This window comes from Suncus etruscus, chromosome 15 (assembly GCF_024139225.1).
Source record: "Suncus etruscus isolate mSunEtr1 chromosome 15, mSunEtr1.pri.cur, whole genome shotgun sequence".
Taxonomy (NCBI): Eukaryota; Metazoa; Chordata; class Mammalia; order Eulipotyphla; family Soricidae; genus Suncus; species Suncus etruscus.
This window is the reverse complement of record NC_064862.1, coordinates 19576239-19719767: the sequence shown is the minus strand read 5'-3', so window position 1 is coordinate 19719767 and position 143529 is coordinate 19576239. Positions and strand designations below refer to the sequence as shown.

The window sequence follows — 143529 nt, the reverse complement described above, 5'->3', positions numbered from 1 at the left end:
GGGTCCATTTTCACCATCCCTGTGGGGCCGTGACCTACACAAACAGTGGAAAGCAGAATTCCACATCCCATTAGCTCCAGAAGAGCCCGAACCTTCTTTTGATTTAAAAACCAAAAATTTTTAGTGGGGGCCACTACCGTAAAAACACCAGCACCAATAAAAATAAAATGGAAATCTGATGAACCAATTTGGACAGGTCAGTGGCCCCTTAAAACTGATAAATTAAAGGTGCTGACAGAATTAGTGGAGGAACAGCTAAGTTTAGGACATATTGAACCATCTTTTTCTCAATGGAATTCACCTATATTCACTATAAAAAAGAAATCCGGTAAATGGAGACTTTTGATGGATCTTAGAGCTATAAATTTATCCATGATACCTATGGGCAAATTGCAGACTGGTTTACCATCACCTGTAGTTATTCCAAAGGAATGGCCACTAATTATAATTGATCTGAAAGACTGCTTCTACCGTATTCCTATCCACCCAGATGATAAAAAACGTTTTGCATTCTCAGTTCCTTCTCTCAATAATACCCATCCCTGCAGACGTTTCCAATGGACTGTTCTCCCCCAAGGCATGCTGAATTCCCCAACCATGTGTCAATTTTTTGTAGATAAGGTTTTGAGCCTTGCTCGTGAAAAATTTCCTCAAGCCATGATATTTCATTATACAGATGATATCTTGCTCACAATGAACAACGAAACAGATTTACAGGAATTATACTCTTATGTTACTGACTGTTTACAAACATCAGGACTGAAAATAGCTTTAGAAAAAATACAGATAATGCCACCGTATCAATATTTGGGTTTTATTTTGGACCGGACGTCTATACGTCCACAAAAATTTTCTATCAAAAAAGAAAACCTCAGAACGCTTAATGATTTTCAGAGACTTTTAGGTGACGTAAATTGGCTCCGCCCTGCACTAGGAATCCCAAATGCAGAGTTATCTAATCTGTTTAAAACGTTGGAGGGTGATCCTGCTTTAGATAGCCCGAGAAATTTAACAACAGCTGCAAAAAATGAATTGGACAACTTCTTGAGCAGATTACAAAAATCGTTTCTCTCAAGATTCATCCCAGGAGAAAAGGTATTACTGTTAATCTTCCCTACTATAGAAACCCCCACAGGCGCCTTGATGCAACAGTCAGGACCTTTGGAATGGGTGTATTTACATAACAAACAACCTCGCTCAGTTGTCCCCTACTTACAACTGATTTCAGAGATTATTATCAAGGCAAGACTCAGGTCTATATCTTTACTAGGTTTTGATCCAGATATAATAGTTTTGCCAGTACCAAAAAAGGAAATTGAGTCAATATTGCCAATTAATGAATCTCTACAAAGGGCCCTCTCAGATTTCACAGGAGAAATATCCTCCCATTATCCAGCAGGAAAAATTTGGGACTTTTTAAAGAAAACTCAGTTTGTTATTTCTTCAATTGTTCGGGATTCCCCTATCCCAATGCCAAGGTTTTTTACATTGATGGATCCCAAAATGGAAAAGGAGGAATAACTGGAGACAATATTAATATGACCATAGATACCAAATATAAATCTGCACAGAAAGTTGAATTAGCAACGTTAATTTACCTATTAGAAAATGTATCTGAAGCCATGAATATAGTTTCTGATTCTTTGTATGTGGTAAATTTATGTCATGTGATAGCCACTGCATCCCTTAATGCTAATAACCCGATCATACAGGACTTACTTAAACAATTACAGCAGCTTCTTCAAAAACGAACTGAGCCCATCTTCATCACACATATTAGAGCCCACTCAGGTCTTCCAGGACCTATGGCTCAAGGAAATAAAACTGCTGACTTGCTAGCAATGCCTATATTTAAATCACCTATAGAGGAACATTCAGCCCTACACACAAATGCTCGCCGTTTACATGTGAATTACCAAATTCCATGGAGGCAAGCTAGAGAAATTGTAGAAAACTGCAACGTATGTGCACCGTTAACAAAAAAGACTCACATAGCAGGAGCAAACCCAAGAGGCTTACAGTCTAACGAACTTTGGCAAATGGATATAACTCAAACAGATTTATTTCCAAGGAAACCTTATCTTCATGTTGTGGTGGACACTTATTCTCGGTTTATGTGGGCAATTCCCATGTCTTCTCAAAAATCTAAGGCTGCTTGTAGTTTTCTTTTACAATGTTTCTCTGTGATGGGTATTTCATATTCTATAAAAACTGCTAATGGGCCAGCCTATGTTAGCAAAACTTTTGAATTTTTTTGTAAGGAATGGCAGATAAGACATCTCAGAGGAATTCCTTACAATTGTAGGGGACAGGCCATTGTAGAAAGGACTCACAGAACCTTAAAAACTCAATTGCAAAAAAATAGAAAAAGAGGTTTACCACCAACGGATTTGCTATCTTTGACTCTTATCACACTAAATTACTTTAACTTACCCCAAGGGGAAAGCTACACTGCAGCGGAAAGACATTTTAAAGAAGATATTCAGAGACAAGAAACAACCCATAAACCTATTTGGATCAAGGAGGATGAAAAATGGATAGCTGGCTATCTTCTCCTAAGAGGAAGGGGTTATGCCTATGTTTCTATAAATGATGACCCTCCCAAGAAATTTTGGGTTCCATTACGTCTTGTTAGAAATCGGGCTAGCACAAATGATCATGTTCAGACTACAAACTCCCCTTCAGAGAAAAAACAGAATACTTCAGACACTAACAGCAGTAATATTACTAAGGTCTCTGGGGCAGGGAACGATTTAGCTGTCACACACCATACAATGAGTGAGACTGATGGTAGTGATAAACCCTTACACTCCGAGATGCAAAAGGAAAGACAGGAACCTGTCTTAACTGGGCTCCAAAATATAGGAAACTCTTGCTACATGAACTCAATGTTGCAATGCTTGTATAATATTTCAGACTCGGGCCGGGCGGTGGCGCTAGAAGTAAGGTGCCTGCCTTGCCTGCGCTAGCCTAGGATGGACCGCGGTTCGATCCCCCGGCGTCCCATATGGTCCCCCAAGCCAGGAGCGACTTCTGAGTGCATAGCCAGGAGTAACCCCTGAGCGTCACTGGGTGTGGCCCAAAAACAAAAAAAAAAAAAAAAGAAAAGACCAAATATTTCAGACTTAACTCAGTTTTTTTATAAGGATCATTATAAAAAGGATATTAACAAGAAAAATCCGATGGGGCATGAAGGTAAATTAGCCGAAGAATTTGGTCGGCTCATCAAAACCATGGGAAATGGATTTCATAGATATATTAACCCTGAAAGCTTCAAAGTAACAATTGGTTTACTTAATGACCAGTTTGCTGGACACAATCAGCAGGATCCTCACGAACTACTGATGTTCCTAATAGAGGGATTACATCAGGACTTGCTTACTGTAAATCTAATGACAGACAAAACTACACATCTCATGGGAAATGAAAATTATGAACAATTTAGTCCAGAACACCAAAAGGCTCATAAATCTATTATTTATGATCTCTTTCAAGAACAATTCAAATCTGTACTCCAGTGTCTCACTTGCCACCAAAAGTCTGAGGTTTATGAGACATTTGTTCATTTGTCTTTGGCTGTTACATCTACAGATAAATGTACATTACAGGAATGCCTCTCTGAATTTTTTAAAGAAGAAGAATTAAGAAATGACAACAAAGTTCTGTGCAACAGTTGCAAAAATAGAAGGGATTTTTCAAAGAAAACGTACTTATGGAAACTGCCACCAGTACTTATAATACACTTGAAACGTTTTGCTTTTGATGGCAAACAAATAAAAAAATTGCATACTTATGTATATTTTCCTTTAGAAGACCTCAATTTAGAGGAATTCACTTCAGAGAATAAAAGCAAGATTAAGAAATACAAGTTATCATCGGTGTCAAACCATTATGGTAAAGTTCACTATGGACACTGTACTTCATACTGTAAAATTGCTGCAAAACAACACTGGATCAATTTTGATGACAAGAAGATCAAAAAAGTCCCTAATACATTGGTGAAATCCACAGCAGCATACATCCTGTTTTATACTTCTTAGAGATCTACAATGAACACCAGATAATCATTTTACTTCCTTATCAGTTGCTATTAATGCTCTAGGATTCTTTCCACAGGCATGATCAATGAATATAGATTGAAAATCATGAATCCACAATGTGTTTCCTTGTAGGATGGATTTATGTCTTAATTTCATTATTGCTCTAGGTCTCAGTTAATCATGAAATTTTACAAATTAATTTAGTCAAGATTCACCTGAAAGAGAAATTTCTCATCATATTAATGTTGTTTTTCTTTCTAGGTATACTCATTTAACGACTTTCACTCTTTTTATTTTAACATCATTGCTTTATTTCCCTCAATTTAGGTTTAAGACGCTTACATAATGATAATTTTAGGTGGACTTTCTTCACAGTGCTTCTTGCCTATGATTGATTATCATAAAGTTACTGTTATACAATAACTTTGTATATATACTGATATACACGTATAGTAGAGTTGTCCATGTTTGTATTACGCATGAAATTCTCTTTTAGATCTGCTAGGCAAAAAAAAAAATTTTAGTGAATTTGAAATGATTTATCTAAACAATTGCCGGCTATTACATTTTAAGGAGCTTTTAGTTGATTCAGCTAAATTCTCTTTTCTTTTGCTCTATTTTGGGTCCTTTTCAACAAATATTTTTTAGTATGAGTGAGTGTTATGGCCATATTTTTTGTGAAGTCTGTGTATGTATGTCTTGTTTAGTGTCTGTCTGTTCTGCATATTTTGTATATAGTTTCCTTTTTCCTAACTTTATCTTCCCCAAATTAGTCTTCCTTATCCTTCCTTCTCTCTTCCTAGTCCTTAACATTTTAATTTTCAGGATTTCACATGTGCAACCCATCTCCTTCACCCACAACTACAAGCTTCCTGATCTCGGCGGGAAGAAGAAATCCATGACTGTTGGAGTTTTACACCATATATGCTGCAAACTTGTTGGAAATGAAGCCACCTGGGATTTGTGTCACAATGTAACACCAGAGAAAAGATCCATGGACAAGACCCACAGTCTCTGGATCCCAGTTAAACTGTGCTATCTGAATTTCTGGTTTTCCATCCACATACAAAATGCTATTGTTGACCGTTTCTACAATGGCTACCCCAAGATTGCACCGATCCCAAAGGAAATACAGAAGCCCAACCAACTTATGATGTAATGATGTAACGCTTGGGTATGCCCCAACACATGGATGACTGTACTGGCCTTCCTTCTTCATTCAGCTTGATGTTATCTCCTGTACAAGGCTTCAACCCGCTTTTCCAGACCCATCAAGTGTCTTCTGCCAGTCTTTTTGGAGTTCCAGACCCCTCATATTTACAGATTGGTATTGAACTGTAGAAATTACATCTGTTGTTTTTCCTATAACCGTAATCCTTTGAAGTTATATTTGGTACTACACTTCTTTTGACTATCGTAATTAATGTTTTTCTATTTTAGTTTTTAATATTAGGAATCGATGTTGTATTACATTAAGGTTTTGCTTTCTTGACTTTAGGTTTGTGAGTTAGATATTATTGTCTATAATTTCCCAAATGATATTTTTGTCTGTTCTCAGGGTTTTTTGCGTGGGCGCATCATAGGCAAAATACTAGGTTTATAGAAGGTTCCATCCATTTTGGATGGGCCCTCAAGTTGTTTATTTACACAGGGAGGGTCTCTGCCTTAAACATTTTGTTTTGGTTTGTGACTTAAGCTCCCATCTATAAATAGTCGACATCAATTTCAGACATCTTATGGACTTCAGACCGGATTAAGAACTTGGACTAAGTTCAGATACCTATTGATCATCATAGCAGTGGCTCCCCACTGTGCAGAGGGTGTATGTGCCACTTCTTCCGAAATAAAGGCCTAGTTCAATGCCCTCAAAGATGGGCTTTCTGGTCTACCTGAACTTTACATTTTCCTGTGATGCGCTTATGCAAACAGCCGCTCTTTTATTATTGACTAATTTTTCTTTTAATAATTGGGGGCCGGAGAGATAGCATGGAGGGTAAGGTGTCTGCCTTTCATGCAGAAGGTCATCGGTTCAAATCCCGGTGTCCCATATGGTCCCCCGAGCCTGCCAGGAGCGATTGCTGAGCATAAAGCCAGGAGTAATCCCTGAGCAATGCCGGGTGTGACCCAAAAACCAAAAATAAATAAATAAATAAATAAATAATTGTAGACAATATTGTTTGTTTACTAAAAACAAAAGGGGGAATTGTTGTGTATGTAAATATTTTGGGGGATTACTATGTTGCTCACCCTAATCTGTGCCCTACCCTAGGGTGTGACCTGGCATTCTGCCCCCACCCTAGGGTAGGACCTGATTCTGCTTCCACCATTGGTTGGTATCTGATCCCACCATTGGGTGGGACCTGACTCTGGAGGATAAGAGCAAGGGTCTGTGGAAGGCGAGGGCTTTTTGCTGGCTGGAACTGAATCTGAGTCTTTGGACTTCAGTTTTGTCCATCCGAATAAAGCAAATATTTCCACGAGCCTGATTGTCTGCGAGCTGTTTACCCGCCGTTTCACCTCAGAAACGTGGGCTAGACAGGGTGGCAGACGCGTGCTCTGAGCTGGAAGAAAAGGGCCTCATTCTCCATCCCACCATCAGTCAACCTCTTCAGGGGCTGACCTGCTACAAGTGGCATGCAAGGCAAACACCCTACAGCTGTGCTACCATTCCAGCCTCCTAATTAAAAAATTTTAAACACAACAAAACATTTATTGTTTATGCCTGGGGGATAGTACATCAGGTTGGAGTGCTTGCCTTGCATATGGCCAATCCAGATTTTATCCCTAGGATCATGTATGATCCCATGAACTCTTCTAGGAGTGACTCCTGATGGAAGAGCTAGGAGTAAGTCCTGAACAGTGCCAGGTGTGGGCATAAAACAAACAAACAAAACTTTATTTTTTATTACCAAGTATATTCCATAATTTGAATGCCAACATTTATTAGTTTGTCTGATAAGAAAAAAAGTCAGGTTATTTTCAGTTTGGGACTATTATAAGTAAAGCTGCTATGAGCATTCCTGTACAAGTCTTTGTATGACTGTTTTATTTTCGCTGTCAGGTGGCATTGTTAAAATTAATGTAGTTCATAGACACCTGATCCAGGTATTTTCGATCTTTAGAGTTATAGTATTTATTTGGATAAATGACAAGTTAACTCCAGATTCCATGATTTACTTTAAAAACATGCCTGGTTCCTGGACTGTTCCCTGAGGTTGCTCCACATGGCAGACTGTTCACTCCAAGTTCTTGTGAGGCTGATGGAAAATCTCAGGCATTCGACACAGGTTAGTTTAGAAGAAGCAGAAAGACTCCTGGCTTTCTGGAGGGAGGGAGAAAAGAGAGAGAGGGACAGAAAAGAGTGTGGAGAGAGAGAAAGAGAGCAATATTCTAGTGAGGGCAGCTCAATTATATCAGAGATTGAAGCTCAAATTCAGGAGCATGGATCACAAATAAATATACTGCAATTATTCTGTCTCAGTGACACTTTGGACTAAAAAGTTCTATAGATGGAGAAGTAGGAAAGTTTATCCTCTTCCTAGATCTGAGTAAGCTGTGTTTGAATCCCAGGACTGTGAGCAAGAGGACACAGCAGAACATCCGACGGGGAACCCAACTTCTGAAACTGTTCCATTGACAATCTGACAATCAAGATGATGTAATGACTTCATTGAAGTCTGGGGAATCTCCCAAATTAGATATTTCTCCTGTTGAGAAACTGGCAATCAACCAAGATGATTTGAGAACTTCATTAAAGTCCAGGGAATCTTTAGAAGTTCTTTTGCCTTCAAGGACATAAAAGATCTTCCTCTGAACACTGAAGTAGGCCGGGATACTTTCATCAGGAGGGTTTGCTGTCAGTCAGGATTCCAGGTGAGGATGTAAAATTGGACATTAAATCCATTGAGGAGTGAGTTCATCTATAATAATGGAAACTTTAAACCAAATTAACACTGAATCCTGGAAAAGTTGGGTAACAGATGAAAATTTATAAGAATTTTCTATGGGAATATCAGTGTTGAGAAGTGCTGTGTGCCTTGAAGAGCAGGTTACAGTAGAGTTCAAATGTTACCATGAGTCATCTGACCAGTCAGCTTTCTCCTTCCATTGATGAACTGGAGATAATGTGACAATATCAAAGGCCGTGTGATCTCTGGAATTAGGTATTTTGATGCAGAAGACCTAACAGTTCTTCCTCTAAACATTAAAATGGAACATGATACCTTGATTTGAAGTTGCTGGACTGGAGGACAGTGAGGATGGTATGTATTCTGGAGCTTCTTGTTTAAAAATGTTAGAGTCAACTTGCAACAAACAGCTTAGTAAACTTTTACATATTAACCCCATTTCAAGATATGAAAATTTTTCACAAATTTTCTTTTAATTAAGGTTTTTTTTAAAGAAATGCTATTGCCATTTATTTGTATAATATAATAATTTAGGGGGCTGGAGAGATAGCACAGCAGTAGGGCATTTGCCTTGCACGCAGCAGACCAAGGACCAATGGTGGTTCGAATCCCAGCATCCCATAGGGTCCCCCATGCCTGCCAGGAGCGATTTCTGAGCACAGAGCCAGAAGTAACCCTTGTGCGCCACAGGGTATGGCCCAAAAATCAAAATATAAATATATATAATAATTTAATATAAATAACATATGCATAATAGTAATATAAATACATTTATTTTAAAATACATTTTATTCATTTCAATAAATAATATTAATATAAATGGCTATAATAATTTAATATTATTAAATTATTTATACCTGCCAAGCAAGGGTCAGGCATGGACAGGATGGGAAACTGAGGACAATGGTAAATGGTGGAAGATTTGTTACACTGGTGGTAGAATTGGAGTTGGAACATTAAATACCAAAAATAACCATATTAGGAGCAACTTTGTAAACCACGTGTTTAAATAAAGGAATTTATTAAAATAATATAAAATAAAAACATGTCTCGGTTCTGGAGCAATAGCACAATGGATAGAGAATGTTTTCTTGCGGGGAGATGACTAAGTTCGATCCCCAGCATCCCAGAGCCTACCAGGAGTAATTTCTGAGCTCAGAGCTAGAAATAACCTCTGAAAGCCACCAGTTGTGGCTTAAATGACACAAAAAAAGGAAACAAAAATATATTTGCCTCTAAAGATATAGAAATAGGTGAAACATCTTTTTCTACTGATAATTAGCTATCAGAGCTAAACCATGTGATCCAAACAGGAAAATAACTTAGTGCTGTGGGTCACTGATTTGGAGATTCAGAGAATAAGAAAAATTTTGAGGAGTTTATTAGCCAGTGACTGCATTTGGGTCCCTGAACCAAATCATGCAGCCCTGACTGCACTTTCTCTCAGTCTTTTAAAGGGATTCAGATCACCCTTCTACCAGGATAAACAGAAGCAGATAAGCCATTTACATAAGCATTGCAGTTCAACCAGAGTGTTCTAGAAAGGGCATATCACTGGTTGATAGATAAAGGTTACTTCTGGAGTCTATTTAAAGGTTAAAAATGGTGGTTATAGGACAAGATGGATGCCCAGGTGCTAAGTCCTTACATTCCCTCAATGGTTTTAGTACAAGAGTCAAATCATTGTCCCCTGTAGAGCCAAATTTCCCTCCACTAACTTCTCATTGAACTCACTAAGGTATCTGTACTGAGTGTGGACCACTGTCAGTTTGATGGAGTCCATCTGTGTTTGGATGGTTTTTAACAGGTAATTGGTCTTGCATGGACCCACAATAGTTCAATTACAGGAAGGGTGAGGGCTCCATAAACAGCTGAGAGGAAAGTGCTCAATCCAGGGGACACAAGTCAAGCATCCTCTGAAACCACCCTTGAGAATTTCCTTTCCTACTTTCTCTTCTCTAAGTATTTTATGACTAGGGTTAGTGATAGAGCAACCTCTTCAAATCCCACCCAAGAACTTTGACTAAGTCCCAAGAACTTGTTGCAACAGGGCTCACCATACCCACTCACATGCCCCCCTAAATATTTCACTGCTTTAAAAATATTTCTTTTTAATTTTTGGTCCACACCAGGTGACACTCAGGGGTTACTCCTGGCTCTGTGCTCAGAAATCGCTCCTGATTTGGGGGACCATATGGGACACCAGGGGATCAAACCGCTGTTCGTCCTGGGTCAGCATCATGCAAGGCAAACACCCAACCACTGCACCATCTCTCCAGACCTGCTTTAAAATATTTTAAGGGAATTCTTAATACTTAAATACTTATAAATAATAAATAAAATAAATAAATAAGAATACTTAAAGAGTATTCTTCTGTAACTTCACACTAACAAAAGGACTATGGATACTGAATAAGGGGTGAACTCTCATACTATCTTAGGTTGATAAAAATCTTTTCTGGAATCAGATAATGGTGAGAATCATGAAACTGGCTATTGAACTGTATACTTTTAAAAGACTGAATTTATGAAATATGAGTTATATTTCAAATATGTAAGACTATGTGGTTAATGGTTATAGTCATTAACTATGTACTATGTACATAGTACAGGAATTAGGGTGCATGCCAAGGTTCCAGCTTTGGCAATATATATGACTCCCTGAACTTTGTTGGGTGTGGTCCTGGAGGTCCCAAGCATCAAGCATCACTGAAGGGATCCCTGGTAATTTTTATTACTTAGGGTATGAGCAGCATATTGACCCCATTGACCAAGTGGGAGTAGCTGCAAGGCCCCTGAACACAATTTGTGAGGACCTGGCCATAGAAAGAATATGGTTATTAATATGTAATATTGTTTCTCTAAACATGGTACCTTGAATAAATTGTAACTGATGTAATTACTCTTAAGTCAATTTGAAGATTGAATTCTCAAAACAGTTTAATGAAGGGGGTTAGTCAGGTTGATTGTTTTGAGATTTGACCCTGTTGGGTGGACAGAGCTCATTTTTATGTTCCTGATTGCTGAAAGCAGGCACTTTTGTTTCCTGAAGATCTATCCCCATATGCAATATTTATTTTATAGGGTTTTTTCTTTTCCCACGAATACTAGAGACTGTATTTGTAATGAAGTTGTACATATTTTTGGCACCAAAGAACAAGGAAAAGGTGTTAATATTTTTGCTAGGCCCAAATTGGATTCTTCTATCAGGAGACATTTTGAATCAAATAGAAAGATTCATCTAGTAGTTTGGTGTTAACATAAAATATCAACAGACCAATTTCTTGTCATTAATACCTTCTGAAGAGACAAGTAGAAAGACATTACATCACAGTTATGTTAAGGGTATTAATGGCTGCTGATTTGTAATTAAAATTGGACTCAAAAACCATGGCACTCTTTAGCCAGGGATGGCGAACACGCGGCTCCCGGCCAAAATGTATGAGGCTCTTTGCCTCTTATCATGATTTTTGTATACTGTGGCTCTTTGCCAAGTTTGGATTTTGCTCTGCTGCTTCTGAGGAGGGACCTCTGAGGAGATCTCTGAGCACGTAGTCCCGCCCCCAGGCTGCGTCATCCCGTCTCCCATCCCTCGGAAACCGTTGCACGGGCCAGCGAGCGGGGGACCCGTGTGGCACATGTTGGGTCACATCTTGCCGTCAGTTCTTAGTGTGGAGGACGCAGCACACCCTCACCACCATTGCAGGACTTTGACCCTCACTCAAAATGGCAAAATGCAATATATGTTTAATAGATTATTGCTAAAATTATATGCTTTTGTGTGAGTGTTTGTCTGTTTTGGCAGGTCACAGCGTGGTGTGGCTCTTTGACTCTCACAGCTTAAAATGTTGGCTCTTTGTGTCGAACTTTTTCGCCACCCCTGCTTTAGGTTACTTAAACCTCTATCCTCACTCTTTTTAAAAAAGTTCATAAGACCCACAAAATATCATTATGTTAGGAGGCCCCAAATTAGCAAATAGCAAGGCCTGCTTGCAGGAAAATGACTAGCACCTCTTAAGAGCTACTTCCATAAATATTTTAATTATTACAAGTCTGGATGAATATGACAGGAGTTTGATACCATCTGCCTCCAGAGAGATCAGAGGAGAGGCTACACAAAGGGATATTGGGCTTTTACTTGTTTTACTTTATGGGAAATAGTCTTATTCCTAGTAGTATTCACATCAGCATTGTGGAAGTGCAGGGCAGAGTGAAAGCTTGACCTATATTTTTTGGTGCAAGGTTTTGGGTATGAAGTGACTTATCTGGAAGTGAGCATGGAGTATGAAGTGAGTGTTTTGGGTATGAAGTGAGTGAGTGAGTGATGGGTGTGAGGGAGGATATTAAGTGGGTTCCCAAAAGATAGAGACTTGTAATATCTGAGTCATGTCCTGGACACCAAAACCTAAGCCATTCTTAATTAACTTCTCCATATCTTGCTGTCCCAAGGTTTTTACACATAGTTCATGTCTGAATGACAATTGCTGGCTGTAAATAACCCTCCAAATACCCCTCAAAAAGAAAATCCCCAACCACTCCCTCCCTAGTGCTTGATGTTTCTCAACAGCTTTTCTGTGAAACTTCTAATTTAGGGGTGGAATGGGGGTGGTAAGCCCACCTGGTAAGAAAGAACCAGCTAACTGATCCCCTAACTGATTTGGAACCCAGGATGTTCCAGACCAACTGCCACAAGACAGTTCCACCAATATTAGTCGCTGCACCAACTGACTAAGCTCAGATGATGACCAGGGTGGATGTGGGGACTCAACCCAACAAGCTCCAGAAGCTTCCAGAGCCTCCTAGTTAATGAAAGAACCAACGAGCAGAGTATTAGAATTAGGCCTGGTTGAGGGCAGGGGAAGTTTGACTTTATTTCTTGTTCAGACTTGGGTTTCCTTCTTCATCAATAGAGCTGGAAGTCAGTAAATCCAAGAGGGACTTAGGAAGAGGAGGGAGGTTGTAATGGGGGATATACACAGATACTCTTCCATCACAATATGTGGTGACATGATTTTGTTTCAATGTGGGCAATATAAGGTGTTGACATAGCATCATGACCAACAGGGTAGTGCCTGCTGGCTAGGGTGCAAATTCCCCATAGAAGCCACATGAACCTTAGAAAGTTGCTTAACTGGGGCCGGGCGGTGGCGCTCGAGGTAAGGTGCCTGCCTTACCTGCGCTAGCCTAGGAGACGGACCGCGGTTCGATCCCCCGGCATCCCATATGGTCCCCCAAGCCAGGAGCGACTTCTGAGCGCATAGCCAGGAGTAACCCCTGAGCGTCACCGGGTGTGGCCCAAAAACCAAAAAAAAAAAAAAAAAAAAGAAAGTTGCTTAACTCTTTTGTCCTCAGTTGCCTGTTTGGGTGCCTGCAAATGATAATAGGGTTTCTTTCTTCATTTTATTTTATGAAACGAATATAAAAGAAATCTAGAAAAACTAAAACAATGAACTGTCACTTTCTTAGTGCTCCAGAAGAATTGAACATTTCAATGTGAAGGAGGTTAAGTCAGGAATGTCATAGTGGCTGCCCCTGGAGAGGAGGTCCAGTGGATGAAGTGGTCAAGGCTACTTCTTAAAGCCTTTCTATAGAACTAATGTTTTTCAGTCACAGCTTATAGAGAAAGGATCTCCTGTGATTTTCCCATCAACAACTCCTGGGGTGCCCAGAACAAGCTATGTGACCCATATTTTATGGACATGACAATGAAATTAAGAGGGTTGGGTGACTTGCCTGGATGGAGTCTTTCACTTGATGCTGATGACAGTTGGCACTGGGACACTATCTGAATCTTCTGGGACAGGGAACTCTGAGCTCCCTGACTGAAGGACCCTTCAGTCCTCTTCAATCATGAGCCAAGGGTTAAGCTCCCCACACTCTTAAGCCCCCAGTTTTGCTCCACTTAGTTTGCTCCAAGTGTCCCAGAGACTGAAGAAGGAGTCGATTTTAACCCAGTCTCCTCTCAGACATTTCAATGTCTGTTTTTGTTTTTGTTTTTTGGGGCCACACCCAGTGACACTCAGGGGTAACTCCTCTCTATGAGCTCAGAAATTGCTCCTGGTTTGGGGACCATATGAGATGCTGGGGCACCTAACTGCGGTCTGTCCTAGGTCAGCCGTGTGCAAGGCAAAACACACTACCACTGCAACACCTCTCCAGCCCCCCCACTTATTTTTTGTTTTCATCTCAATGTCTGGCTCCATAGCCATCAAATTCTCATGAAACACAGGGCTATTTTCAGTTTAAATGTTTTCAATATAATCTGTGAATCTCCTTTGCCATCATTTCTGTTTCACGGCCACCTCAGGTCATCTGAGTAGGAGTCAGTATTGAATTTCCACCTACTTTAGAAGCCTGACCCCATGGGACAGATTTTAAGGCATGAGTGTGGCTTCAGGGATTAACCTTGGGTGAACAGTTAATGTTAATTAAAGAGCAAAGTGTTCTGGTGCTTTTGTGGTGCTAATGAAGTCAACAGTCTACTATTTGCTCAAGCAGGCTGAGAGCAGTTGTCTGCATTTTTGACAGTTGACCTGCTCATGTCTTTCTTCCCCTATCCAGTCTCTATAAATTTCTTTTCCATGCCACGACCTTTCACTGGTAGGTCAGAGTCCCACAGTGGGCCTTGAAAGGTGGAGGAATAGAAGAGGCAGAGACAGAAACAAACTTGACCATCTGGGGTCTTTCTTTATTGGGAGGGTACATTCCTAGGCTGGGCAAGGTCTGACTATTTCTTTAGGCTGCCAAAGCTGCCTCAGTGGTCTGGAGCAGGCTTATTTAGCTTCATCTGGAGGGGAAAGAGAACAGGGGCTGGAAAAGGGATGTGCTGTCCTGTCCTGGATGAGGTTGTAAATCCTCTATTGACCCTGGAAACAGGTCAATTGGGATCTCACTGATCAGTCCTTATGAGTTATGGTATGAGCCAACAGCCTACTATTCTCTTGGAGTTTGTCATCACGACAAACTGGACATACGTCCTGTGTTTCTTTCTCAGCTCCAATCTTACCTCATGTCTTTACTCTTTTTTTTTTTTTGGTGGGGGGCATACCCGGTGATGTTAGGGGTTACTCCTGGCTCTCTGATCAGAAATCGCTCCTGGCAGGCACGGGGGATTATTTATGGGATGCTGGGATTCTAACCACCATTGGTCCTGGGTCAGTGGCTTGTAAGACAAAAGCCCTCACGCTGTGCTATCTCTCCGGCCCTTATTTGGTGTCTTTAGTTATGACAAACTCTTCTTTTAACACTTTCTCTCACCCTCAATCTGTCCCTGAGTATCCCTATACTCTTGTTCCTCTGTCTCCCTATGTTTCTTGCGAAGGTACTGCTCTCCCTCTGTTTTTTCCTACTTGGATGTCAACCAAGGGAACCTGCCCTCATTGATGAGACCCATGGTTGCCAGACAAAAGATCCTGCATCTCATCTCCCTAAACATCTCTGTATTTCATAGCCAATGTTTGGTTTTCAATGATGACTTCTATCTTCAGGACTTGAACTGTAAATCCTTCCCCATTAGTTTGCATTGCTAGGGCAACTTTCAGTTTGTTTTTCTTGAGGAACATACTACAACTGTGGATGGATGAATGTTGAGAAGATCAGCTGAAATATTGAGTTACAATCTAGGGACAGCATTTCAGCCTGCAGCTTACTCTGGGAGAGAATAGGGACCTTATAAACCTGGCTTTGAAATGAATGTCCCTAGAGTCCCAAGGATAAACTCAGAATTGGTATCTGGGAAGCCAGTTGGGAATAGCAGCTAATTTGAAGCTGAGAAGTGAAGGCTGGGAAGGGTTTGAGATCTGGGGATGAAAAGAGTGTCCTATCCCCTCACTCAGGTTGTGATGACAGGTGTGATGACACAAGGGAGTTGTTTTCTTCCTGTCCTTTAACAAGAGACTTGGGGACCACATACAATTAATGTTTAGGGATTGGAAGGAATTAAGTACTGAATGCTGCTGTCAAATCAGTCTTTGGAATGCAAGAATTGTTATAAAACACAAGGCCATCCTGAAGGGAACTCTTTGTTTTGTTTTGGGGCCACATTTAGTGATGTTCAGGATCAGAGGGAGGTTAGCCAAATGCAAGGCAAAGATTCCTCCCGCTGTGATGTGGCTCTGGTCTCACCTCCAAGGAGCCCGTAAAGAGCGTATTCTGAGTACCCAGCAGCTAATTCCTGGATTCCCAGGAACCCCATCCTTTGACATCATGGGAAATGACTGAGCCTGGTTTTCCCATGAAGTCATGGAAAGAGGAGGCCAACTAACTAGGGATTACACTTAATACAAAATTGATCGGGAGTGTTCAGGTTTAATCCAGGAACAATTTTCCATAAGAATTCACAACTCCCCAATCCAAATGGTCAGTTCTTTCCCCAAGAGTTAGGGAGTATTTTCCGGTTCCAGGCCCGACTGGATTCACTACATCCAGAGGGGAGCGATTCCAAACCAGCCGGAAGTCCAAAGGCCATGAAGAAAATTTTAAGATACTTACATTTCTTCTGAGCCTACTGTGAACTCATGTAATGCTTGTGTGCAACCACTTAAACCTTCCAAACCCTCATCTTCCTATAAAAGGTTATACAGTTCAAATTGATTAGACAAAAACATACCTTGTACTAGAAGGATCAACATTCATAGTCCAAAGGACTTCATAAGATCCATTTTAACATTGTTCTCCCATCTTTATTGAAATGATTACCCTTTAGAAACTTCTATGGTTATTAAAAAAAAAAGTTTAACACTCGCCCAGGTGGCAGTCACATTGATACTATTTGCCTTCATGCCACTGCCTCGAGCCTTCATTCCATGTCATATAGACAAAGAGGGCCAGCACCACATGGACAGCAACCCCTGAGATGATGGCAATATAGATGTAGCTGTCCCTGTTGGACATCCTAAAGGCTCCTTCAAATATGTAAGACTTGGTCGAGTAATCATCAGTCCTGTGAAGATTACAAGAGTGTCTTCAGGGTGGAAGCCAAAGAGCTTTCCTGTCGAAGTTCAGGCATGTTCAGGGATGCTTTATCCTGGCTGTGCCCTGGGCAGGTTGCCAGCGCAGGAGGGCTGAGGCTGCAGTGCATGGTAGGGGCCCACCAGCAGCCAGTCAGGCAGGAAGTGCCTGAACAACTAGATTATTGATGTATACATTTAATGAAAAAAAATGACAGAAGATAGTGGTTTTTCAAGTGAAATTAAACCAGTGATAATAGTAGTTAACTTTTTTCCAACATCCACTACTCCTACTTATAATATTGTAAATATGGAAATTTGGAGGGATGATCAGGAATACATTTTCACCCTTCTTCGTGGACCTTAAAGAGTTGTTAAAACCTGTAGAGGAGAAAGTCAGCCAGCACCCTTTGAACATGATTGATAGTGTTGGTGGGGATGTGTGTGCCATCTCCGTTGCCTGTCTTCTGGTTTCCAGCTAATATCTTGACCTTTCTATAAAACCTAATTTGCCTGAAGCATTTTTGAGACTGCACTCATGGGCTTAGAGATGAGGCTGAAATCAAATAAGATTTGTTCAGTTTTCCTTAACTAAGTTTAGAGACCTTGTTCCATTATAAAGACAAATAGATAAACTAGCCTCCCATTTAGTACAAAGTTGGAAAGCAGAGTTCAATTCTGGAAGCATCTGCTGATAAGGATAATATAAAAGAGAAGAAAAAATATTTTAAGGGCCAGTATGATAGTACAGTGGATAGGATGCTTGCATTGCATGTGTCGATCTGAGTTTGATTCCTGGTACCCTATATAGTCCCATAGCATTGCCAGGAGTGATCCCTGAATATAGAGTCAGCAGCAAATCTGGGTGTGGCCCAAAAATATTAAAGAAAAAAGAGAAAAAAAATGTTCACCAAAGGTTAAAACCCTCCTTTTTTAGTATGTTAGGACCAAAAGGGCTTTCTTGGCCTTCAATAAATACTGTAACAAAGTCTAATTTAAAAACAAACCAACATAAGTGGCTAGATAGGAAGTACTAAAAACTGGGCAATCCAACACTGCTTTGCCCTTTCAGAGTTTGGAAATACTTGCATCATCTCTGACCCTGTTTTCTCTGTGGGTGAACCCAAATGCCCTAGGTGTATTGTCTTAACATGCAACCTACTGGACAGATATCTCTGTAGCCCTCTTGCTTTTGCTTTTATTTTTTGGGGGCCACACTGACTCTGACATACTAGTAGTACTCAGAGCTCATTTACTCTTGGCTCTGTACTCTGGGGGTCACATGGGTACCAGGGATCAAAGTTGAATTGACTTCATGCAAGGCAAGCACCTTACCCGTAGTCCTATTCCTCTGGTCTTTACTTTGCTTTCAATAGCACTCATAATTATTTTTAATCACACAAGCTTCTTAAACTGCCATTGTAACATTAATCTAGAAACTAAGAATTACTAGGACAGTCTTGTTAGGAGAAACTATTTTCTGAGGGGTACCTGTTTTAGCTTGAACAGTCTTGTATGTCTTGTGGGGAAAAAAACTCCATGTTCAGGGAAGTCAAAGTATTTAAATGCAACAGATAGCATATAAGGGGAGCTTGAACAAATGTTTTTGAGTATTGATTTTAAAATTGATCTGGGTTTGTTTATATTGCAAAGACTTACAGAACAGAGAAAGACCCTGTGACGCCATCATACCTGGGATAGCTGATCATTGTCCTTCTATGGATAAGTAGACATTGTCCTTCTATAGGTGTGGAGTGTGCTTCTCTCAGCCTGAAGAGACCAAGTCAACACAGTCTTCCCAAAACAGAGCTCATGTTCTTCATATTAAATGAGTTCTGCTGACGGCCTCCTGTTTCACTGACTTTGAGCATAGTACTTTTTGCCCACCACACAGAAACTCTAGCTAGCATCAATGGTGGGGAGATTGTTTTGTACAACGCAATAGGATTGTTTATTCTTAGTATCATTATCCAAAGCAAGTGACTAGATTTTCTTTAGTCAAAGATTTGGGCTGGAATTGCGTCACCTCTACTTCATGGCTCCTCTCTGTCAGTGCTCAGATGCTGCCTCAACAACCAGTTACAAAATGAAGACATTTTCAAGGTCCATTGCCCCAGTTCTGGTGGGGGAAAAATCTTTGTGAGTTTGATCAGTTTGATCAAAAGTGCTTGGGATTGAGGGAAGTTTCAGGAGAGAATTTATCATTGGGAAGAATATTCATTTGTTGATCATAATCCCAAGTGATGAAACAGGCACATGAGTTCATAGTCTACATCTCAAAAAGCAGAGCCATGAATAATGTAAATGATGTCAGTACAGGGGCCTTGTATCCTATTTGCTGTCTCTGAAATTCTGTATCATGTACCATCAATCTCCAGTCTGCCTTTATTCATAAGTTGAAACAATGAAATTTGGATATATTTTTAGTAGAAGGAAAATCAAAATGTCATGTTAAGGGGGAGAGAAAAGCCCTCATGAAGGTGGCTTTGGTGAGAAATGTTCTTAGAGTGACAGCACATTTTCTTGGCTTATGGAGGGATATTTGGTATATAGAATTCTGTACCTTCAAGATTTATAATTTAATCCAATTTTGAAAATCTGCTCCATTGTCCCTAGTTTCTTGAATGAAGCTTTAAAAAAAACTTTGGAATTTCCTGGCTGGAAAGAATATCCTTTTAAGGTCAATCAGATGGCTGACAGGGATCTTGGGTTCAGCACTGGAATGCCAAGTAACGATAAGATAGCTGTAAGTTCAGGCCAATAAGAGGGGTAGTTTGATGTTAGCTTGTGCATAGATCACTGATGTTGTTGGTCCGACATACATAATGAAGCCCCCATAAAACTCTGGACACCAGAGATCAGTGTCAGTGTACCTTTGGGTTGGCAAGTCCACTGATGTGCTACAAGAGGCTAAAATACTAGGACTTAATGGAGAATGGGAGGAAGAGGGTCAGGGAACTCCAAATTTGGAATACTCTGAGCTTCACTTCTGTGTGACCTGTATCATAAAGCTGCCCGTGAAAGTTAGGGCTTTAAGTTCTATTAACCTTTCAATGAATTGTTGACTATGGGGGGTTGTGGGAAATCAGAAACCATATCCAGACGAACAGCAGACAAACCCACAAACGAGTACCCCACCTACACGATCCTTATGCCTACCATTTAAAAAGAACCCATCTGATTGTTGATATATGGATAGAATTCTTCAGTAAAAAAATCATTTTCTTGGGCTCATTCCCACTTTTGTTCTGATATCTGTGCTGTCAGTCACCGAGTTCATATAGGTAAGGGGGAAAAAATCAATTGGAGCCCATAAGGAAGGTTCAAAAACAAAGGATCTGGGACTTAGGGTGGGCTGTGTCCCTTTGCTTCTACTGGGCCTGGCTCAGCTCCCAGTATACAGTAGGTACCCCAGGTGCTATAGGGACAGAATCTCATTTCAGAGGCAGCTTGCTGTGGGCCCAGAGAAGTACTGCAAGGGACACCCCACACTGGCCAGGTCATTTCTCATGGGGCACTGCAGCCCTAGCAGTCTCTCCATGCTATACTTAATGATCTAGGTGGCATCTCCTCTGAAGTATTTTCTCCTGATGAAACTGGAGAGGAACTGGGGAGGGAAAGAGGGCACCCCTCAGCCCAGGGGGACCACCCCACTAGCAGAGAAGATTCAAACCAGGCACCCCCTCCTCCCAGCTGCATGGCTGCAGGCCTGTTCCCAACTCTGAGCCCACTTTCCTGTAAAATTGGGCATGAATGTTCCTGGCAGCTGGGGTTCTGGACATGTGTGTATCATATGGTAAGCACTCCCTTGGGATACTGGACACTCTGATACAGCTCTACTACTGAACAGATGAGAAACTGAGGTCCAGAGAAAGAGCAATGACTTGTCCCAGGTTGCATAAAACTTTTTTTTTTTAATTCCTGCGGTTGTATTAGCCTTTCCTTGCACTTAACCCCAGAACACACAGCAGCAGAGCTGGACCTCTGGGTGCACCAGGCAGCGCCTCCCTGGGCTGATGTGGTGGTGGTGGTAGGGAATAGATAAAGAATCGATATTGCAGCCAAGGTGGTGGGAGAGAAAGGAGTTTGTTCACTCCAACTAAGAATTGAGATATTCCTGGCAACTTTCAGCCTTGAGCAAAGGATCCACATTGTCTATATGTATTTTAGTAAGTAAGCAGGCAAGCAAGCAATTTCTTAAACAAATTAAGTTGAATTCAAAGGTAATGTGGTCTTGAAGAACAAGACATTCTTCCACAAGCTAAGTTGTAGGGGAAGCTGGCATGGCTGGTCTTGAGGAACATAGTGTTCTGCACTAATCTAGCTGGCTGCAGGGGCTCCGGTCTGGACCTCCGCATCCAGAAATCTTTGTCAACTGTTGTCCATTACCCAGGTTTTCCTCAGTTTCCCTCACAGTGGAAGCTAAAGGGGGTGTAGAGGAGGGCAGCAACAGTCACAGCCCCTTTCTGAAGGCTGCTCATTGAATCCCATTTCTCGCTCTCTCCTGAAAAAGAAAAAGAGAATTATCACCACCCCATTTTACAGATGAGAAATCAGGCTCAAAGAGGTGCAGAAACTTGTTTTTTTCTGGAGCACAAAGTTGCTCAGATCAAAGTGGTGGTCTTGATTCCAGACCTAAGTCTCTTTGTTGAATAAAGGTAGAGACGGTAACCATTCAGGGACGCAATAAAGTCCATGTTTTCTTGGGGGTTTTGCCCATTCAGTTGGTCACTACTAACCCAGAAATGGGGAGGTCTGACATGTCTGCTTCACGAAGGCTTCATGGTCTTTGAAACTCTTATGATTGATGGAATTTCCCCCTTTGCTCTTCCTCCTGAGGCAGCAACAGTGTGGCATCAGTGCCACCAGGGGCAGGTTGGACAGGAAGTGGCTCCTTTCCTGCAGCCTCCACACTGGCACCCACCCCCAAACTCCTCTTTGCAACCAGGCCCCATGCCTGCATGTCCCCTCACTGGCAACTCCAAGGGATGCCCCAAGGCTGGCCATCCTGCAGGCTCATGGTTGGTCCAAGTTTTTCCTCTGAGCATCCTGAAGTCCCAAGGCCTGCAGTAAAGGCATCTTGGATGTGTGTCTAATGACTGACAGGAGCATTGTCTCCTGTACTTCCCTCCCCATCCTTCCTAGGGAGGCCACCTCAGGTCCTAACTTCCCCAAGGACAACCCCTTCATCGGCAAGTCTGAAGGCAGAAGACAGTTGCTCCTTAGGAAAATACCAAAAGGGCCAGAAACTACTTCATGAAGGAAGCACAGATTGTGGAGAAGATGTGGGGAGCACTACAAGCACATCCACATTCTCTGTACTTTCCTAAGTGCTCTGACTTTCTGACTCCTGACTTTCTCTCTGATTTGCCAAGTCTCTAACTCTAAAGTCCTGGTGTCACCTTCCAATATCAGACTTCAGAATTCCTGTGAAACATTGTGTGTTTGGGTGTGGGTGGATGGGTGGGTGGGTGTGGTGTGTACACATACATGGCCATAATCTCTCTTGACCAGCCCTAGACCAGGCCACAAAGCTCCCACAAATTGGATGAAGGCTTCTTCACAGAAACTAAGACCCTTTTGGGGGTCCAGAGAGTGAAGAGGTGGTTGTGTGAGAGCTGGAGGTGGAAGGAGTATAGTGGGCAGAGGACAGTGCTGGGGCAAAGATTCACAGTGAAGACACAGGCGCTTTGACCTCCTACTCGGTGGATAAGATTGAGGCTAGGGACAGGGGTCACAGACATTGAAGGGCTTTGTAGGCCATTGTCACGGGTCCAGACATAATCCTGGAGGTCCTGGGGCCATGAGAAGTTGCAGAATATTGAGGGACCAGATCATTTTCCCCCTCAAGAGCTGTGTTGTTTTAAGCTTATCAAAGTTGAATGAAATGTAAAATTCTCTTGCGATTGTTCTTGACCTATTCTTTGTGCTCTGAGCTCCTTGTGGCTACTGTGCCAGGGAGTACTGATCCAGAATATCCTCATTATGACAGACACTTAGATAGTCAATATAAAATAAGATATTTTGGGCCTGCTCAGGGGGCAGGCTAGCAGGTTAAATGAGAAACTGGGGGTAAAGGTGGAGGAGGGAATGCTACACTGATAGTGGGATACTGGTGTCAAAACATTGTATGCCAGAAACAACTCTATTATGAGTGATTATAAACTATGGTGTTTAAATAATTAAAGCTTCCCTACAATTTTAAATAAGTGATTTTAAATAATTGGGGGTAATTGGGGGGCATTGATAGCAGAGTAAAATCAAGGCATCAAGTTACCTGACTCAAAAAGTATATTACAAAGTAATTGTAATTAAATCTGCATAGCCTGATATGAAGGTCTTGAGTTCATTTTGATCTGACTTTTGTGCATGGTGTTAGAAAGGGGTCTGATTCCTTTTCTTGCACATAGATGACAAGTTTGCCCAGCACCACTTGTTAAACAGGCTTTCCTCACTCCACTTCAGTTTTATTTGCTCCTTTATCAAAATTTAACTATATTATGCCTGGAGATGCGTCTCACAATATTAGTTCTATTTCAGTGGTGTGTCTTTGTTGTAAGTAACCATGTGAAATAAAACATTAACTCCGATCAAAAAATGGTAGTGGAGATGAATAGAAATCTCGTCAAAAAGACATAGAGGGGGCCAGGAGAGATAGCACAGTGGTAAGGCGTTTGCCTTGCAAGTGGCCGACCGAGGACCAGAGGTGGTTCAAATCCCGGCATCCCATATGGTCCACCCTGCCTGTCAGGAGCGATTTCTGAGCAGAGAGTCAAGAGCAACCCCTGAGCGTAGCCGGGTGTGCCCCCCCCCCCAAAAAAGGACATAGATTGGTCAAAAAGTACATGAAACAATGCTCCATATTGTGAGTATCCCCTCTCCCAACTTCTTATTTATTCCACCTGAATAATCAGAACTGCCCACACCTGGAATGGGCGGGTAAAGGAGGCTGATTTGGAGGGAGAGAGTGATTAAGGAGAGTTAGAGGAAGAAATGGGGCAGAAGTGAGAATCACCAGCGAGATTCAACAGAGAAATTTAGTATCAGCAATTCAGCAACAGATTCAGCAGCAGTAGCGTCAGCAAAGGGAGTTAGTCAGCCTAGAAGCCAGTTAGAAAGCCTGGAAAAAACAGCTGAAAGGGAGACAGAGGCTAAGAGAGCCAGAAGGAGTAGAGAAGTAGCTGCTAGAAAAAGGCTTAGTATAGAGGCTATATGAGGAGGGACTGTGAAATAAAGCTGGCTGACTCCTGGGACTTCATCTGACTGCTTTATCAATCTCTCTGCCCTCACACCTGAACCTCAGACCTGCCAGGCCGTAGAGGCTGCAGGAGCCAGGTCAAGCCCAGAAAGGCCTCACCATCCCCACACCAACTCTAGGACTCTTAATTAATATACTAAAACAACACCACATCATTAATCATCAGGGAGATGCCAATTAAACAATGTGATTCTCATACCACAGAGATTGACACACATCAAAAAGAAACAAGAACTACCAGTGCTGCTGAGGACACAGAGAGAAAGGGACTCTCATTCATTTCTGGTGAAATGTGTATTGGGTCAGCTTTTGAGGAAATAAATGAATGCTCTTAATACCTGACCATTGAGCTTCTACTTGACCCAGCAATACTATTTGGGAAATATATTGTAGGGGGAAAAAAACACAGTAAAAGACATCTGTATTTTTACATTCATTGCAGTACTATTCTCAATATCCAAAATATGAAAACAACCTAAGTACCTGAGAACTGAGGGGACAAAGAAAGCATTGAAAACTATGGGGCTATTAAAAATAATAAAGTAATATAATTTATCTATACATAGACAGATATGGAGAGTTTCTGCAAACCTGCTTGAGGCAGGCACAAGTCAAGCAGGGCCTGGGAACTAACATGAACAGATATTTCAACTTGAGACTGGAGGTTGGGCTCCAGCCTAGATAATGCCTGGTGGTGCAAGATTGAGCCCCGTTGCTGGGGGAAACCTGGTATATGGATGAATCTAGCTATGCAGCCAGCCTGGTGGACCCCAGTGGTCACCCAGCCCTTCGCAGATGTGATTCTGTGTGGCCAGGAGGAGGGGATAGTATGGCAGGATAATATGACTTCCCTGTGCCCTGGCAGGCTGGCCCAGGTGAAAGGGCATTGGGACAGGACTGCTGCCCAACAGAGAGCACTGGATTGCTGCCAGTGGTGGCAGCATGGCAGGGTGCTGTGTGCTGGTTCCAGTTCTATAACAGGGCGGTGAATCAGGTTTAGGTTCAGCCTTCACTCTGCAGAAGAAATCGATGCTTTGGGCACCTTTGTGCTTAACTAACTCTCAGTTCCATCACCCATGCACTGCTGCAGGGCTGCACTGAAAACTTTTTCCTGCCTTGGAAATACTGTTCAAACTATAAGTGTATCTGCAGAAAAGTTCTAATGTTTATGTTCAGAGGAGTTAGGAAAAAAGTTTATGATATGTAGAAGATATGGAAAAGGCTGATTGTTTTGAGAAATTGAGCACAATTAAGCTTTGGGTTATATTAGAGTTCTCTCCTTTGGTGGAGAACAGGAAAACAAAAGCTTTATAACTTTTCTCATTTTTTTTTATAACAAAGAAGGCATAAATGTTACCCACTTATGGGATGGGGGGTATTTTGAATAAAGAATATAAGGTGTTGGGCCCGGAGAGATAGCACAGCAGCATTTGCCTTGCAAGCAGCCGATCCAGGACCAAAGGTGGTTGGTTCAAATCCCAGTGTCCCATATGGTCCCCCATGCCTGCCAGGAGCTATTTCTGAGCACCGCCGGGTGTGGCCCAAAAACCAAATATATATATATATATATATATATATATATATATATATATATATAGATATATATATATATATATATATATATATATATTTATATATATATATATATATATATATATATATATATATATATATAAGGTGTTGCCTGGTGGGAAGGGAGAAGAAAAAAGAAACAAAGAAGATGAAAAGCAGCAGAGAAGCTGCATGGAAAAGGCTTAGCATAGAAGCCACATGAGAAAATGCACATGGCAGTTAGGCCATGGTATAAACTGAGCTGACTCTGATGAAATTCAACTGACTGTGATTATTTCTATGCCCTTATCTGAACATTCAGATCTGCCTGCAGAATGGTAAAGGCACCATGCAGAAAAAGGCCTCGCCCCAACACTAGGACTTTATATTTTATGACTAATACAACAATTTATTATTTACACCTTCCCTTCTACCCTCCACCACAACACAGAACAGCCCTCTCTAAGGTTCGGGAAGAGCAGTCCAAGGCTCTTGGGGCAGCCAGACCCCAGGTGAGGCTGAGGAGGGAGTTGCCCACACCCCTATTCTACAGGATTCCAGGAATCTTAATCCTCCTCGGGACCACCACACACTGAAATCCTCTGTCTAGACTCTAGAGGAAATGTGGGGCCATCTAGCTCCATAGTCAACCCCCCCCCCACTTTCTGGTGGTCTCCTCAAATCCAGGGGTCTGCTCAGCAGGGCTAGACTCTGGGCCTACACAAATGCAACGTTTTTTTCAATAGAGCAGCAGCAGGGCCAAGGAGCTGGAAGGCCCTTCTCTGAGGAGGGTGAGGCCAGAGACCCTCCCAACCCCTTGGCTCTCGGGGGCCAGAGGCCAGGCAGGACTCAAGGACAAGCACTTTCTCCTCAATGTAGGGCGTGTGGGGCTGTCCGGTACAAAAGTAACAGTGTACACTCCACACATCCTTGGGGGCCCCTCAGGTCTTGGAGTCTGCTTAGCAGGGCCAGACCCTGGACCCCTACCCACACGATGTTTCTGAGATGAGGCAGTATTAGGGCCAGAGATCTGGATGGCCCTTCTTGAGGGAGGTGGAGGCCTGAGACCTGCCGGACTTCTAGGGTTGTGGAGGCCAGGGTACTGGCTGCAGTACTCAGAGGCAAGCCTCTAGGCTGCAGGCTTTGCTGAAAAGCCAGGAGGAAGGCCAGGATGGTCAGCTCCTCTTCCTCACTAGAACCCTCTCTAGATCCAGGCATCATCATGCCAGGAGGGCCCTGTCCCAGAATGTGGTCAGCCTTGCTGTTCAGGGTAGGGAGAGCAGGCTGGGGATATTGGTCGGCTTTGGGGTCAAAAGCTTCAGTTGCCAAAAAGAAAGCCTCTCCTAAGACAGGCCTTGGGGTGTGTTCAGAGCGATTTGTTGGCACACAGGTGGCAATGCTGGCCCCTGGCCTGTGGTCCTGGGTGGGTGTTGGGGCACCGTGGTTGGCTCCAGTCTCCTCTGAACTCGAGTCCTTGGGGGTTATCTGGTGTTAAAGATGAGCCTTCCCCGACTGCTTCGTCATGCAGGGTCTGCAGCTGCTTATCCGCAAGCTGGGGGGAAGGAGGGGAAAGTGGTAGTTGAGATGACGGTGTGCAGTGATGAGCTATGTGGGGGATGAGGTGACCCATGTGACTCATGTCACCTAAGGAATAGACAAACCCCAGCTCTGCTGGTGCCCCTCAGGTTCCTGATGGCCCATGGTCCCGTCCTTCACCCCCATGTCCAAGTCCTACTCTCTCTGAGGTTCAATGGAGTCCCTCCCTGAACTATCCCTGCAGTCGCATCCTGCCCCCCATCTGTGAGGGGATGAGTCCTTCCTCCTCTTCCAAGTCCTCTGCCAAGGTCGAGAGACCCAACTTGGCATCTGGGAAGAGCAGGTAATCCAGGAACCGGGGTCAATGATGGTCTCCACCTTGCAGAAGGGAGTGGGGTGAGGATCACTAAAGGGAGCAGGAGGGATGAGGGAGCAAACACACCCCATCCTTAGGCACAGAGCAGGGACGGGGATGGTTGCTCACAACACATGAATGTGGAGGTTTAGGTGCTCACACATGAGCACATGCAAAGGAGCCAAAAACGTACACAGGGAAATACATGCATACTCAAGCATGGAAACTGAACCCAAGTATGCACACACACATGTATCAGTGGTCATACAGACACACATGAGCATATATACACAGCTTAGACACAGAAAGCAGAGTCATTCCATAATCATGGACCATCTTCACCCTCCATTACCCTCCCAGCCACCTGGGACAAAGTCCTCCTGGGAGCACAGCTCATCCAGATAGCTCAGGACACTGGGATCAGACCAAGGCCTGGCCTCCTCCTCTAGTTCTTTCCTGGCCTCTTCCAATGCGGGGTCAGGGGGTCTTTAGCAGTTCATTAATGATTTCTCCTGCATGCCTCAGGGGGGAATCTAAGGAGTTACCTGGGTCCTGGGGAGCTGTTGATCATTGTGTATTTGTGGTAGAGCTGCCAGGGTCTGTGGACTGGCATTTCTGGGGACACAGGCTGAGGGGAAGGCAGCAAGAGGGGGTAAGAGACCCAAATTCCTGCACAAATACATAGCACTGAGGACAGAGTTGGGGACATGACTCCTGAAGGTTGTTCAGGACCCCTGAACCCTGTGCCTGGGGTAGGGGTAAGGAGACCGTCAGTGTGAGGAAGGGATAGACTGTATGCAGGGCTCCTACCCCCTTCTCAGGGGAGTGTGTGAGGAACTGACAGGGTGAAGGACAGGGAGAAACCAGGAGACCAGTAGCAAGTGAACTCCAGGACTGGGGAAGTTCTGAAGACCAAAGGCTCCTGTGAAGGGATAGACCCACAGGGTCCTTGTCATAATCTGTGGCTTTTCCCTGTGGGTATAGGGACCTACCTGGTTTCCTGCCCACAGCTGGGGGTGGTGCCCCTGAAGCTCAGGCTTTGGAGAGGTGGGGGATTATAGTCCCTGCTCCCCATTGCTGCACTGGAAGTATGGTGCCTGCATCTCTTCTGCCTCAAACCCCATGAGCCTCGAGTGGGGGAGCACAGTCCCTCTGAGATAGGCCTAGATGGACTCTGACAGAGTCCAAGGGCAGGCAGGGGCAATGGAGAAGGGACTTTGGGGTTCTCATGGCTCAGCAACCCAGAACTGTTGAGAACGGGGGTGACATAGGCTCCTGTGAGAGACTATATATATGCTGTGGGAAGTTCAAGGCAGGTCACGGGTGTCATGTCAGGGTTCCAGATTGGGGAATGGACATGCCTCGGGTCCCAAGGAGGGAGAAGCTTCTGCGGGGAAGGGCCTCTCTGGGCTGCAGGGCCCCTGTGGTCTTGCCCCCACTCCACACAGCCTCTCTTTGGAGAGGTCCCATCAACGCCAGGTTTGCAGCCAACCCAAACTCTGCAGCCTGAGCCCGAGGCCAGATTCACTTTGCCACCATGTCATAATAGGTCATGCACTCAGAGTTGCTTGTGCAAAGCCATTCCCACATGGTCCTTTCCAGGCCTTCCTCTACAGTCAAGGTGGGCTTTAAGCGGGCCAGAGAGCACAGCACCAGGCTGGAGCATTACAGTCAGGGTGAGTGTTTGCCCCAGCCATGTGCCTCCACTCCTGTGCAGTCGGCCACTGACAGTCCTATTCACCCTCCACATTGGACCTTTTTCTTCCATACTCCATCCTACTTGTCCTGCTACTGGCCACTCTCAACTGTGAGAGGTGCTTTGAGAGAACCCCCCAAGCCCAAGGCAGAGGTGGGCCTCTCTGACCACTGCACATCTGTGGCTTTGACATTGTCATAGGAACTGAAAATGGTCCCTCAGTTCCAGAGGCTGGCATGGACCCCGAAGAGGCAACTGAGTTGAGTGGTGTATTTTTGGTTTTGTTTCGTTTTGTTTTGGTTTGGTTTTGAACCACACCCGGTGACACTCAGGGTTGCTCCTGGCTATGTGCTCAGAAATCGCTTCTGGCCTGCGGGACTATATGGGATGCCAGGGATCAAACCGAGATCCGGCCTGGATCAGCTGTGTGCAAGGCAAATGCCCTACTTCTGCTCTATTACACCAGCCCCCAAGTGAGTGTTTTGGGTATACCTCCGTCTCTATGGGGTACTGAGTCTAGAAGTTATCTGATGGCATTTCTGAGGACATGTGGATTGTGAGGCTGGACTAACAGAACTGGTCAGTGTGGACACAGCCCTGAAGGCTATTATAACCTGGAGAGTGACTCCTGTGCGTGTGGAGTCCTGTGGACTCCGTTCTAGTCCTTCCTCCTGCCGTCCCAGAGAACTTTCCTAGGGCTTCCTCTATGTCCCCTTCTGAAAAGCTCCCATGAGCCTGTGGCTCCAAAGGATTCACATGAGAAAGCAGGCAAGGGCTTCAGTGTCTGGAATCTGAGGAAGGTACATTCGGGCCAGGGGCTTCTAGCGCTGCCAGTGCTGGAAGTTCTGATAAACACTCTGGGAGCTGTAGGAGTCTTCATTGAAGGGGGGACTTTGTTCTGGGCAGGGGCCACACCAATGTCCTCAGATATCCACTAGGCCTGAGGTCCATCATTGGAGGATGCTGGGGCTCACCTGGACTACTTTGGGTGGAACTTAAGGAGCAACGCCCCCCTGGACAGTCTGAGTGACACTGGAGGCTGTGGTGGGCATCAAGGTCTTCTGCACAGAGGATGTTGAGATAAGGGGTGCAGGATAACCAGCACCTCCAGACAGAGATCCTGCTGCACCCCACTTAGGTGTAACCTGTGTTAGTAGAACAGGCTATTTCTGGGCTGTTGCCACAAGCTCCGCTTCAGGTCCAACTTGGGTGATGACCATGCCAGGCTCAGGGTCATGAGGTCCATGTACGGCAGCTCCTGTCACTGGGGATATTGGGGGGAAAGGAGACAGACTCAGAGGGCTGCAGGATCCATGATCGAAATTACCATCCAGACAGCTGATGCGCACCTTGCCATAGAGCATGTAGTACATTACCAGGGGGATGGAGGTGCCGCTCTTGAGGAACACGCCCAGGCTGAAGCCCTCTGACTCGTGGATGTGCATGTAGGTGACAGGCAGCAGTGAGGCAACGTCTGAGGCAACTTCATTCAAGGCGAGGCCTGGTGGGGAACAATGTTCAGGTCCTCAGCGTGCACCTGGCTCAACAGGCTCTGGAGCTTGCTCAGGTATTTGGGGAAGCCTTTGGACCTGGGCCCTGCTTGGGCTCCGGCCTGGAAAGTGACGCACGTGTGGCAGGTGATGCGCTGTTTCAAGGAGGCCATGTAGTTATCAGTCAATGCTCCACAGCTGCTCATGGGCTCCCAGATTTTCGGAGCAGCTTGCAGGCCCGGGGGATGCCACCCCAACGTTGACTCGGTGGGGACACTGGCTCCCTGGAAAGAGAAAGGGTTCTTCAGGAAAGCCTCAGCGCAACAGCCGCAAAGCCTCCTCCTTCTACAAAGCATTCCCGGCCAAGATGTATATTGTAACATACTATTCAGAGGATGACACACAGCAGCAAAAATATCTCCGTAAAAATTTCATCAATCTCACACGAAGATTAACTCTGGATCCAGAAAGAGGTGGCAAGATGGGCTCCTACAGATACAGACATGTTGGCATTAGGTGACACATCTATCCCTTGCAGTAGGAAAAGGCAGTTTAACATAGAGGGGAGAGACTGGTGATTGCAGCCATTCGAGAATAGGGCAAAGAGTCTACTATTCAGAGGATGACACATAGCAGCAAAAATATCTTCCTAAGAATCGCATGAATGGCCTCCGCCATGCTGGAGGCCTTCTTAACCAGGCCTAGGGAGGGTGCAGGACTTGGGTAACCCCAGCACCCCTCTGCTGCCTTGCTCCAGATCTCCAGGGCTTCCCCGGGCCACATGCCTGGGCAAGCTGGTGAGTTGGGTCCCTTGGCGGAGCTTGAAGGTACCCTAGGCTTTCCCCCATTATCCATTCAGCTCCTTAGGGAGGGCCTGGGTGGGGCCCTGAACTTCTGGCCTACCAGCTTCACTGGTAATCTCTTTTCAGTGTATATTTACAAAATCGCTCCTTTTTCGGTGGGTGATGGGGCGGTAGCTGGAAAGGACTGGCCATAGTCTGGCAACAAGACTTCCCCTGCCAGAACCATCCTGCCTGGCTCTGGTGAAACCTGCGTTCGCCCGCACATCACATGCCTTGACACCGCCTGACCCCTGGCCTGTCTACTCTAACCAGACATCCTGCCCATGTTACGTAGGCAGGTGCCTCCCTTCTCATGGCTATGAACGCACAGAGAAGCCTGCATGGGAGTGTGGAACTGCAGCACAGTCACACATGGGAGACGTCAATTTAGAAAGGGAGCCCGGAGAGATAGCATAGCGGCGTTTGCCTTGCAAGCAGCCCATCCAGAACCTAAGGTGGTTGGTTCGAATCCTGGTGTCCCATATGGTCCCCCGTGCTTGCCAGGAGCTATTTCTGAGCAGACAGCCAGGATAACCCCTGAGCACCGCCGGGTGTGGCCCAAAAACCAAAAAAAAAAAAAAAAAAAAGAAAAGTAAGGATCCCAGGAACCCATGTCCTGGCCGTGCCCTGGGAGGGTGGTGCCCATCTCAGCGCCCCAAGGCACAAGGACCTTTCTCCCCAGGGGACACACAGGTTGTTGAGAAAATCACTGCTGGAGGCCCCAGGAGAGGGAACACCCAGGAGGATGGAGAGGCATCATCCTCCTTGGATGCTGCAACCTAGTTTCAAAGAATTGTGCCCAGAGAACTAGCCCAGGGTGTGCTGAGCTCATTTGGACCAGAATAGAGGCATGAACTAGTGTTGCAGAACAGTGGTGTGATGCCAGATGGCACAAAGTGTATGGGGAGCTTTTTCTGACTTTCAGCTTCCTTTGGGACTCTGGCCATAAGGGCAGATCCTGGGGAGAGAGGAGGTGCAGACACTCATGGTGGGAGACATGTTTGTCTCAGGGCAACGGCAAGTAGAGGACAATTACGGATCCTCCCATTAAACAAGGGAGAAGACAAGTTGTTCCTGCTGGGTGAATGAATAACCTGATTTTGATCCACTGTGGCCAGTGGGAGGGGAGGCAGGGACTGTAGCAAGTCATCCAGGATGGCCTCTTTCTCTTCCCGGGTTAGCTGGCGATCCCCTAAGAGTATCAAACACAGGGACTGTCCGACAGGGACCTGGGCACGCTTTCCTGCAGCCAGCCAATGAAAGCTGTTTTCCTTTTCTACTCTACCCTAAGACCCCAATCCCCCACCCCATTCTTTGGTCCTGCTCAGTTGCCCACAAGAGAGACAGAAAACATCATGGTCATCGTTGCATTTCAGCCCAGGGAGAATGGAACAAACAAGTCTGTCCATTTGGTCCCCAACTCTTTTCTGAAGGTAGAGAACGTGGTTGGGAAACGCTAAGGCAAGAAACGTAGTGCTCTGTCTCCAGGAATGTCATTGGCCCCCATATGGAAAGTCTGTGAAAGAGCGGCAGACAGGTAGGCCACCTTTTTCTGGCTTTATTCCCAATGAACTCCAAGGAGCACCATCCGAGGCTCTGCCGTGCATAGCCATGCCTCTCTAGGGAACACTGATTCAGGGGTGCAACGCCTTCCCAAACTGTTGGAGACTGTTTGGCATAACTAAAGCCCTTTTTACTAAAATCAAAATGGAGTCTCTGAAAGTCTGAGCAAAAATGCCTACGTGACAATTAGCAGGAGCTGCCAGCCTGAGCAGCTAACAGATGTGGCCTTTGCCCTTGGACCTAAAGTAAAGGGGAGTTACTGCATACCTCAGAACTAGGGGAGTCGACCACAGACACCAAGATGTTCCCATAAAGATAGGGGCTGGTGGGCCTAAGCAGAGATTAGATCTTATACTTTGTTGCTCTAACACAATGTGGGCCTCATGATTGATGAATGCCAGCCTCATGATGTATAACCTTGCTAATTTTGAAAAAACAAGATGTGCCTATGGAAAGTTACCGTTATTCCAAGAATGTCTTGCCCCCTTTCTCTTTGTTTGGCCTGACTATATAAGGTCTACCTTTCCCCACAATAAACAGACTCTTGATCGGAACCTTTCGTCTTGAGTCTCTTTATTTCCCAGCCCCTCTTCTCTTTTAGGCCAGAATCCTCTTTGTGACTCGTGAATAACTGTTGTGGTCTCCAGCCTCTCCCGTGGGTCGGGGTCTCTGGTGGGCTGCACCAAACCACCTCTGTGCTTGCTTTCCCAAGCCTCTTTACTCAGGGCTGATCCTGGAATGCCTGGAAAATGCTGGGTGGCTGACAGAAACATTACAATTTTCCAACTGGGCCAGAAACAACTCTATCTGGCCCTGACAAAGGACTGCACCACATTGTCTGGGCTGCTGGGGCTGCCTCCCTCGAGCGGTCCCCAGGGGGAAGACTGTGCTTAACATGGGCCTGTTCCTCAAAAAACCAGAAGCTCCACTGCTCCGGCCTGGATGTGGGTGTTACCCAAGGAGGCCTCTCACTGTGGGAGATGCGCTCCCACAGAGGGAAACTTTGTGCTCTTCAGGACATCTGCCCTTTCCCTCTCTAGAGTTCACTGCAGCTGAGCAGCTGCCAAGATATTCTTCTCTTCATCAACGCACATCATCAGACATTGCCAGCCAGGCACGGACAAACACCTAACTCTTCCTCAGTCCGTGACCAACGGAAGAGGTGCTATGAATCCTGGCTCCAGAGATCAACTTACCCAAAGGCCTATCCTCAGCCGGGAGCCACTCTAGTGACCCGGCATCACCCGGTAGTGCTGGTGATGTGCTTCCCGGCGTGGTGGGATCCTTCAGATAGAAAGACACGTTGGTGTTTGGCCAGCTGCCTGTCGCTTGCAGTAGGCCAAAGCAGTGTATGCTCGAGAGCAGACATTGCTGCCTGCAACTAATCGGGGATAGGGCCCAGAGTCTGGCTTTGGTGTCTATGGACTCCTTTTATGGTGGGTGCGTGGGGGGCGATGGGGAGGTTGGCCACAGTCCGGGCTCAAGTCTTCCGCTGCCCGAACCATCCTGCCTGGCTCTGATGAAACCTGCATTTTCTCTCACATCTCACGCCTTGACACCCCCTGGCCTGTCTGCTCTAACCAGATATCCTGCCCATGTTATGTAGGCAGGTGCCTCCCTTCTCGTGGCCATGAACCCGCAGCAAAGCCTGTATGGGAGCGTGGAACTGCGGGCACATCACGTCATGGGAGACGTCAATTCAGAACAGCTCCCCAGAGAACCCATGTTCTCGCCATGACCTGGGAGGGTGGTACCCGCCTCGCCGCCCCAATGCGCAAGGACCTTTCTCCCCAGGGGACACACAGGTGGTTGAGAAAGTCACTGGTGAGGCCTCAGGGAGAGGGAACACCCAGGAGAATGGAGAGGCATCATCCTCCTTGGATGCTGCAACCTAGTGTCAAAGGCTTGTGCCCAGAGAGCTGGCCCAGGGTGTGGAGAGCTCATTTGGACCAGGATAGAGGCATGGACGAGGGTTACCGAACAGTGGTGTGATGCCACAAGGCACACAGTGTACGTTGCTCGCTTTCAGCTTCCTTCAGGACTCTGGCCATAAGGGCAGATCCTGGGGAGAGAGGAGGTGCAGACACTCATGGTGGGAGACATGTTTGTCTCAGGGCAACGGCAAGTAGAGGACAATTACGGATCCTCCCATTAAACAAGAGAGGAGACAAGTTGTTCCTGCTGGGTGAATGAATAACCTGATTTTGTTCCGCTGTGGCCAGTGGGAGAGGAAGCAGGGACTGGAGCAAGTCATCAAGGATGGCCGCTTTTTCTTCCCGGGTGAGCCGGCGATCCCCTAAGAGTATCAAACACAGGGACTGTCCGACAGGGACCTGGGCATGCTTTCCTGCAGCCAGCCAACAAAAGCTGTTTTCCTTTTCTACTCTACCCTAAGACCCCAATCCCCCACCCCATTCTTTGGTCCTGCTCAGTTGCCCACAAGAGAGACAGAAAACATCATGGTCATCGTTGCATTTCAGCCCAGGGAGAATGGAACAAACAAGTCTGTCCATTTGGTCCCCAACTCTTTTCTGAAGGTAGAGAACGTGGTTGGGAAACGCTAAGGCAAGAAACGTAGTGCTCTCTGTCTCCAGGAATGCCATTGGCCCCCATATGGAAAGTCTGTGAAAGAGCGGCAGACAGGTAGGCCACCTTTTTTCTGGCTTTATTCCCAATGAACTCCAAGGAGCACCATCCGAGGCTCTGCCGTGCATAGCCATGCCTCTCTAGGGAACACTGATTCAGGGGTGCAACGCCTTCTCAAACCACCTCTGTGCTTGCTTTCCCAAGCCTCTTTACTCAGGGCTGATCCTGGAATGCCTGGAAAATGCTGGGTGGCTGACAGAAACATTACAATTTTCCAACTGGGCCAGAAACAACTCTACCTGGCCCTGACAAAGGACTGCACCACATTGTCTGGGCTGCTGGGGCTGCCTCCCTCGAGCGGTCCCCAGGGGGAAGACTGTGCTCAACATGGGCCTGTTCCTCGAAAGACCAGAAGCTCCACTGCTCCGGCCTGGATGTGGGTGTTGCCCAAGGAGGCCTCTCACTGTGGGAGATGCGCTCCCACAGAGGGAATCTTTGTGCTCTTCAGGACATCTGCCCTTTCCCTCTCTAGGGTTCACTGCAGCTGAGCAGCTGCCAAGATATTCCTCTCTTCATCAACGCACATCATCAGACATTGCCAGCCAGGCACGGACAAACACCTGACTCTTCCTCAGGCCGTGACCAACGGAAGAGGTGCTATGAATCCTGGCTCCAGAGATCAACTTACCCAAAGGCCTATCCTCAGCCAGGAGCCACTCTACTGACTCGGCATCACCTGGTGGTGCTGGTGATGTGCTTCCCGGCGTGGTGGGATCCTTCAGATAGAAAGACACGCTGGTGTTTGGTCAGCTGCCTGTCGCTTGCAGTAGGCTCAAGCAGTGTATGCTCGGGAGCAGACATTGCTGCCTATAGCCATTAGGGAATAGGGTCCAGAGTCTGGCTCCCTCAAGCTATCCCTAAAGTGACAGTGCTTCTCCCTCTAGGTTCCAAAAGATCCATTGCTGGACATCGATCTGGGTGTTGACATCGACCTTGATGGCTTCTCACTGTGGTACATTCACTCCTGCAGAGGAATGCTTCATAATCTGCACAGCACCTTCCCATTCCTACTCTAGGGTTCATTGCAGCTGAGGAGCTGCAAAGGTACTCCTCTCTCCATCAACCAACACCGGGCACTCAATGACCTTGTGACTCTTCTTCAGTCTGTGACCAATAGAAGAGATGATAGGAACAATGACCCCAGAGATCAACTTACCTACCAGGATATACTTTATTTTGTTTTGTTTTTGGGTCACACCCGGCAGCGCTCAGGGGTTACTCCTGGCTCCATGCTCAGAAATCGACCCTGGCAGGCTCAGGGGGTTATATGGGATACCTGGATTTGAACCACCGTCCTTCTGCACGAAAGGCAAACGCCTTACCTCCATGCTATCTCTCCAGCCCCCTGGACCAGGATGTTCTTAACTGCAAGCTCCATGCCAGGGTGTCTGACACATTCGAGGGGATTGGTGTTGGTGGCCTGTATTTTTGGGCTCCTCCATCAATGGTGCCAAGGGACCCAGAATATTCACCTCACCGACCATCACTGGGCCTGGAGCCAAGCACAGAAGCCGTGGGGTGGGCTCCTGCCTATAGAAAGATATGTTGGCATGGGGCCTAGACATAGTATGGAAGTAGGGTGGTTGCCTGCAAGCAGAAGATTGATGATTGGAATCTCAGCTTCCCACATGGTCCCCCTAGCCTGCCTGGAGTGATTTCTGAGTGTAGAGCCAACTACAACTCCAAGAGCACTGCTGAGTGTGACCTAAAAAACAAAAGAATACGAAAAAAAACAAAGAAAGGAAAAAACAAGAAAGATAGTAGCTTGCGGGGTAAAGGAGGAGGACTTGAGATACATGCTGGGAACAGGGGTAGATGGAGGACAACATTGGTGGTGAGAATACCCCTGATTCAATGTCGCTGTGTACCAATGCACTTCCAAGGGTTGAACTTGGTTTAACCATGTGCAAAGCAAGCACCTTATCCTCTATCCTATCTCTCTGATTACCCCCCTTGAGTTTTTTAGTTGGTGAAATAAATTATCCTTAAAATATGTGATTTGGGCTTTGTTCAGTATCTTAATATGTCTGCCTTGCAAATATGAGGCTGTGTTTGATGTTGATGCCATGCACAGTTTTTTAACAGAGACGTTGGGAATATGCTGTCTGGTGTCCTTATGCCTTCACAGAATGTGTTCTATTGGTGTAGAATAATCAGGTGTCTGCGAGCAACACATCTGATAATGCTACTCCACCAAGTAACATTTATGTATAAGAGCATAGCAGTATCCCCTAGCCAGCACTACCGCTGGAACTGGTGTAAGCACCACAACTAAAATAGTGGGACTGGGGATCTTGGCCAAGTGTGTTCCCCCAGCAACCAAATGTGTGGTTCTCAATTAGCACCACTAAGAAAAAAGTAGAGCATCTATCTCCACCACATATATGACCCCTGACCATTACAGTAATAATAATGAAGAGAAGGAAAGGAGATAAATGGTGTCAAATGAGAAAAATACTAAACAAAAGTAGTCACTTTTATAGGATTAGGGCCAATTCTTCAGGAGACATACCAGTCCTTAATGATTTCCTTCCTCACACCTATATTGCAGCGCTATTTACAATAGCCAGACTCTGGAAACAACCAAGATGCCCTTCAACAGAAGAATGGCTAAAGAAACTGTGGTACATATACACAGTGCAATATATGTGGTACAATATACACCTATGCAGCCATCAGGAAAGATGAAGTCATGAAATTTTCCTATCCATGGATGTACATGGAATCCATTATGCTGAATGTAATAAGTCAGAGGGAGGAAGATAGACACAGAATAGTATCACTCATCTATGGGTTTTAAGAAAAATTAAAGACATTACTGTAATAAGGCCCAGAGACAATAGAGTTTGGGCTGGGAGGGCCGGAAGGATTGGCTCACAATTTGAAGCTCACCACAAAGAGTGGTGAAAGCTGTTAGGGAAATAACTACACTAACAACTAGTATGACTATGTTAATGAGTGTGAGAAGTAGAATGCCTGTCTCCATACAGGCAGGGCTGGAGGAAGAGGGGGGGCATTGGTGGTGGGAATCACAATGAATACCGAGCTCCCATCCAGGAACTCAGCATTAGGGGAAAGTACAGTACTAGGTGTGTACTCACAGTTTTCCAGAGGAACCCCCACAACAGAATGAGCCATAAACTCACCATAAAGCCTAGTCCGGGAGATCAGCAAATAAGGGGAAGGATTTGGGGGGATGGGAGAAGAGGAGGGAGGAAAGGGAGGGAAGGGGGAAGGGGAGGGAGAATGGACGGGGAAGGACAACTGGGAAAGGAGAATTCAGGGAAGGTACTAAGTAATTAAGTCTTTTAGGCAGTGAGGAGGCTTCAGATAGGTTCAAGGCTCAGGAGTTGATCAACAGATCACAATCCAAATGGAAAACTAAAGCCCTCAGCAGGAATAGAACTCTCAGCTAGTTCTATTCCCAGATGCATCACAATGGACACTCCATGCTCCTTCTTCCTCAGGTAAGCCTAGTAACCATAGGTCCTGGATCCTCCTTCCTTTCCTTACTTTTAAGACACCATGGTGTGCAGACAAATAACATACAAATCTGATGCTGAGCATAGAAGCAAATCCACCAGCTGAGGAAGAGGTTTCCCAGTCTTTCCTTTTTGGGGGGGGGGGGGTGAGAAAACAAAGGAAAATTTAGTAGGCTTCATATCAATGAAATCACCAAACATCACTTGAATTCTGTAATTATATCTGGAGTCACTGAGAGAAAATTCATTAGAAATTTTCCTAGGGTTGAGTTTGGAAATATCTTCATAAGGAAGAGTAAAGAAGAAATCCAAAGTAAAAGAGGCTAGAATTGAATAGAATTATAATGTGCTAGTCAAACAGGTATCTTCACAGGTTTCTTTAAATGTTTTTCCATTTGAAATTATTAGGTTACTGGACCCGGTGCAGTGGCGCTAGAGGTAAGGTGTCTGTCTGCCTTGCCAGTGCTAGCCTCGGACGGACCACAGTTTGATCCCCCGGCGTCCCATATGGTCCCCCAAGCCAGGAACGACTTCTGAGCACATAGCCAGAAGTAACCCCTGAGCATCACCGGGTGTGGGCCAAAAAAAAAAAAAAAGAAAGAAAGAAATTATTAGGTTACACGAGACAGTTATAATAGTTAATATTTTTTATATTTATGGCACATTTCACCATCAAAATGCCTGAGTCAACAACTCTGTTCTTAAGTTACTAGGGGAGGGTTGGGGCCACACCCAGCAGTGCTCAGGGGTTACTTCTGGCTCTGCACTCAGAAATTACTCTTGGCAGGTTTGGGACCATATGGGATGACAACCATCCATAGGCAAATTTCCTACCCATTGTGCTATCGCTCTGGCCCCAAGGGGTGCTTATATATAATATTTATCAAGTTTTGCACTGTTTTGGAGTACTGTAGATGAGGGGTTCCATACATCGCTCTTGGATACCTTTCAGTATCACCTCCTCCTGGGTGAAAGCTTTCCTTCAGCCCAGGTGTTTCCAACTCAACCCCTCCCTCCTTACCCCACCCCCTCCTTCAGCACCCCAGGGGGCTTATTTCCTACTGAATACCACTTCCCGTACTCTACATCTTCATTACCCTCAACTTCTCCCACACTGCTTGGTCATCTCGGTTTTCAAATAAAAGAACACGTGCTTGTCCAAGTTTGATCCTCTGTATTCAGATGAGTCAGACTACCTGCCTCCCTCTGACTTAGATGGCTTAATGTGACCATCTCCAGTTGACTCTATGTTGCACTGAATAGCAAGATTTCATTTTTGCTTATACCGCCATAGTCTTACTTCAAATATGTATATCTAGTATATACTGCTATATGCACATATATAGGTGCAGTGGAGATATACATATATATTATACTACAGCATACTAGAGCTTTATTCATCTGTTACTGAACAGTTGGGATTTCCCCCACATTTTGGCTATTGTACTAAGTGATGAAGCGAGTTCAGGTGTTCATTTATCTGTTCAAAGGAAATCTTTTGGTTTTGGTGATAGATGACAAAGTGCAGAATCACTAGCCACAGAAAAGTTCTAGGGAAGTTCTTCTCTTATTTTTTTTTTTTTTTTTGAGAAATTGTTTTCTTTCTCTTTTTCGGGGGTAGAGGAGAAGGTCAAGCTCTGTAGTGCTCTGGGCTTATTCCTAGCTCTGGGTTCAGGCATCACTCGATTATATTAAGTGGGCCTTCTGGGTGCCAGGGATCCTAGTAAGGGGGATCATCCACCTGTACGGCAAGTGCCTTTATCTTTTTCGTCTGACCTTTGGTTTTTAGTGATCATTCAGTATTCTTTCAAAGCTGGTTTTGGTATATCAAGTAGCTTTAGCCATTGTCTGAACATGCTTTTATCACTCTCAAACCTTGAGTGAAAACCTTGCAAGATCAATGAATTTCTTTATAGTACTTTGACTATTTCATTTAATTCTCTTACCTAGAGAGTATCATTTGTAAACTCTGATATCATTTTTATGTTTCTGCTGTATTTGATGCATTTCATCTCTCTTGCCACTATCAGTCTATTTATTATTCCACTTTTGATTACAACATGTCTTGGTGTTGTTATGTTTATTTTTTCAAAGCCTTTGGGTCTTCTGAATCTTGCACAAGCCTAGCTTTTCAGACTATCAGCTATCAGCTCTCCCACCAGCTATTTTTCCCCTTTTTCTTCCCTCTCATTCTGGATTTTGTATTATTAGAAGGTGTTTCTCCTGCTATTATCCACTAAGAATTGAAATTTTCTTCATTCTAAAAATGTGTTTCTCTTTGTCTCTTCTTTATTGATGATGTGATATACTTTTTCTTTGAGATCACTGATTTAATTTTTGGCTTCTGCCATTCTGCTCTTAGATCTGTTGCTACCTTCTTTAACTCATTCATTCCAAAAATTTTTTTAAATAAAATTAAAAAATTTAAAAATCAAATGATTTTTAATGTATTTCTCTTGTATATACCCATTCCCCATATAAAATACAGACCATGCTAAGGGCATGAATTGAGGTGGACACAGGGTGGGTTTACTGTGCTCCTCAATCTATACCATCAGTAAAAAGTGAAAAGAATACAGCCTGTAGTAGTAAGCACCAGGAGATCAAATTCTTTTGGTTTTTTTTCTTTCTTCCTTCCTTTCTTTCTTTCATCCTTCCTTTCTTCCTTCCTTTTTTTCTTTCTTTCCTTCTCTTTTCCTTCCTTCCTTTCTTTCTTTCTCTTTTTCTTCCTTCCTTCCTTATTTATTTCTTTCTCTTTTCCTTCCATTCTTACCTTCCTTCCTTCCTTCCTCCCTTCCTCTCTTCCTTCCTCCCTCCCTCCGTCCCTTCCTTCCTTCCTTCCTTCCTTCTTCCTCTCCTCTCCTCTCTTTCTGCTTCAAAAGTCTTCTGAGATTGTTTCTCTCTTCAGTTCAGTGAATATCAACAGAATGGTTCTGAAGTCATCTTCAAGTGTTGAAATGTTTGAAGTTCTTGAGAAATTACTACTTTACGCTCAAAAATTGCTCCTGGTAGGCTTGGGAACTATATGGGATGCCAGGGACCAAACTTGGGTTGGTAAAGGGTCAGCCACATATAAGGCAAACACCCTACCCACTGTACTACCGCTCTGGCACCTCCAATTATATAACTTAAAGAAAAATATTTTTAAAAATTGGGGCCGGAAAGATAATGAAGCTGTAGGGTGTTTGCCTTAGACTCTGAAGGACAGTGGTTCAAATCCCGGCATCCCATATGGTCCCCCGAGCCTGCCAAAAGCGATTTCTGAGCGTAGAGCCAGGAGTAACCCCTGAGCACTGTCGGGTATGACCCAAAAACAAAACAAAAAAAAATTTTTTTTAAATTGAGGCATGGTACTTTCATCTCTGTACATATTGATAGACACATTCTATTGACTTGTATACCTGAAAACACCCTTGTCTTACAAGCAGAAAAATAGGAGAGCCTTGATAATGTATATTCAGAAAAACACTATCTGAATCTCCAACCAGCCCAAATGCTTGAATGAGACCTCTGTGTGGAGACTAGTGAAATACTAGTGAGATTCGAATCCCAGACCCCTTGAAGAAAGTGCTCCACAGCTGGAATGAAGTCAAACCCCCTCCTGCTAGACTCCTGGCTCCCAGGAAGGAGAGATCCTTCAAGAAGCTGGGAGGCCAGGAGTTCAGAGCCCCACCCAGACCCTCCCTAAGGAGCTGAATGGATAATGGGGGAAAGCCTAGGGTACCTTCAAGCTCCACCAAGGGGCCCAACTCACCGGCTTGCCCAGGCATGTGGCCGGGGGAAGCCCTGGAGATCTGGAGCAAGGTGGTAGAGGGGTGCTGGGGTTACCCAAGTCCCGCACCCCCACTAGGCCTGGTTAAGAAGGCCTCTGGCATGGCGGGGGCCTGCCAAACCCCCTCCTGCTAGACTCCCAGCTCCCCCCGTTTTTTCAATTTCATGAAAAAGCCTGGTCCGAATTGGTAGTAGCTCCTCTTGAAAAGTTTGAAAGAATTCATTAGTAAATCCATCTGGGCCCGGGCTTTCCTTTTTGGGGAGACATTTGATTACCATTTTAATTACCTCAATAGTGACGGAGTGTTTAGATATGTTACATCCTCCTTGTTCAACCATGGAAGATTATAAGTGTTCAAAAATTTATCTTTCTTCCAAGTTCTCATGTTTCGTGGCATAAAGTTTCTCAAAGTAATCTCTGATTACCCTTTGAATCTCTGCAATATCTGTAATGATCTCCCCATTTTCGTTTCTAATATGGGTTATCAAGTTTCTCTCTCCCTTTGTGAGTTTTGCCAATAGTCTATCAATCTTGTTTATTTTTTCAAAAAACCAACTTCTGCTTTTGTTGATCTTTCAGATTGTTTTTGGGGTTTCCACTTCATTGATTTCTGCTCTAAGCTTTGTTATTTCCTTCTGTCTTCCTTTGTTTGGTTCCTTTTGTTGATCATTTTCTAGTTTTATGAGCTGCATCATTAGGCTATTTAGGTATGCTCTTTCTTCCTTCCCAATGTGTGCTTGCAAAGCTATAAATTTTCCTTTCAGTACTGCTTTTGCTGTGTCCCATAGATTCTGATAATTTGTGTCTTCACTGACATTTGTTTCCAGGAAAGTTTTAATTTCCTCTTTGATTTCATCTCGGACCCACTGGTTGTTCGGTAGCAGGCTATTTAGTTTCCAGTTGTTAAAGTTTTTCTTCTGTGTGCCTTTGTAGTTCACATCTAATTTCAGAGCTTTATGGTCAGCAAAGGTAGCCTGCAAAATTTCTATCCTCTTAATTTTATGGAGATATGTTTTATGTACCAGCATGTGGTCTATCCTGGAGAATGAGCCATATGCACTGGAGGAGAATGTGTATCCAGGTTTCTGAGAATGGAGTGTCCTATATATATATATATATATATATATATATATATATAGACCCCTTGAAGAAAGTGCTATATATACTAGTATATAGTATATAGTATATATATATATATATATATATATATATATATATATATATATATATATATATATATATATACTAGGCCTCTTTCTTCCATTTCTCTTCTCTGGTCTAATATATTTTTGTTGGGTTTCAGTCTGGTTGACCTATCAAGTGTTGACAGGGTGTGTTGAGGTCTCCCACAATTATTGTGTTATTACTGATATTCTCTTTCAAATTTGTCAATAATTGTATTAGGTATCTTGCTGATCTCTCATTAGGTGCGTATATATTTAGTATTGAGATTTCTTCCTGTTGTACATGTCCCTTGATTAGTACATAGTGTCCATCTTTGTCCCTTACAACTTTTCTGAGTCTAAAGTTTGTATTCTCAGATATTAATATGGCCTACCCAGCTTTTCTTTTTCTTTCTTTCTTTCTTTCTTTCTTTCTTTCTTTCTTTCTTTCTTTCTTTCTTTCTTTCTTTCTTTCTTTCTTTCTTTCTTTCTTTCTTTCTTTCTTTCTTTCTTTCTTTCTTTTCTTTCTTTTCTTTCTTTTGTTTATTTTCTTTCTTTTCTTTCTTTTCTTTATTTATTTCTTTTTTTTTTTTGGTTTTTGGGTAACACCCGACAACACTCAGGGGTTACTCCTGGCTCTATGCTCAGAAATCGCCCCTGGCAGGCACAGGGGACCATATAGGATGCCAGGATTCAAACCACCAACCTTCTGTATAAAAGATAAATGCCTTACCTCTATGCTATCTCTCCGGCCCCTTTTTTTTTCTTCACCCCAACTTTTTTAAGGGTGTTGTTTGCTTGGATGATTTTCCTCCAGCCATTGATTTTTGAGTCTATGTTTGTTCTAACTATTCAGTGTGTTTCTTGTAGGCAGCAGAAGGTTGGATTCATCTTTTTGATCCATTTCGCCACTCTGTGTCCCTTAATTGGTCCATTTAATCCATTGACATCGAGAGAGATGATTATCATGTGAGTTACTGCCATATTTATTTATTCATTTATTTATTTATTTTTGGTTTTTCGGGCCACACCTATTTGATGCTCAGGGGTTACTCCTGGCTAAGCGCTCAGAAATTGCCCCTGACTTGGGGGGACTATATGGGATGCCGGGGGATGGAACCTCGGTCCTTCCTTGGCTAGCACTTGCAAGGCAGACACCTTACCTCTAGCGACACCTCACCGGCCCCTAATGCCATATTTATTTATAAAATAGGTGCGTCTGTTGGTTTATCTTGTCTTAAAGTAGGCCTTTCATTGTCTCCTTTAAGACTGGTTTTGTATCTGTAAAATTTCTGAGCTGTTGTTTATCCATGAAGCTATGTATACTTCCTTCAAACCTGAACGTAAGTCGGGCTGGATACATTATTCTAGGTGTAGCCTCCATTTCATTCAGTCTTGTCACAATATCCCTGTCTTCTAGCCTTGAGAATTTCTGTGACATGTCTGTCGTAAATCTTAAGGATGCTCCTTTGAATGTAATTTCCCTTTTCGATCTTGCTGCTTTCAGTATCTTATCCCTATCTGTGGGATTTGTCATGGTGACTAGGATGTGTCTTGGGGTGTTTTTCTTTGGGTCTCTTTGAGCTGGTACTCTTCAGGCATGCAGGATTTGGTTGCATACAGTCATTATTTCTGGGAGTTTCTCTGTAATGATGTCCTTGATTGTTGATTCTTTCTGGGGATTCTCCTCCTGTGTGTCTGGGACTCCAATGATTCTTATGTTATTTCTGTTGAATTTATTGAACATTTCTATTGCTATCTGTTCAAATTTTTTGAGTATTTTTTCCATTGTTTGTTTATTTGCTTTGAGATTCTTTTCCAATCTCTTCTGTTGTATGGAGTTATTATGCCTCTCATCTTCCAGCTGACTAATTCTGTCTTCAGCTGCTATTACTCTACTGAAGAGGTTTTCCAAAGAGTTTTGCATTAACTCTACAGCATTTTTCAGTCCCATTATTTCAGTTTGGAGTTTTCTGATTTCCATATTTGTGGTCTGTTCAGATCGATCTATGCTCCCTTTGAGTTCCATGAACATCTTCCATATCTCCACTCTAAACTCCCTTTCCGAGAGGTCAACCAGATGGTTGGCATTTTTTAGCTCATCAGAGCTGCCATCCTCATACTCCGTGCATGCAGTTGTCCTTTGTAGTTTCCTCATTGTCACCCTTTAACTGTGATTCTGTGTATTGTAATGGGATTCGTATTATATAAGAAGTGTGTGGCCACGGAGCGAAGTGCGCTTTTTTTTTTCCCCTCTGTGTTTCTCATGGATGGACCCAGGGATCACAAAGCAGCTTCAGGTGTTGCCCTCAAAAAAAGTCTTCTGTAGCCAAGGCAGGTAGGAGTCAAAGAGCTATGGACTGATTCACTCCTACCTTCAGTCAGAATCTGGAAAGCTCAGCTGCCTGTGTTCCTCTTGGATCTCATTGATCTTTTGAATTATGTCTTATGTATTTTTCAGTTTAGTAGTTTCTACTCTAAAAGTTTTATTTCCTTCCTCCTGCCTCTTTTGGCTCCCTTGTTGGTCATTTTCCAATTTCCTAAACTGTACCATTAAGTTATTTATGTAGCCCCTTGTTCTCTCCTGATGAATACCTGCAAAGTTATAAGTTTTCCTCTTACCTTGCTTGCTTCAGCAGAACATATACTAAAATTGGAATGATACAGAGAATATTAGCATAACCCCTGCACAAGGATGACACAGAAATTCATGAAGCATTCCATATTTAAAAAAAATTTTCCTCTTACCACCACTTTTGATGTGTCCTACAAATCCTGATAATTCATATCTTCATTCTCATGTTTCCAGGAAGTACCAACAAATGTTGGGCTAAGCAACCCCTAAGTACAAGGGACTGTGTCAGGGTTATCCACATTTAAGCATTTAATGAGAGTCTGGAGCAAGAGACACACAGAGAGCCAGAGAAAGCCAAAAGACACCACACAAATCTGGGACACAGGAACAACAGCAACAGAAGAGCACAGTTAAGCACAAAGTCAGTCAAACAGGAAGCCTGCAGGGTCTCTCTGGACTTGATTCACTATGGCATCAGGCTGGCAGGTGGACAGGCCTGCCAGGCCTTTTGGGCACCCAATTCAGCAGGCTCCCCCAGATCAGCAGGCAGGCTCTATTCAGAACTCTTCTCCTGGGACTTATATAGGCTTGGTCCAACTGCCCCAAGGAGGCAGTTCACAGTTAACTAACAGACTTCAGTTAAAGGAGGAAGAGAGGCTATGGCAGAGGTCATGGGACTAAAATCTTACACTGAGATTCTCACCACCTTCGGAGAAGCCTCCACTTGCCCTTGAGCAGTTTACCCTTTCCCTTTCTTACTTTCTCCCTTCCCTTCCTCAGGACTTTGAAATAAAACCTGTTATTTATAACACTACAAGATAGAAAGCTTTTTTAAAATGAACCCTGTTATAAAGTTAATGAACAGTCTGCTGCACCCAATATCCACAATCACCACTTCATCTATAGCCATGCTTCACCACTTCTATAGCTCTCTGCAAACACTAATCTGACCAAACTCCAGGTATGCCAGTATTTAGACTTGATATCACTAGGACTTTTTGGGGGGTTAAGTGTGGGTACCACCCTTAGGCAGCCAAAACCACACCCACAAATGCAGTCAATGCAGTCACCATGTCTGCATTCAGCCAGCTACACAGATTCACTCTGTTCTCTAAAGAGATGTATACCAAACCATGAAAATGATAAGTACACCAGCCATGCATCTGAGAGCTGGCAATCTCAGGAGAAACAGGCAGGCCAAGGTCCCACTCCACCAAAGCCACATCTGCTACACCTACCACCCCAAATCACCACTTTGCCAATGATTCTGCTTCATCACTCCTCTAATGGTCCTCTACCGACACCAATTTGACTGCAACTCTAGGTATGCCAGTATTTGGAATTATATCACCAGGACTCCTTTTGTTTTTTGGGGGGCATACCCATTTGACTCTCAGGGAGATACTCCTGTTTATGCGCTCAGAAATCCTCCGTGGCCTGGGGGAACCATATGGGATGCTGGGGGATTGAACCACGGTCCATTCTAGGCTAGCGCTTGCAAGGCAGATGCCTTACGTCTAGTGCCACCTCTCCGGCCCCATCAACAGGACTTTTTTGAGTGAGTGTAGTACCCTCTCCCTCATGCTAAATCCACCCCCATCTTCTCATACTTCTAGAAAACCTGGTAGTCCATAATAGCTGCAGTATCAGAATTAGTGCTTAGAATTCTGGACGACATGACCACAAATGCTGCCACACAATTCTAATTTTTTATATGACTGTCAACCCCAAAGGAACACATAAAATTGGACACCAATGTGGATGTTTCTAAAGCCACTTAATGTTCAGAAAGAGAAGTAACAGAATGATTAATTAGCAACAGGAGATTATTAAACTTTTTGACAATAATTTAATGTGAGATACAATAATTTTTGAGACTTCTATTTTTTTAATTTTTTTTTTTTTTTTTTTTTTTTTTTTTGGTTTTTGGGCCACACCCGGTAACACTCAGGGGTTACTCCTGGCTATGAGCTCAGAAGTCGCTCCTGGTTTGGGGGACCATATGGGACACCGGGGGATCGAACCGCGGTCCGTTCAAGGCTAGCGCAGGCAAGGCAGGCACCTTACCTTTAGCGCCACCGCCCGGCCCCCTTAATTTTTATTTTTATCATATTGGCTTACATATCTTTCACAGTAGTATTTTAGGTACATGTTAATATTGAATCAGGGGAATACCCATCACCAAATTTGCCCTCCCCCCATCCCCGTTCCCTTCCTGCAACCCATATCCCCCATCATCACTCCCCGGGGCTACTAGAGTAGGTGGTCCCCTCTTTGTCTAGCTAACTATTAGTGATCATCTATCTGTTTGGTCCTGGTACCCTCCCTTGTTTCCCCCTCTATTTGAGAGGCGGAGCTAGATAATTTGAGTTATATGGTTTTGTTGGAAGGAAAGAAAAGCAATAGAATGGGGTAAAAAAAAATAAATAAAAATCAAATAAGCTGAAAATAGGCAGAGTCCTTCTAGAGGCTTTCAACCTCAGTTTGAGAGAGGACATGAAAAAGGTAATTGAAACACCACAACAATACAGAAAGAAATATCAAATTAAATATCCAGTGAGCACTACAGCAATAAAGACAAGCACCACACAATAGTCTCAGTCCTGATATCAAACCATGCCAGAGTGCAAAAAGAAAGAGAAAGATGAGGAGCCCGGAGAGATAGCACAGCGGTGTTTGCCTTGCAAGCAGCCGATCCAGGACCTAAAGTGGTTGGTTCGAATCCCGGTGTCCCATATGGTCCCACGTGCCTGCCAGGAGCTATTTCTGAGCAGACAGCCAGGAGTAACCCCTGAGCACCACCGGGTGTGGCCCAAAGACAAAAAAAAAAACAAAAAAAAAAAAAACAAAAAAAAAAAAAACAAAAAAAAAGATCAGAATAAAATAAAATAAAATAGGGGCCAGAGAGATAGCATGGAGGTAAGGAATTTGCCTTTCATGTAGAAGGTCAATGGTTCAAATGCCGGCATCCCATATGGTCCCCCATGCCCGCCAGGACTGATCTCTCTGATCTCTGAGCACGGAGTCAGGAGTAACCGTTGAGCACTGCCGGGTCTGACCCCCCCCCCAAAAAAAATAAATAAATAAAAGAAAATTGGAGACATCACCTTCAATATCTACACCAAAATAAAGAAGTCAAAACAAATCAATCAATCAATAAATATATATATGTGGATAAAAATGATTATTTTGAGCTTTTTTTTTCTTTTTCCCCCTGCATAGGCACAGTAACTATTTGGGATATTATAGAGGGAGAGATACAATAATATTTCAAAGTTTCTTGCTACCATACTATTCTTTTGTTTTTTGTTGCATTTCTTTCTTTCTTTATTTATTTATTTTTATTAATTTCACTCTTATTTACCTGGAACCAAATGTATTATGATCAATTATGTGATTTATGGTCTTTAAATAAAGTAATGTATATTTCAAAAGTTAAGCATAGAAAAAACTCCATAAAGGAAAATTTAATATCTATTAAACAACATATTATTATATACCAAGCATATGAAATTTGCTCACATATCATAGACATTATATTTATATAACATGGTTTTTAATAATATAACCTCCACTTACCTGCTATATAATGAGCTTCCAGAAAGGGCATCCACTAAGGGTCCAATAATAAACTAAAAAAAAAGAAATATATGTATATGCTATTAAGCTGTATGTAAAACTGAAAAGTCACGGCCCTAACAATACATCCTACACAGAGATGCAGAAGAATTATAAGTAAAACTAACCTCTTACACAATAAGCTAATTCAAGTTTTGGGAAGAAACTTAATTCCACTAAAATGACCATAATTTTCTCATCTGATAAAAATTAAAAATTTACAGGATTCAAAGAAGAGGTTCATATTGAGTCAAGAATGAACCTGGGGCCAGAGAGATAGCATGGAGGTAAGGCGTTTGCCTTTCATGCAGGAGGTCATCGGTTCGAATCCCGGCGCCCCATATGGTCCCCTGTGCCTGCCAGGAGCAATTTCTGAGCCTGGAGCCAGAAATAACCCCTGAGCACTGCCGGGTGTGACCCAAAAACCACAAAAAAAAAAAAAAAAAAAAAGAATGAACCAAAAGAGGGGCCAGGAAAGTGGTGCAAATGATAAAGCATCTGCCTTGACCGTGCTAGCCTAGGACGGACCACGGTTCCATCCCCTGGAATCCCATATGGCTCCCCAAGCCAGGAGCGATTTCTGAGTGCATAAACAGGAGTAATCCCTGAGTGTCACCAGGTATGGCCTCAAAACCAAAAAAAAAAAAAAAAGCAAACAAACAAAAAAAAAACAAAAACAAAGAAAGAATATAGAAAATCAAAACAGTCACAAGTATATATATGTGAGAAAAATTTAAGCTCCTATGCCTAGAAGAAAACTGAGCCAAAAATATTACTAGAAGTTGAAGCCTACAGGAAATACAAGAAAGGTAGAAAAATGTAGAAAATTCTGTGCAACAGAGCACAATAGAAGACAATTAAGATGGTTTACTCAGGTCACCTCTAATTGAATGAAAAAGTACTGTCTAATCACGTGACACATCTGGCACTATGAAAGTAAAACCACAGACAGCTATTGGTCTGGAGAATAAATTTAGAGATTAAGGAAACAGTTCTTTTAACAAGCTTCTGCACCACACTTTTAATAGTCTTTTCTTATATTGTTTATAATACTGATACCAGTATCAGAAAGAACTTTAAGATTCAGTTAGCTTATTGACAAACCACATTTCAGTAATGCTTTTTTTAAATATGACAGTGTGGTACAGAGAAAGTGCTTTTGTAGTATGAAAATCTATTCAATCATTTTAAATTATATATTATACAATAAATTCCTTTACAGTTTATCTTTTTATAAAGGAAGGAAAAGAAAAGGCTGTTTTTACCTCAGAAAACTCTTGTGAAAATGGAAGCACTTTTTTTTCATACAGCTCCAGAAAATGGATAACGCCTTCTTTGGTCAGGATTTTATTTTCACTTTCAAACATTCTTTTATAAATACACATAAGCCAGGATGAGTGAAATAGCCAACATCCTATGGAAATAAACATGCAATGTGGGCAGCTTATTCTTACATTATATTGCTTCGTGGAGACTTTATTGTCAAAAACACAAAAATAACATTCTTACATTACAAAAGTTTGTTTTTAATCACATTAAAGATATCTGATTATTAAATGAGCAAGATATTATTGGTTTTCAGTATTTCATATTCAGAGTTTTATTAAGAAAGACCACAGCATGATGTCAGATAGTATAGCAGGTAATGCATCTGCCTTCCAACTGGCAACCCAGGTTCAATACTCTGCAAACATACATACAGACAGACAGACAGACAGACAGACAGACAGACAGTCTCCCAAGCCTGCCACAAGCAAGTGCTATAAATACAAAAATTACATAAATTATCTGGGGAAGGGGGAAACTTAAAAGTTAAATAAATTAAATTCCTGTAGGTTGAAATCTCTTTTTGTTTGTTTTAGTTTTGTTTTTTTAAAGCACACCCAGCTGTTCTCAGCAGTTATTCCTGGCTCTGTGCTCAAGAACCACTCTTAATATATTCAGGGAACCTGCATCAGCCACACACAAGGCAAACACCCTAGCAGCCCCACAGGTTGAAATCTTGAATGATTTAAGCAGATTCTTCTCTCACTCTACTTCATTATATTTTTCACACAGAAATCTCAAACCCTCACTGCTCTACTTAAAACCCTTGAATGAATTCTCCTAGAAAATATCCTACTCTGGTAGGATTCTTCTGTGCCACACAGGTCCTTTTGATCCTCTATCTCACCATGATGTCCCCTTCTGAGATCCTATCTTCTGATTTCTCAGTTCCCTAAAGCAGATATTCCCTAACTCCTTCCCTGACTAATAGTGGGGTTGCAAAAATGGTGGCAATGTTTTTCCAAAAGTGCGATAACCACAAACTCAAAAAACAAACACTGTCATGAATCCAAGGTAGTTCTGGCTGCATGAATCCATGTTGTATTTCTCAGGTAGAAGAGGGGTCAAGTGGAAAAAGTTTAAGAAGCCCTGCTCTCAGGATGACCCCTTTCACTATAGACTCCATTTCAGCTGCCTATTAGTTGCCCTTATAAACTTAGAATCAAGACTTTTTCCATAGAAAGCATACAAAAAGAAAGGTCAATGAGATGGTGCACTTGTCTAGAAGGCTGCCAAACGAGATTAGATCTCCAGCCCAACAAATGGTCTACCAGCAAAGAGTGATTGCTAAGTACAGAGCCAAAAGGAACCCTGTATATCACTGGGTGTGGCCTCAAAGCAAAGTAGTATATGCCTCATCATTTGAAGCCTGGTTCTTAGCATATATTGTACATTAGAGATATCAAGTAAATATGGTAAAACACTGCTCAAAGTGCTGAATGGAAACCTAGGCTGAGCTGATCCCCAGCACTGCAGTCCCAAGTGTCACTGGGAATGGCCCGAGCCCAGAGCACACTCTAGCACTGCCAGATTTGGTCCAAACCTATCCCTCCCCTCACTAAGAATAAGAACTATATCCTTTTGAGATTAAGTCTTTTGAATGCCCTTTCATTTCTATTAGAAAGAGTCAGCATTTTTAATTCCTGACACTCTATGAATAACCCGTAACATTTGAATTAGGGAGAGATTTGTCGTTCATTTATTGTAATTATAATATGTAGAAATATACTTACTCAAATCTTTAGCAATGGCAGTTTCTTTTCAAAATCTTACAATATTTGGTTTGCTAAGAATTGAGGGCAACCATGCCGGAGGCTTTCTCCCAAGCCTTGGAAGTGCTGGAAGCTTGGCAGGCCCCCTGCCGTCCCCCTCTTTCTCCCCTGACTCCAGGCCTTCCCTGGGTGCCAGCTCAGATGGCCAGAAGTGGGTTCAGGTGGACTCTTAGGGGTCCTTAGACTTCTCCCCTCCCTCCGGAGGTGCATGGGGAGGAGGGCAGGCAGATATCTGGCTTCCGGTTTCCCCTTTGATTCTGGAGGCCAGCTCTTGCTGGGAATGGGCTTTGGGGAGTCCCCATACTGGAGGCCTTCTCCCTAGTCTGGGGAGTGCTAGGAAGCTTGGCAGGCCCCCAGACTTCCTTGTCTTTTTCCCCTGACTCCAGGCCTTCCTTGGGTGTGCCAGCTCAGATGGCCAGAAGTGGGTTCAGGTGGACTCTTAAGGGTCCTCATGCTTCCCCCCTCCCTTCGTACTCCAGGTGGGAGGTACATGGGGAGGAGGGCAGGCAGATATCTGGCTTCTGGTTACCCCTTTGATTCTGGAGGCCAGCTCTTGACAGGTATGTGGTTTGGGGAGGCCCCATGCCAGAGGCCTTCTCCCTAGCCTGAGGAGTGCTGGGATAATTGGCAAGCCCCCAGCCATCCCCCTCTCTCTCCCTTGGAATCCAGGCCTTCCCTGGGCGCCAGTCCAGGTGGACTCTATAGGGATCATCAGACTTCCCTTCTACCTCTCTCTACACTACTGGGAATGCGCTTTGGGAGGAGGGTGGAGCATTCTAGCACTGGTTTATGATGGGACAGTTACTGGAAATTTTTTCTCCTTGGTCTCCTATTGTTAGTATTATAGGCATATAGTTTATATAAGCACAATATTCATCTTGTAGTGTGACCTTGATACTGCCCTACAAAGCTCATTTCCAATCTTTTAATGCCTCAGTCCCAACCCTTATTTCCCCCCATCTTCCCATGTAGGTGCAGCTCATGACATGAAGCTCACCACATAGAGTGATGAGTGCAGTTAGAGAAATAACTACACTGAAAACTACCATAACAATGTGAATGAATGAAGGTAATAGAAAGCCTATCTTGAGTACAGGTGTGGGTGGGGTGGGGAGGAGGTAGATCTGGGAAATTGGTGGTGGGAATCTTGCACTGGTGAAGCGGGGTGTTCCTTACATGACTGTAATCATACAACTACAATCATATTTGTAATCACGGTGTTTAAATAAAGATAATTTATTTTAAAAAAGAATTGGGGGCAAAATCTACTAAGAGAATCAGTTTTAAAAGTATATGCAAAAGCAAAGTCACAAGAGGATTTAATTAAATTCTTGCCCCAGGTAGAACTATAGATTCTTATGATCTGTAAAATATCTTTAATGTAACAAAAATAACTACAGCAACCAGCTGAATAAGCCTCAGTTCCTAAGGTGTCAAAATTTTAAAGCATAATTATCTAGAAAAACACTAAAACTCACTTCTGTAGGTCAATTCTCATGTGTAAATATGCTACTAGATATGCTACTATATTGTTTTATCATTCATATGAACATGCTACTATAGTCATGACACTGATTTAAACTTAATTTCATAAAGTAGTGTTAGAAGGCATCATTTTATTTATCCTAAAAGTCTTATAATAAAATACTGATTCCTGACTTTAAGCCCTTTATTATTTTTGTTTGTTTGTTTTGGCATTTTGGGCCGTACTAGGCGACACTCAAGGGATACTCCTGGCTCTGCACTCAGAAATCACTCTTGGCAGGCATGGGGAACCATATTTGATGCCAGGAATCGAACTTGCACAGGTCCATCCCAGGCCGGCCCCATGTAAGGCAAACGCCCTACTACTGCTGTGCTATCTCTTCAGCCCAAGCCCTTCCTTATTATAAATTATATCTTGATGGGGGCCAGAGTGATGGTACAGTGAGTAGGGTATTTGCCTTGCATATAGTCAACCCAGTTTTGATTCCCTGCACAACATATGGTCCCGAGTTCACCAAGAATAATTCCTGAGAGCAGAGCCAGAAATAACCTGGGAACACTACCAGGTATTTTGCCCAAAGCCAAAAATAAAAATGAGTAAAAAAATTCATATATTGGAATTTTCTCCTACAAAGTCCAAGAAACAGAATAACATCAAAAGTAACATTAAAAAATGAGGCCAGAGAGATAGTACAATGGTAGGGTGTTTGCCTTGCATGCAGTAAACCCTGGATGGAAGGTGGTTCGAATCCGGCATCCTATATGGTCCCTTGTGCCTGCCAGCAGCAATTTCTGAGCACAGAGCCAGGAGTAACCCCTGAGCGCTGCCGAGTGTGACCCAAAAAAAACAAAAACAAGAAAAAAAACAGTAAAAAAAAATAGAAAGCAGTTAAAACACTTCTCTAAACCATCACTTGAATAGTACCAAAATCCGTGCCCCTTAAGGATAGATGCTAAAATAATTAGAGGAAATGCTGTCTGTTTAGGACTACGCTAAAATTATCTGCTAGAGAGGAAGCTCCATCTCAAAACAGGCTGGCTACGAGTCAATCACGGGTATGGTTGAATAATATAATTCTTCTACAACTTTTTTAATCTTTCATGATAAACAGTTTATCAAAGTAATCATACCTATAAAGTATTAAAGAAAACTCTGTAGCCATTCAAAATGTTATCTTCAAAAACCATTTAAAGATATAGATAAGTGGACATATGTGAGAAAAAACTATCACTCCAAACGCTACATATATTAAATGTTAAAAGGTACTTCTTGGGGCCGGAGAGATAGCATGGAGGTAAGGCATTTACCTTTCATGCAGAAGGTCATCGGTTCGAATCCCGGCGTCCCATATGGTCCCCCGTGCATGCCAGGAGCAATTTCTGAGCACGGAGCCAGGAAAAACCCCTGAGCACTGCCGGGTGTGACCCAAAAACCACAAAAAAAAACAAAAGGTACTTCTTATCGGCAACAGGTTTATAACTTCTTCTCAAGGCTTTCATATCCCCTCAAAATTCTATAAAATAAACAAGTTACAAATCAAGAAAGGGGAACTGAAAATATTTTAAAAATATCAAAATTAAAGTAATTATTACCATTATCCTCTGACACTGCATATTCAAACAGATTGTTCAGCTTTGGTAAAACTGGTTTTATAACATGTATCTGAAAATAAGAACAAAATAAGAAAATAAAAAGTTACCCTTAAATACTTGGGAATTTTCATCTATTTATATACACTCAATAGCCTTTTCATCTGAAAAGTATGTCTAAAATGGCTGATTTTTCCAGTTAAAGAATATAACTGAAGATTTTTATACAGTGAACATCATAAATTATGTGATCTATCAAATGTCCTAGGAAATAGGGTCAATAATATCAATATTTAATGTATAAACTTTTAAAAAATATATAAGAATTAGGGGCCAGAACGGTGGTGCAAACCGTAAGGCATCTATCTGCTTTGCGTGCTCTAGCCTAGGACGTAATATGTTTCTTTTTTAATGTATAAATTTTATTAAAATATATATTAATTAGGAGCCAGAGCAATGGCGCAAGCGTTCAGGCATCTGCTTTCTGCACTGTAGCCTAGGATGGACTGCAGTTCGACCCCCCCCCCAGTCCCATATGGTCCCCCAAGCCAGGAGCAATTTCTGAGCGCATGCCTAGGAGTAACCCCTGAGCGTAACTGGGTGTGGCCCAAAAACCAAAAACTAGGACTGGAGAGATAGTGCAGTGGTAGGGCATTTGCCTTGCATGCAGCCAATCCAGGATGGAAGGTGATTCGAATACCGGCATCCATAGGGTCCCCTGTGCCTGCCAGGAGTGATTTCTGAACAGAGATCAAAGAGTAACCCCTGAGGACCACCAGGTGTAACCCCAAAACCAAAAAAATATATACATGTATAATAATTAATATTTATATATATATGTATTTAAATGTTTATTTAAGTGCCATGGTTAACATGTTTGTGGTTGGGTTTTAGTTATAAAAAAGTACATTCCCCCCTTCACCAGTACAACAAATAATACCAGTTTCTTTCTTTTTTTTTTTCTTGGTTTTTGGTTTTTGGGTCACACCCGGCAGCACTGAGGGTTTACTCCTGGCTCTATATTCAGAAATCGCTCCTGGCAGGCTTAAGGAACTATATGGGATGCCAGGATTTGAACCACCGTCCTTCTGCATGCAAGGCAAACGCTCTACCTCCATGTTATCTTTCTGGCCCCAGTATCAGTTTCTATAGAAAAAAAACCCATAACAAATATTTCCTTAAATAACTCCCATTATCAGAAGTGCACATTTAGAAATAGAGTCATTTCTTTTTTTTTTTTTTTTTTTTTTTGTGGTTTTTGGGTCACACCCGGCAGTGCTCAGGGGTTACTCCTGGCTTCATGCTCAGAAATTGCTCCTGGCAGGCACGGGGGACCATATGGGATGCCGGGATTCGAACCGATGACCTTCTGCATGAAAGGCAAATGCCTTACCTCCATGCTATCTCTCCGGCCCCGAAATAGAGTCATTTCAAAGTTAATAGAACCTTGACTATGTTGCAGATATCTCTGGCATTATTATTCCCTCACAATATATCTAGCATTGCTAGTCCAACACCCTTGTGTGGCAATGGTAGTCCCTTCCAGTACAGGTTCTGAGCAACAGCACATCTTCTAGTCTTAGCAGTGAACCTCTGGCCAAGTTGGGAGAAAATCCCAAAGAGTGGAACCAGGGATCCCCTAGCAGTGGTCCTCAAACTATGGCCCGCGGGCCACATATTGTATTTGTATCTGTTTTGTTTCTTCATTGCAAAATAAGATATATGCAGTGTGCATAAGAATTCATTCATAAGTTTTGTTTTTCCTATAGTCAGACCCTCCAATGGTCTAAAGGACAGTGAACTGGCCCCCTGTTTAAAAAGTTTGAGGACCCCTGAGGGTTGGAAGCACCTCCATGTATACCTTATGTTTCTTATGTATCAAGCACTTCTAGATGAAATGGTATTTTGGTTTTGTTTTCATTTTGTTTGGGGGTCACACCCAGCAGTGATCAGGGATTCCTCCTGACTCTACACTAAGAAATTGCTCCTGACAGGCTCGAGGGACCGTATGGGATGCCGGGATTAGAACCACCATCCTTCTGCATGCAAAGCAAATGCCCTACCTCCATCTCTCCAGCCTTAACCGGACTATTTTGTCTATCACTCAGCCCTTCTCATCCAGCTTGAATTTGTGCTGGTCAATAAAGAGAGGTTTAGGTTTGGCAGGCCTGGAAAGCATGAAGCGAGAGCCACCTGACTATCTTTTTCTCCCTGATGACTGTCTTGGTTTATTATTTCACAAGATGATACTGCTTCAGACCCACTCACCGGGGTTGGAAATATGGCATGTGGGGCATTTTCACAAAATAGAACCGAAATTTTTTAGAGATAATAACAACTGAAACCATTTTCAAATTTCCTAAACTTACATTCCATTTTAAATATATGCCAGAAACAAAATAAGCTCACCACTGAGCCACAATCCAACATCACAAGTACACGTTTATACATATCTGCTTCTGCTTGTACATTTCCATTTAGAATCAAACCACCTTAGAAGTAGGTTGGTAGGGGCTGGAGAGGTGGCGCTAGAGGTCTGCCTTGCAAGTGTTAGCCTAGGTTCGATCCCCTGGCGTCCCATATATTTCCCCCCCAAGTCAAGGCAATTTCTGAGCACATAGCCAGGAGTAACCCCTGAGTGTCAAACAGGTTTGACAAACAAACCTGGCTCCTGGCTCTGCGCTCAGGAATCACTCCTGGCAGGCTCGGGGATGAAGGAATGAGGGATGGAACCAGGGTACAAAGCAAACACCTTCTCGCTCTGCTACAGCCATTAAAAAAAATGAAACTTTCATCCATACATCAAATCTAAGTTGACATCTGAAAATTTTTTGATTTGGGGGTACCAGGGACACCCAGCAGCTGCTCAGGGCTCATTGCTAGCTGTGTGCTCTGGGACAAAGCTCAGGGGACTGTATGAAGTGCCGGGCATAGAATCCAGGTCTGCAGTGTGCAGGGCAAGTGACTGCCCCACTGTACTATCTCTCCAACCCTTGCTTTAGCACACTGGCCAGGCTCAGGAGACCATATGGGATGCTGGGATTTGAACCACTGTCCTTCTGCATAAAAGGCGAACACCTTACCTCCATGCTATCTCTCCGGCCTGAGCCAGCCCTTTAATCTGTCATATGATCCTACAGAGCTGACCTCAGTCCAGGTGATCCTGTCACTATCACTCACAGGGCTCAGAGATCAGATGGACTGAAGCTCTGTCTCTGATTTTGAGCCCTTGCTCCCCTTTCTTTTCTTTGGGCAGAGGGGGAGGGCGCTCAGGGGTTGCGGGGTCCTGCAAGCCCCCCGGAGGGGCCCGGCCAGCGGGAATCGGCTGAGAGGCTCTCGGACGACCGCACCTTTATTTAGCTGGGCTAGAAGGACAACCACACCTGTAAAAAATCTAAGAGAGGTTAGTAATAATGACCTTAGGCGATTAGACCGGTCTAAGGTGACTTTATTAGGGTCCAGCATCTCTTATATAGAGAAGGAGAAGGGGGCAGGAAAAAAGTGATGTCAATCATACATTTTGGCGCGAAAGCCATGAGACAAAGGCAGTAAATTATCTTCCAGAAGGGAGGGAGAAGCAGTGACAATTTTACAATCATTCCTAAGTCAGCAGTTTTCAAGGAATTGCCCTATGACCCTAAAGTAGGGTTTGCAGACCACTTTCCCGGAACTCTCAGAAGGTTTATGGTGGGGCAAGCTTTGTTGCATTTAGCTTTTAACTCAGGAATGTAAGTTAAGGGGAGACTTGGCTCCATGGTATCAGGCAGTGTCTTCCTCCCCTAGGCTGAGAAGTTACTTATTACTTGAAGGTTGCCTTTTTCCTGTTGGTATATGGGCTTATAGCAAACAGCACTTAGCACTGAAAAAATGGCAGGGAGTTTTGCAAAAGTAACCACTGAGTCAGTCACGGTAGCCAACAAGGGGTTACTCCTGGCTCTATGCTCAGAAATCGCTCCTGGCAGGCTCGGGGGACCATATGGGATGCCAGGATTCAAACCACTGACCTTCTGCATGCAAGGCAAATGCCTTACCTCTATGCTATCTCTCTGGTCCCCGTTTTTCTCCCTGGCAGCAGTGACTGCAACATAAGGGCTGACGGAAAGGAAAGGGGCTAGGTCGTGGTGAGGCTCAGGTTCTAGGGGCCCTGCCTGGCAGTGCTTAGAGGCTACTCCTGGGTCTGCAATTGGGGGGATGTTTCCAGCAATGCTTAAAAGGCTGTACAGTGTTGGGGTCCAAATCTGGTCTCCCCCTGCAGGAGACCGAATGGGTCTTTGGGTCACACCCTGTGATGCTGGGGATGCAGATGAGTTTGTTTCAAGACAAAGCCTTAACCTAAGGATATACCTCTGCTGCTCCCAATATTCACTCTTTTTTGTGGGGCGGGGTGGGGGAGCCACCCTCAGCTGCACTCAGGGATCACTCCTGATGGACTTGGGGGACCATATGAGCACCAGAGATCAAACCCAGCTAACTGCATGCCGGCAAGTGACCTATCCACTGTGCTATGGCTCTGGCCCACACTCCACATTCTTTTTGTTTTTGTTTGGGTCATACCCAGCTGCTGTTGGACATAGGTGCTCATCATTAATCCACACTGGCCTCCCCTCCCTCCACATGTCCCTCCTAAGCCGGGGTAAGGTGCTGACACTCAGGCAGGCCAGTGTGGACCATCCCAGCTGTACACTGTCACCTTTTCACTGAAGTCACATGTGGCAATTGTGTAAATACTGTTGGCAAAGCCACCACACCACCTACAACATGACAAAGCCTTCAAGGGGAGGACTTTTAACAGCCATGATTCGGGGACTCCCAGTAACTGAACATGAAATTCTCTGTGATGTTTCCATCTTAAACCTGTGCTCATGATTCCTGTCACAGATGCCTTCAAAGCCAAGCTTTAGCCCTGATGATACTGGTGAGAGCCTCGAGCCTGCTGGGCCTCTGCAGCCTAATGGTCGGGCTGGTCAAAGGCCAATATCCTTCCGTGACCATGGGTGCCACTGTCGTTGCAGCTCCTAGAGTGAAACCAGACTTTGGGTTGGAACCACAAAGAGCGAGAGTCAGAGAGAGAGTGAGAGAGAGCTAGAGAAACAGAGTAGAGAGGTCCTCAGGAGAAAGAGGAGACAACACAGTTTGGGTCAGAGCAGTTTTCAGAGCCCAACTTTTCCCCAGACATAACCATAAACCAACCCTGAGCACCTTCAAGCATGGCCAGCCTATTCCCCAAATTTAGCTGTTTGAGGCAGGATGATTCTCAAGGGTTTAGCATTTGTCCCACACGTGTGAGGCTTTGGGATCCAGAGATCTGCTGTAGAGACTGAGGCAAGTAATATTCTGTCTTCACTTCTACATTGATCAACACCAGTTCAGCACTCAGATGAGACTCATAGACCAAGGAGACCAAGGGCTCAGAAAACTTCCCAGAAAGGGGAAGGAAGAAAGTTTCTTCCTTCTTTTCCTTCACTTACTTCAAGGCATAACACTGAAGACTGAAGTCAATATTACCTATATTTCATCATCCACAGATTTATTCAATACCCAATATAAAAGAATAGCATAGGGAGCGAGGGAGAGAGACAGAAAGGAGAGAGAATGAGAGAGAGCACAGGGAGGGGTTAGCCCCAAAACATATAAACAATTATGAATCAGGGACCGGAGCGGTGGCACAGTGGTAGGGCATTTGCCTTACATACAGCTGACTAGGACGGACTGCAGTTTGATCCCCAGAGTTCCATATGGTCCCCCAAGCCAGGAGCAATTTCTGAGCGCATAGACAGGAGTAACTGCTGAACATCACCAGGTGTGGCCCAAAAACCAAAAAAAAAAAAAAAAAAAAAAAAAGAATCAATAAATTAAAAACTACAGGGGCCGGAAAGATAGCATGGAGGTAAAGCATTTGCCTTGCATGCAGAAGGTCGGTGGTTCAAATCCCCGCATCCCATATGGTCCCCTGAGCCAGCCAGGAGTGATTTCTGAACATAGATCCAGGAGTAACCCCTGAGCGCTGCCGGATGTGACTCAAACCCCCCCTAAAATTAAAAACTACATATATAAAAACTATAAAACTCTTAAAACACTACAAAAAAAATAAGCTGCCTTTACTGCCAGGAGCTTCGAGTTCTTACTCTAGTCTCCTGAAAGACAAAGTTAATTAGTGTCTAGAATCTGGGGGGCCTTTTCTTACACAGAACCACTAGAAACCAGCAGGGACAAAGGTGCACTCTTAAAGGGGCAGGTGCCAACACCAGCAAGGGTCTGGTTGAAGCCCCTTACAGGCCTTTCTTAAAACAGAGCTGCTCAGCACATAGCCAAGTTGTGGGTGGCAAGAAGCTCCTGATTCAGAGCCTGTGAACATGGCCATACCCAAAAAAATAGGTTTGATGCCAGGACCAAAGGTGGTTGGTTCGAATCCCGGTGTCCCATATGGTCCCCCGTGCCTGCCAGGAGCTATTTCTGAGCAGACAGCCAGGAGTAACCCCTGAGTACTGCCAGGTGTGGCCCAAAAACCAAAATAAATAAATAAATAAATAAATAAATAAATAAATAAATAAATAAATAAATAAATAAATAAAAGAAAAGTCACAAGTTGCCAAATGAATATATCTCAATACACAACCATAAAGCAACATTAACATGACTAAGAATCTTTCTTTCATATATGTCTTAAGTAACATCAATATATAACAAAATTTTCTAATAATGACCCAAAACAATACTGAAATTAAGGCATAAATACATCATGCAAGCAACCACAATGGGGATTCATCATATTCACTCCTATTAAGCAATTATACCTAAAAAATGACCAATAAAACATTAATGACAATTGACAAATAAAGAAAATAATTATTAAGTATTCATAGTAGATCTCATTTCTCCCCTTCCTCCCCTTGATCCATCGACATTAAAAACTTTTGCATTGGGAATAGGAGAATCCTGTACAATTGAAGAAATAACAAACTGAGTCTTTTTCAAAAAGTTCCAGGTCTTTTGTTTTGGATAATGAGAAGAAATCTCTCCTGTGAAATCTGAGAGGGCCCTTTGTAGAGATTCATTAAGAGACGATATTAACTCAATTTCCTTTTTTGGTATTGGCAATACTATTATATCTGGATCAAAACCTAATAAAGATATTGATCTGAGTCTTGTTTTGATAATTAATTCTGAGATTAGTTGCAGGTAAGATATCACAGACTGAGGCTGTTTGTTATGTAAATACACCCAGGACAACAGGACCAGCCTGTTGCATTAAAGCCGCCATAGGTGGTAGGTGTTTCTTTTGTAGGGAAAATTAATAAAAATACCTTCTCTCCTGGGATGAATCTTAAGAGAAATGCTTTTTGCAGTCTATTCAAGAAAATGTCCAATTCATTTTTGGCAGCTTGCGTTAAATTTCTGGGACTATCTAACACAGGATTACCTTCCAAAGTTTTAAACAGATTAAACAGCTCTGCATTCAAGATTCCTATCACTGGGTGGAGCCAATTTACGTCACCCAAAAGTTTCTGAAAGTCATTAAGTGTTTTAAGGTTCTCTTTTTTGATGAAAATTTTTTGTGGACGTATTGATGTTCTGTCCAAAATAAAGCCCAAGTATTGATATGGTGGCATGGTCTGTATTTTTTCTTTTCTTTTCTTTATTTTTTCGGGCCACACTCGTTTGATGCTCAGGGGTTACTCCTGGCTAAGCGCTCAGAAATTGCCCCTGGCTTGGGGGGACCATATGGGACACCGGGGACCGAACCTCGGTCCTTCTTTCGCTAGCGCTTACAAGGCAGACACCTTACCTCTAGCGCCACCTCGCCGGCCCCTGTATTTTTTCTAAAGCTATTTTCAGTCCTGCTGTTTTCAAACAATCACATAAGCATATAATTGCTGTAAATCTGTTTCATTGTAATTAAAATATCATCAGTGTAGTGATAAATAATGGCTTGGGGGGCCGGGCGGTGGCGCTAAAGGTAAGGTGCGCCTGCCTTGCCTGCGGTAGCCTTGGACGGACCGCGGTTCGATCCCCCGGTGTCCCATATGGTCCCCCAAGCCAGGAGCAACTTCTGAGCGCATAGCCAGGAGTAACCCCTGAGCGTTACCGGGTGTGGCCCAAAAACCAAAAAAAAAATAAAAAATAAAAAAAAAAATAATGCCTTGGGGAAATCTTTCATGAGCAGGGCTCAAAATTTTGTCCACAAAATATTGACACATAGCTGGTGAATTTAGCATGCCCTGGGGGAGAACAGTCCATTGAAAACGCCTGCAAGGTTGGGTATTATTAATATAAGGGACTGAGAATGCAAAATGGTGTTTATCATCTGGGTGAATAGGAATATGGTAGAAGCAGTCTTTCAAATCAATCATAATCAGTGGCCATTCCTTAGGGATTACTACAGGTGATAGTAAACCTGTCTGTAATTTTCCCATAGGTACCATAGATAAATTCACAGCTCTCAGATCCATTAACAATCTCCATTTACCAGATTTCTTTTTTATAATAAATATATGCGAATTCCATTGAAAAAAATGAAGGCTCAGTATGTCCTAGTTTTAGCTGTTCTTCCACTAATTCTGTCAGCACCTTTAATTTGTCAGTTTTAAAGGGCCACTGGCCTATCCAAATTGGTTTGTCAGATTTCCATTTTATTTTTATCAGTGATGGGGTTTTTCTGGCAGTGGCCTGGTGCAAGTCAGCCCCTGAAGAGGTTGTGCCAGTGTTGTTGCTTTTTGTTTATTTGGCATGTTTTATTGAGGAAAATGTGGATGACCAGGCACCTCAGTCGATAGAAGCACGATGTCGCCATATTGGCTCTTGGCACCAAGCCGCGATGTGATCACGTGAGGCAGCGATCACGTGATAAAGTGACGTCACGACTACCCAGGAAGCCGGAAGCGGCTGGCGGCATCGCGAGTCCTTCCCGCTGCCTAGGCCTGAAGCGATTGGCTCCTCTCGGTGTCTGTACTGTTCTTCCAGCGCAAATTTAAAGGATTTCTTTTAGTAATCTACTTGTTGGACGCATGTGTTTTCTCTCTCTTCTTGGCCATTTCAGCATGTTTTGGCTGCTTCGTGGCACTGTGTGGTTTGCATGTCATTTACATACATTTGCATGTCACTTAAAACAGCCTTTTCCATTCTGTTGCCAGGGTTACTCCTAATACACACAGGAAACCTGACAAGTCCCCCTGGCACCCCAAAGCCCTCTACCCAGGAAACAGTTGAAAGGAGTGAGGTGAAATGACAGGAGCAGGGCCAGAATGAGGACTGTTGAATAATGGGGCTGACCTCAAGAGACCCTACAGGCAATGGCCTCTAATGGCCTCTAATGACCCTACTGGCCAAAAGAAACAGGAATCGTCTAGGGAGTCCAGATCTGCAACGAATGGCCCAGGTCTGGGCCCTGCTCTCAGCATCGAGAGAAGTCCTGGAGTCTGAGGTCTCTCCCAACCCTGGAGGGCAATGGGACAGAGTCTTCATACTATGGATGATGAAAGGCCCAAGGCCACCTTTGGCTCACCATACTGAAAATCTTCACTCTGGCCAACCCTGGGTAAAGCTGACGTGGCAGGCAGAATGCATTAATGTTTCTATGGTTCTAGACCACCAGCCTTGTCTGTGAGCAATCCCCAGGAATTCTCAAAGAACAGGGTACCCCAAATGGAGAGTTCTCCAGTCTTGCCATGCTTATGCAAAGAAACAACTCAAGCTTATTAAGCCCTCTGGCAAGATTTAAGGTGACCACGGAGAAAGATTTTTTCTTTTTCTTTTTTGTTTTTGGGCCACACCCGGCATTCCTCAGGGGTTACTCCTGGCTGTCTGCTCAGAAATAGCTCCTGGCAGGCACGAGGGACCATATGGGACACTGGGATTCGAACCAACCACCTTTGGTCCTGGATCGCCTGCTTGCAAGGCAAAACGCCGCTATGCTATCTCTCCGGCCCCGAGAAAGTTTTTTTCTGCCACTTACTGAATTAAATGTGTTTAGTGGGGGGCCAGAGAGATAGCATGGAGGTAGGGCATTTGACTTGCATGCAGAAGTACGGTGGTTCAAACCCCGGCATCCCATATGGTCCCCGAGCCTGTCAGGAGTGATTTCTGAGCATAGAGCCAGGAGTAGGCCCTGAGCGCTGCCAGGTGTGACCCAAAAACCACACACACACACACACACACACACACACACACAAACACACGGTCTTCTGGTCTCTGCAAGTGGGAGGACCCTGGGAATGTCTAGGAAGGCTGCCTTTTGAGGTGCAGGTGATAAAAAGTCGAGGCCAACATTCTTTCAAAAAATAATTTATTTTTCCCATTCATTCATTTCTTGGTGGGTTTCTTGGCCACACCATTCTTGAGTCACGGACAGTCATCGCACTGGGAGGCCAACACACACTGTCCCAGCAGCTCAAATCCTTCCTCCTCCTGCCTGGATGGAACAAGCAGGAAAGCACTGCCTCCCGCCCCCCCCACTCCAGTCATGACCAGAGCCATCACCGGCTTTCCAAACACCCAAACACCCTCTCACATCCCAGCTTGAAGAGGCAGCCTCGTGGGTCTCCAAGTTGGCATAACATCTGGTACCCTCAAACAGCCCATCCCAAGGGGGTAGCTCGGCCTCTAACCCTTATCCCGGGTTGGAGGCAGGTAGGTGGGAGGGCACAGATTTAGGCTACAAACTGGTGCCACCTGCAGAGCCGGGGCAGGCAGGGGCATATGGCAAAGACATGGGTAATGCAAACGGTGGGTGGATCTCATGAGCCAGTATTCGGGAACAGACAGCTCTAACCCCTTGGGTCATGGTGGGCTCCTGGTGTATAGAAGCCAGTTAGTAAGGGGATGGGCTGAGTGACTCAGGGACCCACTCTGGGGGAAGTTGGCAACAATCCTAGTTGGGGATGCCCTGAGGGGCAGGTTGGAGGTGAGTCTCTGCACCCACTGTGCTCCCAGCCCTGGGAGGAGAGTGCAGGCCCAAGGAGACGCTTATCCAGCCAGAATCAGCCTTGCAGGAGACCAGTCCTTGTTCTCCAGGGAATAGGAGGAGGCACCATAAGAAAGACTCAGAATTCGAAGGACACAGTGGCCAGACAGTTGTTTTGGTTTCTCTTCTCAGTCCAGATGAGCAGCTCTGCTAGTGGACCCCTTCCAACGAAGCCCACCACCTAGATCCACGGGAGGCGCTGCAGGGCAGAAGGAAGTGGTCCTGCGCTTCAGGGCTTCAGCGTGCACCAGGGATGCGGCTGTCACCAGACTGAGCCAAAGGAGCTTTTTGCTCAGGGAGAGGAGCTGATTGTGTTGGGGAGGTACCCAGAGAGCCTTTTATTGACACAGGAGTCTCTGGGTTCAGCAGCCTTGCCCAAAGGACTATGATTTTTTTTCCTTTCCTTTTAAACCGAGTCCCCCAAGTCTTTGCGGGGTGTTAGGGTCAGCAGTCCAGTGGGGTTTGTCTCACCGGTGGTTCTGGGAGTGGCCAGAGGCTGGGGTCAGGTGGAGGCTGGGCTTTCCATGGTGGACAGGAGGTGGGCGATCTGGGCCCTCTCTGCCGCGCTGATGTGTTGGCTCAGGTGCATTATGCAGTCCATGGCCACCTCAGGGTTCTCCTCAACCAGGCTGGGGGGACAGGAAGAAGGATGTAGGGATCATTCCTGCCTGGAGGGCCTTGGGGACAGCCCCTCACAGTTATGGCAACCTCTTGGACAGATGCCAACCCAGAGACACCCACAGAACCCTGTCTTTCCTGTGGTGATCCCCAAAGGGAGAGGAAGGGATGAAATAGGGCATGAAGATTTCAGTGCTCAGAGGACTAACAAGTGAACATACTGGTCACTAGCAGCGTGGATGAGTCTTGAGGCTTCCCCTGAAACTCCATTTCTGAATTATTTGTTTACTTATTTATTTTGGTTTTCAGGCTATACCCAGCGATGCTCAGGGGCTACCCCTAGTTCTGCACTCAGGAATCACTCTTGGAGTTGCTTGGGAGAGCCTATGGGATGCCGAGGCTCCCAACCCCGGTCAGCTCTGTGCAAGGCGAATGCCTTCCCATCTATGCTATCACTCGGGCCCATGAAATTCAGTTTTAAGCCTCCAAAAGAGGAAGGGTCCCTTCCTCCCAGGAGATACCATGGGAGTGGGGGGAGCTGGTCCCCTCCCCAGGAAAAGCTGACCAAGGGAATGCAGCCACTCTAGTGGGTGGGTTTCTTGTTTATTTATGTTTTGGGGTCACACCTGCCAGTGTTCAGGGCTTACTCCTGGCTCTGTACTCAGGAATCACTCCTGTATATGCTCAGGGTATGTGTGGGGGACCCTATGGGATGCCGGGGATGGAAAGCAAGTGGACAAAGCAAGGCAAAAGCCCTTCCCTGGGGCTGGAGGGTTATTGCAGAGGTAAAACGTTTGCCTTGCATGCGGCCAACCTGGTTCTATTTCTGGCATCCCATATGGTCCCCTAGTCTGCCAGGGGGCAATTTCTGACTGCAGAGCCAGGAGTAACCCCTGAGCGCTGCTGGGTGTGGCCCAGAAACCAATCAATAAATTAAGTTAAAAAAATAAAGCCCAGGGGCCGGAGAGATAGCATGGAGGTAAGGCGTTTGCCTCTCATGCAGGAGGTCATCGGTTCGAATCCCGGCGTCCCATATATGGTCCTCCCGTGCCTGCCAGGAGCAATTTCTGAGCCTGGAGCCAGGAATAACCCCTGAGCACTGCCGGGTGTGACCCAAAAACCACAAAAAAAAATAAAATAAAATAAAGCCCAGGGGCCGGCGAGGTGGCGCTAGAGGTAAGGTGTCTGCCTTGCAAGCGCCAGCCAAGGAAGGACCGAGGTTCCATCCCCCGGCGTCCCATATGGTCCCCCCAAGCCAGGGGCAATTTCTGAGCGCTTAGCTAGGAGTAATCCCTGAGCATCAAATGGGTGTGACCCGAAAAAACAAAAAAAAATTTAATAAATAAAATAAAGCCCTTCCCTATGTGCTGTCCCTCCAGCCCCTGCAGAAGGTGGCTTTTAAACAAAGGCCTGTGCAGGGATGGGAGTGTGTAGCTCATACCACTGCTACATCCCAAGCCTTCTCCTTCTACTTCCCTCCCCCCCGCCCCCAGGCCTTGGGCGCTGCTCACCCTCGGATTGTCTTGAGGACAGAGTCACGCTGCAGGTACTTGATGTTGTCGCTGATGGTGGAGCGCAGCTTGTCCCCCACCTGCCAGTGCTGCTCCAGCCACTGCACCACCATCTGGTTATTGTCCCACAGGTAGGCCTGGAGTGAGGCAGCAGGTCGAGAGGGGAGCTCGTTGAGCCCTGAGCCTGGGACTCCCCACTTCCCACTCCTCAGTGTCCACCCGCGTCTCCCCACGCACCTTGACGGCGCCCTCGGTCTCCACGAACCAGCGGCGCAGCATGGACTGGATGTGCACATGGCCCAGCTCCCCACACGAACGCACGATCTCCTGGTGGACTTGGGCCTCCAGCAGCAGGCGGCGAAGGCGCCAGTACAGGAAGGTGCGTGATGTCCTCCACTCCAGCACGTCCTGCCATCAGCCCCCAGCCCAGTCTGAGTCCCTGGGAAGGGCGCAAGGCCCTGCCACAAAGGCCAAAGCCCCCTCTGGTGCCCATCCCAGCAGGCAGGGTGCCATGCACACTGCTTACACACAAGGCAGAACTGGAGTTTTCCCAGAGTGTAGAATTAGTCCGGTTCAAGGTGATGGCAGGATTGGAGCACTAAGAAGTGGAGGGGAGTAGGGGGCAGGGGGGAGTGTCTACTTGGAGGCCGGGGAAAATGTGGGTAGGGGTGTGTGATGCCAGGGACCTGGGGGTGATCCCTAAACCTGGCCCTGTGGTTATGAACACATACAGGGTCAGGAGGGTGTTTCCCAAACTGAGTATTTGAAATAACTTTAAGAAAATGATGCTGGTGCCTGGTCCCTAGGCCTGGGCATTCTGACTTCACTGGTCCCCACAGCCAACTGGGCAGTCTTTTGTTTATTTTAAACTTGGAGCCACCCCTCCCCTCCACATGCACAGACTGGTGTCTGGGGGCGACTCACAGCTGGGTGCTCAGTTCCTCCTTCCATGAATGAAGGAGGAAGGATACGGAGCCTCCAGCTTCTGCCTGAGCTCCAAAACAAGGAGCCTTTCTCCCTTCCCTGAGAATTTTTTGTTTGTTTATTTATTTATTTATTTTTGGTTTACTCCTGAAATTGCTCTTGGCAGGCTCCAGGGGAAACATATGAGATTCCTGGAGATCAAACCCAGGTCAGCAGCAAGCAAGGCAAATGCCCTACCTGCTATACTATAGCTTCAGCCCTGCCCTGGGAAGCAGGGCGATCTCCGGGAGCTAAAGAAATCACTGTGGGGAAGTCACAAAATCAAAACCCTCAATAAAAAAAGTTTCCAGATGAATTTTAAAAATTTTGTCTGTGGACCTGGAGAGATAGCACAGTGATGTTTGCAAGCAGCCGATCCAGGACCAAAGGTGGTTGGTTCGAATCCCGGTGTCCCATATGGTCCCCCGTGCCTGCCAGGAGCTATTTCTGAGCAGACAGCCAGGAGTGACCCCTGAGCACTGCCGGGTGTGACCCAAAAACCAAAAAAAAAAAAAAAAGTCTGTTTTGGGGTCATCCCCGGTGGTACTCAGCACTTACTCCTACCACTACACCCAGGAGATCACTCCTGGTCATGCTCAGAGACCATCTGGGGTGCTGGGGCTCAAATGCTCTCCTTGCTGTCCTCTCTCTCCCTTTCTGGTCCCAGGTCTCTAGATGATTGCTTTAGTTTGAGGGCCACACCTGACTCTGCACTCAGAAAGTGCTCAGGGGATGCTATGGTGTGTCAGGGACAGAACCTCAAGGTGGACCGCATGCAAGGCAGGTGCCCCCCTCCCTGCTATGCCTTTGGCCCTCCAGGTGATTCTGATGTGCAGTGCTAACACCCAGGATGGTGTTAGCATCACCCAGCTCCCCTGCCCCCTCACCGAGATGACGCCCTTCTCTAGCATCCGGCCCGGAGTGTCATGCAGGTCGGCAAACTGCACTGCCACTTGGTGATAGATGGGCAGCAGCTGCTCCTCCCGCTCCTTCAGCTGCGCCTCCAGCTCCTTCATCTCCTTGTCTGAGAGGTCCGGAGCCCCTGCGGGTTGCATAGGGGCTGGTCAGTCTCAGGAAACCAGGAACCAGGGCTCCACCAGCAGCTGGAGCACTGCCACTGATAGGACCCCGACATGGAGTTGCGTGTGGGGCTTAGAAATGCTCTCATATCAGCCATGGGCAACTCACGGCAACCTAACTCTTCTAAGTGCTGGGAAATAGAAAAGAAATATATCACCTTATAGGGATAGTCACTGGGGTGTGAAGATCAGAAACTAAAACTCAGGGCCGGAGAGATAGCATGGAGGTAGGGCGTTTGCCTTTCATGCAGAAGGATGGTGGTTTGAATCCTGGCATCCCCTAAGCCTGCCAGGAGTGATTTCTGAGCGCAGAGCCAGGAGTAACCCCTGAGTGCTGCTGGGTGTGGCCCAAAAACCAAAACCAAAACAAAACAAAAAAGAAACTAAAACTCACAGGAGCTCCCTTCTGTGCCTACAGACAAATCCCATGAACTCTGCAAACTGCCAGAACTTACCCAAGAGAAAACCAATTACTTAGATAGTCCTGTACGATATGAACTAAGAAGAGGAATGAATTAGTAGCCTCAGATCCAAAAGTTTATTTAAAGAGGGAATGGACACTGGTGAAAGAACTGCCACTGGAACATTGTACACCATTATTTTTTGTTTTTGGGTCACACCCGGTGACGCTTGGGGGTTACTCCTGGCTCTGCGCTCAGAAATCGCTCCTGGCAGGCTTGGGTGATCATATGGGGAGCTGGGATTTGAACCACCGTCCTTCTTGAGTTGGCTATGTGCAAGGTAAACGCCCTACTGCTGTGCTATCTCTCCAGCCCCCTTTGAACACCTTTAATTCAGTCATGAGTAACTGTAATTCATGGCGACTAAAAAAATTTTTTTAAAGAAATAACAGCAATTCCACCTAAACTCAGAAAACAGGAGGAAGAAATATACCTAGATTCAATCTGTAAGTCAGTAATATCCTCACAGCAAACTAGGAAAAACACTGAATTGTTACATTTAATCTGAGACTTTTTTTTTTTTTTTTTGGTTTTTGGGTCACACCAGGCAGCGCTCAGGGGTTACTACTGGCTCTGCACTCAGAAATCGCTCCTGGCAGGCTCGGGAGACCATATGGGATGCCTGGATTCAAACCACCGTCCTTATGCATGCAAAGCAAATGCCCTACCTCCATGCTATCTCTCTGGCCCCTAATCTGGAACAGTTAAAAGGAATTCCACCTAAAATTACAAGTAAAGGACCAAAGTGATAGCATGGAGGAGAGAGCATTTGTCTTGCATACAGTTGACCCGGGTTCGACCACAGGCATTGCATATGGTCCCCCGAGCTTGCCAGGAGTGATTCTTGAGCATAGAGGCAGGAATAACCCTTGAGCCCTGCTGGATGTAGCCCCAAAATAAAACAAAACAACCAAAAAAAGAAGTAACTTCAAAAAAAGAAATAACTATCTGTGGTATGTCAGGCTAAAAGGCTGGACTTGCCATATATGGAGATTTAATTTAAGATGGTTTTCCAAACCCTTTCCCAGTCTGTGGTCCTTCTGGCCAAGTTTCCTTCCTGTGGCCCCTGCTGTACCACCAAGGTAGTCCCCAAAGTCCTGGGGCTCTGGGAGATCTAAGCCCCTTAAGAAACACTGATTTGGGCCCGGAGAGATAGCACAGCGGTGTTTGCCTTGCAAGCAACCAGACCAAAGGTGGTTGGTTTGAATCCCAGTGTCCCATATGGTCCCCCGTGCCTGCCAGGAGTGATTTCTGAGCAGACAGCCAGGAGTAACCCCTGAGCACCACCGGGTGTGGCCCAAAAACCAAAAAAAAAAAAAAAAAAAAAAAAAAGAAAAAGAAACACTGATTTAAACTATTGCACAGTTATGCAGCTGTTTGGCAGGGTTTTTTCAACCCCTCACTAGTGTCTTTTGTAGGGCCTCCCACATCCAAGGCGGATGCCTTTTGGGGCTACTCACCAAGCTTTTCCACGAGTTTCTTGTAGACTGGGTCAATCCTTTTCATGGCCTTTGTGAGATCTTTCTGTCGGAACTTAATCTCCACGGTCCCTTCTGGCTCCAGAACACCCCCTCTTAAAAAAAAAATAAAAAAGAGGCAAAGGTAGGAATCTCTTGCATCTTTTTTGAAGTAATAGTCAGAAGACATGAGGTGAAGGCAAGAGAGCCAGGCAATATGTGGGTCAGGATTCAGCTCTTTCATAGACTTCCTGTGTAACTGTAGATAGTTCACTCATTCTCTGATCATTGCTTCTGACATTTCACTAATACAGGGAAATTTGTGGCTGAAGAGAAACCATAGTACATAAGGCCCTTGGTAGCACTCAGCCAACTCAGGTTCACTCCCTGGCACCCCAGATGGTCCCTTGAGCCCCAGCAGGAGACACCAATGAGTGCAGAGCCAGGAGTCAATCCTAAGCACTGCAGGGGGTAATCCCCTCCAACACCCCCTATTAGGTCACTGTAGTGAAAGTCTCATGCCCCCATCCCAGGGGGATTGGGGGATGCAGGTCTGGAAGCATCACTGACACAGAAAATAATCCACACAAGGTTGAAGAGATAAAACAGGTTCAGGAACTTCCACCACAAGCTATCTGCAAGCATGCAAAGGGTAACAGCAGGCAGGCAGGCTAGCTGTAGGACCGAAACCACAAGAAGTCTCTTCCAAGGTCTAGGAAGAAAGGGAGAGAGGGAGGGAGGGAGGAAGGAAGGGAAGACAGAGAGAAAGAAGGAAGGAAGACAGAGAGAAAGAAGGAAGGAAGGAAGGAAGGAAGGAAGGAAGGAAGGAAGGAAGGAAGGAAGGAAGGAAGGAAGGAAGGAAGGAAGGAAGGAAGGGAAGAAGGGAGGGAGGAAGGAAGGAAGGAGGAAGGAAGGAAGGAAGGAAGGAAGGAAGGAAGGAAGGAAGGAAGGAAGGAAGGAAGGAAGGAAGGAGAAAGGAAATGAGGGAAGGAAGAAAAGGAAAGAAGGAAGGGAGGGAAGGAGGGAGAGAGGAAGGAAGGGAGGGCGGGAGGGAGGGAGGGAAGGAGAAAAAGAGGGAGGAGGGAAAGAAACAAAGTTCCTGCACACTGTCAGGGCCTTAGTCTCTTGAGGCCGTAAGACTGACCTCAGAGCCATACAATCTTTCCTCTCCCATTGCTGGTCCTACCTTCTCCCCTTTCCCTGCTCCTGATGTCCCTTTAGTAGATGACACAAGATGTGGGATACAGCCTGAACCCAGGGGAGCTGCTCCCCATCTCCAACCTTCCTTGTCCCTCAGCTCCCCTTCCAGACCTTCTTTCCTCTTAACCTGGATGCCTCTTTTTTTGATGTGTTTAGGGCCACACCTGCCAGTACCAAGCAAGTTCCCTCCCCACTGTACTATTACTCCAACCCATAGATTCTTGTTTTTTTTCTGGTATGGATTTTTCTTTTGGGTTTTGAACACACCTGGCAGCAGAGTTTACTTCTGGCTCTGAGCTCAAAATTACTCTTGGCAGGCTTGGGGGACCATATGTGATGCTGGGGATAGTACCAGGTCAACCACATGCAAAACAAACACCCTCACCAACTGTGTTATCAGTATGACCACCCTTCTTTTTAATTAGATAGGAGCAATTAGGGTCATGTACACTCCAATCATCATGTTCTATCTACCCCACCTGAATTCTTTGTTTTTCTTTATTACAAGTGTCTGGGGATCAGGCAAGTCTCTGTTATAAGGAGCAATGATTCCTCCAGAGCTCCAGCCACCAACTCTCCTGACAAAATCCGGTCTGGTGCCAGTGACTAATTTCAGCTGAGGAATAAAGCCCAATAGAAACGTATTAGGGGTACAAGGTATTGGGCACCCACCTGCTCTCTTTGTCTGCATACATCTCCATGCACAGGGGGTTGATGGTGGGGTCCACCACCACCCAGGAGCCCCCCCGGAGCTCGGCGTAGGGAGGAATATAGATGAGGACTGGCTGCTTGTACTGGCGAAGGCCGTCCACAATGTAGGCGCCAAACTTCAGCACCTGGTCGTACATGTCTGTAGAGAGAAGCCATCGGTCGATGAGGGGAGTTTTTCCCGGCCCCCACACCTGCCATGTCCTACAGCCTCTGGGCACAGAGAGACCTAGAAGCTGCCATCTTTGGGATTGCTTGGGCAAGTCATGCTGGGGGTCCTGGCCCAGCAAATTCCTTCCAGTTCTGCCTCAAAGGTATCCTCGTCCTGGACCAGATTATTCCCTGCTCTCCTGGCCCCACACCAGGACTCCCCCCACAGAAACCGCCCCCAATGTCAAGTGAAGGCTTAATCCATAGCTACCCCTAAATCCGCACTGAAAACTGGAGCACGCTGTGTGGTCACAACAGCACTTAAGAAAGCCAATACTGGGACCAGCTCAGCAGAGAGGGTGTTTGGCTTGAATGTGGCAGACCCAGATTCAATCTCTTACTTCCCATAGAGTCCCCAGAGCACTGCCACGAATGACCCCTGAGTACAGAGCCAAGAATAACCATGAGCACCACTGGGTGTGGCTCAAAAAGAAAAGCAAAGAAAAAAAGAAGGAAGGAAGGAAAGTCCGGAGAGATAGCATGGAGGTAAGGCGTTTGCCTTGCACGTAGAAGGACAGTGGTTTGAATCCCGGCATCCCATATAGTCCCCCGAGCCTGCCAGGAGTGATTTCTGAGCGTAAATCCAGGAGTTGCCCCTGAGCGCTGCTGGGTGTGACCCAAAAACAAAAATAAGAACAAAAAAGGAGGAAAGGAAGGAAGGAAGGAAGGAAGGAAGGAAGGAAGGAAGGAAGGAAGGAAGGAAGGAAGGAAGGAAGGAAGGAAGGAAGGAAGGAAGGAGGGAGGGAGGGAGGGAGGGAGGGAGGGAGGGAGGGAGGAAAGAAGGAAGGGAGGGAGGGAGGAAGGGAGGGAGGGAGGAAGGGAGGGAGGGAGGGAGGAAGAGGGCCGGAGCGAAGTGCAGTGGTAGGGCATTTGCCTTACATGTGGCTGACCCAGGACGGACCTCAGTTTGATCCCCAGAGTCCCATATGGTCCCCCATAGAGGAGTGATTTCTGAGTGCAAAGCCAGGAGAAACTCCTGAGTGATGTTGGGTGGAAAGAAAGGAAGAAACAAAAGGAAGGAAGAAAGTCAGAAAAGAAAAGAAAAAAATCCTGGGACTGACTTATTACATTTGTGCTTCAGTTATTAGTCACAGTTGGGCCTGTTCTTAGCCACAGAGACGATACATGGAGGTTCAGAGAGGTGATTGGCTTATAAGGTGTCATGGCTGACCTGTGCACTCCTTAGTCCAGGTCCTTCCCCTGCACCCTCAGAGCCAATCTTGGGGCTGATGGTCACTGACTCCAAATGTGCTCATGGCTTAAGGTCACAGCCACCAGGCTCTATGGACAGCACAGCCTCCTCTTACCCGTGGGGATGTGCCCACCCAGGGACTGGGTCTCTGGGGCACCCAGAGAAAGCAGATCTCACCTTTCATGCCCCCCGAGAAGCCCCTCCAGTTGGCAAAAATCATCAGGGGCAGCTTCTCCCGGTTGAAGTCTTTAATGGCCTGGGCTGTCTTGTAGGCCGAATCCGGAAACCATACCTGGCCCGCCTGCTGAATGATCTAGATAGAACAAGGAGCCACCCGGATCAGTATGTGAGATTCGTGGGGACCAGGAAGGGCTGCCCTGGTGAGTGCAGGGCTCAAGAATCACTCAAGCTCAAGGGCTGTCCCACCTCCCACTGCAGCCCAGTTGAGAGGTCCAGGAAATGCTTCACCTGAGCTCCTCCAGCATGAGCCTTGGGTCCCCCCTTCCCTGTACCCCTATCAGCAGCACTTTCCAAGGGTCTGGTCTTCCCCCCAAAAGCGGCAGCCACTGCCAAACCTTCGAGAGCCCATGAAGAGGGACTCAGGGAAGAGCGAGAGAGTTAGCTGCCTGGGCAAGGACGCCATCTTACACTGACCCCACAGAAGATGGGTGGGAGCCCAGGACCCCTCACCTTGGCCTCTGAGTCCAGGTTGGCCGGATCTGCGGGGATGGCTACCTCCACCGTCCTCGTCTCCACGGCGATCACGCCCACGGGGATCCCGCCCAACCTGCACAGGGAGCCAAGTACAGGTGGGATCCAGCTCTAGGGAATAGCCACAGAGGGTGGGAGGGGGAGTTGCATAGGACACCCCACTTCTATGCTGGCTGTGGAAGTGATAGTGCGCCCTGGCTGTAAAGCAGACTGGAGAGGGTTAGGCCAGTGCAGAGCAGGGAGCAGGGCTGCCTTCTAGAATGTTCCAGGACCACCATAGCCATTGTGCACAGTACTGGTCACGGAGAGGGATTAGAGGTTGTGGACAGCAAGGTGTTCACCACGTCTGTCCCCTCCCTGTCATCTCCATCCATGGGGACTGTATTCATCACTGGTGGTACATGGTAGCCACAAAGCACAGAGCAGGGACCAAGTGATAGCACAGTGGGTAGAGCTTTTGCCTTGCATGCGGCCAATCCAAATTTGATGCCCAGCATCCCATATGGTCCCCAGAGCCTGTCAGGAGTAATTTCTAAGAGCAGAGCCAGGAGTAACACCTGAGTGCTGCCAGTATAGCTCCGAAACAAAACAAAACCAAAAAAATAAAACAAAGATCAGGAGATGCCTTCAGAAAACCAAGTGGGGCCCAGAGAGATAGCACAGCGGTGTTTGCCTTGCAAGCAGCCGATATAGGACCAAAGGTGGTTGGTTGGAATCCCGGTGTCCCATATGGTCCCCCGTGCCTGCCAGGAGCTATTTCTGAGCAGACAGCCAGGAGTAACCCCTGAGCACCGCCAGGTGTGGCCCAAAAACCAAAAAAAGAAAACCAAGTGGAAGTGATCTTGGGGTCACTGTCTGAACACTGGGGTAACCTGACACTGGGGACATATGGTTACCTAGCTCGTCCTGTCACCACCGTCTGGGCCCAAGGCTGCAGGATTTCCCGGAAGCTGCCCTGGTCGAAGAAGCCGCTCTGCCAGGCCCCCTTCACAGCTGTGGGGAGACAGAGGCCCAAGAGAGAGAGATGATGGTGGGGCCTGCACCCAAGTACTCCTGGTCGCCTGCTCCCCAAGCTAAGCACAGCCTGGCCACCAGAGCCCATGACTTTTCTATTGGAAATAGAATAAAAATAAAATAGGTTTTTGGTTGTTTTTTTTTTTTTTTTTAGTTTTGGTTTTTGGTTTTCGGGCCACATCCAGCAGTGCTTAGGGGCTACTCCTGGCTCTATGCTCAGAAATTGCCCCCAGCAGGCTTGGGAGGCCATATGGGATGCTGGGATTCGAACCACCATCCTTCTGCATGCAAGGCAAATGCCCTACCACTGTGCTATCTCTCTGTCCCCAAAAATAAAATAGTTTTTTAAATAAAAATAAATCTTACGGGGCCGCAGAGATAGCACAGTGGTGTTTGCCTTGCAAGCAGGCAAACCAGGACCTAAGGTGGTTGGTTCGAATCCCGGTGTCCCATACAGGTCCCCCCACCCCACCCCACCCCCGTGCCTGCCAGGAGCTATTTCTGAACAGATAGCCAGGAGTAACCCCTAAGCATCACTGGGTGTGGCCCAAAAACAACAACAAAATAAATTATTTTATTTATTTATTTTTGTTTTTTGGGCCACACCCGTGATGCTCAGGGGTCACTCCTGGCTATGTGCTCAGAAATTGCTCCTAGCTTGGGGGACCATATGGGACACTGGGGGATCAAACAGCGGTCTGTCCTAAGCTAACGCTGGCAAGGCAGATGCCTTACCGCTAGCACCAGCACTCTGTGCCAATTTTTTAATTTTTAAATAAAAATAGTTTTTAATAGAGGCCAGAGCCAGCAGAAATCTGGGAGGGTCTGGGGAAGCTCTGAATGAGCTCTAGGGGCCCAAATTCAGGGCTTCATCATGTATGGCACATGTGTGGCCGGCCACTCGGGCAAACTCCTCAGGTTCCTGGAAAATCACAGCAACCCCAACACCTGGCCAAAAATGCCAACGAAAGGAACTAAACCACAAGCAAAAAAACTCAACCCTTGCTCCAAACAAAAACAAAAACCCAGTAGGCGGAGCAACAGCACAACAGGTAGGCCATGTATGTGGCTGACCTGGGTTCAATCCCTAGGATCCCCTATGCAGCCCCTCAGGGCCCCACCAAAAGTGATCCATGAGCACAGAGCTAGGAGTAAGCTCTAATAAGCACTCCTGGGTGTGGCCCAAATCAAAAAGAAACCATAAAAGGAGCCACAGTGATATTACAGAGGGGGCAGCATTTGCTTGCATGAGGCCAACCTGGGTTCGACACACAGCATTCTTTAGGGTCCCCTGAGCACCGCCGGGAATGATTCCTCAATGCAGAGTCAGGAGTAACCCCTGAGCTCTGTTGTATGTGGCCCAAAAACCAAAAACAAACTAACTGGGCTGTAAGTGATGCTCCCACTCAGGAATTCAGGCCCAGAGAGTGGCTGCTAACCCCACCAAGGTCCATAGAGAAATCCCCCACCCCACCCTCAGCTTTGGCATCTGCCTCTTCCTCCTGGGAAGCCCTTGGAAGCCTCAGGCTACTGGTCATAAGCCGTTGGTCTTGCCTGGGTGCGGCCTCCCTGCAAGCATCCATCGGGGATCGTAGGGAGCTCTGGACGGGTGAAACTCGATTTCCCGGTCGATGGGGTCGCTGGGCACAATGATGGGGACGGGGCTGTGATTGTCCTAGAAGAGATGCCACCAGCAGGGATCAGAGGGCTCATTCCTGGTGCCTTCCTGCTCCCCAAAACACTCCTGTTTTCAAGCTATGACCAGCCAGGCTGGGGCCCAGACGAAGGCATGCAACCCACCCAGATTCAATCCCTGGCACCCCCCATATGGTCCCCTGAGCCCCCAGCTGGACTGATTCCTGAGCACAGAGACAGGAGTATGAGTCCCCCGAAATAAGACAAACACAGCCGAGGGCAGTTGTGTCAGGATAACTGCCAGAGCAGGAAGGAGGGGAGACAAAAGAAAAAATCCATCCCCAACCCTTCTGCCAGACCCTACTTCCCTCCCTTCCGCACCCCAACAGTAGAACCTTGGTCTTTCAGGCTCTGGGTTGAGGGGTGTGTCTCAGTGGGCGTAACTATGCGGTGAGCATGGCTGGGGGAGAGCAGTACCCTGGGCAAGTATGACAGCCACTCCAGAATGGTGAAGACACCCTCGAAGTCGTCGGGCACTGTGATGTGGGCAACGCCGTTGTTGTGCATGATCTGCACACCACCCAGCTGGTTGTTGGATGTGTACACCTCTCGGCCCAGCACCTGTACGGAGGACATTGGTTTGGGGTGCATACTCACCTGTTCTGGGGGCTTCCCCCACAGCAGCCTTGAGTCCCAGCATGCTCACCCAGTGCAGGAAAATCTGGGACATTTCCTTTTCCCTTCTCCAGCAGCCAGTGATTCAGCTCCTGTACAGCCCACCTCTGGGGCAAATCCCCCGAGAGCCTCACCTAACCTAGCTGCTCTGCACCCAACCTGAGAACCTGCATTTCCTGCTGCTTCAGGAGGGAATGAGACTGGGGTGGGGTGGCTAGCAGACATTACTACATGGTTTGGGTCGGTGGCAGGCGGGAAAAAGTGGGAAATGGCCCACTCACCAGGACTCTGCAGAAACGCAGAAGACAGAAGAGACTATTTTAGACTGGCAAGAGGAGGAAGGCAAGTGCCCTCTGCCCTTTGCTGGTCTTTATAAAACCATCTCAATCGGGCCCGGAGAGATAGCACAGTGGCGTTTGCCTTGCAAGCAGCCGATCCAGGACCAAAGGTGGTTGGTTCGAATCCCAGTGTCCCATATGGTACCCCGTGCCTGCCAGGAGCTATTTCTGAGCAGACAGCCAGGAGTAACCCCTGAGCATCGCCGGGTATGGCCCAAAAACAAAAACAAAAACAAAAAAACAATATCTCAATCATTGGCAGAAAGATTGAAAGCTTGAAACCCAGGAAGCTGGAGCAATATACAGCAGGCAGAGTGCTTGCCTTGCACGCAACTAACCTGTTCAATCCCTGGCACCCTATAAGGTCCCCTGACCACTGCCAAGAGTGATTCCTTGGTACATGGCAAGAGTAACCCCTGAGCTACCCTGGCTGTGGCCCAAAAGACAAGACAGCCAAGTGATCTCTCTCTCTCTCTCTCTCTCCCCAACTCCCTTCCCCACTTGTGTTAGGAGCGAGAGAAGCAGTGTCACACTGAGGGAAGGAGCAAACCCTTAGGCTGTGTCTAGGAAGCTCATCTGAGCACCCCAGCCCCCCAACTCGGAGGTACCTTATTGAGAGCACCTGCTCCCGTCAAGATGATGTGAGAATTTTCCACCTGGATCACGCGCTGGCCCAGCCTCACCAGGTATGCCCCGATGCCCAGGGCTCGGCAGGTCACCTGTGGGCATAGAAGCAAGCTAAGATCCACCCTCTGGTGGGCAAAGCTCAGGTTCTGGAGCACAAGAGAAAGTCAGACACCCACTGGGGTAAGCTCAAGGGCAGAGGTGGAAATTGGGTCTGAACCACCGACCAGGTCCCCATCAGGAAAGCAGGGATGGGCGGGTGCTGTGTGTACTAGGATGGCAAGAACCAGACATGTCCCAGGAAGGGCTGCACCCAGTTCAAGTGCCAGGGACAAGTCGATAGCACAGTGGGGAGGGCATTGCCTTGCGTTAAGCTGAACTGGGTTTGATCCCCGACATTTCATAGGGTCCCCTGCCAGAAGCAAATGCTGAGCACAGAGCAGGAGTAACTGAGCATTGCCAGAAATGGCCCAAAAATCTGCCCCCCAAACAAAACAAATCTACCCAGAATTCGTTTATTTTTTGGGGAAATAGATTTTGGGGCTACATCATCTGGGCTAACAACACTGTACTATCATTCTGGTCTCACAAACACAATTTTTGTTTTTGTTTTTGGGTCACACCTGGCTGCACTCTGGGTGCACTCTGCACTCTGGCTTTGAGCTCAGAAGTGGCTCCTGGCAGGCTCGGGGGACCATATGGAATGCCAGGGAACATGGGTCTATCCCTAGTTGGCAGCGTGCAAGGCAAACGCCTTACTGCCAAGCTATCACTTTAGCCCACAAAATTATTTTTTAAAGCAGTAGTCTACTACCAAAACAAATGAAATCCAAATATTTTTTTAAAAGTTAAAGAGGGAAGGGCCAGAGAGATAGCCTAGAGGTAAGGCATCTGCCTTCCAAGCAGAAGAATAGTGATTCGAATCCTGGCATCCCATATGGTCCCCTGTGCCAGGGGTGATTTCAGAGTGTAGAGCCAGGAGTAACCCCTGAGCGCTGCTGGGTGTGACCCAAAAAAACAAAACAAAAAGTTAAGGAGGGAGGCAAAAGACAGTCAGCAAAATCAGGTAAAATTTGGAACCAAGCAAGCAATAGCACAATGGGTGGGATAATTGCCTGCATGCAGTTGACCTGGATTCAATCCCCAAGACCCCATATGGTCCTCCAAGTCTGCCAGGAGTGATCCCTGGGTGCAGAGTCTGAAATAATCCCTGAGTAATGCTGGATGTGGCCCCGCCAAACCAAACTAACATAAAACCCCAAGCAAACAAACAAAAAGACAAAACAAACCAGGTAAAGTCAAGACAAAGGTCATCTCATTTAAATCAGAGGAGACTGAGCCAGAAAGAGCTTTTGGGGATGCCTGTTTGTGTCCACGACCCGCTGTGGGCATGACCAGTAGAAAGACAACAGGCACTGACAACAGTCAGATACAGGTGCCTGTCTGTCAAGGAACCACACTATGATACCAGATGGACAGACGAAAGTGGGGAGGACCTTCATCCCATCCCAAAGCAGAACTGGGGAGAGGGCTCAAAGGGCGCGACACAGAGTCACAGGAAAAAACCCAAATCCCAACCCTGGCACCCAGAGAACTGAGACCCTTCTCCTCTAAAAATTCATAAAATCTTCCCACAGTGGGGCTGAGAGATGAAAGACACAGGTGCAACCATGGTTCAAGGGCAATGGAAACAGGACAAGGGATGTGTGTGCTGCTCTTCATTCTTCCAAACTGCCCTTGGGCTTCTGGGGAAATGAACTAAGATTCCATGGAGAATACAATAAAAAATAGGGCACAGGCTTACCAAGCTGATGGTGACAATCTCTTCATATGCCAGCGAGGACTCGCCAGCGATCATGCCCGAACCTCTGAGGTTTTCCACTCCCAGGCCGTCGTCCTTGCCAATGATATCTGTGATGACATACCTGCCGGCACCAACACGGGTTCAAGAGTCAGCTCTGGCATGGGAGCAAGCAGCCTTGGCCCCTGAGGTGCTGATTCACCGGGAAGGGCGATGGGGGGGCAAAAATACCGAAAAGGAAGGGCCAGACTAATAGCACAGTGGGGAGGGCATTTGCCTTGCACATGTAAGTCTTGGGTTCAATCCCCAGCATCTCTTATGGTCCACTGAGCCTGTCAGGAATAATTTCTGAGCTCAGATCTAGGAGTAACTGAGCACCACTGGGTGTGGTACCAAAACAAACAAACAAAAAATACTGATTGAAGTGATTGGAAATTATTATGCCGAGTGAAATGAGTCAGAGAAAGAGGGATAAAAAGAATAATACCACTCAAATGAGAGAGATAAGAAAAATAGAAGAGAGTGAGGTGAAGATATCTAGAGACAATAAAAATGAGGATTAGAAAGACCAGGCCATGATAGGACGCTTGCCACAAGAGCAGAGAGGGCAGTTAGAGTAGAGAAGGATCCGCTATGAAAGTGATAGTTGGAACTGATTGAAGAGGGATAAACAGAATAATATCACTCAAATGAGAGAGATAAGAAAAATAGAAGAGAGTGAGGTGAAGATATCTAGAGACAATAAAAATGAGGATTAGAAAAACCAGGCCATGGGGCCGGGCGGTGGCGCTGGAGGTAAGGTGCCTGCCTTGCCTGCGCTAGCCTAGGACGGACCTCGGTTCGATCCCCCGGCATCCCATATGGTCCCCCAAGAAGCCAGGAGCAACTTCTGAGCGCATAGCCAGGAGTAACCCCTGAGCATCACAGGGTGTGGCCCAAAAACCAAAACCAAAAAAAAAAAAAAAAAAAAAACCAGGCCATGATAGGACGCTTGCCACAAGAGCAGAGAGGGCAGTTAGAGTAGAGAAGGATCCGCTATGAAAGTGATAGTTGGAACTGATTGCTCTGGATGAGAACTGGATGCTGGAAGGGAATAAAGTTTCATGCAAGGTACCTCTTCATTAATAGCAGTGTAAATCACAGTGTCAAAAAAATAAAAGAGATGGCGGTTAGGGAGGTGGGAAATTTGGGGCATTGGTGATGGGAATGTGGCACTGATGAAGGGGAGGTGTTCTTTATATGACTGAAACCCAACTACAATCATGTTTACAAACAAATTGTATTAATAAAGAAAAAATGGGCCCGGAGAAATAGCACAGCGGAGTTTGCCTTGCAAGCAGCCGATCAGGACCAAAGGTGGTTGGTTCGAATCCCAGTGTCCCATATGGTCCCCCGTGCCTGCCAGGAGCTATTTCTGAGCAGGCAGCCAGGAGTAACCCCTGAGCAGCGCTGGGTGTGGCCCCAAAAACAAAAACAAACAAACAAACAAAAAAAATAAAGAAAAAAATAAGAGAGAAAGAGACAGAGAGACTGAGACAGAGAAGTAAATGCCTGCCCAGGAAGCAGGCGGGGAGGGTGGGTGGGAAGAAAATGGGGCTATTGATGGCGGGAAATGAGCACTGGTGAAGGTTGTACATTGCATGACAGTAACTGAATCATAAATAACTTTATCTGTGAAAATAAACTGTATGATGAACAACTTTGTAACTACGGTGTTTAATATAATAATAATAATAATAATGAAGATAAGGCTAGAAATGTCTCCCAGGGGCTAAGTTATCAGGAGCTCCAGAAAGCTAAATTATAGGGAGCCGCAGGAAAGTTTCCCAAGCAGACACCTCACCTTACCCCACAGTTTGAAAGCTTAGCAGATGGAAATCACCACCGGCAACAGAGGGACTTAGGTCCAGGTCTCCCTCCTCACCTGGACTCTCCTTCCTCCTCGATGTGTGTGCAATGCACTGAGTTCAGGGGGCTGATCCGGGTGTAGTCTTGGGGCGTCAGGTACAGGTACTTATAGCCCTTAAAAAAAATAACAATAAGGGGGGGGGGAGGCTAGAGAGATAGCATGGAGGTAAGGCGTTTGCCTTGTATACAGAAGGTCGGTGGTTCGAATCCCAGCATCCCATATGGTTCCCTGAGCCCACCAGGAGCAATTTCTGAGCCTGGAGCCAGGAGTGACCCCTGAGCACTGCCGGGTGTGACCCCCTCCAAAAACAAAACAAAAACAATAAGGGGCCGGAGAGATAGCATGGAGGTAAGGCGTTTGTTTGCCTTGCGTACAGAAGGTCGGTGGTTCGAATCCCAGCATCCCATATGGTCCCCCGAGCCTGCCAGGAGCGATTTCTGAGCATAGAGCCAGGAGTAACCCCCGAGTGCTGCTGGGTGTGACCAAAAAAAAAAAAAAAAAAAAAAAGCAAAGCCCAGCGAGGAGGGAGCCCACTCCAGCAGTCGCCACATGTCATATCCACATTACAGGCCAGAGCCACAGGACAGAGGGGATGGCCCAGCCATTCCACATTGTTGATCCAGGTTTGACCCCCAGCATCCCATAGAGTACCCCAAGCATGTCAGGAGTGATTCCTGAGCACAGAACCAGGAGTCAGCCTTGAGTACCACTGGGTATGGCCCCCAATTCAATCCGAAGCCTCAGGTGGCCGCCAATATCACCAAGGCCATGGCGACCTGCTGAGGGATAGAGGCAAAGGCCAGTGCATGAAGAGTGGCAGAGATGAACTCCAGCAGACTCCATGTCCCTTAAGTGCTGGTAAGATTCCCTTCAGCCAAGCAGCTTCTGTGTGGGAGCTGCCTGCTACCCATAGGCGAGAGGTGATATTGTACTCGTGAAAGCAGGCTGTGCCCCGAGTCTCTACATCACAAACATATTTTTAGGAGGCCAGAATGATAGTACAGTGGGTAGGGCATTTGTCTTCTACGTGGCTAACCCAGGTTTGATCCCCAGCAACCATATTGTCCTCTGAGCATGCCAGGAGTGATTTCTGAGCACAGAGCCAGGAGTAAACCTTGAACATTGCTGGGTGTGGCCCAAGATTTAAAAAATAATAAAAATAAATTTAAATGAAAAAGTGTTTTTCTCACTTTTATCTGGCCCTTCTTCATCTAGCAGGAGAGTTCAGAATCACTGGCTGAGTTCAGAACTCTCAGTGGCAAGGAACTTTTTTTTGGGTGTGTGTGTGAGTGTGATGCCATATTTGGTGATGCTCAAGGATTATTTACACCTGGCTTCTGTGCTCAGGAATGACTCTTGGTAGGGTTCAGGGGATCCTATGGAATGTGGAGATTGAACCTAGGTTGAGTGCATGCAAGGCAAGCTCCCTCCCCACTGTGCTATAGCTCCCACCCTGTGTTTTAGAATAAAAGAGAGGCCAAAGAGACAGTTCAGGGTGACTCCTTTGGAGCACAGTCAGGAAGTTCCCCTGAACATCACTGATATGGTCCCAAAAAACTGGAAGCTCAAGAAAGAAAAGCTTAAAAAAAAAAAAAAAAAAAGCTGGGCCCAGTAAGATAGCACAGCGGTGTTTGCCTTGCAAGCAGCCGATCCAGGACCAAAGGTGGTTGGTTCGAATCCTGGTGTCCCATATGGTCCCCCGTGCCTGCCAGGAGCTATTTCTGAGCAGACAGCCAGGAGTAACCCCTGAGCACCGCCGGGTGTGGCCCAAAAACCAAAAAAAAAAAAAGCTCTGTCTTTGCAATTTTACTGCCAGCCCAGTTCCATCACATCACGTACTTTGTGGGGGTCTTCAGGGTCCACCCAGGCCACCTGGAACATGTGTTTGATTTCCTCTGCGAGGCCAATGCGGGCCCCACTGTTGGCGGCCAGGTAGATTTTGGGGATGCCCTCAGCCCGGGCCAAAGCTGAAGCCCGAAGGTACAGCAGGTCCTCACGGGGGCCAAAAGAGCCGATGCGGAAGGTGATGTCATTCCCGATGACGATCACGTCACGTCCCTCTGGGTACTCCTGCGTCTTCAGTTTCATTCGGAAGGCCACCATGCCCACCTGGAGGCGAGAGGCGTGTGTCCGGGCTGCGGGTGGTTGGGCTTGCCCTGCCCTGTGGGAAGGGGCATCCGAGGAAAGGGCTCTGTGGGGTCCTCACCTCATTTCCACCGGGCACTCGGTTCATCTCCACCAGCTGGCCCTGAGGGTCCAGCACTAGCTCTGTGTAAGTCAGGATGTCTTTGGGGTACTTGTCTGGGGAACCCCACAGTTTGAAGAGAGCCTAGAGAGAAGGGAGCAAGGAAAACATTCCTGTGTCCATCAGTAGGAGGTTCTAGAAAGTTCCCTCTCTTAATTTTTTTTTAAATCATGAACTCTATAAAGCAATACAAAAATAGAGAAGATTTTGGGCTGGAGCGATAGCACAGCAGTAGGGGATTTGCCTTGCACATGGCTGACCCAGGACAGACCTTGGTTCAATCCCTGGCATCCCATAGGGTCCCTCAAACCAGGAGCAATTTCTGAATGCATAGCCAGGAGTAACCCCTGAGCATCACCAGGTGTGATCTCCCCAAAACAAACAAACAAACAAAAAACCAGAAGATTTAGGCATCTGAGCATACAGCTTGTGGTCTTTTTTTTTTTTTTTTTGGTTTTGTTTTTGGGTCACACCTAGCAGCGCTCAGGGGTTACTCCTGGCTTTATAGTCAGAAATCGCTCCTGGCAGGCTTGGGTACTATATGGAATGACAGAATTTGAACCACTGTCCTTCTGCATGCAAGGCAAATTCCCTACCTCCATGCTATCTCTCCCCCCCCCCTTTGCATTCTTAGTCCTTTTTTTTTAACTTTATTTATTTATTGATTGGTTTTTGGGCCACACCCAGCAGTGCTCAGGGGTTACCTCTGGCTTTGCATTCAGAAATCACCCCTAGCAAGCTGGGGGCCTGTATGGGATGCCGGGAATCGAATCCAGTCCCTCCCTTGTCAGCCACATGCAAGGCAAACGCCCCACCACTGTGCTATCTCTCCGGCCCCAGCTTGTGGTCTTGTCAACTAGAATTTTTCCATAGTTGCTTAAAAACTTTTTTGGAAAAAAAAAAAAAAAGAAAGAAAAAGAAGGGGCCGGAGTGGTGGCACTACAGGTAAGGCGTGTCTGTCTTGCAAGCGTTAGCCTAGGACTGACCGCAATTCGATCCCCCAGCATCTCATATGGTCCCCCCAAGCCAGGAGCGATTTCTGGGCACATAGCCAGGAGTAACCCCTGAGTGTCACCAGGTATGATCCAAAAACCAAAAGCAAAACCAAAACAAGAAAAATCCCTCCCCCATGGATTTCCCTTTCTTCACCTTTCTGCTCTTGGGACCCAGGGGATGGGGGGTTGGTGAGCACGGAGAGCGCAAAGGGAGCTGGGGGGCTGCTGCATCTCTGTGGCTGGACTTGCCTGCCTGAACATTTCCGGGAAGTCGTAGATGTAGGTGGTGCCCAGGGTCTGGGCCTGGAAGCGCTTGGCCTGCAGCAGGTCCTTGGTGACATAGGGTGTGTTGATCAGCATCCCATGATGGGGCCCTTGCTTGTTGCCAAAGGACTGAAACATGATCTGGAGCAGAAAGAAAGAAAATTGAGGAGTGAGGAGTGGGCACTGGACCAAAGTCACCTGCCCACGCCTCAGTGCCAACATGGAGGACAGACACCTGATGACTGCACAACCATTGAGTGCCTAGGAAGGCCCATGCTGGGCCACTAGGGTCAGCCATGAAGAGGGACGGGCCCAAGGTAGAAACATAGCTTCAGGGACCAGAGCAATAACACAGCAGTAAGGCGTTTGTCTTGCACGAGGCCAACACAGGACGAACCCCAGTTTGAATCCTGACATTCCAGATGGTCCCCAGAGCCTGCCAGGAGCGACTTCTGAGCACAGAGCCAAAAAAAGTAACTTCTGAGCACTGCCAGATGTGACCCCAAAACAAAACAACAACAAAAAGAAAACCCCACATCTTCAGGTACAGAACAAGGAGCTGGAAGGATTGACCTTGCACATAGCTGACCCAGGTTCGATAGCCAGCATTCCATATCTGCTGAGCACTGCTACAAATAATTCCTAAACGCAGAGCCAGGAGTAACCCCTGAACACAGCATAGTATGGCTGCAAATCAAAACAGACCCCCAAAAAAATCCCCAAAACATCAAAAAATAGTTCATATTAAAATTAAAAACAAGGGGCTGGAGAGATAGCACAGCAGTAGGGCATTTGCCTTGCACACAGCGAATTCAGGATAGACGGTGGTCCGAATCCCGGCATCCCACGCGGTCATTGTGCTGCCAGGAGTGATTTCTGAGTGCAGAGCCAGGAGTAACCCCTGAGCACCACCAGGTATGATGCAAAAACAAACAAACAAACACTGAGAGGGCCAGAGCAATAGCACAGTGGAGAAGGCATTTGCCTTGAACATGGCTAACCCAGGTTCAATTCACAGCATCCCATTTGGTCCTCCAAGTCTGCCAGGAGTAATTTCTGAGCACAGAGCCAGGAGTAACCCATGAGCACTGCTGGGGGTGTCCCAAACATCTTCTCCAAAAAAGGAATACCCATTTCCCCATCTGAGAATTCCATGATAATCAGCCACAACATCCCATATCATATTCCAAATGTGACTGGCATGAATTGAAATTGGAGTTCAGTGGGGGATTCAGGACCTAACATCTTGGTCTCCAAACTCCTCGAACCAAGAGCTACCGGGTTCTGGCCTGGGGACACCCCCAAACCCTCTCCACACTTTTATCTGCCTCTAGGCTCTTCCCCAAGCCTCAGCTCAGACCCAACACAAAGTCCTGCTTGGCCTTACGTTGCCTGATCTTTGGTCAGTCACTTCCTCATAGAGGCTGATGTCCAGGTAGTAGCCGGACTCGTTGGTGATGAAGAGGCGGATGGGGATGGCATGGCCCGAGGTGGACTCTCGGATGTTGATCTTGACCTCGGCCTGCAGCACACGCAGCTTCCAGAGGCGGCTGCCATAGCGCATCACCATGGACCGAACGGCCTCCTCGATCTAGGCCCAGCACAGTGGCGAGGTTAAGGCCAGTAGCCGATGTCACAGCCGCTCACCTCCACCCCGGCCTGCCGGCCAGTGAGAGAAGGCAGCACCCACCATATCCATCTCTTTCCATTGGGCCTTTCCCCTCTATGTGCTTTCTCTCTGGGGAAACTACCTACGTGAAGCTTGACAGTTGGGGTACCACACGGATTTTTCTGTGCACCCCCAGGGATGCAGCACAACTCTGTCCCCAAGGCACTGTCCTCACCCCTACAAGGAGCCCCAATAGAACCTGGTTCCAGGGAGAGGACATTTCGACTCGCCAGATTTTGGGGTGGATGCGGAGGGCATCCATGAAGGGAGAACATCAGAGCGTGGGAGTCCACACAGCAAAGACTCATATGGGGCCCCCAAATATGTGGGCCATGCCATAATGAAGCAGCGAGGAGGCACAGAACCCTGGGTGCCTGGGAGAGCCGTCCTCCTGCCACCCTCCCTAGTGATACCTTGTAGGGGTCCATGATGACGGTCGGCACGAAGTTGAGGAAGATGTGGTTACAGTCAGTGCGCACGCTCGTGTTGTTGAAGGCCACCTCCAGCTCGTCCATGGCCTCCAGAAGCAGACGCTCGCCCTCGTTCTGCAGGTACTCAAAGGACGCTTCCTGCCGGGGGGAGATAGGAGGGACCTCAGCAGCTCCTTGGGAGGAAACAGATGCTTCCCCAGGGCATGTGCCCGGTAAGAAGGGCAGGCCTAGGCATCACTCCTCCTCTCCAGTCTCTGTCCAGATGTCCCCAAGACCCTGCCACCAATTATCCCTCCTGTGCTCCTCGTTCCTTCCCATCAGTTTCTAGTCTCTCGGCTTCTGTGGCATGAACAATGGAGTCCAGAGGTGAAGGCTCATGGTTCAGCCCTCAGCACAGCATATGGCACCCCCAGGGCTATCAGAAGAGATCCCTGAGAACCACCAGTGTGCCTCACCCACCCTCTAGACATAAGAGCCAGTTGGCTGAGACAGCAAGACCTGAGATAAGGGAGGCATCCACTGGGGGATGAGGCTCAGTCCACATAGCAGGTGTGGCCAGGAATCTGCCCCCAGTGGATTGTCCATACTGACAAGGGCGCAGACAGACAAGTGGCTGAGTGGTGGAAACTTTCTTGGGCCAGGAACACCAGATACAACACACACACAAACCCATACCACACATATACATACCACATATACACCAGAAATATGCACACACACACACACACACACACACACACACATACACACATACACACACAGTGCACCCACCTTGGTGACCAGGTCCGAGTGGCGGATGATGGCACGAATGAAGAACCTGTGGTCGGTGACCTCTGCGCCCTCCTTCACCCTGGCTGCGCCCAGATAAAGGTGCATCTTGTGGTTGGCACAGGGCACGGCATTGAGTTCGAAGCTGCGCATTCGGCTCAGCTCCAGCTGGAAGGCCAGGGCTGGCTCCAGGTGACGGTAGATGCGGTCCTCGGCGAACTGCGGGTGACCGTGACAAGGGTGCTGAACCGCTGAGGCTGTGGGCACCCAGGAACGGGGCCTGGAAGGCCTCCCCGGGGTGAAGGAGGCACTGCCCAAGCTCAAGACACAGGGCTGTCTTAGACATGCCAGAGCATGGAGCCAGAAAGCCACATTGGACATAAGCCATGGGTAGGCGAGCTCCCATTGATCCCTTCCTTTTTTTTGTTTTCGGGCCACATCCAGTGGCACACAGAGGTTACTCCTGGCTCTGTGCTCAGGCTTGGGCGACCATATGGGATGCCAAGGATCAAACCTGGGTCAGCCGCATGCAAAGCAAATGCCCTCCCCACTGTGCTATGACTCTGGACCCTTTCCCCCCAACACTGATCCCTTCTCTTAAGAGCTGGCAGCCTACAAGGCATCCTGGGCGATGACTTCCAGGAACACAGAGGCTACAGACGACCAGTGCACAAGTGCTCAGAGGTACCAGACTGAGCAGAAACCAGACAAGGTCAAAGGTCTGGACAGGCAGGACACATGGACTCCTCCAAGGGCTCCACATGCAGCCTTGTTCTGGGGTGCAGGGCCTGCCCCCCTTCAGGGTAGATAGGCTTCACACAGTCACTGGAGTCAGGGAAGAGAGGACATTTCACTGCTGCATTCCTACCTCATCTCTGGCCCGGAAGGTGAAAAACTTGGGAAATTCTCTCTGCAAAAAAGAAGAGAAACCCAGAGAAAAGACCTTTGAATCGAGGCCTGTGTACTGCAGTATTTGGACCTTTAACACTACCCCTGAGGGTTCCTAGGTGGGAGCTTTGCAATAATCTTCCCCCAGTGACTGTACCGGGTGAAGGCGACCATGCAACATTGTGGGTTCAGCCTAGAGGGAGAGCACTGACCTCTTGGGCGATTAGGAAGGTGATTCTCCGGAGTCCATATTCCACAAGGATATTTTTCTGTTAAAGGAAACACAGGGCACTATAAGGAAACGAGGTGGGTAGGTGGGATTGGGGGTGGCACAGGCGGACTTGGGCAGGAGGAAGAACAGAGCAGGGAGGGTGTTTGCCTTGTACACAGCGACTCAGGTTCAATCCCTAGCATCCCAAAGGGGCCCCCAACCTGCCAGGAGTGATTCCTGAGCACAGAGTCAAGAGCTATCCCTGAGCACCACCAGGTGTGGACCCCCCCAAAATGCCCTCTTCTTTCCAGTTTTTGGGCCATATCTGGCAGCACTAAGGGGTTACTTCTGGCTCTGTGCGGGTTCAGATGTGTTCAGGCTTAAATCCAGGTCTACTGTGTGCAAGGCAAAAGCCTTACCTATTGTCCTATCACTCTGGCTTCTTAAAACAGATGAGGAGCTGGTGAGATAGTACAGTGGGGAGGGCACTTGCTTGCACACAACTGACCCGGGTTCAATCCCCAGCATCCCATAGGATCCCCAAAACATAGCCAGGAATGATTCCTGAGTGCAAAACCAGGAGTAATCCCTGAGCACAGATGGGTGCGACCCCAAAACAAACATAACAAAACAAAACAGTAGGTGAATAAACTCACACCCCACACAGCCTCCCCCCAAGACTTAATGAATGTGTCCAGTGCCACAGGGTCAGTGACAGCAGTGCTGGGTCTGGGTTCTGCTACTTCCTTCATGCCCTGATGCCCCGGGACCCCTCCCCTCCACAGAGGGCCCAGAACCAGGGCCCTGCCCAGCTTACCTTGGACTGGACAAAGGTCCTGAAAATGGGCACCAGCTCCTCATCCTCCAAGTGGTCTACACTCTGGATGGCCACGTTCAGGATATGGATAGGCTCCTCCCGGGAACACTGCAGAGGGAGCATTCCGTGGGCAACAGAAATTCCCTGGCCCAGTCCCCTCCTTAGCAACTTACCTTACCGTCTTCCTCAGAATAGAGGGGGTTTCGTGCCTTGCTGAAGAGGGGGGCATCCCTGGGCACATTGGCAAAGCAGGAGATGACTTCATCAAAGTTCCTGGGAGGGAGGCAAGGGGGTACATGTAATGGGCCAGTCCCCAGCACCCCTATCTTGAGCATTTCCTGCTCAGGTAAACCAGACAGGAGCAAGTAGGGGCCCAGCACCAGAGAGCCACTGAAGAGTGAACCCCAAGACCCCAGGAGAAGATGGAAGCAGCTGACAGAAATGGGGGAGGGCATTAAAGGATGTCCACCCTGTGGGATTAAGGATGCCCCCTAAGCACACTGGCAACCTGCCTCTCCTCCTCTGAGTCCATTGGTATGACACCCAGCTGTTAACCCAAAACAAAGGGGTTCCCCCAATTTCCTCTTCCCTTTTCACCTAGTCCTTTATTTTATTTTATTTTATTTGGTTTTTTAAGTCACACCTGACAACGCTCACGGGTTACTCCTGGCTCTGCTCTCAAAAGTAGCTCCTGGCAGGCTCAGGGGACCATATGAGATGCTGAGATTCGAACCGGGGTCCATCCCGTGTTGGCGCGTGCAAAGCAAACGCCCTACCGCTATGCTATCACTCCAGCCCTCACCTAGTTCATTAACATGTAAAAACCCACCTGGGGGCCGGAGAGATAGCATGGAAGTAGGGCATTTGCCTTGCATGCAGAAGGACAGTGGTTCGAATCCTGGCATCCCATATGGTCCCCAGAGCCTGCCAGGAGCGATTTCTGAGCGTAGAGCCAGGAGTAACCCCTGAGCACTGCCGGGTGTGACTCAAAAACTAAAGAAAGAAAAACAAAAAAGATCCACCTGGATCTTACTCTACCCTGACCCACCTGGTTAGTTTTTGTACTGGGTTAATAAAGAAAGAAAGAGCAGTTCTGGCTTGGTGCTCTCAGAGATACCCCAAGGTGAGAAGCAAACTGACTCCATGATTTTTTCCTGAATGGGTTGGCTTATGAATTCTTCATGGCTACCCTATCTGCATCAGACCTGTGGGCCTGGAGTTGGAGATATGAGTGTTGAGTGATATCGCAATGTGGGGGTTTATTTTACATGTGGGAGAGAATTAGCCATTCAGGGCCCCGCTGGGGTGCCATGAAGGTACAAGATGCAGGGGGTGGATCAGAAGAAAAGTACAGAGGGTAGGGCACTTGCCTTGTGAGTGCCTGACTTGGACTCGATCCCCAACCTTCCATATGCAAGGGAAGCCCTTGCAGTTCTGTGGAGCTGGAATGGCAGCCCCAGGATGTGTGACCCCTTATTGTGTCCAGAGGGTCCCCTGAGCACCACTAAGAGTGACTCCTGAGGGCAGAGCCAGGGTAAGCTCTGAGCATTGATGTTCCCCCCCACACACACACACAATGCAAGGTAAGAGGTGAAGCTCAGGAGCACAGCGTCTGGATTTCAACCCACAGCACCCTTGCTTGAAACAAAACACATGCTGCAGAGCCCACAGGCCAAAACCAGGGAAGAGCCGTCTTAGGGTTGGGGCTGCCGTGACCCAGGTTGTTTTCCATCCATTTGTTGGGCTTTAAGCACAAAATTTATTATCTTTTTAAAATATTTTGGCTCAACTGAGAGGGGACAAACCTGGTGGCGCTCAGGACTTCCTCCTGGCTCTGTGCTCAGGGATCACGCCTAGCTCTATGATTAGGGATCACTCCTGGCAGGACTAGGGAGTATACGGGGTCCCAGAGATCTTATTTGCATGTTGGTATTGGGGAATCATGAGGAGCTAGGGGCTAGGGGTTCACAGCCTGCCCAAGGGGCTTTAAAGAGAAAACAGAGGAAGGACAGAGACCTTAATTTTCCCAGTGTCACATAGAAGACAATGAGTCCCAAATCCAGTGCACAGGGGCACAGGGGGAACCTAGCAGTAGTTAGGGGACTGCTTTAGGGTGCCAGGGAGTAAACCGGGGCCTTTGCATGCCAACATGTGTTCTAGTCCTGTGAGCACTGTCCTCTGTCCTGCTCTGCTGGGCACACAGGGCACAGGTACCTTGTGAAGTCGTCGAAGGTCCTGAAGGCAGCCATGGCGCCCATGCGCTGGCATGGCGGGGAGAAGCCATTGTCCATGTAGAGCTCTGTGCTGTGGCGCAGCAGGTCGGGGTTGGTAATACTGATGGGCACGGCCATTCTGTGGGCATAGGAATGGGCAGTGAGGCCGGGAACACCCTGGAGGCCTCCCCTACGGCCCGGAGCAAAGTAAGCAGCTCGGCTGAATCTGGAGACCCTAACTAAGGCCCAACAAGGGAGCAAAGGAACAAGGAGAAAAACCACATTCAGCCTAACAGATGAGAAGTTGTGATTTTTTTGTTTGTTTTTTTCGGGCCACACCCGTTTGATGCTCAGGGGTTATTCTTGGCTAAGTGCTCAGAAATTGCCCCTGGCTTGGGGGGACCATATGGGATGCCGGGGGATCGAACTGCGATCCTTCCTTGGCTAGCGCTTGCAAGGCAGACACCTTACCTCTAGCACCACCTCGCTGGCCCCAGAGAAGCTGTGATTTATAAGCAGAATCAGAAACGAAGCTCCATGGGGCTGGAGTGATAGCACAGCGGTAGGGCATTTGCCTTGCATGCAGGCAACCTGGGATGGATCTAGGTTCAGTCCCCAGCATCCCGTATGGTCCCCCAAGTCTGCCAGGAGCAACTTCTGAGTGCAGAGTCAGGAGTAACTCCAGACACCGCCAGGTGTGGTCCAAATACAGGAGGGAGGGAGGGAGGGAGGGAGGGAGGGAGGGAGGGAGGGAGGGAGGGAGGGAGGGAGGAAGGAAGGAAGGAAGGAAGGAAGGAAGGAAGGAAGGAAGGAAGGAAGGAAGGAAGGAAGGAAGGAAGGAAGGAAGGAAGGAAGGAAGGAAGGAAGGAAGGAAGGGCCAGAGAGACAGCATGGAGGTAAGGCGTTTGCCTTGCATGCAAAAGGACAGTGGTTCGAATCCCGGCATCCCATGTGGTCCCCTGAGCCTGTCAGGAGCGATTTCTGAGCATAGAGCCAGAACCCTGAGTGCTGCCGGGTGTGACCCAAAAACAAAAACAAAAAAGAAAGGAGAGAAAGAGAGACAGAGAACTCAAGCACATTGGGGTGAAAGAACATTTGGGGTGATTGCTTATTCAGTCTATGGCAAATCAACAACTTCCTGTCCTCAACCCTCAACCATGTATGTCCCTCAGTTCACAGGTCCTGTCTGTGAGACCATCCTGTGTTCCAGCCGTTCTGGAATGTTCTGTCCCAACTCCACAGCCCCCTGAGCCCTTGTGATGTCGCCAGAAGGGGAGGTTTAGAGACAGCAGTTTGGGGGTAATTTTCGTGCTTTGGCATCTAAACACTATGCTGGTGAGTCATGGGTATCAAAACCAGCAAACTGCTGGTCATGAGTTCTGCTCAGGGCTACAGAAAAGAAGGCTGAGCTGGAGAATGATCTCCAGCATCTCTCTGGGGATGGCGGTGGTTCCCAGACACCTCGGCTAGTTTCTCCAGAGACAGACAACAGAGGTCGAACAGGGAGTGCAGAAGAGCCTGGGCAGGAGCCCTCCATACCGGTTTGGATGGGAGGAGGGCAGCATGAACTGGAACTCCACCACGAAGGTGCCATCCGGGAGCTGCCTGTGCTGCAGGCTGTTGAGCTCGTAGGCGATGTAACCCCTGCGCACATATACCTATGGGGCCAGAGCACAGCGGGTGACCCTCAGGTACACAGCACAAACCTGGGCGGAAGCAAAACTCAGCATGGCTGGCCAGGCAGGAGCAGTTAAATGCAAACAGGCCTTTCATAATGCTACTCTCTCTGTCAAGGCAGTGACTGATGGAGGTTTGAGATATATATATATTCAGACCCTTATAACTATTCAGTCCTGCTCTGGTAGCAAGGGAACCACCTCAGTCAACATGCAGCTGAAAGGGGCGTGCTGTGTGCCAATAAAACTTTATAAAAGCAAGCAGGTGGCCAAATGTGGTGCCTGCTGTAGCAGAGGACTCTTCCGGCTCTAAAGTAGAGCTGATCCACAGATAAGTCCCACAAGAAGCGATTGAAGGGGACTGAAGTGATAGCACAGCGGGAAGGCATTTGCCTTGCATACGGCCAACCCTGGATGGACTCCGGTTCTATTCCCAGCATTCCATATGGTCCCCTAATCCTGCCAGGAGCGAATTCTGAGCACAGAGCCAGGAATAACCTCTGAGCACTGCCAGGTATGTCCCAAAAAACAAACAAAACAAAAATCAAAAATAAAAAGAAGCGATTGAGAATTACTTTAAATTACTTCTGGATTTGCAAGGAGTCCCCCAATAGGCAGTTGAGAAAAAGAAATGACTCCTAAGAGTTCATCGTCTTGTATCAAAAACGTTAACATGTCAACATAGAACAAAGGTCTACTCTAGATGTTTAAAATTCTTCCTCCAGGAGGCTGGAGAGATAGCACAGTGGTAAGGCGTTTGCTTTGCATGCGGCCAACCCAGGACAGACTCAGGTTCCATTCCCAGCATTCCATAAGATCCCCCAAGCCTGCCAGGAGCAATTTCTGAGTGCAGAACCAGGAGTATCCCCTGAGCACCACCGAGTGTGACCAAAACCCAAAATAAATAAATAAATATAATAATAAAACAAAAAAATTCTTCCTAGGGGTCGAAGAGATAGCATGGAGGTAGGGCGTTTGCCTTGCAAGCAGAAGGACCGCGATTCGAATCTCAGCATCCCATATGCTACAGCAGGCATAGAGCCAGGAGTAACCCCTGAGCGCTGGTGGGTGTGACCCCCCCCCAAAAAAAATTCTTCCTTGGAAAGAAGTTTTATTGGATGTTAACCAGGTGTACGTCAAGTGTTCGCTGGCGCCCTCCATGGTCGGTGGCTATCAGAGCAATCAACCCAGGCCCTGTGACACCCTGAAAGGAAGAGATCCCTGAGTCCCGCCCGCAGGAGGCCAGAACAGGGCCAGAGAGCCTCTCACCTCCAAGGATGCCATGCAGACAACCTGGTTGGTGTGATAGAAGAACGTGGGCAAGACGTCAAAGATGGTGGTCTCCGAAAGGATCAACTTCTGCAGAAAAAGGAGCAAGGGAGAAGTTCAGGATTTTAGGGACCAGCAGAAGCAGCCAGTGGGAGGCAGTGAGTCCCTGACTGGTACAATCAGAGAGTGGGCAATACCCCACTTTCAGAGTGGTAACTGCATGAAGCGGGGAAATATGCCTGCAGCTACTCAAAGCTGCCTCTTTCCCCATCCCTCCTCTCCCCTCAGGGGCTCCCCCAAAGCCGCTTCCCTCTCGGGCATCCCAGGGCCCCAGCAGGAGGAGCCAGCCTCACCTTGAGGTTGTCAGGGCAGAACTCGTGGCCATACATGTCCACGGCAGACATGAAGATGGATTCCACCTGGTTGTGCCGAAGCTCATAAGAGGGGAGGTGGGAAGCGATGAGGACCTGAGGTGAGGGGCAGGAAGGGGAGGCTGAGTCAGTTCCCCGAGTGGGGGCTGGGTGCAGGGGAAATAGGGGATGAGCACCCACACCCTGCCCCTACCTGTCTGGCTCTCAGAGCCACCTTGCAGTGCTCGCTTTTGCTCAGCTGAGTGAGTTCATTGAGGATGGATATCAGCTCGTCTGACAACGAAGGATCAGGACCGCAAAGCTCATCCTGGGGGTTGTGGGACACAAAAACAGAACCTGGGTGGCTGTTCCCAGACAGGACAACACTGACCACAAGGCCTCTGGATTATCTCTCCAGCCCTGAGAGACGTTATTATTATTTTTTTTATCACATCTGGCAGTACTCAGGGATTACTCCTGGCTCTACACTCAGAAATCATTCCTGGCAGGCTCAGGGGACCATATGGGATGATAGGATTCAAACCACCATCCTCTGCATGCAAGGCAAACGCTCTACCTCTGTGCTATCTCTCCAGCCCCCTGAGAGACATTCTTTTACAAGAAGTAGGAAGCAACTAGAAATTAACACAAACTATTATCTAAGAGAAGGAACAGTAAGTTTAGAGAAAGCCTAACTTTATCAAAAAGATCAGAATGGGGGCCAGAGCAATAGTATAGTGGGTATGCAAATGACTTGCATGTGGCTGACCTGGGTTCCACCCCCAGCATCCCATAAGCAATGCCAGGAGTACTAAGTAGAGTAACCCCTGCACACTATGAAGTGTGTCCCCAAAATCAATAAAATAAAAATCATTCTGCTTCAAAAAAAAGAAAATGATGAAGATGAAAGACTTTGAGACCAACAGGCTGGGGTGCCCCATCCCTAAGAACTCATAATTCTGGGTCTGGGCTGGGTTCACACCCTGGCTTTGTGCTGCAAAGCTGTTGTAACTTTAGACAAGCTGACTCCACCTCTCTGTACCCTGCCAGAGGAGGATGGGAAGAGGCCCTGCCTCTGTTAGCCATGAGAAGAATTAAGTGAGTTGATGTCTGCAAGACACTTCCAAGGGGAACCTGGCACTGGTGGGGGAGCTACTTCTGGAAGCAACTCCTGATCCCCCCCACTGCCATGTGGCACAATGGCCTCAGCCACGCCTGTCAGCTCCCATGGTCCCCGAGTTTGATCAGTGGATGGAAAAAGCCAACAAAAAATACTAACCCCATGATCCTTTCTAGAAAGCTCCCACGAACCCCTGCGTTCCCCCAGGTCGGGGCCACTACCATCACCCCCCACTTACAATCAACATGATCACCAGCTGGTTCTTCTTGGCCACCTGTGCGTGGGAGAAGATACAGTCTAGCACCTGGGACATGTCTGGTTTCAGTTGTTCCCGAAGGTTGATGACACACTTGTCGTAGTGGGCTGGAGGGAGAAGGTGGCGGGAGTCAGGCTTGGGCTTCCCTTCCTGCCCAAGGGTTCCTGGGTCCCCGTCCCATGTGTGACACTTGCCTTGCTGAAAATGGTGCTCGACTTGCAGGTATTTCCGCAGGAGGTCCAACACCACGGCCTTCATGTAGCCCCGAGTGCCGCTGCGATACCTGGGGCAGAGGGAAGGAAAGCGGAGGAAGCTCTTGACCCAAGGGAAGGCCTTGACTTTATGGTCAACGTGCAGACACTCCTGATGTCAGAAAGACTCGGAGAAAAGTCTCAGGGTAGCATCCCCCAGATTCTGAAGTCTGGGAAGGGTGTGTAATAGGTCTGTGGGCAGTCCCTGCAGGCCGGGGGGGAGGGGGGCAGTGTTCAAGCCCAAAGGCAGGTGACACAGCAAAGGTCAAGGTTGAGCCTCAGATGAGCTGCCTCATCCCCCAGAGAGAAGGAGAAACACTTACAGAGAGACCCAGCGCAGAAAGGGGTCCGCCTGGCATGCATGGTTGGGAAAAAGAACTCTTCATTAGCCACCCCAAGTTTGAAGAGAGTTGGTCACACACACACACACACACACACACACACACACACACACACACACACACAATTAAAACCAAAAAAACCTTGGAAGACACTTACAAAGTCCTAGGTTCCCTTCTCCCACTGAACCAAATGTTTTGGTTGTTTTCGGGTCACACCTAATGGTGCTCAAGGTTACTCCTGGCTCTGTACTCAGGATCACATATGGCTTGGGGGGCCATATGGGATGCTGAGGATAGAACCTGGGTCCACTGCTTGCAAGCCAATGCCCTCACCGTTGTACGATCACTTCAGGCCCCGAAGCAAAATTTAACCTAGCTGCTCCCAAAAAAACATTTTCTTTGCTCAACATTTTCTGAATCCACTGGATTGCAATTATTGGACAAGATGCTGAGTCTTCTTTTTATTTATTTATTTTTGGTTTTTGGATCACACCTGGCGGCACTCGGGGGTTACTCCTGGCTCTCTCTCAGAAATCGCTCCTGGCAGGCTCAGGGGACTATATGGGATGCCAGGATTCAAACCACTGTCCATCCTGGATTGGCTACTTGAAAGGTAAACACCCTACTGCTGTGCTCTCTCTCCGGCCCACATGCTGAGTTTTCAAGGTGGCTGAAGCCAGCTTAATCCCAGCATTACCAGCTGCCAACCAGAGAGTAAGAAACTAGAAGTGGAGGGAAGAAAAAAAAATCCACTAGCAAATTCAATTCATGCATCACTAGTGTGTATCTTCCATGTCTTTCTTGGGTGTGGAGGACTGGTTCCAGGTTAGGGGTTCAAATATTCCAGCTAGCTCTCACTACAGATTTCCTCTGTGTGGACCCACACTGAAAGCTCGTTCCTCAGAGGGGACACCCACAGTCCTGGGATGTTTTGATCCTGTCCCCAGGCAGAGCTTTCTCACTGGGAAAAGCCCCTGTGCCAAAGGGCACTTCTTTTCTTTTTTCTCATCAGATATTGCCCGATATCTGCTGACAAGGAAACATGGTCCTTCACCCAGATTCTCCCCTACAGGGTTCTCCAGGCATACCCAGCCCAGGATAATTTAGATGGTCCTGGATGGTTTCTAAAAGGCCACTTTCTGGGGCTGGAGTGATAGCACAGTGGGGAGGGCATGTGCCTTGCACACGGCCAACCCAGGTTCCATCCCCGGGATCCTATAGGGTCCCCAAGCACTGTCAAGAGTGATTTCTGAGCACAGAGTCAGGAGTATCCCCTGATTACTGCCAGGTGTGGTGCCCCCAAAAACCAAACAGATAAATAAAAAAGGCCTTTTTCTTCCATGAGCTCTGACCAAAGTCTCTGCCATAGCTCCACACTCCCAAACAACAAACTCACTCAGCTCTCAGAAAGACCCATCGTGTGTGACATACAAAGAAGCCAAGTGAAAGCCAGAGTGATAGCACCATGGGAAAGGCATTTGCCTGGATGTAGCCATTCCAGGTTCGATCCCTGGCATCCCATAGGGTTACCCAAGTACCCCAGTTCTGAGTCCAGAACCCGAACACCTCCGGTTGTGGGTCAAAATCAAACAAACCAAAGAAGCCAAGTGAAATGCACTAAGGTCAATGTCTGGGCTGGACTCTGGGGGGTTCCCCTGTGAATGTGAGGCCAGCACCCCTGGGGATGAGGACCCCTGAACTCACTTCTGCACCAGCTGTACGATGCTCTGTGTGTTCATGAAGAAGGCTTCACGGTCAGCCTTGCGCTGCAGTGTAGCTGCGTGGCAGTCCAGGATGCTGGCAATCTGCATGGGAAGGGAGGACACTCTGGCCACCAGCAAACCCCAGAACTCCTAAAAGGAGCCTTCAGGGAGCTCCCCACCCTGTGTCCCAAGGCTGTCCAGAAACATGGTGACTCATCCCCTTCAAAGAGTTACTGGAAGGATGAGAGAGAGTTCAAAGAGGTTCCAGGGAGGTGAGCCCTGGGGTTGTGGGGTGCAGGGGGCTGACTTGCAGTCACACCCCTCTGTAAGATGACACCCATCTTACACCCTTCTCCACCTGGACAATGTTGGAGGAGAGAGAAGGAGCTTCCTATTCTAGGCAGAGCTAGGATGCTCAAGATTGTGTTGTAGGGGCCAGAACAGTGGCGCAAGTGGTAGGGCATTTGCCTTACTCGTGCTGACCTAGGAAGGACAGCGGTTTAATCCCCCAGCATCCCATATAGTCCCCTGAGTCAGGAGCGATTTCTGAGCACATAGCCAGGAGTAACCCCTGAGCGTCATGGGTGTGGCCCCAACCCCCCCAAAAAAAGATTATGTTGCTACTTTTTGTTTTGTTTTGTTTTTTGTTTTTTGGGGGGCCACACGGTGACACTCAGGAGTTACTCCTGGCTATGTGCTCAGGAGTTGCTCCTGGCTTGGGGGGCCATATGAAACTCCGAGGGATCGAACCGCAGTCCATCCTAGGCTAGTGCAGGCAAGGCAGGCACCACCACGCCGGCCCCATCTACTTTGTTTTTGTTTTTCGGGCCACACCCATTTGATGCTCAGGGGTCACTCCTGGCTAAGCACTCAGAAATTGCCCCTGGCTTGGAGGACCATATGGGACGCTGGGGGATCAAACCGCGGTCCTTCCTTGGCTAGCACTTGCAAGGCCGACACCTTACCTCTAGCGCCACCTCGCCAGCCCCTATGTTGCTATTTTTTGTTGGTTTTGTTTTTAGGTCACACTCGGTGGCGACAAGGAGTCACTGTCTCTGTGCTCAGAAGTTGCTACCGGCAAGGTTGGGGGACCATATGGGATGCCGGGATTCGAACCAGGGTCCGTCCTGTGTTGGCCGCTTGCAAGGCAAACATCTTACCACTGTGCTATAGCTCTGGCCCCTGTTATTAAGAGGCCACACCCAGTGATGCTCAGGGCTTAGCCCTGACTCTTATGCTCAGGAATCACTCCTGGCAGTGCTCGGGGGGGACGCTAGGGGGCACCGGGGATCGAACCTACATCTTCTGAGTACAAGGCAAGCACCCTCCCCACTGGACTATTTCTCTGGCCCTAGGCTGCTCACATTTTATTGAATTAATCTGCTTTGGGGTGGGGGCAAACCTGACGATACCCAATTGTTACTCCTGGCTCTGCACTCAGGAATCACTCCTGGTGGGGCTAGGGGGTACCATATGCAATGCCAGAAATTGAACCTACATTGGCTGCATGCAAGGCAAAGGCCCTCCCAGGCTGTTCTATCTCTCCGGCCCCAGTAATTGCTGCTTGAAGGTGAACGTGATTCTGCAGAGAAGGGGTGAAAGGAATCTCAGCCCTCAATACCATAGGATATGCTGGATCTGGGGGAGGGGGCGCAGCTCTGCTGGAAGCCAGATGTGAGACCAGTCCCCCAAGGGGGTGTCTATACCTGTTGGCTGGGGAACTGGCACAGCACGGAGGTGATGTTGCTGGCATACTGTGCCATCACCCGACGAACGGCCTTCTCCACAGGCACAGGGATGCGGCCTGACACGCTTGTCATGATCTCCTGCAGTTCCAGCAATGGCAGCGTGGGGTGCCGGAGGGTCATCATGAGCTTCTGCACCCATTCTTTGAGCTGCCGCAGGGAGCAGAGAATGTCAGTCGGGGCCCGCCTACTGCCCACTGTCCAGCCTGTCCCTGATGCTCAACCCCACGGAGCGGCTGCTGGTCTCGGAGGAAGAGTGACGATGAACTGAGGGGAGGTTAGACTGAGAAGCTATGTACTCACAAGGCCAGGCACAGATAGGTCATGTGCTTTGGCTCAGCAAAGGAGCTCAGGGCCTAGGCACGGGTACCAGCTGGCCAGGCCTTGGTGCCCAGGTGGGCACTGGGACAAGTTTCAGAGCTGCCCTGAACCACCATGTCCTCATGAGTGAAATGGAGCAAAGCAGGGTGAGAATTAATAATAGTATGTTTCAAGGGCTCCCAGTAGGAACTGGCCTAGATTATATCCTAGAGAAGGGCTGGCTGGTACAATTAGGTGTTGGATTCCCCCCATGACAGACAGAACCCCAAAGAGGACCTCATGTAGCAATGGTTCTGGGGATTCTCTCGAGGTGAAAGTTTTGGAGACACCACTCCAGAGATGGGGAAGGACGGCATAAAGAGCGGCGCCATTTGCCCATGATTTGTGGATACTCTCAAACTTGACTCTGGGCTGTCCCTCCTCCCTCACAGAGGACTCTGGTTACAGGAGAGATTGATTACCCTCCAATGCTGTGTTGCCTCAGAGGCATTCCTAAGCTTCACTTGCCCCTGGTTATCCTACTGCTAAGTCCTACCACTCTGTACTATCCCAGTTCCTCTTGTCCTATTTGTTGGAATAGGGACTCGTTCTTTCTTGGTCATCAGCTGGGGAGGACATCCGTCCTTGGTCTTGAGCACATGGCGGGGAGGGGACGTGAAAGTCAACCCTCGCTGGCTGATAGGGTCGGCACAATCAGGAATATAATAAAGCTAAGACATTGCTAAGAACGTCTCCCCGATCTTATCTCTTATCCCAAACCCGACTGTTGTCCTGGGGTGTGATTCTGTATGTGATCTGAGAATGCTTCTCTATAAAGTAAAGGAAACAGCACCCCCAAACACACACCCCAAATGACCAACTCAAGTCATACCAACACCAGTGTAACTTCACAACAGTTGAAAAACCAAAATAACACAGACATGACTGCCTTAAGACCAAATCTTGGATTTTGCTGAGTATGGGCACCATCCCTGCTTCTCAGGTCTCAAAACAGCAGCAGCAATAGCCCTTGGACTCAACTCAACACACACCTTGATGCTGAAAATGGGCTCGGGCAGGCAGTAGCCATTCATGACGTTGGTGAGATTCTCCAGCACGTTGTGGAAGACCTGGTGCAGCTTCTCACCCAGGATGGGCATCGTGGGCTGTGCAGGCAGCTCTCCGGTAAATGGCTCAGCCTGAGGAGACCAGAGCAGAGGTCAAGGCCCCTGATACCTCCCAAATGAGTGGAGAGGAGTCAGGGGCTGAGGATTTAGCACAAACAACCTAGGTTGGAGCGAGTGAGGATGGAGAGGAGGAAACTCAGATGCAAATGCTATGCCACTGGGCTATTGATCTGGTCCCAGTATCTGACTGATAAATCATAAAATGTCCCAAGTGAGCCCAGAAGTAAATAAAATCTCTTCACAAGAGCAACTGTGAAGTCAGATAAGTTTCCCCTCTATCAGCCACGGGGTCTCTGATGCCCACTGAATAAGTGTTTTGCGTGCATAGTACTAAGAGGCAAGAGTTTACATGGTTATGCTGGCCTGAGCGCCCCCCCCCCCCAACTTCCTCTCCTTCCTCTCAGTGTTTCTTCTCCCACTACTGCTAGGGACAGGGATAGTCATGTAGGTCCTGTAGGTTTGGCCCTTTACTTAAGACTTGGAGATATATGTGGAAAGGGCCATGAGAAAGGCCAGTGCCTTAGCCTGCTCCGCCCTCTCTCCAGTCCTGGGTCCAAGGTTTATGGCAATTCTATGCCACTATTTCTAATTCTTCCAGACACACCCAAACCAGTCATGAATAGAAACTCTTCCCAGGTGGTCAGGACGGGTCACTCTTCAAACCCATGATCATCTTCAAACACAGATCTCACTTGCTTATCTCTAGGCCTCTTTTTGGGAGGGTGTGGAGGGGGCTGGGCCACACCTGGCGGCACTCAGGGGTTATTCCTGGTTCTGCTCTCAGAAATCGCTGACAGGCTCAGGGGACCCTATGGGATGCTGGGGATAGAATCCAGGTCGGCCATATGCAAGGTAATTGCTCTCTCCACTGGCCCTCCTTCATGCCTTTCTAAGTGAACTTTCTTCAGTAAAAACTATCTTGCTTTTGGGCTGGAGCAGTAGCGTGGCATGGAAGGCATTTTCCTTGCAGACAGATGACCTAGGTTTAATTTCCAGTGTCCCGTATGGTCCCCTGAGCCTGCCAAAAAACAATCTTGCTCACCTAAAAAAAATCAGATCAAAAAAAGGTGTCAGGGGAGACCCCACAGAGGGGGGTGGGGAGAAATGGTGCAGAATCAAACCTCTCAGGAGGGGCTGGAGTGACAGCACAGCAGGGAGGGCATTGGTCTTGCACACAGCCAACCCAGGTTCAATCCCCGGCCTTCCATAGGTCCCCTGAGCCCACCAGGAGTGATCCCTGAGCATCCCTGGTTTCCTTCCAGGCAAAGGGGCACAGATCCTGGACAGAGGGTTCTGGAATTTTCCTTCACACAGGGGGAGAAGCAGGGAGGATGAAGTCAGACTAGAAAAGAAGACAGCCTGGAAGGACTAGGGTTTCACTCAATGCAGAAGAGATTCAAGCCAAGGGACGCATGATTTGGGAGCCTGCACACTGGCCGTAGTGGTCCCTCAAGTTGTCTGAGCTAACACCCCAGGGGAGACCGTGTGGGCAGCCGGGTGCGAACTCACTGCGTGCACTTTGGAAGGGTCGTCGAGCTCCAGCCGGGCCACCACACAGCCCGCCTCCAGCACAGCTCCCGGTCGTTTCAGGTAGCGCACGCAGCCACCCTCCTGCACGCTCAGGGTCATGATCATCTTCATCACCTGCAGGCGGGTTGTGTGTGTGAGAGAGAGAGGCAGCCCTGGAGGATACAGGGGGAGCAGCCTCTGTGTGTGGCACCTGAGACGCTAGCACAGGGCATCTTCAGCTACAGGATGGCACCCCAACCTTACACCCTGCAAAGTTTGGTTGGATGTTGGGACCAGAGTCATAGTACAGTGGGTAGGGCATTTGCCTTGCACACAGTCGATCGGTTTTGATCCCTAGCATGTCATTCAATCCTGAGCCCAACCAGAGGTAATTCCTGAGCTCAGAGCCAGGAGTCAACACTAAGCATCGCTGGATGTGTCCCCAAAACAAAACAAATAAATATATCCCCTCAAAAAGCACAGAAAAGTGATTCAACACCTAAAGACAAGTTTCCCTGGGGTGCTGAGGGATCTGGGGCCATTTCCTGAGTAAGCACCCAAAAAACAGGCTGGGGGGTAGGGGCGGAGCAGTGGCACAAGCAATAGGGCGTTTGCCTTGTACACGCTAACCTAGGAGGGACCGTGGTTCGATCCCCCGGGGTTCCATATGGTTCCCCAAGCCAAGAGCGATTTCTGAGTGCATAGCCAGGAGTAACCCCTAAGCGTCACTGGGTGTGGCCCCAAAAAACCAAAAAACCCAAAATCATGCTGGATGAATCAACACTTGAGCCTGATTTTATGGTGTTACCTGGGGCCCAGCAGAGACAGGAGGCTGCCAGAGCCATCCGTGGCAGTGCTCAGGGGTTACTCCTAGATCAGTGTTGGGGGGTGCACTCGACCCTTTGAGCTCCAAGGCCCTGCCTCTTCTCAAAGTGGTAGCAGGAAATCCCCTTCGGGATGTTTAGTGGACTTGGGCTCTGAGGACATGGGACAGTGTGACTGTAGGCCAGGCTGCCAAAGCAGGTCTGATGCCCCATCCCTGTGTGAACAGACCCAGGTCTCTGAGGCTCCTCTCTTGAGCTTCATTCTCCAAGGGGAAGCCGGGAAAAGACAGCGACACACCACTTCTTCTCTGTGTGTTCACCAGCCTGACCACCAGTGTGCCTAGCTCCGGCCAGCCCCTAGTCTGGGCTTAGCCTCCGTGTGAATATGGAGATCCTGCTGTGCCCATATCCGAAAGCCGGGAAGTGGAAAGAGCCTGCAGAGGAGGGCTGGAGCCATAGTACCGTGGACACAGTGCTTGCCTTGCATGTGGCCAACCAGGGTTTGATCCTGGGCACCACACAGGAGGGTCACTCTGAGCACCACCAGGGGTGACATCCCTGAACACAGAGTCAGAAATAGCCTCTGAGCACTATGAGGGGTGATGCCAGCTGCACTTACACCCCAAAACCAAACTGAAGAGAGAGCTAAAGTATGGCAAGTTGGGTCTGAGCAGGGAGCACTGCTGGGCAAGGATCACCATAGTTCACTCATTCGGGGAGCATGGGGCCTTCTATAAACAGGCTCAATATGTGGGGGAGGGCTGTCTACCTAGTGCATGGCCAAAGGCCACCTCTTAGGAGAAAGTGAGGGGCTGGGAGGGGGTACTCCAAGCCTCACCTCGATCTCAGCATAGCTGTTGCCAGCCTCCACGTGGCCCCCGTCCTCCACCATGTACTGGATCAGCTTCCCGGCCGAGGGGGACCTCAGCACCGTGGGGTCATTCTCCTTCTCAAACACGCATGTCTTGTTGCCAATGGTGATGCGGTAACTGGGGGGTGGGAAGAACATCAGGCAGGACAGTTCCCCAGGGGTGGGGTGGAGGGGTCATTGTGCGGCTTCAGGGACTCCAGGGTCCCAAGGCAGGGCTGGACAGACAGTCCTCCGGGGAGGGTCCTGGAGGTGAGCATGAGAGGTTGGGGAGACCCAGTTCCTCTTCCTCTCCCGTACACGCGCACCTGTCTACCTCCTCCTTCATGTAGGTGGTGTGGCTGCTCCCGTTGCAGGACAGAAGCAAGCCGCCATCGTTGAGCCGGTGGGCATCTATCTCAATGTGGCAGCCATTCATGATGAGAACAAACATGGTGAGCGACTGCCGGGTTACCTGCGGAGACAGGCCCGGTGTCCCTACCCTGCATGCTCCTGGGACCCAGAGGATAGAACTAGAGCCTGTTGCAAGCCCCCTGCAAAAACCCACAAAGGAGGGACAGGAGAGATAGCACAGCTGTAGGGTGTTTGCTTTGCAAGCAGCTGACCCAGGACCAACGGTGGTTCGAATCCCTGCATCCCACATGGTCCCCTGTGCCTGTCAGGAGCAATTTCTGAGCACCAAGCCAGGAGTAAACCCCCTGAGAACCTCTGGGTAAGACCCAAAAACCCAGAACCCCCCCCCAAAAAAAAGGTGAAGGGACAGACAGATGGATGCCCAATTCCAGACAAACGGAGATAAATCTGCCGTCCTGACACAAGTGGGAGGCGAAGATGGCAGCCTGTGCCTGGACACCAGCCCAGACATAGCATCCCCTCCACTTGCTCTGGCCCACACCTCCAGAATCCCCAAGGCCCTGACTGAAGACCCGGGGCCTCAACCCGAGGTAAATCCTCTCTGCGGGCAGTCAGGGCCCAAGCCTGGAGACACTCCTCCAAAGTGTCTGGGTCACCTTGAGCATGTACTTGACACCTCCGTAGATGAGCTCCACATCCACTATATTGAGTAGCGAGTCCGCAGGCAGCACCTGGCCCCTGGGAAAGAAGGCAGAGCTGGGGGCGACTTGCGACCGATCCTCCCACAACACAGACCCCTAGAAGCTTCTGGAGCCCGGGAAAGAGAGGGACACTCAGGGGCACCTTCCTGCCTCCCATGGGTGTGTTGGGTGGCAATAGACCCTATGGTCTTCAGCACTGCAGGGTTTGAATCCTGGCAGTCAGGTTGGCTGCACTGCTGGGAGTGGCCCTGAGGTAACACTGGTTAACTCAAAAAAAAAAAAAAAAAAAGAAAAAAAAAAGAAAGAAAGAAAGAAAAAATAACTAAAATCACAAACTAAGGGGCTAGATGGAGTGATAGCACAGAAGGTAGGGCATTTGCTTGAAACATGGCCAACCTGGGTTCTATCCTGGCACCCCATATGTTCCCCCAAGCCCATCAAGAGTGATTCCTGAGTGCAGAATCAGGATTAAGCCTGAGCATCACGACATTTGCCCCTTCCAAAATATCGCTTTGGATCCTTCTAGCCTGAAGCCAGAGTGATAGTACAATGGGCAAGGTGCTTGCCTCGTATGCAGCCAACCCAGGTTCAATTCCTGGCATCCTCTATAGTCCCGAGGACAGTCAAGAGCTCAGGAGTTAAGCCCTAAGCACCTCCAAGTGAGGCCCTAAAAACAAAACCAAGCAAAGACAATGATGAGCTGGCCCTGAGTGCCGGGGTTGTCCAGGCTAGGAAACTGGGGTCAAGCCTAGGACTGGCTGGTGTGAGCTTGATTTCAGAAGAGTAGTGGAGAAAAACTTTCTGGAAAGCTGGCTCAGAACACCTCGTACCCCACACCCAGTAGGGTCGGGTCCATATGCCACATGAGACCCCTCCACAGCTAGCCCTTTCCCTACCAGGGTAGCCCCATTTCCCTCACCTTTCCAGAGAGTGCAGAAAATCAGTCATGCAGGTCCGGAACATGGCATCGGCCACATTCAAGGCTCCACACACTACTCCCAGCATGATGTCTGGCTTCTCGGCCTAGGAGGGACTGAGCATCAGAGGCCACGGCCCCCAAGCCCAGGGTCGGGGCAGGGAGCAGTGGCAGGGGGCAGGAACATCCCAAGGATCTGACGGCAGCCTCGCAACTGTTCACCTGCACTTTCTGGGCGATGAGGTGGTCCAGCCAGCCAGTGTCAATATCATTGTTTTGGAAGTTCTCGGTCTCCAAAAGATTGATGAGATACTCGACAGTGGTCCTGAAGTCCCCGCGGATGGACAGTTCCTTCAACGCCACTACCATGTTCCTACAGGGGGGACATGCATGGCTGCTTTCCAGAACCTGAGCCCTAGGGGTCCCCCTGTGGGGTTCTGAGACTCAGAGATCCTCTGAGGGACCAGGACAATCTGGCCTTGTGGGTAAGCGAGAGAAAGAATCTGAGGGGATCATGGGCACGTATCCCTATAGCTCAGGGTCTGCCTCTGGGCTCAAAGGAACCAGCCCAGTCTGTTTTTTCAAAACCAACCCAACTAGGGCTGAGAAATTACACATGCAGAGTTAGCGATATGTAAGGAAAGAGTCTTCACTCCTATACACTCTCTCTATGTCTCTGTGTCACCTTCCTTCCTTTCCACCCTTCCTCTATTTGCTTCTTGGATCAAGAGTGAAGAAGAAGACAGACTCTGCCATCTGGACTTCAACAAATAGGGTTGAGGAGCACATGATTTACATGGAGGAGACCCAGGTCCAATCCCTAGCACCACATGATTCCCAAGCACTAAAAAGTAACTAAACTCAATTCAATTCAATGAAATTGAACTCAATTCAATAAAACAACTAACTCAACTGAATTCAACTCAACTCAAATCAGCTCTACTCAACTCAGTTCAATAAAACTCAACTCAGTTTAACTCAACTAATTCAACTCAATTCAATTCAACTCAACTGAATTTAACTCAGCTCAACTCAACCCAACCCAACCCAACTCAACTCAATTCAATTTCATTCAGTTCAGTGGGCCTGCTCTATGATTCGCAACCCTGGAGTTCCCCCAAAGTGTATCCTCTTGGTGACCTTTGATGGGAAGAAAGGAGTAGAAGGGAAAACTCACGAGATGGCCTCTTCTCGGTTTTCTCCCCAGGAGAAGCAGTGGCCAAACTGGGAATCTGCGAACTCATGCAAGCCTCCGGCAGCTGCCACGCTGAAATAACCCCACACATTCTTGTTGCTTCGGAAATTCAGTTCCTGGACTGTCCCAGAGCTGGGCTTAAATCCCTGAGGCCCAGAAAGGAAAAAGAAACATGGAAAAAAATCCTCCCTCCGATACATTTCTACCAGAATGAAACTTCAGGAAACCCAAGGGCTTTGTACAACCTAAGTTTGACACTCCCCTGAAAGGTTCAGGCTTGTCCATTTGTGTGTGTAGCACTGTGAACACAGCCATTCAGTCACTTTGACTTAAAAAAAAAAAAAAGGCAAACTAGGAACCAGAGAGATAGAACAGCAGGGAGGGTGCTTGCCCTGCAATGTGACAGATCTGAGTTTGATTCCTGGCACACTCTATAGTCCCCTGGACAGAGACCAGAATAAGCCCTGAGCACTCCCGGGTATGACTCAAAACCAAAACTAAACAAATAAACAAAAACTAACCAGTGTAGACTTGCCATGCAGGAACAGAGTTTGATCCCCAGCACCACATATGGTCTTCCCCACCAAGCCCTGCCAGGAGTGACCTCTGAGCACAGAGCCCTGAGCACCACTGGGTTTGTACCCAAAACAAAACAAAACAAAAAACAAAAGGGACTGAAATGAAGTGAACTTGCACCAAAAACAATCATGGAGTAAGAAATCAAAGTGCTGGGCCCTCGCCCCGGTGGCTCATCCGAAGGTGGAGGTGAGCATAGGGCCCATGCACAGGCCCAGCTAGGCACAGAGGACTCCATTTTCCTGAACACCACTGTGAGGCAGCCATGCACACCTGGGATGTTATCAGGTAGGGGAGTCTTGTCCCAAGTAAAGGCTCAGAGAAGGGGATGAGGTGGTCATATCCCACCCTGGTAGGCACCCGATGCCCCAGGAAGCACACAACTTGCCTCATCAGGGTTCTCACTGGTGATCCGAGCAGCAATGACATGGCCTCGGGCCAAAGGCGGGTTGGCCGGGGTCTCGAAGGAGATGGGAGTCATGGCCCACGGGGACTCCCCGTACAGGAGCCGGATGTCCTTCAGCCGGTGCAGCGGGACGCCCATGGCAATCTGCAACCAAGACCCCATGCATCATGAGGGAGGGATGGGAAAGGAGTCGAAAGGTGGGTTGGAGAACCCTACTCCCAGAGATCTGAAGCCAGACCCCTGACATTCCACAACAGTGTAAAGGCAGTCCCAGTGCATAGAAAGGGGAGAATATTGAAAATAAAAAAATAAAAAATAGGGGCTGGCAATGTGGCAGTAGAGGTAAGCGCTAGCCAAGGATGGACCGCAGTTCGATCCCCCGATGTCCCATTTGGTATCCCCCAAGCCAGAGGCAATTTCTGAGCACTTAGCCAGGAGTAACCCCTGAGCATCAAATAGGTGTGGTCCGAAAAAAACAAAAATAAATAAAAAATAAATCTGAAGTGATAGCACAGTGGGGAAGGTGTTTGCCTTGCACACTGTAGTCTTGGGTTTAAACCCTAGCCACCCATATGGTCCCCTGAGCCTGCCAGGAATAATTTCTGAGTGCTAGCAAGGAGTAACCCCTGAATATCACTAGGTGTGCTCCCCCCAAAAAAAATACGGGAGGGACTAGAGAGATAGGACAGGGGTTAAGACTGTTACTACCAAACCCTGGTTTGATCCCTGACTGTATATGACCCCCTGAGCATCACCAGGGGGTGATTCCTGAGCAAAGACCCCTGAGGGCCCCACTTCCATCTCCCCACCAAAAAGAAAAGATGTCCAAGTACAGCCAAGAGATGAGGAAACTGCCTCATCTCAGATGAGGAAACGCAGCCCCACGGGGCCACCCCTGGCCAGGGCCTTGCCTGCAGCTGGGCGGCCGGCAGGTTGACGTCGGCGATCATTTCGGTGCAGGGGTGTTCCACCTGAAGGCGGGGGTTCAGCTCCAGGAAGTGGAAGCTCCCATCCTGGCTGTAGAGGTACTCAACCGTGCCCGCACTCACGTAGCCCACTGTCTTGGCAAGGCGCACAGCACACTGCAGAGACAGAGAATGTAAAAGGGAAAGCCAGACAGGGTGGCAAAGGTGCCAGCCGTGTGTGCTTCCTCACCAGAAGACCATGCGTCTGTGGGGCCATGAGGCACAGACCCCAGAGGCTGGAATCTCCTTCATGAAGGGCCTCTGGGAGTCTCTGAAGTCTAGTAACTTAGCAACACAAAATCGGGGCCAGAGTTATAGCACAGTGGATAAGCACTTGCCTTGCATGTGGCCAACCCAGGCTCAATCCCTGGCACCCTCTTGTGTCCCTGGAGTCTGCCAGGAGTGATTCCTCAGTACACAGCCAGGAGGAATCCCCTGAACAACACTGGATGTAACCCCCAGAAACAACACCCCACCTACAAAACAACGCAGGAGCCAGAGTGATAGCATAGTGAGTAGGGTGTTTGCTTTCATGTGACCAACTCAGGTTCCATCGTCAGCATCCCATAGAGTCCCCCAAGCTTGCCAAGGGGTGATTCCTGAGTGCAGAGCCAGGAATAACCACTAAGCACCACTGGGTGGAACCCAAAAACAAACAAACAAAAACCAACCACACAGAATTCTTGGCTGGCCCAGAGCTGAGCTGGACCCCCTGCTATGGCCAACATCAGTTCTTCCAACACCACCACTCTGCCCCCAAGCTCTCGGGAGCCCACCTGCTCCATGAACTCGAACACGGCAGGGGTGGCGATGGTGGCCGGAGCCTCCTCAATGATCTTCTGGTGGCGCCGCTGGATGGAGCAGTCACGGCCAAAGAGCGACACGGCGTTGCCGTACTGGTCAGCGAGAATCTGTACCTCCAGGTGCCGGGCATGCTGGGCTAGCTTCATGAGGAAGACTGGGGAGCCTGGGATTTCGCTTTGCACCTGGCAGCGAAGCAGGGGAAGTGGGGTTGGTTGAGGGGTGTCTCTCTCAAGGGGACAGGGAGAGAACTGCAGCTTGCTGCTGGGTGTCTGCCTCTGTTTACCCCGTTCTCAGGCACCTTACCCTCTCATGAACTGTTTTAAGTTAGAAATTCTGAAAAGTCACCACAGGGAAAGAGACATGTCCCCCAAGGCCCCCATAATCGTGACAACCAGTGGGGTACAAGCCATCACCACCTGAACATATGGGAGAGAGGCATCCCTGCTCTTCTGTTTGTCTTAAGGCCACACCCCAAGGTTCTCGGGGATTATTCCTAGCTCTACAATCAAGGATCACTCTTGGTGGACTCAGGGTACCATAAAATGCCAGGGATCGCTATCTGGGGCCAGAGCGATAGCACGCACAGCAGGAAGGGTGTTTGCCTTTCATGTGGCTGACCTGGGTTTGATCCTCGGCATCCCATATGGTTTCCCTCAACCTGCCAGGAGTGATTCCTGAGTGTAGAGCCAGGAGTAACCCCTGAGTACCACCAGTTGTAGCCCCCCCAAAAAAGAAAAAGGAAAAGAAAGAAAAATACTGATCCAGATAGAGAACAATTCATGCTCATGGGAATGACCTGGGGGCCAGTAGTGAAGGAAAATAATCCCCTAAGACATAGGAAAAAGTCATAGCAGGAACACAGCACTAGGCCTAGACGGAGGGAGCACAGTGGTGGAGCACTGTGCACTGCACGTGGAAGGCCTCGAAGCCCTGGGGGCCCCCAAAGCAAACCAGCATCAGCTCACTTGTCGGAACAGGATGGGGAAGTCCTCAGCGTTCTTTGCCTTCCGGATCCCCTTCCCTCCTCCTCCCTCAGAGGCTTTGATCATCAGTGGGAACCCGATTTTTTCTGCTGCCTGTGGGGACAGAGGCCAAGCAGAAGATCATCAGATGTGGGGAGTGAAGGAATTTATAGCACTTCTAGGAGAGTTGCAAGGTTAGAACTTCAGCCCCCCACTCCCCTGCTCCTGGGTATTCTTTACCTCCAGGCCTTCATCTATGTCTTTCACACAACCCTGCTCGTAAATGTCTTCAGGGACTCGGATTCTCTTGCCCTGCTGCAAATCTTCGCCTGACCATTCCACAGTCAGACCTGTGGAGGTACAAAGGGAGATGAATGGAAAACTGGGGACACTGGTGGCAGGAAATGTGCACTGGTGAAGGGATGGGTGTGAGATATTTGTTGTTGTTGTTGCTATTTTTGATTTTTGGTTTTTGGGTCACACCTGGCAGCGCTCAGGGGTTACTACTGGCTCTACACTCAGAAATCACTCCTGGCAGGCTCGGGGGACCATATGGGATGCCGGGATTCGAACCACCATCCTTTTGCATGCAAGGCAAATGCACTACCTCCATGCTATCTTTCCGGGCCCAGGTGTGAGATATTTGATTGAAACCCAATCAGAAACAAGTATGTGACTCATGGTGATTCAATAAAAAATGCATTAAAATGGGGCCAGAGAGATAGCATGGAGGTAAAGCATGCCTTGCATGCCTTGCATGCAGAAGGTTGGTGGTTCGAATCCTGGCATCCTATATGGTCCCCTGAGCCTGCCAGGAGTGACTTCTAAGAGAGCCAGGAGTAACCCCTGAGCGTGGCTGGGTGTGACCCAAACCCCCCCCCAAAAAAATGCATTAAAAGAAAGAATGGAGGGGCCGAAGAGATAGCATGGAGGTAAGGCATTTGCCTTTCATGCAGAAGGTCCATGGTTCAAATCCCGGCGTCCCACATGGTCCCCCACGTCCCATATGGTCCCCCATGCCTGCCAGGAGCGATTTCTGAGTATAGAGCCAGGATTAACCACCCTTGAGCACTGCTGGGTGTGACCCAAAAACCAAAAAAAAAAAAAAAGGAAAGAAAGAATGGAAAGATAAAGAAAAGAGAAGGAAGGAAGGAGGGAGTGGGGAGGGAGAGAGAGAAAAAGAGAAAGAAAGAAAGAAAGAAAGAAAGAAAGAAAGAAAGAAAGAAAGAAAGAAAGAAAGAAAGAAAGAAAGAAAGAAAGAAAGAAAGAAAGAAAGAAAGAAAGAAAGAAAGAAAGAAAGAAAGAAAGAAAGAAAGAAAGAAAGAAAGAAAGAGAGAGAAAGAGAGAAAGAAAGAGAGAAAGAAAGAGAGAAAGAAAGAAAGAGAGAGAGAGAGAGAAAGAAAGAAAGAAAGAAAGAAAGAAAGAAAGAAAGAAAGAAAGAAAGAAAGAAAGAAAGAAAGAAAGAAAGAAAGAAAGAAAGAAAGAAAGAAAGAAAGAAAGAGAGAGAGAGAGAGAGAAGGAAGGGCCAGAGTGATAGTACAGTGGGGAGGGCATTTGCCTTGCAAGCGTTTGACCCAGGTTCGATCCCCAGCATCTAATATGGTCCCCCAAATCTGCCAGGAATGATTTCTGAGTGCAGAGACAGAAACCCCTGAGCACTGCTGAGTGTGACCCAAAATCAAGGGAAAAAAAAAAAAAGGAAAAGAGAAAGCTGAACCCCTGAGTTGCCTGACAGACAGGGAGAAGCCACATCTATGGTGGAGGGAAACATTCAAGCTGGAGGAGCTGGTGCTGAAAGGCTCAAGTGTTAGGCATGAAACCCCCTCAGCAACAGTATTGAAAACCACTGGGCAAAACTTACCCCCCAAAACTGTGCGCCTCTTATAAAGGCTGACTGAAGGATGGGAGACAAACAGGGGTGGGGGATTGGTGGAGGAAGGTGGACACTAGTGAGGGATGGGTCAGTGTTAACAGGCACTCTGTCTGCCTAAAACCCAATCATGGATAACTATAATTTCACAGTGACTAATTTAAAAACAATGACAATGATGACAAAGAAAGCTGAGCCCTCCCAGAGATGGCCAAATCACAGGAGCCTGGACCTCAGCAGACATCCCCAGCCAGCCTCCCACTGGGGCCATTCCCTTCCTTAAAGACATGAAATGAAATGTTAAGTTGAGGGAATTCAGGGCTGGAGCACAAATAGTAAGAATATGGGTAATGGGTTTGTCTGGCATGTGGCTGACACAGGTTTGACCAGTGAATTTTATTTTATTTGGGAGGAGCACATTCAGCAGTGCTGAGGTCACTCCTGGCTCGGCGCTCAGAAATAGCTCCTGGTAGGCTTGGGAGACCATATGGGATGCTGAGGATTGAACTCGAGTTGGCTGCATGCAAGGCAAATGCCTTCCCCACTTGTGCTATCTCTCCAGCCTCTTGACTAGTGAATTTTTTGTTTTTGTTTTTTGGGTCACACCTGGCAGCGCTCAGGGGTTACTCCTGACTCCATGCTCAGAAATCGCTCCTGGCAGGCTTGGGGAACCATATGGGATGCCACGATTCGAACCACCGACCTTCTCCATGAAAGGCAAATGCCTTACCTCCATGCTATCTCTCCGCCCCCCCCCCCCTTTTTCTGTTTTTTGGGTCAGACCCGGCAGCACTCAGGTTGACCAGTGAATTTTAAAAAGGGAATGGAGAGGGCCCAGAGAGATAACACAGCGGCGGTTGGTTTGAATCCTGGTGTCCCATATGGTCCCCCGTGCCTGCCAGGAGCTATTTCTGAGCAGACAGCCAGGAGTACCCCAGAGCACCACCGGGTGTGGCCCAAAAACCAAAAAAAAAAAAAAAAAAAAAGGGAATGGAGAGCCAGAGAATGCCCTCCCTGCTGTACTATCACTCTGGCCCTTTTTGATTTTTTTCTTAATTTCAAGCACAGTATAACCCAGTCCCACCCCTTATATCAGCATGTTTGAGCCACCTTACACTGAAGTGTAGGATCCCTTACCGCTTCCACTCCAGGGCAGGGTTGGAATCTGCAGCGTTTGGGCCACGATGGTAGAGGCGATCTTATCTCCCAGGGCCCACATGGCTTCACTGGGGGGTCCTGAAAAAATGGGGGTTAGGGAGGAAACAGTTCCGTGAGCCACAAGGCCCTCACATCCAGGGTTGTCCACTTCAGTCAGGTTCTGGACCCTCCCGATGTTAACCTTAAGTAGTAAAGAAAAGTCTGTGGCTTCATCCATCAACTTTTCCCATGTGGATGGGAAACCAAGTTGGAATCCCCATCGAAGCTATGCGGGTTTCTCATCCTCATTACAGTTGCTGGACCCAAGGGCAAGTTGGTACTTCAAAACACTAGACTAAGGCAAATAGTTTTGATAAAATATCTCTAAAAGGTGTCTTAGTAAATATGTTGCCAGTCTCAGACATAAGCAGCTATAGATGACATATGAATGAATGAAATAAGGGCAGGGCTGTATTTCAATAAAACTTTATTTACAAAACTCAGACAACTGGTCAAATTTGGCCGTGAGCTATAGTTTACTGATTTCAGAGCTGAATTATTGCCATTCAGAGGCATTAATATGAGAGAATGGGGGTCCTGTGAGGCCAAATTGAGAGGAAAGATCACTGTCACTTGCTAACAAAGATGCTATACTTCTGTGCTTCAGAGGGTTGTGGAACCAGTGTTACAACCAGGATTTCCTGCATCTACTAAATGATTCCCCTGAACTACTCAGGCTACCAGTGTATAAACCATAGCCAGTTAACCAAAACAAAGCCAAGTCTTGAGATGAGTCAATGCCACAGAGAATAACTTTCACTGTCCCTCAGAAGCAGCAGAGATGAGGGGAAATATATGGCTCCAGAGGATAAGAGCACCCTAAAAGTTTAAGAGCACTCAAGCAAAAGCAAAGCCTTTTCAGAAAATGATCCTCCCACAATCCCAACCAGCAATTAATCCAACCATGGCCAATATGTCAGCGCTAACACATAGGCCCCTGCTTGCCACCTGCTCCATCACCCCATTCCCGGAAGCATAACAATGACACTGCTGAAGTTGCCCTTGTTGCAGATTTGAAGTAAGTCTATCAACTGCCCCCAGACATGCATTAGAAAGCAAATATAGCCCGGCCGAGTGTCCCTGCAACACCCCAGTTCCCATGTACCAAGGGGTCTGTCTGGGAGCTTTACCTAAGAAAGCGATGTCATGTTTACACAGGAGCTCTGGAAGTTTGGGGTTTTCCGAAGCGTGGCCCCAGCCGGCCCACACGGCCTGTGAACAGAGAGGTGTAAGCCAGGGCTCTCCTAAGAGGAACCCCAGGACTCAGCTTCCACCCCTCCCCAGTGCCCCCAGCTGTGCCTGCACGGGGATCCTCTTGGCTATGTCCACGATCAGCTCCACGTTGGCATAGTTGTTGTTGTTGGGCCCCCCCGGGACAGGCACGTACTGATCTGCCATTTTGATGTACTCTAGAATAGAAGGAAGGGAAAGAAGAAAGAAAATTGAGGCAGCACAGTAGGGAGATCAGGGGCCCAAGTCCACATCAACCCCCATATGGCAGTGGACAAGTGTGGATGAGCAGTTGGAAAAAAACCCACAAATGCCTGGTATGAACTTGACTCAGTTCCCAGGTTCAGTCCCTGGCCAGCACTCTATATAGTCCCCTGGATATCAGCCAGGATTGATCCCTGAGGAAGGAAGGAAGGAAGGAAGGAAGGAAGGAAGGAAGGAAGGAAGGAAGGAAGGAAGGAAGGAAGGAAGGAAGGAAGGAAGGAAGGAAGGAAGGAAGGAAGGAAGGAAGGGAGGGAGGGAGGGAGGGAGGGAGGGAGGGAGGGAGGGAGGGAGGGAGGGAGGGAGGGAGGGAGGGAGGGAGGGGGAGGGAGGGAGGGAGGGGGGAGGGAGGGAGGGGGAGGGAGGGAGGAAAAACATAGCAAGTAAGAAAGAAAGGGAGAAAGAAAAAGAGGGGCCAGAGAGATAGCATAGCAGTAGGGTGTTTGCTTGCTCATGGCCAATGGAGAATGGACCCAAGTTCAATCCCTGGCATCCCATATGGTCCCCCGAGCCTGCCAGGAGTGATATCTAAGTGCAAAGCCAGGAATAACCTCTAAGCGTGCCAGGTGTGGCCAAAAACCAAAACCAAACAAACCAACGAACCTGGCCTGGCCACATGACAAGTGGCTTAACCCTTGGTCGACGTCATTATTTAGTAGTTATTGTTTTTGTTTTTTGTTTAATTGTCTCGAATGCTGGCTTTGTACTCTGAGATTACTCCTTGGCAGGAACCAGATGCAGTGTCCAGGGAGCACATATGAGGGCTGGACAGATCGCCAAGACTTGGCTGGACTCTAACCAGGACAGACTTGCTGTGGAAGAGGAAGAAGTCCAGGTACCTGCGTTGGCCTTGAGGTCTTCGGGTGTTACCATGACAACGAAGCGGATGGCCCGTTCATTGCGGAACATCTCATAGGCCCACCTGCGGATGGAGCGCATGCACTTCACAGCGGCGATGCCATTGTTGGCGATGAGCACCTGGGGGGGCATGAGGGTGGAAGCTGGGCATCTCCACCAACCTGCCCGCCCCGAGGACTGAACCAGCTCAGACTGGTCTTGGGTTCAAATCTGACATCCACCAACGACTGGTGGGTTTTCTTGTTTGTCTACTCCTGGCTCTGCTCTCAGGAATAACTCCTGGCAGTGCTCAGAGGGCCACACGGGCTGCTGGGGATTGACCCTATGGGCTACTAGGTAAGGGCAAGTGCCCTGCCCACTGATATCTCTACAGCCTCATAGACCTGTGACTTTAAACTAGAAGGTCAGGGGCTGGAGAGATAGCATGGAGGTAAGGCATTTTGCCTTTCATGCAGGAGGTCATCGGTTCGAATCCCGGCGTCCCATATGGTCCCCCGTGCCTGCCAGGAGCAATTTCTGAGCCTGGAGCCAGGAATAACCCCTGAGCACTGCCGGGTGTGACCCAAAAAAAACCAAAAAAAAAAAAAAAATAAATAAATTAAACTAGAAGGTCACACTTCTGCACACAGACACCCCCCTCCCCAGATGTGGGTGTCAGCGAGGAGCACGTCCAAGCCCCGCTGGGCTGGGAAGGCACATGTGGGGCCTCTATAGAGGGCCAGCTTTGGTCCTTTGGCATGGCTGCTCTGCACCTGGCCTGGTATCCCCCAAAAGAGGGCCTCTGCTAGGCTGCCTGAGGAACCCCGATACTGCTCCAAGTGACTCCTCTAGGTAGTGGGGGCCGGGTAGGTGTGTGTGCCTAAAACCCTGAGGATCAGCACCCAGCCCTGAGTGAGACCGGGACTCACGACAAGCTGCCCCATCCCCAGCATGCAGGCCCCAACTCACCTTCTCGATGACCCGGTCCCCCCCAAAGCGTGTGACAAACTCTGCGGGGGAGGCCACGGTGAAGTCTCTGTGCAGGTCCAGTTTCTTGTGCTCTCGGCCCCTCTTCACCAGATGGAGTCCCGACATGCTGGGCCTGCAGGGACACAGTACAGGCGGGTAAGAGGGTCAGAGGTGACAGATGCCCCCTCCACAGGAGCCAAACTGTAGTGATCAGCCCTGATTGTACACTGACATTTTTCTTTTTCTTTTTTTGATTTTCTGTTTTTGAGCCATACCTGGTGGTGCTCAGGGGTTAATCCTGGCTCTGCACTCAGAAATCGCTCCTGTCAGGCTCGGGGGGGGACCATATGGGATGTTGGGATTCGAACCACCACCATCTTGGATTGGCTGTGTGCAAGGCAAACACACTGCCGCTGTGCTATTTCCCCAGCCCTCAACCACTTTCAATTCTCCTAGTTTTTCTTCTTCTCTTTTCCAAGTCCATCAAAAGTTGTATGTGTTTTGGGGGCCATATCTGGCTGGGTTGGGGGTTACTTCCGGTTTTGTGTTTGGGGGGTCATTCCTAGCAGTACTCAAGGGACCAGGGGTTGTGGTAGAATCCAACCTAGGCCTCCCACAATACAAAAATTCTTTACATTAAGCTTAATCTCCAGTCAACGAAGTCTTAAGGGGCTGAAGAGACATTATGATCTTGGTTTGATTCCAGCACCATATGGTCCCCCCAAACATTGCTATAGGGGAGGACCCTGAGCACTGCCAGACTCGAGTGTCACAGGTAGTAAAATCTGTTTAAAAAAATTCACAAAGGGGGGCCTGGAGAGATAGCATAGCGGTGTTTGCCTTGCAAGCAGCCGATCCAGGACCAAAGGTGGTTGGTTCGAATCCCGGTGTCCCATATGGTCCCCCGTGCCTGCCAGGAGCTATTTCTGAGCAGACAGCCAGGTGTGGCCCAAAAACAAAACAAAACAAAACAAAAAAAAAATTCACAAAGGGGGCTGGAGAGATAGCATGGAGGTAGGGCATTTGCCTTCCATACAGAAGGATGGTGGTTCGTATCCCGGCATCCCATATGGTCCCGCAAGGCTGCCAGGAGCAATTTCTGAGTGTAGTGCCAGGAGTAACCCCTGAGCATTGCCGGGTGTGACCCCCCCAAAAAAAAATTTAAAAGGGGCCAGAGAGATCGCACAGTGGTAGTATGTTTGCCTTGCACTAGACCAACCCAGGACAGTGTTTTGAATCCCAGCATCCCACATGGTCCCTGTGCCTGCCAGGAGCGATTTCTGAGCACTGAGCCAGTACTAACCCCTGAGCACCACCGGGTGTGACCCAAAAACAAAACAAAACAAAAAATTCACAAGAGCCAGAGCAATAGCACAGTGGGGAGGATGTTTGCCCTGTACACAGCCAACCAGGGTTTAATCCCCGGCATCTCATAGGGTCCCCCAAGCACTGCCAGGAGTGATCCCTGAGCAGAGAGTCAGGAATAACCCCTGAGTACAGCCAAATGTGTCCCCAAAACAAAACAAAACATTTCATAGGACCTAAGCAATAGTACAGCAGGGAGGGCACTTGCCTTGCACACAGCCAACCTAGATTCGATCCCCGAAAGCACCTAAGGTCCCTGCAAGCCCTGCCAGGTGTGATCCCGGAGCACAGAGCCAACAACAATAAGCCTTGAGCACCATCAGGGGTAGTAGACCCCTCAAAAAAAAGCCAGCACTTTGATAAACTCAGTAATGCATGTTGTATTCATTCCAAGAGTGAGACAGGCCACATTTCCCTTTATCCATTTTCCCCACACACACGTTAAGTGATTTTCTTTTCCTTGCCTTTATTTCCCAAATCACCCACTCACTCCTGAGTTCCCCCAGTCATCCATCCACTCCAAAGAGTCTTCCAGAACATGGCCGCTAAGTGATGTCTTCCGGTCACTTTCCACTGGCCTCTCCTTTCCACCCAGCTGCCTGCCTTCATTTGGGGATCCCCCTGAATGCTCCAGAATGCTCAGGATGAATAAAAGCCCTTTGTCTCTCGAGGTTTGATCACCAGCGGGAGAATCGCATGCCTCTCCTGGTCTCCAGAAGTCCCTCTGGTTAAAGCTAGTCATTCCCACCACATGCCTGAGCGCTGCCCCCTATCTGGATGGCCTACACCCCTGCCTCATGAGAGAGAGAGGCATCCAAGTCTATTTTGCAACCTGCTTCCTGTCTCCTGGGCTGCCTGCGGGGGGTTGGGGGGTGGGGGGGATATGAACTTTTTTGGGTTCCCGTTGTCACAATGGTCTCTGGCTCTTCGTCTGGTGGCTTTCTAGGAATAGGTGTTGGTTGGAGGATGGGAGAAGTTCTGAAACTACCTTTCTTTCCAGCCCCAGCACAGTGTACGGGTCAGCAGAACTCCTTTGAGACGACATGGTTATCCCTACCCAGATGCGCACAGGGCCTGCCCAGCTCCTTGTCTTGTGCATCTCTGAGAAACATACTCCATCAATTCTAACCAGCCAGACCAAACCTGCCAGGTTCCATCTATCTGGACTCACATAAAGTTTTTCTCTGGGGTCAGAGCCATAGCACAGAGGTAGGGTGCTTGCCTTACATGTGGCTGACCCAAGACTGACTACAATTTGATCCTCAGTAATCCATATGATCCCCCGAGGCTGCCAGGAGTGATTTGTGAGCTCATAGCCAGGTGTTACCCCGAGAATCACAGGGTGACTCTGACATTTCCTTGGGCCAACCAAAAAAATCTCTCATTCAAAGCCAGAAGCAATAGTACAGCTAACAGGGGCCTTATCCAGCGGTGGTCAGGGCTTACTCCTAGAAGGGCTCAAGGGACCAGATGGGTCCCAGGGATCGAATCGGGATTGGCAACATTCAAGACAAGCATACTCCCTGCAGAGCTAACTCCTGAGTAAGTGTGTTTTAATAGTGCATTTTAAAGGCTCAGTAAACAAGACAAGCCACAAAGCAAATGTTTTCTGAATAGCCCAGAATGTCAGCTTGTCCCACAACTTCACTCTTTGAGAGCAAAGCATGAGACTAGACAGTCTACATACTTAGAGTTTGGCTGTGTTGGAATACAATTATATGGCTACTAGTACTTGAGTTTCTGCAAGATATCTTCGCCGTTATCTTGGCTGGGTATTTGTGAATCCAAGAACAGTCCCCAGAATGAGAAATTACTTCCCATCCCCTTGTCCCCTTTCGGGGGAAGACCTTGGTAATATTTATCCGCAGCAAGTAATAATCCACACAGACAAGAACGATAGGGTTTAAAAGATCGGGCAAGGAGAGCCAGAGAATCCTCCTGCAGCCAGCAGCTTTTCACAGAAGGACCCCTCACTCCTGTCCCTCAAGCTATTTATTGCCAACTCCACAGCGCCCCACCTGGAAGGGTTAGGTGGGGCAAAAGGGCAAAAGTCACAGAACAATCCTAAGGAAACACTTTTATATACAATTCCAAGAATCATCTTATGGAAACTTTTTCATATGCTACAAGTTTCATCGAATTTTTCACTGGGCCCAAAGACCACCCTCCTTTTTTTTTTTTTTTTTTTTTGGTTTTTCAGAGCCAAAGTAACCCCATGAGTAGTCCTTCCTTGGCTAGCGCTTGTAAGGCAGACACCTTACCTCTAGCGCCACCTCACCGGCCCCAGATAACCCTCCTTTTTTAAAAATGAAAAACATTCTTTGCTCACAGGCTATCGATAAATAGGCAGGAGGCAGAGCCTGGTACAAAATGACTTAATTATGAAGAAAAAAAGCATGTGTTCTGAGGCCGGAGTGATAGTACAGTGATAGTCAGCTTTTGCCTTGCCTGCAGCTGACCTGGGTTCAATCCCGGGGTTTGATCTCCAGCATCCCATCTGGTCACCTGAGCATGCCAGGAGTGATTTCTGAGCTCTGAGCCAGAGAGCTGAGAAGCTGAGAGCTGCTGGGTGTGGCCCAAAAAAACAAATAACAAACAAATAAAAAGGCAAGTGTTCTAGGGACAGAGAGATAGTACAAGGTGACCTACTAAGAGCACAGCCAATCTAGGCTCAATCCCCAACACTGTGTACGCAAGCCCGGGAGTCAGTATGTGGCTCCTAGTATGTGATAAGCCCATAAATTAAAATTTACCCAAGGCTACAGTGAATAAGGTGTTTTCCTTACATGTTGATGACCCAGGTATGATTCGCACACACTCTATGGTCCCTTGAACACTGTCAAAAAAGATCCCTGCATGCAGAGCCAGGAATGCAGATTCCCTGAGCACCACTAGGCTGTTTCCCAAAACCAAAATAAAATACACACCTGTACACACACACACACACACACACACACACACACACACACCACACCACACACACACACTCCTGCAAGGATATATAGCAACTGTTAAATAAAATGATGATAATGGGGTCGGAGTGATAGGGTGTTTGCCTTGCACACAGCGGACCTTGGATGGACCTGGGTTCAAGTCCCGGTATCCCATATGGTCCCTGGATCCTGCCAAGAGCAATTTCTGAGCGCAGCAGAGCCAGGAGGAACACCTGAGCATGGCCGGGTGTGACCCAAAAACTAAAAACAAACAAACAAAAAAGATAATGAGGGGAAAGGTAAAAATCATGGGTGATTTTTATTCCTTCTTCTTGCTCACCTAGGATTTCCAACAACTTTGCTAAAACTGGGAGGGGGCAATACCCAGGAGCTACTCCTAGCTCAATGCTCAGGAAGCTTCTGGTGGAGCTTAGAAGAACAAGCGGGGCTGGGGAATCCAACCAACCCAGGGCCGTTTCCTGCATGCAAAACTCTTCAGCACTTTTAATTCTCTCTTTACCCCCCAATATTTTTGCCACACCTAGCCATTTTCGAGGGGGGGGTCCGTCCTGGCTCTGCACCTTAGAGTTAGTTACTCCTGGAGGGACCACATAAGACAGCCGGGTAGACAACCCAGATGGGCCTGGTGGAAGGCCAGCACCCCCTTACCTGCTGTCCCAGCGCTCCCAGGGGCTGCAAGGCAAGGCGGGGTCCCACCTCCCAGCCACCCCAGCAAAGCCCGAGTGCCTTTCTCGGGGTGCGGGCGGGAAGTGGACGCCGTGCCAAGACCAGGGGACGCACCCGAAAGGCAGTGGCAGGAGCTCGTCACATTATCTAACGGCCACCGACTCTGCAAGCTGACTTACTTGAGGGTCTGAGACGGGCCAACAGGCCTTGCACTCCACCCGCAGGGATCATGTGGGCCGGCCCGCCGCCGAGAGACACGCGGCTCGCATCCCTGCAGACCCCGACTGGCAGGTCCGGGACCCGGGATTCAGCGGGCGTGCCGCCAAGGCGCGCCCAGCTCCGTGCAGCGCTTCCTCCATCCCCACAGGCCTCCTCCCTCCCGGGTGCAAAAAGGCCCAGGGGCGGACAAGGATGCTCCTAGGCCCCGCCCACGACACGCCCACAAGCATGCCACGCCCGTCGTGACCCAGCCTCCCTGGCTGGAAAATCAATCGCGCCAGCGACTGACAAGATGGTCCTGCCTCAGGGCACGCCTCTTCCCTTCAAGCCACGCTCCTAGATGTGGGCCCGCCTCCCGGGTCGGAGAACTTAGCGCGCCAAACAAGAAGGCTTCGCCCCGGACACGCCCCTTCCTTTATCAAGCCCCGCCTCCCTGGCCGGAGAACCAATCCCGCCAGAGACAAAGCGGTCCAGCCCCAAAACACGCCCCTTCCCTTCTCAGGCCCCGCCTCCAGGGCCGGAGAACTAATCGCGCCAGTGGGTGGCAAGACGGTCCCGCCTCTTAACTTCTCAGGCCCCGCCCCTGAATGTGTCCCCGCCTCCCGAGTCGGAGAAACACTGCGACCTGGAGGTTCAGTCGCGGACACGCCCCTTCTCAAGCCACGCCTCCTCCATCTGCGTGGTCCCGCCTCCCATGCCGGAAAACCAATCGCGCGCGCCGCAAGACGGCCCCGCCCCCCGAATCCACCAATCGTGGAGCTGCGGGTGACCTTGGGCGTCCAGGGAGGGCGCAGCTGCCCTTGCAAACTCCAAGCTCCACCCCGGGTTCTCTATCGATGGGGACTTCGGGTGGCGCGCCCCAACGAGTCGGTAAGCCGGAAGGAAATCGCGAGCTAGCCAGCCGCGCGCTGGAAGACGCACGCTGGAGGGAAGAGGCGGAAAACACGGGGTGTTCAAAATGTGATTTAAGGGGGGCTCAGGCTATATTTTATAGTGCAGCGATTAAAGCGTTTGCAGGTCGATCCCCAGCACCCCCGTAGGGTCCCCCAAGCACCCGCCAGGAGTGATCCCTAAAGCACAGATCCTGGAGTAACCTCTGATCACCACCGGAGCAATTAAATTTAATTAAATTATTTAATTAATTGAATTTAATCCAATCAAATTTAATTAACTAATTGGATCGATTAAATGTGACTTAAATAAAGCTCTGGTTCCTGTTCCTTCTTTGGCTGCTAGTCTCACCTCTACACCGCTCTCTCGCAGCACTCCCTGGGGGTAACTCTGGAAGCCCCCAGTTGCCTAGTGACCCTTAAATAAGCTTCTTCTGCGGCGGAGAGATAGCATGGAGGTAAGGCGTTTGCCTTGCATGCAGAAGGACGGTGGTTCGAATCCTGGCATCCCATATGGTTCCTCGAGCCTGCCAGGAGCCATTTCTGAGTGTAGAGTCAGGAGGAACCCCTGAGCGCTGGGTGTGACCCAAAACCAAAAAAAACTAAATAAATAAGCTTCTTCCCGGGAAGGCTAACATTTATTTACTCCATGTTCTTTTTAAATAAACAGTACAGATTAAAAAAGAAGAAAAGGTGACCTAGAGAATGATGGTGGCCCAAGGTGACCTCTGGCTACTTGAACTCTGGCCGACACTTTTAGGAGGCATGAACACTTCTCCAGAGATTTATAATGACAAGATTAAATTTAAAGATCCAAAGCACTGTCAGGAAAACACTGCAGTAATACTAAGTGAGCCTGCCTGTGTTCATAACAAGCACCCTACAGAGTCACTGCTGGGTCGGACCTCTAAGCCTTCACCACCTCAGTCAGACCACTCAATGGCCTTTGGAGTTACAACAGCCCTGTCTGAGGGGGTTTGAGTGTCCTGTGCAAACCAAATGCTAAAGAAAGATTAAAAAAAAGTAAACAGGGCCCAGAGGGCCCGAGAGATAGCAGCCTAGAGCGTTTGCTTTGCACATGGCCGACCCAGGACAGACTTGGGTTCCATTCGATTCCCATCATCTCATATGGGCCCCGAGCCAGCCAGGAGCAATTTCTGAGCGCAGAGCCGGGAGTAATGCCTGAATGTGGCCAAGTGTGGGCCCCCTCAAAAAAGGGAAAGAAAAAGGAAACAGAGGCTGCAGAGATAGTACAGTGGGAAGGCCCTGCATGTGACCAACCCAGGTTTGAGCACCTCATATGGTTCCCCAGGAGTGATACTTGATCATCAAAGGTATAGCCCAACACCCCCCTATAAAAAGTGAACATAATTCTTCAATTTCTAGAAAGTTTTTTAGTCCCGCCTTAAAAACACTTGAAACCAGGTGTTTTGTTTGTTTGTTTGTTTAAGGCTTGTTGCTTTTTGCTTTGGGGCAACACTCATCGGTGCCCAGGAGTTATTTCTGGCGCTGTGCTCAGGAATCATTCCTAGTGAGCTCAAGGGACCATATGGGATGCCGGGAACTGAACCTGGGTTAGCCGTGTGCAATGCAACTGCCCTCCCTGCTGTATAGTCTCTTCAGCCCCAAACCATGTTTTTAAGTTTTTTAATTTTCTTTTTAAATTTTTTTGTGTGTGTGTGGCTTTTGGGTCACACCCGGCAGTGTTCAGGGGTTACTCCTGGCTCCATGCTCAGAAATTGCTCCTGGCAGGCACGGGGGACCATATGGGATACCGGGATTCAAACCACTGTTTGTCCTGGATCAGCTGCGTGCAAGGCAAACACCCTACCTCTGTGCTATCTCTCGAGCCCCCATAAGTGATTTCTTTTTTGTTTGTTTGTTTGTTTTTGGGCCACACCCGGCGGTGCTCTGGGGTTACTCCTGGCTGTCTGCTCAGAAATAGCTCCTGGCAGGCACGGGGGACCATATGGGACACCAGGATTCGAACCAACCACCTTTGGTCCTGGATCGGCTTCTTGCAAGGCAAACACTGCTGTGCTATCTCTCCGGGCCCCCAGAAGTGATTTCTTTTTGTTTGTTTGTTTCTGTTTTTGTTTTTGGGTCACACCCGGCAGTGCTCAGAGAGTAAGTTACTCCTGGCTCTATGCTCAGAAATCGCCCCTGTCAGGCTCGGGGAACCTTATAGGATGCCGGGATTCCAACCACCGTCCTTCTGCATGCAAGGCAAACACTTAACCTCCATGCTATCTCTCCAGTCCCCCAGAAGTAATTTCTTAACAGAATCAAGAGTCAACCCTGAGCACTGCAGGGTGTGGGGAACCCAAATAACACTACACTCCTTCCCTGCCCAGTATGAATCAAGAGCTGAGGGTGTTGCTCAGTGGCATAGCACTGACCTGCAATCTGTGGGGCTTTGGGGTCACTCCCCAGCACCCCACATGTCAAAAAAAAAAAGGCAAGAGGAGGAGGAAATACAAGTTTACTTGTATTGCTACAGATTAAAGAAATAACATGGTATATGCTTGTTACTTTGGTTTTTTTCCCTTTTTGGGGAGAATCATACTCACCAGTGCTCAGTGCTTACTACTGAGGATCAGGGATCCCTCCTGGTGGTTCATGGAGAGCATATAGAGTGCCAGGGATGGAACCCTGATCACCCAAGCAAGGCAGGCAAATGCCCTACCCATTGTACTATCTCTTCGCCACCCCCCACCCCCATAGCTTTAACGCAACTGGCTCCCAGAAATCCTCTTTGGAGCTCACGGATTTTCCATCTGTTCCCTTCTTAATGAAGAAACCTAGGAAATGTTCTAAAAAAGTCCACAGCATTCCAGACAGGGACAAAGAACTTTAAAGACAATTAAAGGGTTATGACCTGCTAGTTCCTGGGAGATGAGCTGGAGGCAACTGGGGTAAAACAGGATGAACCTGGAGTGGGGGGGGGGGGGGAACGACAGGATTCTACAATTTCCCCTACAAACCCCCCTGGGCTGCTACTGGGGCCAGGATGGAGGGAGCTGCCAGACCTGAGACTCCTGGGTCTTCTCTCTCCTCCATGTGCATATCCCACTGGTCCTCACTGGCCTTCTGGGGCTCCGTGATGATGTGCAGTGCCCAGTCTCTGTCTGCCCCCTCAGTATGGGGGGGGGGGTGAATACTGGAAAGCAGGGACCACTCGATACCTCTCTCCTGGGTCGGAATGAGGGGGATTTCACCTGCCTTTTCAAACCCTCTTCCTCAAAGGCTGCTATACCTTCAGGGGGGACTTGGGGTGAGTGCAAAGGCGCTGCCCATTCAGCAGAGGGGCATCCCACGGTGGGGCCCCAGACATCAGTGGGCACCCTGGAGCCCAGCGCAGCTCACATTCCCGGGACCGAAGAGCTGTTGCACACTCCTTAGCCCTTCCCCCGCCATGGGTTCGAGAACCGTGATCTCATAGAGGGTCTGGCTTTAGGTTCTGTGCACCTAGTAACCCCTCAAGCATGGCCACAGCCCTGGATAAGGGGCCTGGCAGCAGTGGAGGCGCTGGGGAGATGAGTACTGTAGAGGTTTGGAGGAGGCCAAACCTCAGGCCACAACCCCTGTTGGGTCCCCTTGCGTGAGTGTTCCGAACCTATTGGCCAGTCTCTCTCTCTCTCTGTCTCTGTCTCTTTCTTTCTATCTCGTCTCTCCCTTGCCTGGACACTGTCCAGGGACCTCTCAGATTCTAGTGCCACCCCTGGGGCCTGATACCCAGTAGGGTGGCAATGATGGGCCCAAGCCAACAAAAGGGTAGGACAAGCCCCAGCTTCTCCTGGTATTTCCTGCCCAGGATCCCAAGCCATGAAGGTCATGGCCAAAGAGAAAATAACCTCAGTTAATAAACCCTCCTGACTTCCCCAGCACCGTCTTCCACCATCTCCCAAGCAAAGAAACCTAAGCACAGATAGAGCCAAGAAGGATCCCAGAGCAGCCAGTCTGGAACCACCCCCCCAAAATGCTGGTGACATCCCCAATATCATAGAGCAGCCTGCCCCACAGCTGGTCAGACCGTGGCAAAAACAATTAGGCAGGGGAGAGGGGGCCGGGCACCTATGCTGGATCTCAAGGCTCAGAGACACTCAGGATGGGCAGATAGCCAGTCACTTCCACATCTGACTCTACTGAGGGTCTGGGGGCAGATGGTGCTCAGAGACACCCATGACAGCCCCTCTGACTTATACAGGGCTACACTCCTGGTTTTTCTCTTTTTTTTTTTTTTTTTGGGGGGGGGTACACCTGGCAGCGCTCAGGGGTTACTCCTGGTTCTGCGCTCAGAAATTGCTGCTGGCAGGCTCGGGGACCATGTGGGGTGCCCGGGATTGAAGCTGGGTCCATTCGGGGTTGTCTGCTGCATGCAAAACAAATGCCCTACCTCCATGCTATCTCTCCAGCCCCACTAATTCACTGTTTGATTGTGAATTGTTATAATAATGGGGCAAGACAGAGAGGTTAAAGTACTGAACTCATGCTTTGTACATGGAGGCTCAGAATAGACACCCCCCCCCCCCCCCGTGATACTCCAAGCGCTGCTGGCTGCTGGAAGTGACCCTTGCTGGGAATAGCTCTCTAGACTGCCAGTCATGCCTCCCCAAAATCCAAAACAAACCCAACACAAATGCTTGTTATTACAACAATGGGCAAGACACACAGCCTTTGCCTTGCATTCAACTGACCCAAGTCTGATCCCAGCACTGGAGATAGGACCCGTCAGGGGTCACGACCACTTCATTTTACCTGATCACAGAAGTGGGCGCTTCAAGGTGGGAGGTGGCCAGAGCAGGGTCCGGGGATGGGGCCCCCAGGCTGGTCCGGCTGCCCTTACGTGCAGAGTGCTGGAAGGTGCCCGTGTCATCGTCTGAGGAGTTGTCGTCGAAGGAGCCCAGAATGAAGTCAGTCATCAACTGTCTCTTGAGATGCGCCTGCTTCTCCTCATCCTTGGAGAGGGCTCCGGCCTGAGGGCCCTGCTGCCTGGTGGCCTCGAGACCATTGGAGTCTGGGTCCTGAGAACCTCCTGTCCCCTTGTCACGAGCTGAGTCTGCTGGGGATGCGCTGTCGGAGGCCACGGGGGTCCTGGGGGGCTTGTGGTGCAGAAGAGGCCGGGAGGGTTTTTGGTGGCGAGCATTTCTGGAGTCTTTGAGGGGTGCTGGCTCGGAGGCCTGAGGGGACTTTGGAGGGGAAGAGCAGCAGTCCTCGGAGTGTGGCTGGGGTGCCCCTGAGTTTGCTGAAGCTGCAGAGGGCTCCTGACTGAGGAGCAAGGTCACTTCCACTGGTGTTTTAGTGCCGGGCTTTGAGTCGGTCATTTTCCTCCAGATTTTGAGCCAGGAAAAGATCAGGCAGTAGAAAACCAGGCAAGACTGGAGCAGCAGCAAGATCATTCAAGAATCTGTACAGAGGAAGACAGAGATGACTTAACTCATTCATTCATTTCTGGGGGTTGGGGTGGCTACACCCAGCAATGCTCAGGCTACTCCTGGCTTGGTGCTCAGGAGGGAACCCTGACGGGGCTCCAGGAACCAGAGGTGAAGGCAGGGACGGAAGGAACATTGTCAACTGCAGCGAGGCAAGTGCCCTAACTAACCCCTGAACTATCTCTCTGGCCCTAAAGATGAGCACTTAAGGACATGGTTATTTCCCTTGGGATGCTCAAGACTCCTGCGTGCCCCATACCACCACAAGAAGGAAATTCGTTCATCAGATGACCTATGAGAGGGGTCAGAGTGGGGAGGGCACTTGCCTTGCATGCAGCTGACCCAGGTTCGATCCCCAGCAGCCCATAAGGCCACAAAACCTTGACAAGAATGATCTTTGAACACAGATCCGGTTGTCAGCCCTGAGCACCACCAGAATTGGTCCAAAACAAACAAGAACTTTTATAAAGACTAAGGAAGGCAGGGATGTGACTCAGTAGAGGGAGCACAAGCCTTCCACGTGCAAGACACTGGGTTTGAAACTCAATACCACAAAGGACAAAATGCTAAAGAGAAGCCGCTTGGGGACAGTACAGAATGAAAACCTAACACAAATTCATTTTGTTTCCCCAAGTACCACCAGGTATGACCCTTAAGCACATTCTTCTGGAGGCTTGTGTTTGTGTGTGTGTGAGTTTGGCATTACAGGGCTCCATCAGCAGTACTCCCTGGCTGAGATTCACTGAACAGGATTCCAAAAGTCCCCTGAGCACTGTTTCAGAGGTCCCCTGGGGGTAAAAATAGTCACATTATTCAAGTCATGAATTCAGAAATTTAGGGCTGGAAGTATAGTATAGTGGGAAGGGCATTTGCCTTGCACACAGCTGATCTAGGACGGACCTTGGTTCAATCCCCGGCGTCCCATATGGTCCCCTGAGCCAAGAACTATTTCTGAGCACAGAGCCAGGAGTATCCCTGAGCATCACAGGGTGTGGCCCCAAAGGCAAAATAAAATTAAAAAAAAAAAAAAACAAAAAAAAAAAAAGAGAAGCTAAAGAGAAGCTGCTTGGGGACAATACAGAGTGAAAACCTAACAAATTTATTTTGTTTTCCCAAGTACCACCAGATATGGCCCTTAAGCATATTCCTTGGCGGATGGTATGCATCTCTGGCATTACAGGGCCCCATCAGCAGTGCTCCCTTGGTTGAGAATCATTGGATAGGATTCCCTTTGGGAGGTCCCCTGGGGGGAAAATATGCACATTTTTTTTTTTTTTTTTTTTTTTTTTTGGTTTTTGGGCCACACCTGGCGCTGCTCAGGGGTTACTCCTGGCTGTCTGCTCAGAAATAGCTCCTGGCAGGCACAGGGGACCATATGGGACACTGGGATTCGAACCAACCACCTTTGGTCCTGAATCGGCTGCTTGCAAGGCAAACACCACTGTGCTATCTCTCCAGGCCCAAATATGCACATTTTTAACTCATGAATTCAGAAATTTAGGGCTGGAAGGATAGCATAATTGGGTAAGGTATTTGCCTTGCACACCCAGGTTCAATCTCCGGCACTCCATAGGGTCCTCTAAGCCTACCAGGAGTGGTTCCTGAGTGGAAAGCCAGGAAGGAATAAGCCCTGAGCACTGCTAGGTATGAGAACAATAAACAGAACCAGATTTTAGTTATATTTTGGAGGGGGGATCACACCCGCTGGCGCTCAGGGGTTACTCCTGACTCTGTACTCAGAAGTCGCTCCTGGCAGATTCGGGGGACCATGTGGGATGCTGGGGTTCGAACCAGAGTCTGCCCTGGGTTGGCCACATGCAAGGCAAATGCCCTACTGCTGTGCTATTGCTCCAGCCACCCCCCCTTTTTATCCCTCAGAAATTTAACTTTGTTGTTGTTGTTTTTGGGTCACACCCAGCAGTGCTCAGGGATTCTCCTGGCTCTACGCTCAGAAATTGCCCCTGGCGGGCTCCAGGGATCATATGGGATGCCGGGATTCAAACCACCGTCCTTCTTCATGCAAGGCAAACGCTTTGCCATTGTGCTATCTTTCAAGCCCCAGAAATTTAACTTTTTGTCCCATCTCTAACCACACACTCCCCTGTCCCTGAAAGTGTGACTGAAAAGCAAACAAAATTGTCAACCTGAATCCAATATTGAAATGGAACTAAACTTTAAACTGAATCGGACATTTACAAGCTAATTCTGCCTCAGTTTTAGGTGAGAAACCTAAAGGAAGAATGGAAGAGAAAGCAAGCCCAGGAAGGAAGTTCAATATTTCAGTTTAGGATCTCAATGCAGTCCAAGTATTTTTCCTTTAGAATTGCAACACCAGGCCCTCAGGGAAGCCGGAAAGTCCTCCAGAGTTCCCAGAAATACAAGATCTGGACACTTCTTCCCACAGAAGGTACTGGAATGCTATCAAGGGCATTTTCTAAGTAATCCATGGATCAGGAGGTTTTTTTCTTTCATGGTGACTGAGTTTCTTCTTAAGGAAAAGTCCTTTGTCCAAGCTGGGCCGAGTATTGATGTAACCAAGTCACACTCAGAGAATAAAGCCAATAACTTGACCATCTCAATTGACCCAGAAACGGGCAACTGGACAACATTCAACATGCCTGTGCAATGAGAAACATCCAGAAAGCCAAGATGTACAAGGTCTGTGAGCACACTTGTGGCCCGTTAGGAAAACGCCACAGCTTATAGAGACTCCATTGGGAGAGACTGGAGACTCCAACTGAAGAGAACAAGAAAGGCTGGACTAGAGAGAGTACAGGGGGTGGGGGGGCGCTTGTCTTGCACTTGGCCAAACCAAGCTTGAGCCCCTGAGCCCCATGAGAAGTGATCTCTGAGCACAGAGCCAGGAGTAAGCCCTGAGCACTGGCAGTTTGGCACCAAAAAAAATAAAAAATAAAAGACAAGGAAATCTATTTCACCATTATTCCCACGTAAAAAGGGCCAGTAAAAAAGAAAAAAAAAAGCCAGTAAATTCACACACACACACACACACACACACACACACACACACACACACACACACACACACCCTCTCCCTAAAGGTAACTAAAACTGTACAATACATCATCAACATTTAAGAAAGGGGGCTGGAGCGGTGGTGCAAGTGGTAGGGTGTTTGCCTTGCACATGTTGACCTAGGATGGACTGTGGTTTGATCCCCTGGCATCCCAGATGGTCCCCCAGGCCAAAAATGATTTCTGAGTGCAAAGCCAGGATTAATCTCTGACCATCACCGGATGTGGCCCCAAAACAACAATAGGGGCCTGAGAGATAGCATGGAGGTAAGGCATTTGCCTTGCATGCAGAAGGGTGGTGGTTTGAATCCCGGCATCCCATATGGTCCCCCGAGCCTGCCAGGAGCAATTTCTGAGCATAGAGCCAGGAGCAACCCCTGAGCGCTGCCAGGTATGATCCCAAAACAAAATAAAAAACAAATAAAAACAACGATGACAAAAAAAAAACAAAATGAGGCCAAGAGGTGACATTTCTCCCAAGGGCAGTGACTGACTTATGAAAAGATACTCAACATTCTTTTTTTTTGGTTTTTGGTTTTTGGGTGATACCTGGCAGCGCTCAGGGACTACTCCTGGCTTTATGCTCAGAAATCATCCCCGGCAGGCTGGGGGGGACCATATGGGATGCCAGGATTCAAACCACCGTCCTGCAGGCAAGGCAACTGCCCTACGGCTGTGCTATCTCTCTGGCCCCATCAACATTCTTGCTACTATGCAAAAGCAACTCAAAAAAAAAAAAAAAAGAGACCAGTACTTCGCAACCAGTAGGATGACTAGAATCAAAGACAGGAAAGAAAGAGAACCTGGGAGGGTGCCAAAGAGATAGCATAGAGGTAGGGCATTTGCCTTGCATGCAGGACAATGGTTCAAATCCCGGCATCCCATATGGTCCCCCAAGTTTGCCAGTTGCAACTTCTGAGCACAGAGCCAGGAGTAATCCCTGAGCAATGCCGGCCGTGGCCCAAAACAAAACAAAACAAACAAAAATAGAAAAGCATAGGGCCCGGAGAGATAGCACAGCAGCGTTTGCCTTGCAAGCAGCCAATCCAGGACCAAAGGTGGTTGGTTCGAATCCCGGTGTCCCATATGGTCCCCCGTGCCTGCCAGGAGCTATTTCTGAGCAGACAGCCTGGAGTAACCCCTGAGCACTGCCGGTGTGGCCCAAAAACCAAAAAAAAAAAAAAAAAAAAAAAAAACGAAAAGCATAACGAGAAAGACTGGAGTCCAGTCCCTGCTGGTTCACATCTGATCTTAGGACACATTTTGAAACCACTCATTGGTGGCAATGCCAAAAAGGTGGCAAAGGTCAGGCTGGCTTCTGCCAAGACTCAAAAAGTCACAGACTTGACACCTTCCCCAGGCAGAACTCTAGGCAGATTTCTAGATCCCACTAAGGGGCCACTCCTTGCTCATGGCCTCTGCTAGCCACAGTGGCCAAGCGCTCTTTCCTCGATGTCTGCTCAGAGGCCCTTCTGGATTAGCAGATGGGGATAGACCCCCAGTGTTTTAGCACATGAACCCAGTGAGGCCACATTCCCCAGCACTTTAACTCAGAGAACACAACAGCCAGCTCAACTGTTCTTCCCTGGCTTGACCAGAAGACATGCTGTAACATTGACGCAGCAACACTGATTCTGGGTACTTGTATTTAGGTCATTCCCTGGCACATTGTCAGTGTTCAAAACGTGTGTATGAAGGCCGAAGCAATAGCACAGTGGGTAGGGAATTTGCCTTGCATATGGCTATTGGGGTCCCCAGCAACCCATTGGGCCCCAAAGACTGCTGGGAGTGATTTCTGGGGGTTTTTTTTGGGGGGTGGGGTCACACCCAGCAGGGCTCATGGGTTACTCCTGGCTCTACACACAATAATTGCTCCTGGCAGGAATAGGAGACTATATGGGATGCCAGGATTCTAATCATCATTCGTCCTGGATAGGCTGTATGCAAGGTAAATGCCCTAAGGCTGTGCTATCTTTTCCGGCCCACCTGGAGTGATTTCTGAGCGCAAAACCAGGAGTAATGCTTGAGCACCACTGCTGGGTTATGAAAATCCCCCCCCCCCAATAATCCAACCTACCAAACAAAAAAGTGTGTACAAGGTAAGGAGCCTCCAGAGTCACTCCCAGTGTGGACAGAAGGCATTGGAAATGGAATGTGGGCACCATGAAAAGGATGCATCCCAGCCCTTTGATAGATCTCTGACTCAAAGAAATGTGCTATTGAAGGTGATAGCACTATGGGCGGGGTGTTTGCCTTGCACGCAACCAACCCAAGTTCAATCTGCGGCATCCCATATGGTTCCTGAACCTGCCAGGAATGATTCCTGAGTGCAGAGCCAGGAGGAACCCCTCAGCACCACTGGTTGTGGTCCAAAGTGTATGTCTCTGTATGTGCATATATATGTGTGGTGCCAAGGATCATACCCTGGTCTCTTGGTATACAGGCCATGTCCTTTACCACCAAGATACTCAATGCATCCTCTACATTATGCAAGTGTGGCATTATGCAAGCTCTTAAAGAAGTTGCTCTAGAAATCTCAGCTGGCCTGAGGAAATAAAGATGGTTCATAGGGGCTAGAAGGCCAGACAGATAGTGCATGAAATCAATCTGTGATTGCATAGATTGGCAGATCGACAAGAGAGTGAGCCACTTGCAAGATAAGAGACTATGGTGGGAGGCGAAAGGAAACTGTGTCAGGCTAATGGGAGGTGCTAATGAACAGAGTGACGCATTGACTCTGCTCTGGGTCCCAGGCTCAGTCTGCAGATCCTTCAGATCCATTCTTTTTTTTTTTTTTGGTTTTGGGCCACACCCGGCGTTGCTCAGGGGTTACTCCTGACTGCTCAGAAATAGCTCCTGGCAGGCACGGGGGACCATATGGGACACCCGGATTCGAACCAACCACCTTTGGTCCTGGATCGGCTGCTTGCAAGGCAAACGCCACTGTGCTATCTCTCCGGACCCTCAGATCTGTTCTTAAGGCAGGGGATTGAACACCCTAAAGCTACTTGTCCAAGGTCACTGTCATAAAAATCAGGGCCTCTCTCTTTGCAGAGAGCACCAACATGAGAGTCACAGGTGATCAGATGAGGCTTTTTCCCAGAAACCAAAAAAAAGGGACTACTGGGCTGGAGAGATAGTACAGGTATCACCCTTCCAACCTGGTGCAAACCCCAGAACGACATATAGTCCCTTTAGTACCACCGGGGGTCACTCCTAAGCATAGAACCAAGAGTAGCCCCTGTGCATGATCAGAGAACGTGATTCCAGCGCCATCAAATTAACTTAAATTACATCCTGCGGACTCAGATTAAATTCCCAGACACCTCCTAAGGTTCCCTAAACACCACCAGGGGTTACTCCTGAGCACAGAACCAGGAAGAACCTCCAGGTTTCACCAAGCGCATGTCTCTACCCCAAACAAAAAATAAAACGGGGCCGGAGCCATAGCACAGCAGGCAGGGCTTTTGCCTTGCATGCGGCCGAAGCGGGTCAACACCCATATGGTCCTTTGAGCCAGGATCTCAGGGTCGGGAGTCAGCCGAATGTGGCCCAAAAACCAAATAAAATAAAATAAAATGAAGCGGGCCTGCTAATGTCTCACTGACTAGCCTCACAGAAGTGCTTCAGGTAACATCGACACATGTACAGATCCCAGACATACACCACGCCTTCAAGCACCCAGATAGTGGATCCGAACATTACTCTCGTCTGGGCTTCCCCACTCCCTTCCCCTCTTCCTGTTCAAGTCTCTGGGGCTTGGAGAAATGGCTCAGATGCAGGCCTGCTCCCACCTCAACTTGGGGAACTAAAGAAATCCAATGGTTGGCAACGCAGCTCTCCAGACTTTGCACGCAGGGGACCCAGATTCACTCCCCAGCACCTCGTGATCCCCAAGCACTGAACCTGAAGGAGGTCTTAAGAACCATCAGGTGGGGCCGGGTAGGTGGCGCTGGAGGTAAGGTGTCTGCCTTGCAAGCGCTAGCCAAGGAAGGACCGCGGTTCGATCCCCCAGCGTCCCATATGGTCGCCCCAAGCCAGGGGCGATTTCTGAGCACATAGCCAGGAGTAACCCCTGTGGCCCAAAAACCAAAAAAAAAAAAAAAAAAAAAAAAAAAAAGAACCATCAGGTGTGACCTCTCCCCAAACAATCCCAGAATAAATTAACTTGAAAAAGATCAGCCCCATGGGGCCGGAGCGATAGCATGTCGGTAGGTTGTTTGCCTTGCATGCAGCCAACCCAGGACAGATGGTGGTTCAAATCCCGACATCCCATATGGTCCCCCAAGCCTGCCAGGAGCGATTTCTGAGTGCAGATCTAGGAGGAACCCCTGAGTGCCGCCGGGTGTGACCCAAAAACAAAAACAGATCAGCTCCTAAGGCAGTGAGGGCCCAGGAACGAGTGAGGAGGGCCCTAAAGTCAGATGCTACACAGAACATGCTACAGATCAGGGTTCAAGCCACCTGGCAGTGGCTGAGGGAGGCACAAATGCCTGGAAGAGTCCAAGTGTGCAAGAGACCCACTTGGTGACTCACAGGCATGGGCCTGCCTTGCAGTGACTCTCACTCCAATGACCCAGCTGATGTCCCTCTCCTGCCCCGCCAGGAGCACAAATCCAGCTACTTCTGTTTCCTGCCAACAGATACCAGGGGTCAGCTCTGTTGGGGGTGCAGCGCGATAGGGGACCGGCCCACTGACTATGGGGATGGACTCCGCTAACCCACTGGGTCCCAAGCGGCCAATCACGGGCCAGAGAGGGAAGAAGGGGGGCCAGAAACTCAATCCTAGTCCCCACTCCACCTCCTCCTCCACCGAACACAACTACACCTGGCAAGGTGAGGTCTGCAGGAGACAGAGTTCGGGGTGCCCCAGCTCACACTGAACCCCACAGTGCTCCCTGCCACCTACCGTCTTGGAGACTTGTGCCAAGTGCCCCATCTTCCTGCAGCCCGGCTGTGTGTCTCGTCTTAGGGTGACTAGGGCAGCTGACTGGCCCAGTGTCGCCTTTCAGCAGGAGGCTGGGTGTCAGGCATCAGGCCACATGGAGGTGGGGTGAGGGAGGAGTTTGGACAGTGGGTGCTCCAGCCCAGCCAGTGAGTTGTTCACCCCCTACCCCACCCCCGTCCCTGAGGCAGTTGCAACATGCCAATGCTCAGCCGTGCCAATACTAGCTATGGGGGAAGCACCTCGACAGCACCCCCCCTTCCTCCAGCCCCTGATACTTAAGAGTCCAAATCCGGGCCGGAGAGATAGAATGGAGGTAGTGCATTTATTTGCCTTGCATGCAGAAGAATGGTGGTTCAGATCCCAGCATCCCATATGGTCCCCCGAGCCTGCCAGGAGCGATTCTGAGTGTAGATTCAGAAGGGACCCCTGAGCGCTGCCGGGTGTGACCCAAAAACAAAACAAACAAAATAAAAGAGCTCAAATCCGGGCCGAGAGATAGTATGGAGGTAGTGCATTTGTCTTGCATGCAGAAGGATGGTGGTTCGAATCTTGGCATCCCATATGGTCCCCCGAGCCTGCCAGGAGCGATTTCTGAGTATAGATTCGAAGGGACCCATGAGCGATGCTGGGTGTGATCCAAAAATCAAAAAAAAAAAAAAAAAAAGAGAGAGAGAGAGAGCCCAAATCCTAGGCACTTGCTGGTCCCCACGCAGGCCACCTCCTCCATCTTGCCACAGGTTTGTACTTAGACCTACTTTGCCATCATGCCATCAGCTCCTTGCCTAACTTGATGGCCGTCCGATGTGTGTCAAGGCTCTAGCATACACACCATGCCCCTGGTCACAAGGCCCCAGGGCATAGGCTGGCCTGGCTCTGGCTCTGAGTTTGGAATCTAGGCCCGGCACAAGCCACATTTTGGCAAGTCAGACAGGATGGAAAGTGGAGCTAAGAAAGAGTATCAAGCCAAGAGTTGGGAGCTTATGGGGCTGAAGCAATAGCACAGCAGGGAGGGCGTTTGCCTTGCTCGTGGCAGACCCAAGTTTGATCCCCAGAGTCCCAGATGGTTCCTTGAGCCTGCCAGGAGGGATTCCTGAGTGCAGAGCCAGGAATAACTCCTGAGTGCCACTGGATGTGGCCCAAAATCCAAAATATAAAATAAAGGATGGGGCTTGAGCAATAGCACAGCAGTAGGGTGTTT

The 143529-nt window shown here is 48.0% G+C and overlaps 1 protein-coding gene, 1 non-coding gene and 1 pseudogene across 2 annotated transcripts; 1 reads left to right on the top strand and 2 right to left on the bottom strand.

Annotated features, from left to right (window-relative positions):
- Positions 1–41781: 41781 nt before the first annotated feature.
- On the bottom strand, positions 41782–41920 carry LOC126032000 (uncharacterized; annotated as a pseudogene).
- A 4955-nt stretch (positions 41921–46875) lies between these two features.
- On the top strand, positions 46876–46980 carry LOC126031717 (U6 spliceosomal RNA). The gene has a single exon (XR_007503549.1). It is a non-coding gene; the product is annotated as a U6 spliceosomal RNA (small nuclear RNA).
- A 19901-nt stretch (positions 46981–66881) lies between these two features.
- Positions 66882–142459, bottom strand: ACACB (acetyl-CoA carboxylase beta). The gene is made up of 53 exons (XM_049789387.1): positions 142293–142459; positions 133678–134326; positions 122826–122958; positions 121859–121997; positions 120828–120937; positions 120659–120740; positions 119469–119567; positions 116702–116811; positions 116465–116575; positions 115472–115681; positions 114642–114812; positions 113713–113874; positions 112731–112894; positions 111776–111926; positions 111557–111660; positions 110593–110674; positions 109891–110036; positions 109553–109703; positions 107891–108025; positions 106247–106393; positions 104856–105044; positions 103151–103251; positions 101049–101137; positions 100837–100961; positions 99693–99806; positions 99482–99595; positions 99129–99218; positions 97723–97841; positions 96185–96322; positions 94144–94243; positions 93971–94078; positions 93155–93211; positions 92923–92964; positions 92058–92273; positions 91269–91424; positions 90574–90777; positions 89172–89327; positions 87889–88011; positions 87522–87791; positions 85698–85795; positions 83777–83897; positions 81957–82067; positions 80813–80956; positions 80255–80375; positions 78583–78679; positions 77666–77762; positions 77153–77288; positions 75538–75715; positions 73669–73781; positions 71556–71710; positions 69943–70113; positions 69706–69842; positions 66882–68205 (listed from the first exon to the last, which is right to left on the bottom strand). Exons 2-53 carry the CDS (start codon positions 134316–134318, stop codon positions 68079–68081), a joined length of 7365 nt encoding a protein of 2454 aa, XP_049645344.1. The 5' UTR covers positions 134319–134326; positions 142293–142459; the 3' UTR covers positions 66882–68078.
- Between the last annotated feature and the right edge of the window lie 1070 nt (positions 142460–143529).

What these genes read in the sequence shown, in the direction of transcription:
- ACACB (XM_049789387.1), bottom strand. Translation starts at nt 134,318, where the DNA reads ATGATCTTGCTGCTGCTCCAGTCTTGCCTGGTTTTCTACTGCCTGATC. An exon ending in ACAGCTATGCTGAGATCGAG is followed by an intron (nt 108,026 to 109,552) that starts GTGAGGCTTGGA and finishes ACCCGCCTGCAG; the next exon opens with GTGATGAAGATGATCATGAC. An exon ending in CCTTCCGGGCCAGAGATGAG is followed by an intron (nt 92,274 to 92,922) that starts GTAGGAATGCAG and finishes GGTCACCCGCAG; the next exon opens with TTCGCCGAGGACCGCATCTA.